Source organism: Panthera onca, chromosome X (genome assembly GCF_046562875.1).
Source record: "Panthera onca isolate mPanOnc1 chromosome X, mPanOnc1 haplotype 2, whole genome shotgun sequence".
Taxonomy (NCBI): domain Eukaryota; kingdom Metazoa; phylum Chordata; class Mammalia; order Carnivora; family Felidae; genus Panthera; species Panthera onca.
Window position 1 is genome coordinate 88511463 of NC_138357.1, and position 105899 is coordinate 88617361.

The window sequence follows — 105899 nt, forward strand, 5'->3', positions numbered from 1 at the left end:
TCTTGAAGGCAACCGACTGCTTAAAGAAAAAAAAACAAGGCATCTTGGGGTGTATAACATATGCAAAAGTAAAATGCGCGGTAACAACATAAAGGCTGAGCAGGGAGAAATGGACACACTATGGAAAAGTTCTTATATTAAATGCGAAGTGGGATCCATCACTTGAGGGTAGACTTTGCTATGTTAAACATGTATACTATAAACCATATACATCAACACACACACACACACACACATACCCCAAGCAGGATTGACAGAACAAACCATGTCAGAGCTCTGGAAAACAGAGGATTCCAGGGACACTTTAACTTCTATCCGTTAAATGTTCTATTTATTTAAGCTCTATGCCCATCGTGGGGCTTGAACTCACAACCCCAGCATCAAGAGTCACATGCTCTACCAACTGAGCCAGCCAGGAGCCCCTGTTTTAAACTCTATCCAATTCACCAATTCCCTCCTCGGCTACATGTAATGTGTTGTTCAACTCATCCACTCGTTTCTTAAATTTAGTTATTATCTATTTCAGGCCTATCACTTCTACCTGGTTCTTTTTCAACTCGTTTTCATTTTTAAAATGTTCACATTTCTTGTTCACTTGTAATCATCTTTATTTCCATGACCAGAGTATGCACAACAGTTTTACATTGACCCCTGAGAATTCTTTTTTTTTATCAAAAAAAAATTTTTTTAATGTTTATTTTTGAGACAGAGAGAGACAGAGCATGATCAGGGGAGGGGCAGAGAAAGTGGGAGACATAGAATCGGAAGCAGGCTCCAGGCTCCGAGCTGTTAGCACAGAGCCCGACTCGGGGCTCGAACTCACAGACCATGAGATCATGACCTGAGCTGAAGTCGGATGCTCAACCGACTGAGCCACCCAGGCGCCCCTGACCCCTGAGAATTCTTGATGCGAGGCATCTCTGTGAAACTGTCTGTTGTCTCTCACTTCTCCTGATTCCTTTTCTTTAAAATAATTTTTTAAATTTTACTTATTTTGAGAGAGAGAGAGAGAGAGCATAAGCAGGGGTGGGGCAGACAGAGAGAGACAGAGAATCCCAAGCAGACTCTGCAGGGTCAGCGCAGAGCCCAACATGGGGCTCGAACCCACAAAACCATGAGATAAGAACCGGAGCCAGAATCGACTGTTGGATGCCCAACCGCCTGAGCCACCCAGGCGCCCCTCACTTCTTCCTGATTCTTATGCATGGTGTCATTTCAAGACATTTTTGGTTAAATCTGGGAAATTATTTGAAACGGATTCACTTTAGGAGGGCTTTGTCCGGGACTGATTATGCATAGGTAAGGACGTCTTCCGGTACGGAAAGCCCATTCTGAGCTAGGTCTTTATGCCTGCTTCCTCATCTGCAAAACGGGGTCATAGTGTTCAAATCACATGGTGTCCGTGAGGATTAAATGACAACATTTTTGAGTTCCCGGATCCGGTCGTACCCAGAACTAGTTATTTGTTTTTGCCTAAGTCAGGTCGAGTCGGGTTTCTCACAGCGACTACCTTGATTCTCACCGGTGTCGACAGCACAACTGGGAGGTCTGCGGGTGGTAATGCCGAGCGACCCTTGCCAGGGCGGGTGTTGAGGCGGTTACTGTGGGAATGGTCCATTGAGTGCCACCGTGCAGGTCCCTCCCTTGGTGTGAAGGGCTTGGGGCTTTTGTTTAAGTCCACATACCACACATCCGTCCACACCGCCCCACCCCACAGCCCAGTCCACAGCAGCTCCTTAGAGGAGCCAGTTCTTAGAGGAGATGGCGGGCGCCTGAGTGGGGGGGTCAGGTGGGGGGCATCCCGTGTTTAAGTGGTGTCTGTCCCCCAGACACGCCATGCTGCTCCCATTCTGGGGCACGGTGTTCCACTTCCCTCTTTGGGTGCAGCCGGAGGGCCCCTGCCTGGTGGGGGAGCTGCGGTCATGGTGGGGTGCAGGGAGCGGGGAGGCTGAGTGGAGGGACAACAGAGACAAGGCACGGTTGTCCTGCTGGGTTAGCTGATCTGGGTCAGGTGTGCCACCTCTGTGGTTCTCGGAAGACACTGCTGGGGGGGGGGGGGGTCTGTGGTCTGGTCAGTATCTTTGTGTCCAGAAAGCACACAGTGGCCCACACGGATGCCCGTGTGTTCTAGGCGCGCCTTTCCCACATCGGCCGTGGGGCGGGCTGCGTCCAGAGATTTCGGTCTCGCGTCCAGAGAGGTCAAACGCCCCCCTCCAGGGACCAACACCAGCGTGACTAACCACGCGTGCCAATTCCTGACAGCCTGAACGATGACTCAAGCTGTGCCTCAGTTTCCCCATCTGAAACCGGAGACGACAAGCCCCGCCCACCCCGAGACCGGCGTGAGGACTGCGAGTCAGTGTGTGAAACGCCCTGGGAAACACTGGGCGTGCGGCTGGTGCTGGGAATCGTGCGTGGCGTCCAGATGGTGCCGGGAACTCCCCCAAAGTCGTTGCGCGACACGCAGTCAGAGCATCACTCGTCACACCCCCCGCACCCAGCGAGCACGCGTCAGCACACAGACACCCGGCTGGCACTTGGTACGCAGCAAAAAAAGCACATTGTCACGGAACACACTGGCACTTTATATATACACAGCGGAAGGTACAGGGTCTCGATAAGAAAATACACTCTGTGTTCAGGTGCACCCCACCACCACCCCCTCGAAACACCCCAGGTGGAGGACGGAGGGAAGGGGACAACCATAAATAGAGAATAGAAGGGAAGGTTACTGCTCTAAGGGGCAAACACAGGCAGGGGACACACGGCCGGGGCGAGACACCACCTCTTCTTCCCCGGGAGAGAGCAATATAGCGGCACAGGAGAACAGCAGCCACGACTAAAGCCTGCGACACCTGGCACGGGGCACCTAACACGGGGCTGGGGGGCAGGGGCGGGAAGGAAGAGAGCAGAGATGGCTTCCTTCCCTGTGGCGGGGCCGGGGGCCCCTCAGTTTACATCCATGAACTCAGAGTTGGGTGGGGAACCGCAGGCAGGGGACGCTGGGGAGTCACGTAAGCCGGGCTGGGGCTGCTGGCGACGTGCCACATCCTGGCGTTGGTAGAAGAGGACATAGGCTGCCTTGGACTGCGGGGAGAGGACAGGCGTCGGCACGGACCTGGGGCGCGGTGGGGGGGGGGGGGAGGGAGGATCGAGGAGGGAGGGAGGGCACACCTCGATCTGATTCTCGGTTACGGGCGACACGCTGTTGTCGTCGAAGTAGTGCCACTGGCCGCTGTCCTTGTTGCAGGCAAACGTCGTGTCTGTAAGAGAGGGGCGCCGTCCGCACCTGCCCTGCCTCCCCGAAGAGCTTCCCGGGTCCACCGCCCACCCCTGCTCACTTATCTTAGTCGCACGCTGAGGACATCCTGCCCCCCGACCCCGGGCAAGCCCTGCCACAGCCCCGCACATACAGTGTCCGTCACGCAGGCCCCCGTAATGGTTGGAAACCGCGATGAGATCGTATTTGTACAGCTCCGGAGCCGACTCGTTCTGCGGCTTGATGACAAACTCGGAGAAGTCCAGGTCCCTGTGGGGGAGGACAAGGTCACTCCCAGAACGCCTCTTCCCCTCTCCCTGTGCCTCCCCCCTACGCCTTCCTGCCCAGGCCAAGGCCCCAGCCCAGACCGGATGGGAAACTCCACAAGGGTATCCAGCTTCTCGCGGGAGAACTTGGTGTAAGAGAAACGCTTCAGGTGGATAATGAGAGTCTCAGGCAGCATCCACAGGTCCAGCTTCTTGGTGGCCAGCTGGTGCTGCTTGCAGGTGGGACAGTACCTACAAACACAAGAGCACGAGTAGGCACATGCGTGCGCACACACACACATGCTTAATGAGCACCTACTGCATACTCTTTTTGCACCGCGTGGCCCCCACGGGCCACGTCTGGTCCACAGAGATGTTGCCCAGCCCTTCCTTCCGGCCCGCCCGTCACTCTAGCGTGCCCTCTTCACATCTTACAATCCTGTCATTCGTCAAGTACTGTCGGGCTCTTACGCTAGTGTGCGCTTTTGTTTGGTTTCTGGTCCGTGGGACGTTCGTCTCATTCTAGAGCCTGTGTCCCTCTAACTTCTCCGAGTCACCCATTCGCTCACTCGCCAGGTGTCTGCTGACAGCCTGCTGCTGAGTCCTTTGGCCGCTACTTTGTATTTCTGTTCCCTTCCTGCTCCATGGAGATGCCGCTCTAATGTTTGAGACTGGCTTCATCTTTTTGGTTGTCCCTTTATGTTTTGTTTGCTTATTCTCTAAGGATCTACCAAGTGCCTCCTGCACCCCCCACACCATTATGATCGTGAGAACAGACACACAGCACAAACTTAAGATCAGAAGTCTTCATTCTCGAGGGTCTACTCCAACGGAGAAGACAAATCATGACACAAAAGGGGATCTAGGATATGACGTCAGGTGGTGTTATGGAACCGCAAAGAAAGTGATGCTGGCCTAGGCAGAAACAGAGTGGGGAGGGAGCAGGGTGGGGGGCGGAGGCACGGGCTGGGGGGCCTGGCTCCTAACAGGGTAGTAAGAGATCTCTGATGAACTGACATTTGGTCAGAGACCTGAGCAAAGTGAAGGGGTCAGGTCCCGCAGCTATAACTGGGGGGGAGAGCATTCCCTCCCGGGAGAAGGAACAGCCAGGCAAAGGCTCTGACGTGCAACTAAGCCTGGGTATTGGGGGTCAGAGTGGCAGGAGGGCCTGAGTGAGGGGCGAAGGATGAACATTTACAGGTAGGAGGCATCTGGGCAGGTCACACCCCCCCACTACGTCCCCAGAGGCCCCGTTCTGGCCGCTCACCAGGGGTTTTCCTTCTCCAGAGTCTCCACGGTGGTGAACAGCTCAATGCACTCCTGCAGCCGCACCGGCGCCTTCTTCAGCACGTACCCCACGCAGTCGTGCTTCACGTAGCCCTGGGCCAGGGGAGCGGGCGACGGGTGAAGGGGACGGGAGGTGGAAGACACGTGCCCGTGGCTAAGGGCATGGACTCTGAGGCCCTGGGAGCTCTGTGGTCACGACTTGGAGGAATTTGGGGGGGGGGGGGGGGAGGCGTGGGTGTGAAGGGTTGCAGGGGCACAAGCGGAAAGTGGCCCCTCCCACCCCCGGGATCTCGTTTACCTCAGCCTCCACCTCGTCATAGTAACGCTTCTTCATCTCTGGCTCCCAGTCGATGGCGATGTACGGCTGGGCTGGGGGCGAGGGGAGGTGGTCATGGGCCCTGCTGCCAAGGAAACCCCCTCCCGCATCCCCCACCCTGGCTCACAGCTGAAGGAGACACCATGGGTATCCTCGTTGAAGGTTGAGCGGTCGCTGGTCCCGTTGGAGTTCACCGTCTGCAGGGTGAACAGGTGCTTGCGCCGTGCCCTCTGGGGCCAGTGAGATGGTCCAGGGGAGTTGTCCACAGGGGCGCGGCTCCCGCCTGCCACTCCAGAGCTAGGCCCTGCCTGCTCCGGCCCGGAATCCTGGGAGCTGCCCCCAGCCACACGTCCGGGCTTGGGGATGCTGTCCTTGTCCTCCATATCTGCCAGGATGGAGTAGGGCAGCAGACGGGTCCGTGTGAGCCGGGGTGCCGGAGCGGTAAGGCGCATCCAGACGGAAATACCCCAGACCCCCCAGCCGCTGACCCTCCCTCGTGCCCGGCTTGTACAGACCCTCATCCGTGTCGATGCTCTCTCCTGCCTCTTCCTCACCTTTCTCGTCCCCGTCGTCTTCGTCATCCGAGCTGGGTCTGGTCACGTAGCGCCTGCCAAGAGAGCAGAGGAGACTCTGGAGGAAGGGCACGAAGGCAGGCCAGCCAGGGCCCAGGATTCCACTTCGCTTATGATGGGAAACCACCGGCAGGCCCACACACAAGCAGTTGTTCGTGGTGAGCCCAGATGGGCTCAGGAGAGGATACAGAAACGCCCGAAGAGGTGGCTCGACAAGGTGGTTGCCTGCCTAAGGACTCTAGATTTTAGGCACAATGGCAATCCACCAGTGAGGACACAAATCACCACGCCTCTCCAAGGAGAGAGTAATGAAGTACCAAAATTGTGTGTATTTTGTCCATTTTGTTGACTCCCATTATCTCCAACACCCAGGAAAGACTGTGGCAGAGCCAGAAGTTTAGACAAAGAGGAAAAGAAAAAAAACCTAAGAGTTGCTCTCTGGCCATGTTAAACTTAGCTGTCTCCTGCAAGTGGCAAGGGGTGGCAACTCTGAACAGCTCGACACCCGGTTCTGAGTTCAGACCCACCTTCCCCCTGCCCCCCAAAAGGCAGACTCACGAGAGGCGGTACAGCAGGATGTGATACAGGGCATCCCAAGAGAGCCGGTCACGGGGCACCGACACCAGGAGCGGGTGCCCGAAGAGCATCAGGCCGTAGTAGGAGTTGTTGTAATCCCGGGCTGGCGTGCGCTCCCGCAGGTAGATGGGGAGCACCACGTCCTCTCTCGAGTTGTCACCAATAGCAGACCTGCCCGACACCTCGTATCTGTGGGGGGGGTGAACATGAGGCCACACCTGATCAGGACACTCAAGAGGGGCCCGTGGGGGTGCCTGGGTGGCTCAGGTGGTTGAGCGTCTGACTTCAGCCCAGGTCATGACCTCACGGTTCATGGGTTCGAGCCCTGCGGTGGGCTCTGGGCTGACAGCTTGGAGCCTGGAGCCTGTTTCAGCTTCTGTGTCTCCCTCTCTCTCTGCCCCTCCTCTGCATTCATGTGTGGTCGCTCTCTCTCAAAAATAAACATTAAAAAAAAAAAAAAGAGGGGCCTGGGGACTCTGCCCCACGTGCTCCCACCACTCACCCCTAATAGCCTGAAAATATTTTTTTTAAAGAGCCACCCAGTGTTTTGTGCTTTACAAACTGTTAGATGACACAGCACTTTGTTGGTGAGACGGTTCATAAAGCACTCTGGCGTTCTGAAAGTGCTGAGGAGACTAACAAAATTTTAGCAACAAAGGGATCTAAAATCGTTTTCTTTTGTTGGCAAACACTCTTTGGTTAAAAAACACCTTTTCTACTCATGACCCCCTTTCTCTTTCAGTAACCCAGAGATTTCAGATTTGTTCTGAGTGCTCTTATGCTCAGAAAGTGTCTTAGGTGCTCCCTGTTTCAAGCATCGCTTGTGGCTTCCGAGGACCGCAATGTGACTGCAGTGTAAGAAACGCAGACCAAGCGTGAGGTACTACTCAGTGACTGCTGAACAGAACACAGAATAAAGAAGAAACAGGAACCTCCATCACATCACAAGGAAGAAAATACCCAAGAACAACCCGGATAAGGACCTGTCGTTCACCCTGCTGACGGCCCAAGCCTCCCGGCCTGCTAAGGCACATGGCCAAAGCCCTGCACAAGGCAGGTGCCCTGCAAGTCAGGCCAATGGGGGACAGGGAAGTTGGTTAAAGAGGAGATTCCTGGGGAACCCCTAGCTCCCCTGGTGCCCTCACTCACATGAAGATATCATCTCGGTCCAAGATGCTGCTCAGAGACTCCTCCAGCTGGTAGATCTTATAGAAACGGTGACTGAAGACATCGGCCACCATCATCTGGGAATGGAAATGCAGACAGGAGGCCGGGCAGCCGACAAGGTCATCCCAGGCCCTCACCTCCCTGCCCCTAAATCCCACCCTCCCTGCGCCTGCAGAGCCTCACCCTTTCTGGCGACACGCCGGTGTGTTTGGCCAGAGCCACACACAGATCCGAGATCTTGCCTTTCTTGGGGACCACGAGCCGATGCTGAGGGAGAAACGGTACCCACAAAAGAGCAGAAAGGCGTGTGGGGAGTTAGTGAGGGCAGCGTCAAGGTGTGGCGGGGTCATCAAACAAACTGGCTACTCGGCCCGTTATGTCCCCGCATCACCATTACCCCGTACCTGCTCTGGCTTGCGGCGAGGGTCCATGGAGACAAAGAAGACCTCCATGACCCTCTTGTGGCTGACAGGCAGAGGGACACTGAGGTAGCAGAAGGGGTCGAAGGTCACAGACACATTGCCACAATCGGGGCACACCAGCGTGGACTTGAAGAGACCGTGGAAGGTGTCCACAATCACAGAATCGTTCCGCCGTTTGTGGTTCTGCCAGGCCTCCTGAGCCACCTCCTGTTGACAGTGTCATGGAGGGTGGCAAGGTTTGCCCGGGGCAGGGGAAACCATAGTTTGGGGTGGATGTGCATGTGGGTGAGGTCAAGGTTAGCGCCATGGCGAAGTCCAGAGACAGAGTTACAGCTAGAGCTATCTGGAGGCTGTGCCCAGTCAGGCTGCGGCTTATATAGGCTTATTTAACTCTGGGCTGGAGCCAAGGCTGGGAATGGGCTTGGAGAGGAGGTCGGGGGGGGGGGGATCCCCCAGGGAGGCCAGAGAATCCCTGAAGCAGAGGCCCTGGAGGTTTTAACGGGGCTCTCAGGATGGGGGTCTCTGACGACTGCCTACCTGATCTGGCCGGCCAGCCGCGTCGCACAGCTCCACATATTCCTTCTTCTTGACACGATTGAGGTCCTCATGCAGCCCATCCAGGAGGAATGACAGCAGCTCCTGTGAGTCATGCTGCTGGTAGCCCAGAAACTGGGACGCGAAGTGGCCGACCTTGGTCTGAGAAGATGGGGCAGGGCCGTCAGAGCGAGAGGGAGTCAGGAGCGGGGGTTGGGAGGGCGGGCAGGGGCAGCCTGGGGCCGAGTCATACCTTGAACACATGGGGCACGATGGACCGGTGGTGGCCGGACCAGGCCTGCTTCACCAGGTCTGCGTAGGCCTCTGCGATCTCCCCCTTCATGCCCAGTGGGTTGCAGAAGTTGAGTTCCTCCAGGTAGCGGTTTTTGAGGAAGTAGTCGGTGAGCTGCGGCACATTGCTGAGGCACTGTAGGACACAGGGCCCGGGAGAAAGAGGCAGAGAAAAGGAGGGAGGAGTGACCACGGTGGAGACAGAGAGAAGGAAGAGAGGAGGAAGGAGAGAGAAGGGCCAGGGAGGTGGGGAAGAGAAGGTAGCAGCATTTCAAGAGGAAAGAATATGGCGACAAAGGAGGGAAGATCCAGCAAAGTAGGGGCCAGCGGAGGGAGAGGGTACTAATGCTTGGGGGAGGGCTGTGGGCACGTCAAGTCAGACTTGTGGGGCCCCAGCTTGCAACCTGACCCATTGCCCTGCAGCCGCCCCCCCCCCCCCCGACAAATCCTGGTCACTTGCAGCCCACCCCTGTGGCTCTGCCAGACACAGGCCTAATCGCCCAACCTGCAGGGCCGAGTTCATGAAGCACGTGTTGCCCAGGTTGGTGAGACCACAGATGCCTGGCTGGCCCTGGAATTCTTCATCCTCCTCCGATGCAGTGCTCCTGGGGTGGGTGAGAATCTCTTATCAGCCAAGGGCCAATGACGTGCAGGTGAAATGGGCTCATGAGCTCAGCCATTCTACCTGCCGTGGGACCCCACCCCGGGCCAGACCCCCCGCTGGGCTTACACAGCCTGTTGCTGGGCACTGGGCCAAGTGCCGTCCTTGTTTCGGGTCTCCATGATGATCAACTGGGTTGAGAAAGAGAAAGAAAAGCAGGACAGGCCTTCACGGAGGGCCTGCGGGCACCGAGCCCTCACTTGCCCCAACCCGAGCACTGCCGGTGAGCAGAAAGGCCCTCCCCACCCTTACCTGCCCAGTCTGAAGGGCAGCCTCGAGCAGTGTGACGCGGGTGTTGCACAACCTCTCAAAAGAGCCCTCCGCGTTCTTGATCCACAGCCTTGTCTCTTCCTGGGGATTCACCAGAAATTGCTCTCGGGCGGTGCGCAAAACTAGGTCTGTGGAGGGTAATGGAGCACGTTCGAGGTCTTCCTGGAACCCCGAATGACCCATCTCAGCATCACACCCTGACTCCTCCTCACAGACCCTGCATACTCGGTCAATACCTTGTGTCCTCGAGGGGTCTCCAAATGACTGATCCACACTCAGGACTTGAGACCCCCAGCCAGTATCATCTGGCGTACCATCTAAGTCACTGGGACGCGGCTCGCATACCCTGAGGACTCCAGGGCACTCGCTCAGGGCCTCTGCCCAACTTGACGGATACCTTCTTGGTCCTCCGAAGTCTGACCAATGCCTTCTCAGTCTGTCCAATGCCTTCTCAGTCTGTCACAGCCAAACCCCACACATTCTTAGATCCCTGACCTGTGGGCACGCCCACTCACGCCGCAGCCCTCAGACTCACCAACGGAATCTGTATGGCTGAATTGAGCCGTGTAAGGTGTGTCCATATCACTGTGCCGGACAAGCAGCAGTTCTACTGGATACACCTCGATCTTCTGGACGCCGAGCAGCTCCACGACCTGGAAGGTGGAAAGGTGCAGACACAGGTGTCCCCACACAGCACACATACACAGACACAGGCACGGTGACCTCGGAGATGGGAGGAGCGCGCCCAACAGACGAGTGCATGCTTGGGACACACTGAGATACCTGAGGGCAGAGGAGTGCAGACAAGGTGTGTCCACACAGTGCGTGCGCGCGCACACGCGCAGACACACGCACACACACACACACACACACACACACACACACACACACACGGGTCTAGACCCCTCTTGGGTCTACAAGGACTTTCTCCTACCCTGACCCCCAAGAATCTCCCCTGAGCACCTCCCCATCCGCCGTACCTTGCGTTCAATGGGGGGCTGGCCATGCTCTAGACCATACCAGTTGACCAGGCAATGCCAAGCATCCGCTGGGAGCAGCACATAGTCCTCACTTTCCACTAGTCCCCTCTTGAGGCGCCAGTTTACCTGGTCTGCAGGGGGCGGGGTGTCAGGGGGAGGCGGCAAAGGAAGAATCAGGGAAGGAAAGTGGTAAGTCACTCTGGCCATCTCACCAGTGACGTCCCTCGGACGGAGAGTTTTCTGATTATTGGCAGGGACAGAGGGGACAAGAAACTTGTTTCCCAGCCCAGGGCTGGGCTGCAGGGGGGAGGAAGGAGGGAGGGGCCTGGTACCTTCAAAGAGGTCAGCATTATTGATGCAGCCAGGGAAGGCGGTGGAGTCCTTGTCTCCTCCCTGCACATACACTTCCCACTGCTTGTACCAGTGCTGCTCCACGAGGAACCTGCACAAGACATGGAACACGAGTGATGCACGTTTACCCGGGCTTAGCGGTACCAGGTCCCATGGATATTAGACCAGAAAGATCAACACATCGGAAGTCAAGATGCCAAGTTTCACGTACACCTACAACTGATACGTCGTGTGTTGATTCTATCTCAACAGAAAAAGGAAATTCCTCCCAGAATTCAACATGAAAGATAAAAGTTTCACCATCATATAAAAATAATTAGAAGCAAAATTTATTCAGTGAAACCCAGATTTGGATAGATTACCTACCTGCTTAGGATACTAAAAGATTCCATTAAAAACAGAAAAGGGCAAAAATAAATAAATAAATTAATTAATTAAAAAAAAAAAACCAGAAAAGGGCAAAACCCAAAACAAACCACAAATCCATACTCAGTGCCAGGAAATATGAGGTTTTATTATAGAATAATTAGGCTGAATATTATGTTATTTACAGCTAATTTTATAAGGCTTTAGCCATTCATTAAGTGTGGAGTGTTTGTAAAGGACAGATAAATAGAGGATAAGAAATAATCACTAAATTCTGGAAACCTGCTCAGAAATTAAGAAGAATCTAAAATGCTAAAAGAATCAGGTTTTCCTTCAAAAACTACATATCACCATTTTTCATCATTTTTGTGTTTAGGATTTATTTTGGCTTTATAATAGATTTCTTTGTTTTAACGTTTATTTATTTTTGAGAGAGAGAGAGAGAGAGAGCGAGAGCGAGTGCACGAGCAGGGGAGGGGCAGAGAGAGGGGGGGAAGAGAGGATCCAAAGCGGGCGCAGCACTGACAGTAGAGTCCGAAGTGGGGCTTGAACTCACAAACTGCAAGATCATGACCTGAGCCAAAGTCAGGTACTTAACTGACAGAGCCACCCAGGCACCCCTGTAATAGATTTCTAAGCTTACAGTGACTAGCTTGTCCTTTTTTAAAAATTGTGGCAAGTGTACAGCTGGGCCAGCTCTCTTTTTAAAAGAGAAACTGTTATATCACTACACCTATGATAAACATTTAGGACTGCTGAAGCCTGCCTGTGTAAAATGTCATGAGCGATTCTCAAGTCTGGAAAAGACAACCTAGAGTAAATGCTAACTGAATGTTTAGCAGTTAACTGTTCCGACCCCAGGGCTTGGACCTCAAAGCTTACATACACTGACACACAACCCTGGTCCCACGCTCACCCACAAACCCACGCTGCTATGGGATTTTTGACACATTAAAAAGGCTGTCTCAAATAAGTACTTTTTAAAATATTACAAAATTGATGAAAAACATCCAACACTGTATTGATTCGTTTTCCAGCAATTTAACCCTATACACGGGATTCTTTAAAATGGCAACTTTCCTGCGCTTATGAAAGGATGAGGGAGGTGGGAAAATGGAGGGCTACCAAAACCTTGCAATGGTCACAAGTCACCCGAATAGGCACACATTTCTGTGCGATTTCACTGTTTTTGCTACACCGACCCCCACAGACCTGCACATCTCACTCATGCCAGGAACGCGCACCCCCCACCCCCGCCCCAGTGGCTCATGCCACAAACCTCCCACTGCTATTCTGGAATACCCCATCACTGGCCCTACCCCTCCACCACTCATACCTGTAAACCCGCCGCCCCCCAACCCCCGTGGCTTTCACTGCCTCCACAGACGGTCTATGAGGTTAATTTCTTTGGAAAAGATCCATGCAAAGGGAGGCACCCCTTGACTTGTTCTTTAAGAGCTCTTTAAGGAGAATTAACATTAAAATCGCTCTGTGCATACACCTGAAACTAACATAACACTGTGTACCAACTGTACTTCTATTAAAAAAAATCACTCTGCAGTGGTAAGCAAAACCCCCATACCTGACAACATCCTTGATTTCTAAAGGTTTCACAGAAGACCGAAGCTTTATGCCAATTTTAACAAAATAAGACTATCTCGCTTCTTCAATTCAAGGACACTTTACAAATGTTTAACATCTCTGAAACTGGGATGCCTCATAATCTGTCAGCCCAGATGGCAGTCATGACAGAGTTGCCACTGTCTGATGGGAAGGCACCCACAATGTTATATTCACCCCTAGGTAGTGGATTCAGGAGGATGCTATACGTGTTGGAAATTTCAATTCTCTAATTTCTTGTTGCTAGTATCTAGAAATACAACCCATCTTGCTAAAGTCACATGTATTTGTGTTTCCTCACATTTTTTGAAGTGATTATGAAATAGATGCTTATGGGAAAAAATTTAGTTACGAAACAGTATTTTCTGTCCTCTGGTTTTCTCGCGTCTGGAGAAAAGGAAATTAGTCATTTTGGTTAAGATAGCAATTTACCTAACAGGTTAATTACACTAGATACAATAATTACACAGAGAGGGACGCCTGGGTGGCTCCGTCGGTTAAGCGTCAGACTCTTGATTTCGGCTCAGGTGGCAATCTCTGGGTTGTGAGATGGAACCCAAAGTCGGGCTTTGCCCTGAGCATGGAGCCTGCTTAAGATTCTCTCTCTCCCCCTCCCTCTCCCCTGCTTGTGCTCGCTCTCAAAAAAATATGGATATAAATTAAGAGAGGATATCCTACCTGTTTATTAAAAGCTTTCTTATGCAGATGGAAAATGTAATACTACGTTGTTCTAAGTTTATTATTTATGTGTCTGTGCAAGCCTAAATAGATGTATATAAAGGCATATAAATTAATCCTTTAACCACACGCTGTTACATGAATGACATACCAAAGGAGAAAAATTAGAATTTGGGCCTTTTCTGTAAAATGACATTTTTTTAAATTAAAACTTTTATTTTATCTATCCTGGGGGGGAGGGGCAGAGACTCCCACGCAGGCTCTGCAATGGCAATGCAGAGTCCGATGCGGGGCTCAAACTCATGAACCGTGAGATCATGACCTGAGCCGAAACCAAGAGTCAGGTGCTTAACTGACTGAGCCACTCAGGCGCCCCTGTAAAATGACATTATTTTATGCCCAGATTAGAAGTTCCTTTTGTATCACCAAATTATTAGCTCTTGGTGTATTCTGACATTCTCTTAACTCATTTAAAAAATACTTTAGCTCATTTTTAGAAGAGATCCCTTACTTAAAAAAACGTTAAGCTTCTAATAATCTTTGTTACTTATCACTGCAGTTTTTACAAAGTTGACTGTAAGTATTTTTTTTGTCCTTACTTCAATTTATATCTTTTCTTTTCTAACAACTATTCTTCTCTTTTTTTTTTTTTTTTTTTTTTTTGAGACAGAGAGAGACAGAGCATGAACAGGGGAGGAGCAGAGAGAGAGGGAGACACAGAATCCAAAACAGGCTCCAGGCTCTGAGCTGTCAGCACAGAGCCGGACGCGGGGCTCGAACTCACGGACCGTGAGATCATGACCTGAGCCGAAGTCGGACGCTTAACCGACCAAGCCACCCAGGCGCCCCTCTAACAACTATTCTTGATTTGTCTTTGCCAAATTCAGAATAATAATGTTAAAATGTTCTTTTATGGCTAAACTGTCTCTGGGACACAACACAAAGATTTGCTCCTTTGCCCTATGAAAGGAATGACAACAGGTATAATTAGGTTTAATTAAAATTCTCCAAGTTTCAATGACCCTAACATTTTTATAAAAGTTCTTTCATTTTCCAAACTTAGTATTTTTTAAATTTTATTAAGTTTGTTATTTTAATTCTAGTATAGTTAACATACAGCATTATATAAGTTTCAGGTGTACAATACGGTGATTCAACAATTCTATACGACTCAGTGCTCATGATGATAAGTGTACTCTTCAGCAAAGAGTATTTTTAAAAACGACAAATCGAAAAATATATCTTCCTAGCTTATAATTACGTTAATTATAGTTAGGCCCGCTAATATACATATCTTTTGATAACTGCATACTTTTCAAGCTAAAAAGCATCCTCCTGTTCAAGCAACAAAGACTGGTACAGTAACTGTCTACCAAAAGATTCGCTACTCCAGGATTGTAAATGCACAAACCCTTTCCCCCTGGTTCATGAAAAGTCTGAACAAGTACTAGAGGCACGGACTCAATGAAAAGGGAATTACCAGAGGCCTATTGTTTATTTCAGTCTTTCATTAGCTCCAGAAGTCAAGGCACAGCCACATTGTTTAAGAGCTATAGCAGCAATCACCAACCAAACGTGTGAAGAAGCACTGATCTAGTTCGAGGGTCTTCATTAAACTTAATGGCCCCTTGGGCCGTGCAGACTTGTCCATTGACAGAAAACCCTCAACATTTCTAGGCTAAGTCCTTAACCTCTAACAGAACACTATTACTTGCCCTCCACACATCACTATCCATTCCGCAACACTCAACCCAGCCACACTCCTTCCTTTACCTGAACAAAGAGCCCATTCCTTGCCTGCTTAACTGTTAGACTACCCACACCCTGCACAGACCTTCTAGAGACTCTCTCAGCTCTCCCTGATTTAATTATGTTTGCAGATGGTTCGTCCTCAAAAAGAAAGGTTGGAATTTGCCAAGGAAGCTATACTATCATAAATTTGAATTTACTCTTAGAATATAAGTTTCTATGGAGAAATCAAATCGGTTCAGATAGCCAAATTAATTAATTGCCCTTGCCCAGATCTGCCAGCTGACAAAAAGGCACAAAATATTAATAATGGTATTAGATATATGATTTGGGGATTAGTCCATGACTTTGAAATGCTTTACACATAAATTTCCTGACCACTACAGCAAATCTCTGTAAAATGAACGGCACATTAAAGAACTTTGAGATGCTTTGCTCTTACCTAAGTAGATAAACATTTAAAAAATGGAGTTAAGGAAAAATGCTTCATGATATCAGCCACAATAGCAGAGATAAACTGGCTTCAATACTGAACCACCATTTGGTGGGGGGTAATTTTTTTTTATGGACAGGATGTAATTTTTTTTTTTTCAACGTTTTTTATTTATTTTTGGGACAGAGAGAGACAGAGCATGAACGGGGGAGGGACAGAGAGAGAGGGAGACACAGAATCGGAAACAGGCTCCAGGCTCCGAGCCATCAGCCCAGAGCCTGACGCGGGGCTCGAACTCACGGACCGCGAGATCGTAACCTGGCTGAAGTCGGACGCTTAACCGACTGCGCCACCCAGGCGCCCCAGGATGTAATTTTTAAAATCCACATAAAATTAACCATTTTCAAGTGATCAGTTCAGTGGCATTTAGTACATACACACTATTGTCCAGCCACACCTCTACCTAGTTCCAAAACATTTTCAACACCCCAAAAGGAAACCCACACATGGGGGGGGGGGGGTGGAATTTAAAGGGTACTGTCAGAAGGAGGCTGTAAAGGCAGGATGCAGCAGGAACCAAAGTCCCCACGCCTTTCTGAACACATCCAAATGAACTATAAAAAACATTCCAGTTATTGTTTATTCTCAGGATGAAATGAGGCTTTTCCTTGCTGGAGAGCTACAGCGTAAGGGTTAAGAAAAAAAAAAGATTTCGTCTTCTCTATTTGGGGAATCTCAACTTGTCTCTGTACTCTCCAGCAACAGGGATATACATTCACTAGCACTGTGATTAAAGAACTCTGCAAAATGAGCAAACCTCACTTAGAAAAACCCTCAGGTGTGACCATGCTTGCGATGTTTGAGGAATATCCAATATGGCCGGATGGAGAGAGTGAGGGGGTCGGGGGGGGGGGGGGGCAGGAATCAGAAGCGAAATCAGAAAAGCAATCAGAGCTGGGGACCAGCCTCACTGCAAGTCACTGTAAGAATTTCTGCATTTACACTGCAGGAGAGGGGAAGCTACTGAAACGTTTTTGAGGAATAGATGGGCATAAATAGGTTTTTAAAAGAATTACTGTGTACGGAAAGAGAAAAATAGTTCCTTCACAGCGAACAAACAAGGCAGATACCACCTTCACCGAATGATCAAGGCTAACGTCACCAATGACGTCATGTGGATACCATATACCACCTGACATGATGCGAAGGGCACAAGGTACGCATCCAGTACGATTTCATATATATCCTCCTAAAATAAAAGCTTAGACCACAAATGCGATTTAGGAATGCATACAGAAGTGGAAAACGTTGACAAATTTAAAAATTCACGATAACAGTTTCCCGTGGCACAGGAAGGGGGATTTTCATCTGGGAAGGGCACAGGATTTCTTAAGGTAACGAACGGTCTGAATCTTAATCTGAATAGTGAATTCACAAATTTTTGTTTTATTATTCTCTATTTTTTTTTTTACTTTGAAACAGACTTGAGAAAAAAAAATGCAAAAACAGTTTTTATAGAGAATTCCCATATGTCCTTCATCCAGATTCCCCAAATGTAACATTTTCACCATTTGCCCGATCATTGTTTCTTTAAATACATCTTTACATACACTAGTTTTTTCCCAGCCTTTGCGAGTAAACGGCTTACACGATGGTTCATTATCCGTAAATATTTCGATACGTATGCCCTTAAAAAAAAAAAAAAGATACTCCCTTTCATAACCACAATACAACCATCCAAAGCAAGAAATGATCAGTACTAATAGCTAATCTGCAAACCTCAGTCAAATTTCACCAATTTTCCCATTAACATCTTTTACAGTAAAAAAGAGAAAATTAATTTTATGGGGAAAAAATCCCCTGATTTCTGAGTAATTTATTTTTTCTGCTCCGGGATCCAATCCAGGATCACACGTTGCATTTAGTTATCATGACTCTTTAAATCCCATTAATTCCTTCAATCTGGAACAGTTCTTCATCCTTTGTCTTTCACGACCTTGAAATTTTTTAGGACCACAGGCCGTTTACTTTTACAGAATGTCCATCAATCTGGGCTACGTAAACGCTTTCTGCAACCGTTTTAGGTCTTACGTATTTCACAATTTAACAAATGAGATGCAACTCGGCGAGCAAGAAATTAAACCCAGAAACAGTACATTACATGCACTGGTTAGCCAAGAAATCAGTAAAACAAACCGATTTATCAAGATACGCATAGACATTTTTCTAAATAGCTATTTCTCCGGATTACAAAAACAAGACAGTACTAAGACAGAAAACAAATGTAACATCGAAGGCCCCTCCCGTGCCAATCACCTGCACTTTCTCCCGTCCTGGGAAGAGGGCCTCGGCCAGAGGCAAAAACCTCGCCGCGTCACAAACTTTGCTCATTCGCAGGCGCCATTTTCTGCTTCACAGGCACCACCTCCCCTCTGCAGTCTTCCCTCGGCCTCAGGACACGCCCCTCGGCCCACGTCACAAGCCTCGTTCCCAGGCGCCAGCTCCCTCACCGCGCAGGCTCCGACTTTCTTCCCCCCGCCCACAGCCCTAAGGTTTGGATTCCGCTCTCCTGCCTGACGTCACCCGCTCTGCCTAGCTCTCAGACGCCGCCAAAAAACCGCAGGCCGCCCCAGCCGCCAGAAGCTACTTTAAGCCACGGAGACCACACCCCCCCCCCAGGCCCCCGCCGCCAACACCGCCCCCTTCCCAGGTTCCGAGTTCCACCTCGCAGGCCCGGCTCCACCCCCATGGCCGTTTCCTCTCAGGCCCCTCCCCTGCCTCCCCACAACAAACCCTCTCCTGTTCTCAGGCCTCAGGCGCCACCGTGCAGGCCCCGCCTCTTTCCCAGACAAGGCGATCCACTCTCAGGCACTTCCCCGCCCCCATGGCAATTATTCGCCACGTCCCCCACCGCCGCCAACGCCCCCCACCGTCCCTTCTGCGGAGGCTCCGCTTGCAGCCCTGCCTCACCAGCTTTCCCCGGCCCGCAGTGGACGATCTCGCCCACTCCCCTTATTCTCGATCTGGAGCCACTGGCTCTCCAGGCCCGGCACTGCTTCGTGTTGTGGCTCTTGGTCCTCGGCCGCAGCCGCTACATTCGCTGCGACCGCCGCCATCACCGTTCGCCCTCCTCTCCCAACCACCGCAGCTGAAGATAGGAAGAGGCCCCTCAACTGCCACTTCCGGATTCTGGTCCCGGAAACGGAAACAGAGCCCCCCAAATAGCCGGGGGTCTACTGCCATCTTGGAAAGGGACCCCGCGCTCGGACGCGTGGAGTGGCTAGGCGGGTATCGGGACTGAGTGGGCGGTGACCTCTGCGGCCAATAGGCGGGGTAAAACCTCCAGTTGGGAACTAATAAAGACAAAGGTGTCTTGTAGGATTCTAACGCCATGTTGAGTCGGGGCAAAAGGTTGTGTGGAAAGGTGGAGGCAGTGGTCCCCGATATGAACGAGGACATTTTGGGGAGTACTTAGGGGCGCAAAGGTTCCAGGCTTTCTCGGTCCCATGCTCTGCTGGGGACCGCGGCCCCTACCCTGAGAGTTTTTTTTTATCCTGACCAGAATGCCCTTCTTTCATTGCACTACTCTTCCCGTCCATCAAAACCTAATGCAAGAAAGGTCACCACCCAGGCCTGCGGGCCACCTAATGCAAAAAAAAAAAAAGGTCACCACCCAGGCCTGAGGGCCGCTTCCCTGCCTGAACTAGATTTATTCTCTAGACAAACGTGTTGAAGGCAAGTCAGCCTCAGGCTCAGTGTATTTGTTGGCATTATGGCAATGATAACTAATGATAGTTGGCCCTGTTTAAGTGCTTTATTGCACGGTAAATAGTAGCGTTAGGCAACAGATAAATATCACTGTCCCCTATGGGCATCAATGGGTCAAGCTGAGGACTGGAAACGTTAATTCATTTTGCCCCAGGTAGTAAACTGCTGAGCTGTAGTTCAAACTCAGCTATGATCTTAAGCACCAGGCCAGAGATTCTCAACCTGTGGTTCTAGGATTCCTGCTGGTTCAGGAGACCTTCTCAGGGGGTTCACAAAGTCAAAACTATTTTCACAGTACTTCATTGTTGTTCTCTCTTGCGTGTGCGGTGGAATATCCTGAGAGGCTACATAAGCAAAAGCTCTTTAGAGGTCTTCAGTTTTTAAGGCTATAAAGGAATCGTGACCGCAAAGTTTAGAACCTTTGCACCAGGCCAGGGACTTCTCGATCTAGGCACTATTGACATTTCTCTGTTGTAGGAAGCATTGTACAAGGAAGCATTAGTTGCATCCTTGCCCTCTACCCACTGGATAGCAGTATCATCCCCTAATTTGTCTCATCCCCAAAAGTGTCTCCAGAGATTGCCAGTGTTCCCTGGGGGGTGGAGATGATCTCTGGTTGAGAACCACTGCACTAGGCTCTGGCATCTGCTAGGGCTCCCAGCCCTACCTCTGGATAACTTTAATATTTCACTCTCTGGCTCCCTGCATCTGCCTGCCTATTGGCTGTCTCCACCTGGCCATCCCACAAACTCCCCAAGACAGGCTCATGATTCTGGCTCTGGTTCAGCGACTTCCTTATTATCATTCATTCCCACAACCCAAGACCACAGCTCGCCTCCCCCCACCTCTAGCTTGCTGCACATAGCTCACTGGGTCTGGCATGTCCAGAACACCCTTCTCCTGCACAATTGCAACCCCCACCCACCCATACACATCACAATTCACCTCTATCGTCGGTTAACCTCTACAGGGCAGGGATTGTGTCTTTATTACTGTGATTCCAGCCCCTAGCCCAGACCTGGCACAGATGAGGGTTTGCAACTCAGTTGTGCAAACTGAGGGAGAAAAGGGAGCAACCCTTTCACCTGGGGGGTGGGGGGTGTCTCTAAAATGGCATGGAGTTGGGTCCGGCACTTGGCAAGTAGCTGCTCTTCAAGCCTAGCTGAATCTTGTCAGATTCTCTGAACTGCCTCTCCTCTCCTCGTTGCCCCTCTACAGACCACCCCACCCCACCGCATTTACCAGGTAGCCTGCCCTTCCTACAATCCAACAAGAGGCCTCCCTCCCCAGGCCTAGACCGTTTGGTTTCCAAAGGCCAACCACCTCTGCACACACCAATGACCCCACCACTTCCCAGAGCAGTTGGGTGAATTCTAGTCCTTCTAAGTTTGGCCTGGCAATCCTGTCTCCTTTTGCAAGGCCCTCATCTTCCCAGCCTCCCTTGTTGCCAGAGGTGACCATATCATCTTATTCTAGCCACAGAATGGCACAGGAAGCCTGCTGAGGGGCTTGTGGAAGGTTCAGCTCTGTTACAAGGAAACAGGGAGGGTGTCCTGTTTTCCTTGCTTGCTTCCCCATCTCTGGGAACATGGAGAACCCTTACAGTTGTAAGGCTGCAAGCGGAGAGCTCACCAAAGTGCTTACAGGGACACAGTGGATGATCCTTGGGCCACCACTGCTGAACTTCAGTAACCAGCCTCAGTTAGGCTTATTCTCTGCAGTATTTGCCTGGCCCTGCCCATGCTCCTCTCTTCTGCTTGCAGTCTATCCTTGGCTGTGCCCAGAGGTTGGGACAGAGGCTGGAGCTCCAAGGATGGAGAAAATCAAAGCCGCAACTATCCTCACACTTGAGGCCAAGTCCCACGGTGCCATTTGACCTCTGGTCTCTCACAAGCCATTGCATCCTTCTCGGGTTCTCTCACCCATGCCCATGGTTTGTTACTTCCTGGACACCAACAATCCAAACTTCCAGCTCCATCCATCCACCGATGGCCCCAATCCTGACTTTGACCCATGTATGAAGATCCCCCTACCTACTCAGCAATCCAAAATCTACCCTCCTCTCATATTCCCTCTCCAACTGGCCTGCCTCATGGTGTCCAGGTCTGACGCATGGTGGTCATACTGGGCCTGCCTCACCTCCCCACCTCCTGGTTGTATGGGGCCTTGCAAGTCTTTCAAACAAACAGCCTCTCTACATACACCTGTCTCCCATCTATCTGGCTTCCTCATATTCTTGGGTACATCTCACTCTTCCCTCTGCTTCTTAGTTCATCCTCTATTCAGCCTGCCCTGTTTCAACTTGACGTTCTACTATTGCATGTGCAGCCCCTCCAATGCCTTCCATAGTCGTGACATGTCCCTGGCGAGGTATGAATTCTCCAAAGTCCCAGGACTCACCTTGGACTGAGCCCACCCCCACCCTTGCAGGGACTTGCAATCAGGTTTTTCACTTTAGACTTTTTAATATTTCATACAGCGATTATGGTGCATTCAGGAACCCAACCCTCCAAACCCCACTAGGAGGGCCCCCACCCCAGCCCTCCCACCCCATTTGAGGGCCCCAGGGTTTAGAGTGGAGGACGGGGAGGTAACCACCCATCTGAGACTGACCCCAGAGACTGCCCCTGCCCTGCCTCACCCTCCCCAGGGGTTAGGGGCTAACACTTGGGCACAGACCCCCATGCGCCCCTCTGCCCCTGCTTGTGCACATATATACACTATGGCTCCTTGAAGAGTTGGTCAGTTCCTGGCAGGGCCCCTACTCAACAGCACCGAGTGGGATGGGGGCAGGAGGGTTGGGCTAGGGAGACCCTGAGAAGGAAGGAGGCCCCAGCTATGGGACTGTAGGAGGAAAGAGTGGGGGCCCCCCCACCTCGTCCACCTCCCAGAGAGTCTCCAGTAGTCCCCAGGTCCCCCTGCAGCTGAGGATGGCAGGCGGGGGGTAGGAAGGCGAATGGTCGAGGCATGCTTTCCCTTAGCCGACCCCAGGGTCTGGTGATGGTCAGGGTTCCAAATAGGGGCTGTGTCCCTGCCTTGGAAAGGCTGGGAGCGGGGCTTCATTGCACAAAATACTGTGGGAGGGCCACACGCAGGGGGTGGGGCCCATCCATTCTGTATACAGAGATATTGCATTTAAAAAATGAAAACCTCATTTAAAATAATTAAAAAACAACAATGAATGAAACAAACAAAAAAAGGCCCACACAACATGAGGCAGGTGGGGCAGGCAGGAAAGCAGGCAGGGGAAGCCTCAGACCCAAGGCATTGTCACGTCTTGTCTGAGTCGAGATCCCCAGCCTGGGCTAGCTCCGGACCCCTGGCTGGCCATGGGGTAGTGGTCCTGGGGGAGGGGATGATGGGAAGGGGGATAGGCCTGGCCTCAGTGTGGGAGGCTGACACGGCCATGCTGTCCGCCGGCAACTACCGAGACAGAGACAGACATACAGACAGACAGACAAACCAGGCGAAGGAGCGATGAGAGCTTTGTTAGCACCCAGCAGACAGGCCAATGGGTGGGTTGACAGGCCAATGGTCGGGTGTTTGGACAGGCAGCAGGGGACATGTGGGCAGGCGAGCATGAGTCAGGCAGGTAGGCAGGCAGCAAGCAAGGAGGATACAGTTGGGGGCTGCCCTGTGAGGGGGAGTGGCATCCCTCCAGCTGCTGCCTGCTGGGGCCTCGGTCTCTGGCTTAGAACTCGGTGTCCACCACGCGGAAAGCTGGCCTGCCTGCAGGGGAAAGCAGAGCGGATGGCTGTTGGTGGGTAAGCAGGTAGGTGGCCAGGGTGGGGAAGAGGGCAAGGGCCACACCTACCTGAGTCAGGCATTGACGAAGACCGAAGGCCGGCCTCCTTTTGTAGCTGGATCTCCTTTAGTGCAAATATGGAAGTAGCTGTGGGTGGAGGACAGACAGTGGGAAATGACCCATGGGGCCAGCCAAGGACCACCTCCCACATGGCCCCATTGGGGGAATTACAAAAAGCTGTCTTGTCTTTAAGAAGTTTGACTTTCTCATCTGTCATATAATCCTTATACACAAACCAGCTACAACTAGAGAAAATGGAATATGGGCTATTACACGAAGAAGTCAGTAATTCTGTCAAGTGTGATAATGGTATTGCAATTACCATCTGTTGAGTCTAGGTGATGGATGGTGTTTGGGATTTGATTTAGATTAATCCAGTGGGGAGATTCAGGCAGTGGGCCAACATTTTGAAGGTAGGATAATGATAGTTATTAAAAAACCTCTTAAAGATACATGCTGAAATTTATAGGTGAATGATATATCCAGGATTTGATTCAAAATAATCAGAGGGAATACAGATAAAACCAGATTGGCCCAGGTGACTCACTCAGTCGAGCGTCCGACACAGTTCGTGAGTTCGAGCCCCCCATCAGGCTCGCTGCTGTCAGCACAGAGCCCACTTTGGATCCTCTGTCCCCCTCTCTGTGCCCCTGCCCTGCTTGCACGCTCTCTCTCAAAAATAAAGAAGCATTAAAAAACAAAACAAAACCAGATTGGCCACGAGTTGATGACCTGCTAGAGTGCTTAGGGACTTGTTATTGGATCTAATTTTATTTATTTAATAATTACTCATTATTGACAGCGCGCACGACCAAGTGGAGGAAGGGGCAGAGAGAGAAGGAGGGAGACAATCCCTGGGCCACTGAGGTGCCCCTATGTATTTATTTTTTAAAGTAACCTCTACACCCAATGTGGGACTCAAACTCACAACGCCAAGATCAAGAGTCCCATACTCCACCGACTGAGCCAGCCAGGCACCCCTAAACATATATAATTTTAAAGTGTCCATATGAAAAAGTTTTTTAATCAGGTATAAAAGGAGAACACCACGTGTGATTCTGTTTCTGTACAGTACAAGGATGGGGAAGACTTACCTATGCTGTGAGAAGTCAAACTAGTAGTAACCCTTGGCAAGGGGCTGGGAATAACTAAAGGAAATAAGAGGGCACTTCGGGGGAGCTTCTCTCATCCTATTTCTTGACCTGTATGCCAGTTACATGGGTGTGGTTAGTTTCTAAAAATTCACTATGCCGTACACTCATGACCTGTGCATTTCTCGGTATATATTTTACAAGGAAACGTTTGCTTTAAAAAAAAAAAAAAAGAGGAAAATGATGTTACGTCTATTTTCACGTATGTTAGAAAATTCCCGTGAAAGGTAAAAAGGAACTGAAAACTAAATAACTTGTAATACACATAACATGTCATATGTGTGAACAAGGGTGTGCCCCGCACAGCCCACCCAGCATCCTGTTCCCCACAGGTCCCGCCAGCTGCACTCACTGTCAGGAAGTTTGTGGATCCGCTCCCCCAGACTGAGGAAGAATGGATGTTTCATGGCATCCTCTGCGGAGATCCGATTGCGACCTTCAAACTGAGTGGGAGGACAGGCAGGGGCCGGGGGGGTGGGGGGGGGTGTATTGACCCCTTCAACAAGTAGACCTCTCTTTTGCCCCATCCCAGACCGTACCCCAGGAGCTCCCTGTCCCCCTATACCTAGAATCCCCTAGCCCCCAAGGCTGGTCCGGGAGGGTGGTCTCACCTGCAGCAGCTTAGTGAGGAGGTCAGCCCCGTCGCTGTCAAGTCTACCGCAAGGACAAGAGGATCTGCTTTAAGTTGAGTTTGGGCACTCCGGCCCCTAACACCCACCTACCCTCCCACCCACCAGCCTCACCGGGGTGCATGGCTCAAAAGGGCCTCGGCTCGATACTTGGGGTAGTTGTATGTCTTAAATTCTTCGTTGGACAGAATGCCTGGCCACGTCTCCTCAGTTGGGGTTCCTGGCAGGGAAGGAGAATTACCCTAAGCATCCACAGGGCATCCCTAAATGTCCCCACAGTTCCTAGGGCTCGTTCCTCCTCACCTAAGATACGGAAGATGAAATGCAGCTGTTCCTCCACCGTGGAGCCTGGGAAGAGGGGCCGGCCTGTGGCCATCTCATAGAAGATGCAGCCCACACCCCTAGGCAGGGAGGGCACAGTGAATAGAGAGGCAGTTGGCTGGTTGGCCATTGTGACCAAGCCACCCGCTTCACCACATGGCTCCTGCCACACTTCCACCTGTCCTCACCACATGTCAATCTGGGTAGAGTAGTCCGTGGACCCAAGCAGGATGTCGGGGGGCCGGTACCACAGTGTCACCACCTCATTGGAGTAGGTCTTCGTTGGAATTGACTTGGCCCGGGCCAGGCCTGGTAGGTTGAGAGAAGGGGCAGCTGGAATTGAGGAGGTCCCGGGCAGCCTCGGGGAGAGCACAGCTGGGACTGAGGGTGTCCTAAGCAAAGCCTGTAGAAGCTGAAGGGGACTGAGATAAGGCGGTCATGAGGAAGGGGGAGTCTGAGAGGGTAAGGCGGGGCGATCACTGGGAAGAAGGGGGAGGCCAGGGTACCAAAGTCGGCCAGCTTGAGCTCTCCTCTCTCGTTGATGAGCAGGTTTTGGGGCTTGAGGTCTCGGTGTAGCACCTTCTGCCGGTGGCAGTAGGCCAGGCCACGAAGCAGCTGGAACAGGAACAGCTGGGGACCCAGGAAGGGCAGGCAGAGGTCAGAGAGCATCCAGCAGCCTGACCCCCAGCAGACACTGTTGCCCCTCCCAAACACAGACACTGAGCCCAGAGCTTTATCTCACAAAAGAGGACAAGGTCCCAATGCCCTCCAAGGGCTCCCAGCAAAAAACCCAAACGGGAAAAGTCTGTTTCAGGGAGATTTGTGGGGTGGAGTGGGTGAGTGGGGGCCCCCTTGTGCCCCTGCTTCCTGCCCCACACCCACTTTCACGTTGTGCATGTTGATGACGTTCCCACAGTCATCCAGGTACTGCTTCAGGTCCTTGTCCTGAGGACAGAAGAGGAGATGGGAGGAAAGAGGGCCACATCCCGTGGCTCCTGGCCCTCTCCCCACTCCCCACCCCCACTGCCCCCCAACCTTACCAGGTACTCAAAGACAAGGGTGAGGGACTTCTCCGTGTGGATAATGTCATGTAGCGTGACGATGTTGGCATGTTTGAGGTCCTTGAGCAGGGACACTGCAGGGAGCATGGGGAGGAGGGGATGGGGGAAGAGTCAGGGCCCCACCCACCCTCAGGGTAGAGGCGAGGAGGACCAGACAGGTACAAGCCCAGGATTTCCTTCTTTCCCTGTGCAGCCTGAGGTGGTGGCTCATAGCCACTGGCTCTATCCCACCCAATGCCAGGAAGGGGTGGCTCCATGTTCCGGATGTGGACACTAAGGCTCAGAGAAGAGTATGGAGCAAGGACCTGGGATTGCCACCCCAGGCTTACAGGACACTAGATCTTCACAACCTGTTTTTGCTTTCCGGAAAGGGGTTTTGCGTCAACCCTCAGTACAGAGGCCTGCAACTTGGTGCGAAATTCACTTTGCACACATAACTTCTACACAATTCACATTCATCCCGCGTGATATTCTGACTAGAAATTGTTGTCAAGTAAACCGGTGAGCACTTTCTTGGGTGCTCTCAGACCCAAAGCGAACACCCTGCTGTCTAATTCTTGGTCTTTTCTCCAAACGGGAACAGATTCCTGGTTACCTTGATTATCATCTAGATATGTGCATGATGGGCACTTTCGCGTGAAGCCCAGAGTGTCAGGAGGGAATGCCCCAACCCCTAGTCCCTGTTCCTACTACAGAGCGTGTGTGTATGTGTCAAGAGGTGAGCCTGGGAAGCCTGGGACAGCCTTCCTGTGTGTCTGTACCTTCCCGGATGGCGGTGCAGGGTGCCCCTTCTTCGTGTTCCAGTCTGATCTCCTTGAGTGCCACAAGGTTGTCCGTGAGCTTGCTTTTGCCTTTGTAGACGGTGGCATAGGTACCCTGGTGTGTGAGGACGAGTGACAGGAGAGGAAGCTGCAGGAAGTTCTCACTGACCCCCATCCCCACCATGTGCCTGACGATGGTCTCTCACCTCTCCCAGCTTGTCTAGCTTGATGTAGGTCTCCAGTTTCCCAAAGCCAATCTCAGACTGTGGGGTAAAGGGGCAGGTTGAAGAAGGCTCATAGGAGGGGACAGAGGCGGGTGGGCAGTGAAAGGAGGAGAGGACAGGCACAGAAGACACTCACCAGGCTGACACGGCGGAGGCGGCGGCTGAGGGGCTTGTCGAAGATGGGGCTATTGAGGGTCAGCTTCTCAAGGTAGCCCTCAGGCAGCCGGATGTCGGCTGGTAGTGATAGGCGCTTGTTGATGTCCTAACAGGCAAGATGGGTGAGAAACGGGACCATGAGCTCCACCTCCCCACATTTAACCCTCTTTTCTAGCCCCACCACCAGCCAGACAGGGAGTTAAGCACCTCAGTGGAGATCTTGCGTGGGGGATGGTTGCGCATGCGCACCCTCACTGGCGACTGCACCTCATCGGAGGACGTGGCTGAAGCCTGGTCACTTTCCCCATCAGACCCCATCTTCAAGTCCTCGTGTACAATTTCTGGTAGTGAGGACAGGGGGAGGGCAGACCAGTTGAGGGCTGAAGCCCCAGGACACCCCCTCCTCAACGTAACACAATCCCCTGATCACACACGTACACACAAACCCCCAGAGCAGCCTAGAGTCCCTCAGGGAGAGGGTGGCAAGGCCCAAGGAGGTTCAGACAGGTCAGGACAGGTTGAACGGGGGATGGGGGGGGGGGCAATAGTCACCCAGTGGAGCACCCTGTTTCAGGGGTGAGCTGAGACTGGGGCTGGCCCAGGACCAGGAGGCAGGCAGCGGCACAGTAGCCAAAGGCCCTGAGAAGGCAGGCCCAGGGTAGGCAGGCACCAGTAGGCCTGAGGGGGGCCATGGCAGAGCGCAGGAGAAGGGCAAAGGGAAGGTTGGGGGCAGCTGCAGCAGGCAGGGCATTCTTCCTCCCCGAGGCCTGGGCACAAAGCCAAGGAAAGGGGCACAGATAGAGAGAGTGTGTGCGGAGAGGATAGCAGGGAAGGGGGAGAAAACGGGAGAAAGGAAAATGGAAATAACACAAATCTAAGGGGAACTCGGCTGGGAGGTGGCACCGGGGACCAGTCTGGGGGCAGAAGTGGTCAGTGGACCCACCTGGTGCAGAACTGAGAGGGCCCCGTCCAGAGCGAGGTTCCCCAGGAGCGGCACGAGTGGGTACCTCTCCGAGGTCATTGCCGCCACCACCCCCACTCTCATCCAGGCCTATCTGTTCAGGGGCACCATTGGTCTTGTCCACACCTCGGCCCCCTCGGAGTGTCATCGACAGCTGCCGCTTGATCTTCTTCATCCGATCCATGGCGACCTGAGCAGGGGGTATAGATGGCAATGGATCCCACATTAGCACTTGGCCTGACCACCACAGGCCCCCTAAAACCCAAGGTTTACTGAGGTATACTGACATGAACTTGTGTCAGTATCCACCCAACCACTGTGGAGCCCTGGAACCACTCAGGATTCCTGTAAACCTGGCATAGATACGGACCTTTGTCAGTGCTTGCCCACCTACAGCCAGCCCCTGGGTACCCTCTTCCTAAGTAGCACACCTGGGTATTGAGGCCTGGGTGGCTGGCTGAGGGTAAGGGACCAACTGGTGAAGTGCTGGCCCGTATGGGGGCAGCCTCACTGTGGGAGCAGAGGCCTCCACAGCAGGCACTTTCAGGTGCGGCGGCAGAGATGTACCCATCTGTAGATGGGGCTCGGGGCTCGCCCAGGACCGCGGGGCCACTGATACGGCCCCGGGCATGCCCGTAGAATGGCATATTCCGCCGGCACCAGCCCCACATTACCCCCAACTGCCTAGGCAGAATGCTCCCCACAGCCACAAGGACCTTCGCGGCGTGCCCAGCAACCATCGTCACGGTGATTGGTGGACCACCCCACTGGTCTCCCCAAGTGAGGGGTGCAGGAGAAGGGAGTCCTACCCAGACCCAACCACTGGCTAGGGTTGTGGGGGGGGGGGGGGCTCAATGCACACCAGCTGTCCTGAGGACTGCTCGCAAGGTTCGATCAGGTTGGGACCCTATGGGTCCCACCCACATTTTTACAAGCCAGGTCTCATTTCTCCTCTAGTTGAGAGTGCTCATCTCCCTTACCACCCTGAATAAATGTCCCAGTCCTCAAGGGTGGCCCATAAAGTCTTACCCTACTCATCCCTATTATCTCTCTGGCCTCATCTCCCCTTCAATCATTGCTATTTGCTGTTCTGCAACCACACCCAGCAGTCCCACCTCAGGGCCATTGCACAGGCTGTTGTTCCTGGTACCTGGAAAACCCTTCAAAATAGGTCATTCCCTCACCCTCTTCAGACCATTGCTCCAATATCACCTTTTTCATGGATAACCCTCCACAAACAACCCTATTTAAAATCTCAACCATACCGAGCTCCCTCACTTTGTCAAATCATCCCCCCAGCACTATCACCTCCTCAGAAATGACACCATCTACTTATTGGTTTCTTTATTCTTAACTGTCTGTCTCCTCACCGCCATAACTAGAAGATCAGCTCCGCCAGGGTAGATTTCTGTCTGTTTAGGTCACGGCTAGATCCTGAGGACCTGGAACAGTGACTGACACAGAGTAGATGCTCAAAAAGTGCTTATGGCAGATATTAATGAATGGGGGGCTGAGGGCCTAAGACCAATCTCTACCAGAATGGGCAGGGTAAGTCTCTGCTATTCGTGAATAACTCCAGAAAAGGTGGCCCAGGGACGCTGGCATCGGCAAGATGACCTAGATGGGGCTGCTGGAGGGAACAGGGCCACCAAAACGCTTAAGCTGGCCTTCTTCTGCTTCCTCCTGGGCTCTAGGCCAGCAAGGTGGGGGAAAGACCTGGCCTAGGAACCATCTGGACTCGCAGCAGGGCCTAAGATGGCCCTGGGCCCAAGGGAAGTGGAGCTAGATAGGAGGTGGGAGGATGAGGCTGGGGCTGGATTCGAGGAGAGAAGTGGGTCATCTGTTACCTTGAAATCAGGTGCTTACCCCAGTGGTCCCTATACCCTACTTCCACCTGCCTGACCTCACCACCACCCCCAGGAGGGGAAGAGGAACCAGTGTAGCAGAAACACCCCAGTAAAGAGGATGAGGTCCGTTCAGAGAACCCAAGATAACAACAAAAATCCTGAACCAGTAGGCCAAACACTGGACCTGAAGCTGAAGAAGAAGCATGGCCAGCCCCCAAAGGCAGTCTTGCCTCCATGGTACAAATACCCAGTTGCTTTGCCTGTTGTGGCAGGAAATGGGGGATCTAGGGGCAGGGGTAAGCAGGACTGGACGGAAGATGAAGAGGGAGCCACAAGGAGCCATGGGTCCATGACCTCTAACTGGAAACTCCAAGGGCTGGACATGTTCCAGAGTTCAGTTGTTTTGAGGATTTGAGGAAGACAGGACACAAAGTCTGTGTATCATGCAATATTCCCATCAGGGGTGCCCTGGGCAGACCTTTGTGAACAGAGACACTTGAACGTTAATATACAGTAAAACTTTTAAAGATTATTATTTCCATTTTCTGAGCTTTTTAGATCCCAGAAGAGTGAGGGATGGAGCGAGAAACTAGACACACAAGTCCACTCAAAAAAGGGCATTTTGTCCTTCCTGACCTCCGAGGTCACACACCCATCCTCGGAATACTCTCACACCCAAGGACACTCATCAGCGCACACCACACTGACCACTGAGGACACAATCATTACACTCTACTAACTCCCACAGAAACACACCATCCTCATCTGGTTCAGACCCCCATAAGCACACACTGGACCCTCAAGAAGGCCTCTCAGCATTTTAACTATCAGCACCTGCAATTTCCCCACTCATTTCTAACCCCCATCAGCATACGAAGCCCCAACAGAGCACAAAACTCTTAGCATACGCTCGGACCCCTCTAAGTTAACTCTTACTGCCACATTCTTGGGCGCCTCCCAGGTCCAGCTGCCTGTTAGCTTCTCCAAAGCACTCACCCCCATTAACACACTGTTCCCCGTGCATGATTCTGACCCCTATTAACATGCACTTGGGACCCTCTGTGGCTGACCCACATTAGCACTCACTGGACTTTCACACTGCCCTGAATCTCATTAACACAAAGTGAAACTTGCCAATCCCTGACCTGTTTTTGCCCACACTCAGACCCCTCCACAGCTAGAACCATCATTAAACACACATTCTGGTCCTCCCACTACCCTGTGCCCACCACCTCCCATCAGCACAAGCTGGACGTTCACTTCACCCTGACCTCTATTAGCACACACTGAGCCTCACACACTGTGTGTCCCCATTAGCACACCCTAAACCCTCACTCAGCCCCATTCTCCAGGGATACACAAACACACTGCTCTATAATGGCCTGACCCTCATTAGTGCACACAGGTCTTCATTCAGCCTGGAGCCTCATTAGGACACAGCCCTACATGGTTCTAATCCACTTCAGCACACCTAGACCGTCACATATCCCTACTCATTTCTCTTTGCTTGAACTCCCGCACAGCTATAATGCCTGTTGGTTCACACTTGAATCCCTTCACAACCTTCCCTGATTCTCCTCATTGCACCCCACGGACCCTCAACACACCCCAGTCCCCTGTGGACACAAGCACACACTGTATTCACAAGGTTCTGATGCTCACCAGCATTTTCCGGACCCCGTACTGCCCCGACTCTTCCCCCCAGTGGCACACGTTTAAGCGCCTCCAAGGCTCTAAGCCCATTTTAACGGTCACTAGAATTTCACATATACCTGTCCCTGAGCGCATCCAGTAGTCTCACATCCCCTGTCCTCACGGACACGGACACAAACACACACCCACACACACTGATCTCACACCATCTTGATCCTTAATATACTGGACCTCTTACAGTGCTAAGGCACTTCCCTCACCACCGTGCCCTCCCACCCCACATATATCCACAACTTCTGATACCCAGTAGCACGGACTCGGGTCTTCCACCACTCTGTCCCCATTAGCATATACTGGGCCTCATCCTACCCAGACCTTTATTACCACATGCATGTACCCTCTACAGCTATGATTCCCATTAGCACGTTCTCAACACTGGACTTCTTCCACTACCCTGACCTCCACGAGCGCTCTCTGGACCCTCACACACCGCAGTCCCTCATGGACAAATACACAGAATTACCACCACCCTGACGCTCATTACCACACACAGGACTTCAGAGCCCTGATCCTATGAGCACACCTCCTGCTATCTCTACCACCCTATCCCCCATTAACACACACGGGGTCTCTCCACACCTATAACCCCGTTTGCACACCTCAGCATTCCTCCGGCATGCTCTCCCCTATCACACACCCTTGGGGTCCTACACACACACACACACACACACACACACACACACACACACACACCCCATTAGCACACGTTGGGCTTCAAGCCCTACACAGCGGTTAAGACTTATTATCACATGCTCCGACCCCTCCACAGCTCAGGCCACTAGCAAACCTCGAGCCTTTCACCACCCATTTCCACACTCTCTGGTCCCTTGATCACCCTGCTCCCAATTAGCACCCACAGGACTGCCCATCCCCAGCTCCCAGACCGGGCCCAGGGCGGGGCCAAGGTCAGGGAGGCCCAGAATGACCCCCCGCCCCGGTGCACTCTGGGAAATTCGCTGGGGGAGGGGGCACATGCCAGCGGTGCAGCCCAGACCCCTAGGCACCGCCCGGGGTCTGAGTTGGTTCTGCAGGAAAAGGGCAGCCCCCACCCCTTGTCTCGGAAACGCGCTCACCGGCGGGGGCGCGCGAGCAACCTCAGCGCCGCGGGGCCGGCGCGGCGGCGCCTGGGGCGGCGGCCCGGGCTGAGGCCGCGCGACCTCCTTCTCCTCCTGTTCGCCGCAGGCGCCCGTCCCAGTAGTCTTCGGCCATGGCTGCTGGGCCCGGGCCGCCGCCGGCTGAGGAGGAGGAGGCGGCGGCGGCGGCGGCGGTGGCTGAGGCGGAGGCGGCGTCCCGCTCAGCCGGCCATGAGCTTGGCCGCTGCGGGCGATGCCCCCGGGCTCGCTGGTGCCGGCTCGAATCCGAGAGCTCACGGCGGCTCGCGGCTCAGAGCCGACCGCTTGCGGAGACGCGGCGGATCCCAGGGCCGAACGCCCAATGGCCCAACCGCCGCGCGCGCCGCGCTCCGCGCATGCGCACGCACGCGCAGCAAAGGCTGAAGTGGGAAGGAGGGGACTCACCTCGGACTGCCTGTACCAAAAGACCCGTCCGCAGCGGGAGGGGGCGCAGCCATTGCGCGCCCACCGGGGAATGTGGCGCCAGCCCTGGAACGGCGCCAGGGGGACGTGCAGAGGTTGTTTAGTACTCAGTTCCGATCTTGCTAGAAGTTTGCTAGCGCCGAAGTGGGCAGCATTCAGTAACCAGCGTGCCGATCACCACTTGGTCCCCCTGCTTGGTCTCATTTGGTACATCCCCATGGTAGCAAACGGGACTTTTGCAAGGAAGAAAAAGACAGATGAGGCAGTCTGAGTCCCTTGAGGTGCCTCAGCAGGCAGGAATTTTAAATGCTCGCGAGAAGATGACTTTTCTAGGAGAGGCGGCCTGGAGAATCATTGGCCTTTTACCACCTTAGATAGGACACAGTCTAGCCCCGCCCAGATGTGCTCCCCCACCTCCCCGCTCCCTCCGCTAGCTCATTCTCAGTGTGAACGTGTGCGGCCCCGCCCTTTGAGGTTGTCGCACAGCCAATCAGATTTGCCCCCTGGGGTGAGGCTGAGCAAGAATGAAGGGCGTGGCCGAGCTGAAGAGGCGTGATTTCACTGTTCTCCTACCACGCCTCTGCCCGGTGTTCATTGGTTCTCACCGCAGGGGGGCGGGCACTTCTTTTTGTTCTGAGTTCCTCTCTCACTATAGGCCGAATATTCCGCAAGGTGATTGGTCAAAGGAATGTTCACTCGCCTTCGTCCCGCCTCTAGCCCCTCCCATCTCCCTCAGCAAGACTCACGGAGGTGGAGCCTAGGCTGAGAAAAGAAAGGCGGACCTTTAGAGGAAAGGGTGCATTACTGCGCATGCTTGGGACTTTGGGTCGAAGAAGATCTCTTTGCCGCCTCACGCGAGCATTTGCGTATGCATCCTGGATTGGGTTTTCTTTCTTGCCACCTCTCAACTACCTCTTGCCTGCCAGAGCCCCGCCCGTGGCTCTCCCCAGGTCTGCGGTTTTCTGTTTTATTTATTGGGCATCTGTTGTGTGTCAAGCACTGCCAACAAAACTAATCCCTCAATTCCTCTATGCCTGAAAAACTCCTACACTATCACCTGGCCCAGCTCAAATGGCGGCAGCTTTTGGCAGGCCTTTCTGGGATATCTTTACACTGCACCCCAGTCCAAAGCCAGCTTCCCCGCCTCTTCTGGGCTTCCTTTTATAGCAGCATTGGTCACACTGGTTAGAGTTTTCAGTAAGTTTCATACTAGCGAGAATTTACAAGAGCATGATGGGAGTGGAAATACTTGACAGAGGCAAAAGTGCACCTCGGGCTATAGGATCAGGTCCCTCACTTCTCTGACCTCATCCTCATCTACCCCTCTTCCTCGCACTCCACTCCAGACGTATTTCTTTCCTTCTGTTTCTGAATAAAACAGGCATAATCCAGCCTCAGGGACTTTGCACTTGTTTCCTTTGCCTGGAATAGTCTTCTAGATATCCACGTTTCATCCCTTAATTCCTTCCAAGTCCTTGCTTCAATGTCACCTTCATGAAGCCTTCCCTGACTACCCTATTTACAAATGCCTACATGCACCCCCATCTTTCTAGATCCCCAGACCTGGCTGTACGGACCTTTTTAATGGCACGGGTCAACCTCTTACAATCTACTTGTTGGTCTATTCTGGGTCTCACCCCAGCAGAACAGAACCCCTCCCCCCACGCACATACCCACACCCCTCAAGACAGGAACTTTTAGTTTCTTAAACTTTATTTAGTTTGACAGAGAGAGCGAGCGAGCAGGGGAGGGGTAGAGAGTTAAGAGAGAAGAATCCCAAGCAGGCTCCGCACTGTCAACACAGAGCCCGATGTAGGGCTCAAACTCACAGACCGTGAGATCATGACCTGAGCCATACCAAGAGTTGGTCGCTTAACTAAGCCACCCAGGTGCCCCAAGACAGGGACGTTTTGATCCATTGCTGTCTCCAATGCCTACAATAGTGCCTGGCACACAGTAAGCACTCAACAAATGTGGCAAATGTTTGATGGCAAAGCTCTAGGCTGAGACAAGAGACAACCATGTATGTACCACTACATGGTGCCTGCTGGGTGCAGGGGACTCGATGAAGTGACCCAAACCCTGCCCACTGAACCCTGGTCTTCTGTCTTGGTGGTATTATAAAGGTAGACAAACATGACAAAAGTAAAATAGCATTTGGGGAAACGAGGATGCAACCAAGACTCATGGGTTCTTGATGAAGTGTTGCAGGGGCGAATTAAGGTAGCAAGGGATCTGGGAGCTGGGGTGGGTGGTGAAGAAAGAGACAGAAGTGTCCAGACTCAGGAGCTATAATGGGGAAGATAGCAAACAAAGAGCTGGGATAGTGGAGAAAGGGGGCAGAGGAAATTTGTGTTTAAGTCTCAGATGCTGTAACATAGCAACAGTGGACAGGAGGTATGGTGTTTGATGTACTCTTGAGCAACAATAATGGAAAAAGTATCCCTGGTGAGAAAACCTCTCTGCTTGACCTAAAACAGGTAGCATCACCATTAAATAGATGCCACAGGTAAAGCACTCAGTCCCTAATGTCCTGGAGGGAGATAAAAAGGAAGCATGGAAGGATGAGGTCACCCAAGAAGAGCAGGCCAAGAGTCACGAGACGGGGTGGACAAGGGCATACACTGTGCCTGGGGTCTGGAGCTGGCCCAGGAGGCAGCAGATGTCAGGACACTCTGTGAGGAGTGTCAGGTCCGGTTCAGGGATAGGTTGTGCTATTCCCAATACCCAGGGTTGAGTGAAGGAATGAGGGGTCTGTTTCTAAGAGGGAGAGAGAAGTTGGCCTTCTGGTTGGGTGACGGAGAGGCGGGAGTGGCATCCTCACACACCAGGTGGCCAGTCTGCCTGTCCGACCAGTGCTTTCAATTGTCTACAGCGCTCAGCCATGAGCCACGGATGAGTGTGGGGAGCTTTGTGGTCCTGTGGTGAGCCTGCTATAACCAACAACCCACAGCTGGCTCTCTTCTGTAAGGTAGGAGGCCTCCTGACAAGCAGACCAGGCCCAAAGGAGAACAGGGTGGAATGGGAAAGGGACTTTTCCTCTACAGATGTTCTAAGCCAACTATTTGCATGAAAACTGCAAAGTCTGCACAGTCACGGGCATTCCTCAGTCCAACAGAGTTGTTTAGGCCCTCGTGCAGCTGGGAAGTTCAACCAGGGCACCACAGGCATTCCTGGCACTGGGAACCATGACGGTAAAGACTTGTCCAGGGTCTTGGGGCTTTGAACCAGGTGGGAAGGGATCAGCCCCAAGGACATTATCCACGTTGACCAAGCCCTGGCCGACCAGTCGCAGTAACTTTCCTCTTCACAGAGGGGGAACAAGGTTAGAGAAGTCACAGGACTTGCTCAAACACTACTCTATACTACCTCTCAAAATCAACATGGCAGGGAGTTAGGAGTTAGGAGCTGGAGCCGATGAAATCTGAACCCCCGCTCAAATATAGTCACATGGGCCTAGGTACCCACATTCTAATTTCTTCCTAAGCAGGGAGGGCAGGAGGAAGAGGTGGCAATTGCCACGTTTTCTCTGCCCAGGCAACTGGCAGCTGGGGGGGGGGGGGGGGCGGGGGCGGGCGCTGAGCCCTTTGGGCTACCACCTGAACCAGACAGCTCCAGAAAGTCTCTTCCTTCCCTGGAACCAGCAGGGCATGCCACATCTGGGTTAATTCTTTATTAGGATTCAGGTTCCAAACAAGGTAGAAAGCAGCGGCAAGAGAGGTGCAGGTAGGGGGATGAAGAGGGAACACCAAGTGTGGCTAACTGGGCCACTGCCAGAGGCCAAATGGGAGCCCTGGGCTGGAGGGGGTGGGGCTGGGGCCAGTCTACGGGCATGGACAGGGTCAGCGGATGGCGTATCGGACGTAGGGGACCTCGACGTCCTCGCCGCTCTCGTCGTTGCAGCACAGCTCAAGCACCAGCGCCCGCACGTGGCGGCCCAGCTTTCGCTTCGACACGCGGCTCACGATCTCAGTCATCCTGGGCGCGGGGGGAGGGGCAGGTCAGAGAGGCAAAAGGCGAGGAGGGGGGGCAGGGAGGCAGAAGCAGAGGGTGGTGAACAGGGGTGGAGTAGCTCCAAGTGGAGGCCCCCCGCCATCCAACTCACGGCTGATCCAACCGTTCCTTGAGCTTGGCGGCTGGCATGAAGAAGGAGTAGAGCATGGACACGCCCTGAGACAGCATGGTGATCTCCAACTTATGCTCTGTCTGGAGGAGGGAGAAGGGGACATCAGTGTCATGGGGATTGACAGACCAGTGAGTCACCTGCAGCGCTGCCGGCAGGTCTGGGGAGAGTGCGGGAGGGACCTCACCTTAAAGTAGTCGAGGAACTGTTTGAGCGTCATCTCTTCCCCGTTAGGCTGCAGTCCTTGTACCTCAAAGCGATCCCACAACGTCCACTCCTGGTTATAGTACTGCGGGACAAGGAGCGGTCCCACGGGATGGGGGCCACCAAAGGGTCAGTCCTATCTTCGGCCTCCGCCCCACTCACCACCGCTCATGCTAACACGCTAAGTCAGACTGCAAGCTTCTTTTGTCAAAAACGTGTGGCTTCCGTCAAACCCCGAGTTAAGCACGGAAACCCTTCGATGACCTATGACCCACATGGCCTAATCACTGGGATCCTGTTCTGTTCTCATCTTCTACCCCCTCAACCTCTCACTCCTGCTCTAACGACTTAGTCTTCCTCAACGGTGCCAGGCATGCTCCTACCTCAGAACCCTTGGAGACTGATCCCACTGCCCGGAATGCCCTCCCCCCAGGAGCCTGCCTGGTCTCCTCTCCTCCAAGTCTGGGCTCAAATGTCATCTGTCCAGCAAGGCCTTTCCTGACCATCTCACATTTAAAATCCCTGACCCATCCCCTTGTCACCTGGTACTCAAGTCCTCCTTACCCTGCCCTTTTTTGGGGGTTCTAAAACCACTTATCATGTCATTTATACACTCTATTTCACAATAGAGTTTCTTGGCACCTATTCTGGCACACAGGTGCTCAATTAAACTTTGAAGTGAATTAATGAATGAAACATGTAAAAGTAATTAGAATAAGCACCCAATGGACGTTGGTTGCTCTTTTTGTGTCATTAATAACCTCCTTGGGTACAATTAAAATATCCCATTGGGGCACCTGGGTGGCTCAGTCCGTTAAGCGTCCGATTTCGGCTCAGGTCACGATCTCACAGCTCTGAGTTCGAGCCCTACATCAGACTCTATGCTGACAGCTTAGAGCCTGGAGCCTGCTTCAAATTCCATGTCTCCCTCTCTCTGCTCCTCCCCAACTCATGCTCTCTCTCTCCTTCAAAAATAAATAAAAACATTAAAAAAATTTTTTAAAAAATCCCATCTTTTCTAAGGGCTTCCATTGGCAGATTCAGACCAGTACTTAGCACAAAATATGGTAAGTGAATAAATGAATACGGATGCACAAAAGAAGGTACACACTGACAGAAACTCTCACCTGGTGACAAGCTATGAAGCAAACTAAAGCCAGCTCTACAGAAAAACACCCCACTCACAAACCCACCTGCCCTGACGTAGGCCCTCACCTGGTGACGGGGTGCTGCAAGGGGTTCAGAGAAGCCAAAGAAGGGCAGGGCCAAGTTGAGGAAACCATTCTTGTAGGAGTCAAGTTGTCGGTGCCCCTGCACCACCTTATACAACTCCAGACACACAAGGCCAACCACAGCTGCCGTGGTCGTGGCAATGGCTGGGATGATCTTCCCTGCAATCAGCTTGCTCTGTGAGGCAGAAGGATCAAAAAAGGTGGTAGTCAAGGTAGAAGAAACTCAGAGCCCACACACAGTGAATGGGATGTGGAGAACTCAAGTCTGGGAGGTTTGGGGGAGGAGGCAGGAAATCAGGTCCAGACTCCCCTCACCTTGTGCCGGTCCGCAGGGGGAATGTCATAGTTCTCTGCCCGGAGGTTGGATGCAGCCACAATGAAATCCATATGGAAATTGCTGTCATCATCCTTTTACGATGGGGGGACGGAGAAGGGGAAGGGTGGGGAAATGATGAGAGGATCAGAGGAGAAAGAGGATTCCTGGACTTTAGGGACACAAGTATCCTCCACTGCAATTACCTGCTGGGCTCTCTCAGATCACAAACGCATGGCTAGGAACGTCTTTTCTTTCAGGGCCTGTGGCAGGCCCATGATCCAATCCCCATAAAGGCCTGGGGCTGCCTCCAGATCCCCACAGACCTGTTCTGTCTAGCCCATCCCCCTGCCTGCCCAGGGCCCCCACCCAGCACCTTCTCAAAGTCGATGGGGTACATCTTGAATCCAGGGAGCTTTTCTGGGCTGGGCAGTGTGGCCTTGAGCTCCTCTAGACGGCTGTCATCTGCAGGAAGAAAGGGATACCATCAGCCATTTAGATCCCAGGCCAGCGTCTGAGGGGGAAACAGGAGCCCAGGGTGGGGGGCAGGGGTGGCAAAATATGTTCAGGTAGAGAAAAGATGTGAAAAGGAAAACTATCCTGGGAGAGAGGAGGCGCAAGGGGAAGAGGTAGGGCAGGGCAAGAGAGCATAAACCTGAAGGAGACAGAAAGGGGAATGGGTATATCAAGAGGGAGATCTCCAGAGACACTAAGCAAGACATCAGGAGGAAGTGGACGTGGACAGACCCAGATGGGAGAGCTATACGTCTTGGGGAGAATGTTACAAAAGAAGTGGGGAGACATGGAGAAGACTATGGGGAGGGGACAGGGGGGCGACAAAGATATACAGAGGGAATACTGGGGGGAACATGCAGACATGGAGATAGAGAAAAGATATGGCAGAGGGGCAGAAGATATAAAAAGGGGAAAATTGGGGGCATTTGACAAGTAGGAAATTTTATGTATGTTGTATATTTCTTTTCTTTTATTTTTTTTAAGTTTATTTATTTCTGAGAGAGAGAAAGAGCATGAGTGGGGGAGGGGCAGAGAGAGAGAGGGAGACACAGAATCCAAAGCAGGCTCCAGGCTCTGAGCTGTCAGCACAGAGCCTGACGCGGGGCTCGAACCCACGGACTGTGAGATCATGACCTGAGCTGAAGTCGGTCGCTCAACCGACTGAGCCACCCAGGCGCCCCTGTATGTTGTATATTTCATACACGCCTTACATATTGCTTATATACACTTTACATATACCATATGTACATTATACAGGTGTAATATGCACTATTACATCTTGTGTCCACTTACACAACTATACATACATACCTACATATGTGTATGAGGAGAAAAATGGAGCAAATACAGGGATAAGACGAAAGGAGATGTGGAAGAAAAGATGAAAATAAACATACAGAGAGGAATATGAGGGGGTAGATATGTGGGAAGGGAGATGGGGAGATGACAGGAGAAGGGAGATCTGTGGAGAAGATGGGGGGGTGGTGATGGTAAATGCGGGGGGGCGGGTCACAAAGCTATAGATGCAGTATCTATTCTACGGACAGGGACAGGGACAGGTACAGAAGGAAGGAGATAAATACATAGAAACCAGGGGTCAGCAAACTATAGCCCCTGAACCAAATTCAGCCTGCCACCTGTTGTATGTGTAAAATTTTCCTGGAAAACATCCACACTCATTCATTTACATGTTGTGTATGGCTGCTTTCGTGCTTCAACTGTGACAGGTGATTAGCCACAGACACTATGTGGCCTGTAAAGCCTAAGAGTTCTTATCCGGCCCCTCACCTGATATTCAGCATGAGCTGGAGGAAAAGAGATGGAGAGACAGGGAGTTGAGGGGAAGAGACATGGAGAGGGAGATGGTGCAGGGGTGGGGGAGTGCTGAGGGGGACGAGGAAAGATATATGGAGGGCAATACTAAGATGAAGACACAGAGGAACGCGGGGGGCAGATATCAGGGAAAGAGACCATTGGTGGAGTTCATGCCCCCCAGAGAAACATAAAAAAGAAACAGAAAAGTTTTTCTTTCCAAGGCAAATACACACGGAGCACGAGAAACAAACAGCTAGTTCTCTTAAAAGCAAAACATCGGGGAGGAGAAGGAAGGAGGGAGAGAGAGGGGGAGAGAGAGGGGGAGAGAGAGAGTGAGAGAGAGTGAGAGAGAGTGAGAGAGAGAGAGAGAGAGAGAGAGAATTTGCCCAAATGAACTTCATCATTTCAGAGGAAGGATCAAAGGAAGGTGTGGGGAAGCCTCAGGCCTGGGGTCGCAGAGCAGAGCCACGGGCTGAGGACCAGTGGGGAGGCTGGCCCAGGCCAGGCACAAGGTAGGTGGGGACTCCGGGCCGACTGGCCAAACACCCTTACCAACTGAGGCATTGGCGCTCTGCAGCTCCTGGTCAGAGACGTGGATCTTGACGCCAGACTTGGGGGTAAACTCGGGGACTTGCACAGACCGTAGGAGTGTGGCGACGGCAGCTCGGTCCTGAGAGCCTGTCAGCCCGTAGGTCTGGGCAAACAGGTTGGCGGCAGCCACCACATAGTCCAGATGCAGGGGCTGTGAGAAGGCAGGGCCCGGAAGGGTAAACCCATCAGCTCTCACCTGATGTGCCTCAGCCTCCTTCCCCCCCCCCCCCCCCCCCCCCCGACCTGAGGAGACCCCAGGGAGGAGACTTACATTGCTGACATCAAAGGTAAGCGGGTGTGGACAGCGCTTGGGCCCAGACCAGAATGGAGCTCCCGAGCTTGTGAGCTAGAGGAGTAAAGAGATTTTTGAGGGGCAGGACCTGAGAGGAGAGGCCTAACAGGCCTGCCTCCTCGCACTGGCCCCAGATGTGCCCTGACTCGCTGGGCACACATAGGGCGCTGGAGTCAGTCACGCAAGACCCCGACTGCAGGGTCCTGGAGGTGGAAGCTCCGATGCCAGGTTGAACCAGGGACCTCACTGAGGCGGGCGCTCACTTTGTGCAAGATACACAGCCATTTCACCAACTCTTACAGACGGCCAGGCACCGTACTAACTTACTATTAGTAAGTACCAACGAATCGTCACAAAAACCCCCACGAGGTAAATTACTACCATGTCTACTTCACACAAGAGGAAACTGAGGTGCAGGGAGAACTTAGTGACTCCCCCAAGTGCAAATGGAGCTGGGATTCGAACCCATATGGATTCCCATGCTCTCAACTATGAAACTTCTCCCCCATAATCGTATAGCCCTGGGAATCCAGTGTGACTCAGAATGCCACAGGTAAAGGAGACAGAAACGAAGTCTCTGGCTCAAAGGCAATGCAACGGGAGAAACAGGTCAGACTTAATCATTCTTCTGAGATCCCCGAGCTGTGCCTCGGGGCACCTGCCACAGCTGGACTGGTGACTGGGAAGAGCACGTGGAGAGCCCACAGCAGGTTCCTATCTCAGGAAAACGCACTGCGCCAAACGGACCTGGCAAGCGGGCATTACCTGGTCGGGAGGGAAGTTATGCAGCAGCTGCCGGATGTTGTTAGAGTACTGGGTGTGCCAGTGGTGGCAGGCCCAGGTCACACAGTCGGCCCAGGTCTGTGGCCGCTGCAGCACCAGGCTGCGCTGCACGGCCTCCAGCACCTCCAGGGGTTGGGTGCCCGCCAGCCGCAGGGTCCGCTCCACAAACTTGGGGTCTCTATCAGGAATTGGAGGGGTCAAAGGGGCAGGATTACACAGCGGCCCCAGGAGTGGGCTCCAGGGCAACCCCACTTTCTCCACGGGAAGCTAGTCCTGACCCCCAGGATTCACGGATTCATTTGACAAGTGTGCCTGGTGCTGGGTGTTACTGGTGAGGAAAGCAGACGGGACGCCTTGGCTGGCAGGCAGGGGTGGCACGGGGGCGGCGTTTGGGTACTTACGTGAGGTACTGGTTGACATTTTCTGCCGGCTGCTTGAAGAGGCCTTCAAACTCGTCCCGAGCCCACTGCAAGACAGACCAAATGGACTACATGGAGTGATGGTTGACAAATGGGTGTACGTCATTAGAAAGACCATCAGTTGAGGGGCTCCTGGGCGGCTCAGTCGGTTAAGCATCCGACTTCGGCTCAAGTCATGATCTCGCGGTCCGTGGGTTCGAGCCCCACGTTGGGCTCTGTGCTGACAGTTGGAGCCTGGAGCCTGCTCTGGATTCTGTGTCTTCCTCTCTCTCTCTGCCCCTCCCCCACTCACACTGTCTCTCCCTCTCTCCCTCTCTAAGATAAACATTAAGAAACAAGTTTAAAAAAGAAAGTGAATAAATCCAATCGGAAGAAACACAGCTGCTCTGGGAAAAGAGAAGCCCCCCACCACGGGTCCCCAACCTTCCACCCCCCCCCCACGGCCCCTCAATTTAAAAACCAATGAACTTGAACTGACCAGCGGCTATGCTAGTGTTCGTGTGAAAACAAAGTCATTCTTAAGGATTTGTGTACCTTACTAGAGATACGTTACATCTTGATTAAAAACCAAAAACAATTCGGTCATGTATTTTTCACCACAATTTAAAAAAAGAAAGAAAAAACCAAAACTTCAGACCCAAACCTAAACGGTCGCTCTATAGGACCCAGGGGCTTGGCAGCAAACAAGACAGCCACTCAGCACGGTGAAAAGTCCTAGGACAATAAACGCACTCACTGGCGAGGGGGTTTGGAGAGTAAGACATCTAGGTTCAAACCCCAGCTCCACTACCTAGTATATGGTTTTGTGACTTCAGGAGCATATAGTAACACTTACCTTTACACCCTCCTTTCTAAAACAGATGCTGTAACAATAACACCTGTGTGGCGAGGTTGCAAAGAAAAAACGAGCAAGTGTGTATATACTGAGTTTCCTAAAACAGCACCAGATACACAGTAAACACTAAAGGCTTTACAACTGTGAAGCAGACACGCGGTCAGCCCCATTTCACAGAAGAGGAATCCGGCACAGAGAGGCGGAGTCCAAAGTCACACGTGGCTTAGTGAGCCCGAGGTGGGTGCTCAAATATGAACACACCCACTTGAACTATAGGTCAGAAGGGAAGGTGACCGAGGAAACCAGTTTTTCTCTATTTCCCTATTCCCGGTCTCGCCCCCACACCCCTAACTAAACATCCTGAATGGTTTGCTCTCAAAGACCACAGGGCCATTCTGATTGCACGACGGTTATCCTCGGGTTGCCGTTAGGCTCTGGTTTGTGGCCCCAGGGCCGGTCACCCAGGTGTGTTCACTTTGTCATAACTCAGCCTGGTGATAGGCTCACTGTGCCGTATTCTATTCGCACATGCATCACACAAACAGAATCATCCTGAGAAACTTGCTGTTAAAGCCACTCTGAGCTACAGCTGGGGACACCTGAATAGGGACTAAGCATTAGAGACAAATAACTGGAGGAGGCAGTAAGAAAATACTGCTAATTGTTCTGCGTGAAAGTGGGGTTTTGGCTGGATAGGAGTGGTCACTTGGGAGCGCTTTTGTCCCCCGAAGTTGGCGGGGGGGGGGGGGCATGTGGCAATGTGTGCAGACATCCTGAGTTGTCGCAACTGCAAAAGGATGCTACTGGCATCTAGTGAGCAGAAGCCAGGGATGCTGCCAAGCACTGGACAGTGCAGAGGATGTCCCCGCAACCCTCACAAAGAAATATCTGGCCCCACGTGTCAGTAATGCCAAGGCTGAGAGACCGTGTTATGCAGAACATACTAGAGGTATGAAGGAGTGAAGTGCTGTGCGGTCCGTGATAACAGTCCAGCCCAAACAAGGAAAAATACAGGAAACGAAAAAGAAAATGCACTTAAAAAAAGGGTCCCAACGTTAACAGTTACTATTACATCTAGGCAAGGAACGATATTTGAGTATTCGTCATGCCACTCTCTGCAGTTCTCTACACGTTGAAAACTTTTCAAAATAAAAGAAAAAGAATGAATGAACCGCTCTAGAAACCCAGGCTGCTGGATGGGAAGTGAGGGAGGCCAGTGTAGAGAAAAAGCACATCTTGAGCTTAGGAGGCTTGGGACCCCTGAGGGGGCCCAGTGGCTGCTCCCTCCCCTCCCCACAAAGCTGATCACCTGCAGGGTGTGCTCAATGGCGTTGGGGAAGTTCTTCAGCGTGCAAATGGGGATGGACTTTTCAGGCGGATCCTGGCTAGAGCTGTAGGACTCTGTCAGGAAGGGGATCACCACCTGCACGTTGCCTTTGGTGCCCAGCGTGCCAGACTCCAGCAGCGGCTTACGGTAGTACACGCAACGGCGGTCCATGTACATGCCTATGGGGGAGAGGTGGGGAGACAACAGGAGTGCCAGGAAAGGAATGTCAACAGAGAATGGGAAGACAGGCCCCCCTGACACGCACGCACGCACGCCTTTGCCCTGACCACCTCACCCGCCTCCAAACTCACGGGCATCCACGTTGTCCAGGGCATTGGCCACACCATCCAGGTTTTGGAAAAAATCGTCGTCATAGATGCGCTCCGTGTCAGGGCCCACACGGTTCTGATGGCTCGTCACCCGGATGTGCGGATTCATCTGGCGTACAGCTGCAGCGGCTGTGTCAGACTTTAACTTCTAGGGGGCCGAGGGTGGGACGGGAAAACGGAGCTCAGTTATTCACGCACTCATCCAACAAACCTCGATAGGGCTGTCTTCCTAAAAGTAGATTTATTTAACGCCTGGGAAGAACCAGGCCCTGAGTTCAGAAAGCTCCCCGATTTAGGAGACAGTCTGTGATAGTGCCACACGGCTAGGGCTGGAACAGAGATGGCAGGGGCTCAGTGGAAAGAGAAGCAGTTGGACAAATGCAGACTGGAGACAAGAGGCCAGGCATCTGTGTTTATGCCTACCCAATACCTACCGCTCTTTCAGGGAATGGCACCCAGGGCTGGGGCACATTCTCTCCAACGAAACAGGATCCTTTCAAAGCCCGGGTCAGGTCATGTCCCTCCTCCACTGAGGGGAAAATGAATTGGCCCCCACTTCCTCTAGCTCATCTCCTACCCACCGCCACACCATCAAGATCCTGGCCTGGAACACTCTTACCCAGAAAAAGGGGCCCTACTCCCTTCTACCCTCCAGGTCTGCAGAAACAAATCCTTCCTCAGCCGTTGTAATGCAAAACTGCCAACCCATCTCCTGGGCACGCCTGACTTTCCTTAGACTGACTTCCCTTAGCTTGCTTTCGTTGTTTCCTTTGCACAGCACTTACCAACATTAACTACAAACTGCACCGCTTTGCTGTGTTGATTGCTTATGGCCTGTCCTCCCTCTCCAGAGCCTTTGTTTCCTTGGCGTATCCCAAGTGCAAGAGCAGCACCTACGCCCACGACTACCTAGTGACTAAGTCAATAAATGGAAGGGGAACAGATCCTGGGCAGGCAAACATGGCACTGTCCCTTATAGAAGGCTTCCCAGCTCAATCCCTGAACAGCCCGGGCTCCATCTGGCAGAAAAGTGTGAATGTAGCACAGATGTTCTCCTAAGGGAAGGCTTGCTGGCAAGGTCGGCCCTTGGTTGGCCGGTCTAGGAACCTGGATTTCAGGACGGTTCTCACCATTCCTTATCTGATTAGGATGGCTCACTGTGCCTAGACTGCTTATGCAAACAGTGTGATGTGTGCCGAACTCCTGCTTTCCTTCTAGGAGGCTGGAATTTGGGTATGTGCCCAGCAGACGGTGCCTATGTGACCAGCCCATAGTACAAACCCTGGGTGCTGGGGCTCTAGTGAGCTTCCCTGGTTGGCAACATTTCACGTGTGTGGTCACAACTCGCTAGTGAGGGAAGTAAGGGTGTCCCGTGCGACTCCACTGGGAGAGGAGTCTCGGAAGCTTGTGTCTGGTCTCCCCTAGACTTCGCCCCGGGTGCCTTTTCCCTTTGCTGATTTTGCTCTGCATCCTTTTGCTGGAAGAAATCATAGCCGTGAAAATGGCCACAAACTGTCCTGAGTCCTCCTAGTCCAGCATTGGACCCGGGTGTGGTTTGGGGGACCCCTACACACTGTCCCAACCAGCACTGATAAGAGATCAAGGAAAAAGAAAACATAAAAAATAAAAAAAGATGAAACACGGCAGATTCAATGGAAGGATACTCGATAAATGCTGAACGAGAGACACAAGAGAAGCTGAGAGAAAGAACTGAATGAAAAAGGTGGAAAGGCCTCCTTTCCAGAAAGAACGGAAGCGAAAGACAGGAGGAAAAGAGAGATGACAAAATCTCACCCCCTCTCCCCAGCCCACTCACCGTGACGTCCCAGGGCCGGAACAGAAACTGTCGGTTCAGATTTGACTTCTCGATAGTGTCCATGTCTGTGACCACAATCTCTCCACCTTCTCCACAGCCCAGCCCAATCATGGCGAAGTTTTTGAGCAGCTCACAGCCGATGGCTCCTGCACCCACCTAGGAGGCAGTCGAGGAGAGACAGGCTGGTTAGGGTGGCACAGGTGAGCGTGACACCACATATTACTCCTCACTCTCCCCAAAGACAGCAGGAGAGGTGAAGCGGGTCTAGGGGCCACATCCTCAAGTCTCAGGGCTAGAAAAAACAACCCATAGCCGTCTGAGGAAAGGCAGAGCCAGGGTGGGGGGAAACAGGACACGCCAGGCTTTCCCTCGAGATAAAGAACATGGCAAAAGGCACGCGACAGAGGTACAAAAACCGCAAGACTCTCCCTTGAGATGTGGGAGACTCTAGAAGAGATAGCCGAAGGCCCAGGGAGGTGAAGATTCCAGGTGTCTAAGGGGATTACTCACTAGAAAGTACTTCTGCTTGCCCAACTTCTCTTGCAGGTCTGAGCCAAACACGGCCACCTGCCCATCATAACGGTTCTGGCGCTGAGGAACACAAAGGGACGAGGGCCGGGTCAGAGGGAGCCTGGCCAGAAATGCACCCAATGATGTCTTCCCCATGGGCCCCCCCCATGGGCCACACACACATACCGGGTGGCACTTGTCCTCCGTGAGGGCCTCTTTGTCTTCAGGGAGACACTCCAGGGCATCAAAGTACAACCACTGCATGATGGGCATAAACTTCCCTGAGCAGGCCTGGGGATTGGGGAGGGGAGGGAAAGCGGTCAGTGGTTACTTGGGGACTGACACAGATGGACAATAAATGACGGGACTCAGGGAGGTGCCTGGCCTGCCCCTGTCCCTCTCTACCCATCCTGACCTTCATGACCTCCTGGGCAGCCAAGCCCCCAATGAAAGCGTTTATAGGCGCCAGATCCCCAGCAGCCACATATGCCAGCTTCCGGATGAGGTCCTCATCCAGGCTGTCCTGCTGCACTGCTCGCAGGGCTCGAGCATTCACGGCCCGCGCTAGGGTCACCAGCTCTGTTGCATCCTCCTGGTGAGGCAGAAGGAACCAAAAAGGCACCTGTCAGGCCACTGGTGGAAGAGGGATGGGGAGGGAGGAAGGGGAGGGGGAAGAGTAGACCGGCAGAGGCACGGTGCGCCCTCAGTGCCGAGGTCATCTGCCCTGGTTGGCCCACTGAGTCACCCACCTCATTACGGGGCCGAGGGGGCCGGCCATGCTGAGCACAGAACTGGTGTAGAGCCTGGAAGCCAATGTGCAGCTGGGCAGGGCGGGAATACTTGGCGAAGTCCGTCATCACAAAGTCAGGCTCTGCCAGTGAGGCCAGCAAGGATTTCTGTGGGGGGCAGGGCATCATCAGAGCCTAGAAATGCCCAGAACCACCCCCCACAGCCCACTCACTACCCCCCACACTCACAAAGCTGATCTTCTTAGGTACTTTGACCTGACTGACAATGCCTCCACGGATATAATCGGAGAAGTTGGAGGTGTCACAGATGCTAAAGGTGTAAGGACCTAGGTAGACGGGGAAACTGTCAGGCTACCCGCCCTCCCTAAAACCCACAACACCCCCAAGATAAGGGAAAATCCATCCCCGATCCAGCTCAGTCATCATGAGCCATCTCTCCACCCCGGATTCTACTTGGACGTTAGAAATTATCTCTCCTCTCCCCAAGACCCAGGCTCAGAGCCCACGAGAGCCTGTGTCCTTGGACCCAAGTCCATACTAGAAGACGTTTTCTGCTCCTTGTCCAAATCGGCTCAGACACGAGTGGATCCTCTGATCTGCTCTGTTCAAACACCAGAGAACTTCTCCCCCTCCACACAGATACTAGGGACCTAGTCTAGGAACAGCTCAAACATGAGATAGCGCCTCTACCCCATGCCCACCAGCAGGGGACTCTGTCTCTGGTTTACCTCAGACACCCAGGATGGGTCTCCCCTCACTCAGAGCCCAGGGACATATCTCCTATCTTCCCTGATTCCTCCAAGGCCCTAGCTCACCCAAGACTTTGATCTCCATGGGCTGACTTCCGTTGAGTTCAACCATGCCCTGTACTTCTGAAAAGGAGACAAAGTCGCCACTCTCAAATCCATGCCGGGCCTCATCCAGGCAGGTGACCACACCGGGACTGTCCTGGTTAAAGGCAGAGTGAGCCTCAGAGGCAGGCTCAGGGTACCAGGAGCAGACGGAAGGCCTGCTGCTGCCCACCTGCCTGCCAGGGCCCCCAAGGCTGATCTCACCTTGGTGACCATAGAAACCATAGCGCTGAGTGGCTGCTCCCCGTTGGAATCTGTGAGGATCATTTCCTCTCCAAAGTCACAGAACAGCTGCCTGTAGAGGGAGGCAACAGGGCTAATGCTCGAGAGTCCCATGTTCACGGGGACCCGTGTGTCCCTCAAGGTGCAGCGAATACTTGCTGAGCAAATTCAGCCCATCGCTGCTGGGAATTGCACAGTGCCCATGCCACGTGGGGAGAGTTGGACACACAGAATCCAAAACCTGGGCGGCTGAGCGGGGTGCTGAGGGCAGTGAGAGCTTGGGGGTCTTGACCTGGACCTGGCAGGGGTCGGGGGACAAGGCCGGGGGCACTCACCCGAATAGGCCCCGTGTGTCTGCCACCACCAGCTTGATGCCACGGCTGTGACAGAACTCACCCACCCGCAGCTGGTCCTCCAGGGGGGTGTTGGTGAGGACCACCACCTGTAGAGAGGTGGAAGCTCAGGGAAAGGGCCCAGGACTGGGGCAGAGAAGAGAGAATAATGGAGGAAGGCTGGTGCCGGGGGGGGGGGGGGGGGGGGGGCTCAGAGAGAAGGATCCTTAAAGCTCTGCCCGTTCAACTGCCTTTCACAAAGTATCTACGATGTAGCAGACGCAGCCAGGGTGAGACCCAGCGAAGAGAAATGCCAATCCTTACGCCAGGGCGGGCAAGGTAGCAGGCAAGGTGATGAGGCAGCCAGGAGGACGGAGTGCGGAGAACAGCTGATTCATTTACACACCAACGCCTGCTGCTGCCTGCCCACAACCCTACCTTGGCCCGGGAGACACAGCAGTAAAACTCCCTCCGCAGCCAAAGTCTGAGCTCACTCCTACCACACCCACGTGCTCCCAGTTTTTGAGACAATGCGTGCTCAGCCGTGTTCCTTGGGACTTTGCTTTCTGCCCGAAAGCCCGCCTGCCCTTCCCCGCCAGGGCGAGCTCCTACGACCGCCTCAGGCTCAGCGGCAGTGCCCTGGCCCACGGGGACACCCAGGGCACAAATTTCCGCTCCCATAGCTCCTCTTTCCGGCTCAGAGTTTTTATTTAACGAATAACCAGATGGCCTTTATCATGTGCCAGCTGCTATTCTAAGCCCTTAGCCCTCACAAAAACTCTACGAAGTAGGTACTACTATCGGTCCCAGGTCCACAAATGAGAAAAAGTAAAGCCGAGATGAAGTGACCTGCTTGAGGCCACACTAGTAGACTAGAGGCTCATACCACAGCAGCATGGCGCCGGCCCGTGCTCACAACCATTACGCCACAGGTCTTGCCCATTCACACGCCCCGCTCCCCAAAAAGGCAGGCCCAGGGTCCAAATCCCACCTGCATCCCCAGCATGAAACCTGGCACACAGCCCAGCCCACTTAATAGAGAACTAACGAACAAAGCAGAGATGTACTCTGAGAAAACCGGGAACCCAACCCCCAACCCCAGGTACCTGAAAGCCACTAAGGAAGTCCTCGACCAGGGGCCCGGTGTAGGCACTGACAGGCACATAGCTGTTGAGCTCGGCGAGGCGGGGCTGTGAGACTTCAGCCCGGTTTTTCCCGATGTCCTCTTCCCGCAGGTAGAACTGCAAAAGGGAGCCAGGGAAGGAGGGAGTGGCAGCGGAGCCCGGGGGACCGGCACATCAGCAGGGAAGAAGGGCCAGGGAGAGATACCTGGGAGGAGAGGTCAGCCCACTGGGCGGTGCCCTGGTCATGTAGGGTGACAGCCTTAACCCCACCAAGGATGATGTTCTTGGCGATCTCCACACCTAGGCCCCGCAGGCCTGACACCAGGACGCTCGATGTCTGGAGCCGCTTCATTGCCTCATGGCCCAACACATACCTGCCAGGTCAGGGGGTAATTCCAGGTCAAGGCCTGGCCCTCCTGACCCTATCCTCCCGGCGCCCCTCCCACCGCTCGGCCCAACCTAGGCCCCACTTACAGCTGCCGGGAGTAAAGGCCCTCATCTATGTCTGCTTCACTGCCGTTCTTTGCCATTCCCTAGGGACAAAGAAGAACAGGTTGGGGGAGAAATGGAGGAGGGCGTGGACAGATGCACAGTGATACAGAAGGCTCTCCCACCCACCACCGCCACCACCCTGCCTGCCAGGGTCCAGGGAGAAGACACTTACGTTGGTTGGCACCGAGGGCACTTCGGATAATACGGAGTGGGCAGGGGAACAGTTAGAACCCGGCTTTGGATCAGGCCCGGACACGCGACGTTTCTTGGACAGCGGCGAGCTGGACATCTGGAAGGGAAAAGGAGGGTCAGAGGTGAGCCTGGGGCACATGGGCGTTTCAGTTGGTTAGCGGTGACTGCGGGGGAAGGGAAGACTTAAGGGCTAGTGTCTCCATTTTACAGAAGAGGAGGCGGGTACAGAGAGGTGAGGTGACTTGCCCAGGGTCACACAGCTGTCAGAGCTAAGATCTGAACCCAGGTGGTCTGGCTTGCAATCCATGTTGCTGACCACTAGGCCATTCGCCTTTCTCCCCAGCCCAGCATGAGGGAGAGACTCCAGTCCTGCAGGGTGAGAGGAGTGACAAGAAGAATGTCCTTGTGGGAAAGTCAGAGGAGGGTGTAGGCTCAGGTCAGACCCTGCCGCTCCTTGACAGGCGTCATTTAACCCCTGTGGGCTCAGGTCCCTCACCTGTGCAACAGGGCTGACAATGCAACTTACCTACCCCACGGAGTTGCTGAAGTGATGAAATAGAGCCCAGACCATAGAGCCTGGCACAGAGCGGGCACACAACAAGAAGCAGCTGTTCTCCTCACCCTTAACCCCGGCGACAGGGGCGCAGGAGGGAAACATGGCTTAGACTTCTATCAGGGGAACGTGATGGCAGGAGACACCTTGCCGAAAACCCAGTCCCCCCAGAAGGGCTCGGGAGGCAGAGTTTTACAAAGCCCACTCCACCCCTCCCCCCAGCTCCGGGAGGGGAAAGGCCCAGGCCAACAAAAGAGGTCACAGTGAGAGATAAAACACATACTTCCCAAGCCCTGTCTGCATACGGAGCCCCTTACACAGGTGGACAATTACAGTGGATGAATATTTATTAGAGATCTTCTTTGCGCCAGATGTCGCACTGAGCACTTCATCAGCCTTGCCTCACTTTGTCCTTAGAGCACCCCCATAGGGTTTGGGCTACTATTGGCGACATCTCTCAACTAACAGAGGAGGAAAAAAAACTCACTCGGGGACATCTGGAGACTTGACTGAGGTTCCCACAAACACAGTGGCCAAGCGGGGCCCAGAACAGATCTGCTGACCCTGAAGTCCAGGCGGCCGCCCGGTGTTCTCACATTTCATCCCCTCAATGGTCCTGACCCTGCAAGGCAGGGTTGAGTGTCCTTGCCAGACAAATGAGAAAACCTGAGCTCACGAGGTCAAATTAACTTGCCAAGCATCACACACCAGGTCTCAGAGACAGAACAATACAGCCTGCTGTGGGAGTGAAAGCTGCGTGTGGCTGGATCCAGATGCTGGAGACAACAGGACCCTGAATCATTTCCCCTCACCCCACAGTGCTCTTCTAAGCCCCTGTTCTCCTCCAATGAGCCATTTCTGCCTCCCCCCACCATCACACCGAGCACCCCCACTGTACCTAAGATTTCATCTTGGCACCTGTCATACTCTGACACTAAGCAAGTGGACAGGAGCTCCCTACCATCTACCAGAAGCTTACCGCCTGTCAATCACAGGGCTTTGTCTAATCCTAACAATGCCCACGAACCAGATAACCTCATTCCCACATCACACATAAGAAAACAAAGGCTCAGAGAACTCCAATCACTTGCCCACAGTCAGGCAACTGGTGCAGGCCTGTTTGCCAAACGCCCCCTGGAAGAAGAGAGTCAGGACCAAGCTCAGGGCCCAGCCCACAGGGCTAAGGGATGAGCCGTGAGGGAGGAGGACCCAGAAGGCAGGACGCTGGCTAGGGCCCTGGAGCCAACCAACCTAATTAGTTGGAATGCAAAGCACCAACCTAGACAAGAAAAAGTTGGTGAATTAGTATGCCAAGTAAACCATATTTTTCCATTTACAGACTCTCTGACCTGGGGAAGGGATCTCATTTACTCTGAGCCCCATTTTCTCCAAAAGTAGGGACAAATGGGACTGTCCTCAAGGGGCTGCTGAGAAGGTTAAAAATGTCTACTCCTGTGGTCAGAACTCAGCAACTTGAAGACATAACTAAGCTCCTCCCTGGGCACCTGCAGTGGCCTCCATTACTTAGTTATCTCCTTGCCTTGTCACCCGTTTCCTTGTCTGGGACACACCATCTCCCTTGCTTCCTAAATCTGAGAGAAGATCCAGAACCAGAGAGATCTTTAATATGTGCACTTTTTACCTCTGGATTCCTGTTGCCGCCAGCAAGGGTCTAATCAGGCTTTGGGTGATTGTTCCAGAGAGGATGTCCATTGCTAAGACTTGGAACAGCCCAGTGCTAAGACTTGGAACAGACCAGTGTCAAGGCAAGCAGAAGGATTCTGGGGCAGAAACTCCAGAGAGGAGTTAAAGATTCCCCACCCCCAGTACAAAATTGATACCTTTTCTCCCTCAACATATGCTCAGGCCCCAATTAGGACGCATGTACTATCCATTGTTTAGCAAAGCTGAACTGGGGCTTAGAGAGTTTCAGAACTTGCCTGAGGTCTCCAAACTGGTGATTTTGAAGGCTGAGCATTCTCTACCACCCAAACCAGAGAAGAAGGTTTGAGGTAGAAGTCCTGGAGCAGGTTTGAGAGGGGGCAGGCACAGGGTCAGGTTATCAGGATGGGGAAGCTAGGGCACAGGATGCTGGGGCCTGTCAAGCCTCCTAGGAAGGATTAACTGAGAAGTCCCTGGGAACATAAAAGAGAGGAGTCAAGAGATGGTTGTCTGAGCCCATAGAGGCTCAGAGGGAGATGGGATAGGGGATTAGAAGCCCTAGGGGGCAGGCAGAGCAGAGCCAGGCCAGGCTGTTAAGACTCATATCTGGGTCTTTGGAAAGGATCTTTCAGAGAAGGACCAGGAAATTACACTAGAGGTCCCCAGAGGCTGCAAGGAGGCGGGCAGTAGCCAGGTCCCCTGGAAGTGGCACAGGGAATGGATGGGGGATTCTGTGGCCCAAGGAGGCTGTAGGAAGATGCTGGGGTCTGGGGGGAGGTGTGCTCTCCATCCGGAGGATGCTGGGGACCTAGAGGTCTCATCGGGCAGATGCTGGTGGCACAGAAAAATCTTTGACCAAAAATAACAGGGACTTGTAGGGAGAGAGATCTCTGACATCAACATTAGAGTCCCAGGAGGCTACGGAGATGAATGTAAGTCCTCAGGTAGGGTTGGGGAGGGATTTCTAATGGAGCACAAAGGCTTGGTCTTATCTCTGATTGATACATGCTAAGTACAGCAACTGCTCTGAGAGCGAGGAGAGGGGAAGCTGAGCCCAGACAGGTCTGGCCCTAAAAAGTTCAGTAAGCAGATACTGACTAGGTCTCCAAGCAGGGTTGGGTTTCTCTGACCAATTATGTGGAATCCCATGGAGGCTCTGCGAATAGATGCCGAGAAGGGGGTTTTCTACTCTGACTGAGGACAGACAACTGGGCCTGTTGGGGAAAGGGACATCTGACAACGATGTTGGGGTCCTATGAACCTGAAAACAGAAGCCGGGGGCCTCTGACTGATGCTGGGAATCTTCAAAGGCTCTGAGGGCAGATCCTGAGGCTTGATGTGAGGTTAAGGGAGCTGTGAGAGAAGCTGGAACCCTGGTTGGCTTTTGAAGGCAGAGGCTGAGTGAAGGGTGGGGTTTGAGAGGAGTCTGATGGACCGGCCAGGAGGCAATAGGGTCTGCCAAGGCAGGTGGATCTGTGATGGACAAATTATGTGTCCAAACAGTTCTGCCCTGGCTTCTGGTCCTCTGGGAGGCTCTGAGGGAACATCCTGGGAGTTAGGAACCTATGATCAGGGATATGCCAAGACCCGCAAGAGGCAGTCTCTAAAAAGAATACTGAGCATGAAAAAGAAAGCATTCTCTTAAAGTACAGAAAGTCTCTAAAGGCAGATACTAGGAATCAGAGGAGCCTCTAAAGGTAAATGTTGAGAACCTCGGATTAGAAATGCTGGGCTTTCTGATGGAAGACGTTAGGGCCAGGTTGGGGTTGAAGTCGTGAATGGGTCTCTGACATGGAGGCCAGGCCCAAATCGTCTTTCACAGGGTCTAGTCTCCCTGGAAGCTCTGAGGGCAGATAATGCGTGTGTGAGTTGGGGGAGGGGGGTGGCCTGAAGGAAGATGCTAGGGAAGATTTTCAGAAATGAAGGCCATTCCCGGCGGTCTAGCCCCTCTTGGAAGGTGCAAGAGCAAATACTGAGAAACTAGAAGTGTCTGAAAGAAGATTCTGGGGTAGGTCTTTAATGGCTTGCATTGTGTGGGGGGCTTCGACCAGGAATGTCAATCCCGTAAGTCTCTATTGGTTACTGGGGGGCGTTCTGATCTGCGATACAAGGTTCGGGACAGGGTCCCGGACCCTGACTAAGGATATTGAGCCTGAGTCTCTAAAAGCAGATCCTGGGGGCGGGGGGGTCCTGACCCCAAGGTCAGATTTCAGAGCCCGAGGGACTGGGCTGGTCCAGGATGGGAAATGTGGACCCCGCCCCAAGATCTGTCCCCCCCCACCCCCAAAGATCCCTAGCATCCGAATCACCACCGCTAAGTCACCACCACCAATCCCGACACCAGCCTGGCCCAGCGCCGACCCAGGCCCCTCCAATGCCTCCCGAAACCCCTGCCCCGGCCAAGGCGCTGAGAAAGGCCGTTTGTTACCAATGCCGGTTCCCCGGGTCGCGCCGCCGCCAACTCCTCTAGGAGCCGAAGCCAAGCCCGGCCGCCACCCTCCTCCTCCTTCTCCTCCTCCTCCTCCTCCCCGCCGCCTGGGCCGCCTAGAATCGCCTCTGCCTGGGCCGCCTTCTCCTCCCCCGGCCGTAGTGGTTGCGCTCGCCCCGGCCACCTCCTTCACCTCCGCCGCCGACACAAGATGGCGGCTGCGGAGTCTGAGGCCGGAACAAAACCTTGAGCCCCACCCCCCAGGAACCCGGATGCAGGCAGGCCGCGCCCATTTCATGAATCATGTATGGTGGTCCCTGACTCATTCGAAGAGGAAGAGCTCCACCTGGTGGTGAAGGTGGCAGTAACTGGGAAAACAGGTAAAACAACATAAAGGCTACGCCCCATGGAACTGTGAATAATGAATACATTGTTGCAGCCAGGAGGCTAAGGAAAAGAAGGACCTCAAGGCCACACTTCCCAATCATGAATTATGCATGAGGCCTGGTGGCTGGTGGACTAACACCCGGCAACCAGAAAGCCAATGTTAAACATGGAAGCCACGCCCCGTCGCTCATGAATAATTAATGACCCTACAGCAGCCCGGAAGCCAAGGAGATCAAGGCTACATCTTTCATGAATAATGCCTGAGTCCCGGTGGGCTGGAACAAAAGGTACCGGTCCGCCTATTGCTGCATCTAATAATACCCCGTAAGCACAAGTAAGGAAGTAGGGCTACCAAAGGGAAAACACACTCCCCTTCCCCCCCCCCCCCCGCCCCGGCTCATGAATAATGAATAATGATGCTGCCGCAGCTCAACCTGGAAACTCAGAGGGGTCAAGAAAGGCCCCACCTAGTTACTTATGAATTATGTATGAGGCTGGATGAACGGAAACACTCAAGACAGCCCTGCCCAGCTAGTAGGGATTGTGGTACTCCAGCCAAGGCAACACAGCCACACACCTTCCTGTTCATGAATAATGAAAGGTGATGCTGCACAACCAAAGGGGAAACCCAGGGGAAGTGCAGCTGCCTCCTCCCCACCCCTGACTTAACTGAACAGGAACCAGGGCTGCCTTGGTCCAACCAAATCTAGACTCATTATATGCCTTTGGCAGGTGCATCAGCTGCCACGACTGTAACATGGGGATAGTAACAGAACCCATCTACCTCATAAAGGCAAAATGTGCTATTAGGGAAATGAGAGAATATGGATTACGGTGTGAGCTCGGAGCAGCACTGACACAGGGCACTATTAACTTTAAGTATTATACATTAACATAAAAGAACTATGTAAATATATACCTCTATGAATATAAAATTAGTAAATAAATAAATAAATAAATAAATAAATAAATAACATAAATTAGTTATGGGTAAAAAAAAAAAAATTAGTTATGGGTGACGGTATACCCAGTTGCGAGAGAAACTTCCAACGTGGGGCATTATTTAAAAAACAATGCCTTGGGGGGCGCCTGGGTGGCGCAGTCGGTTAAGCGTCCGACTTCAGCCAGGTCACGATCTCGTGGTCTGTGAGTTCGAGCCCCGCGTCGGGCTCTGGGCTGATGGCTCGGAGCCTGGAGCCTGTTTCCGATTCTGTGTCTCCCTCTCTCTCTGCCCCTCCCCCGTTCATGCTCTGTCTCTCTCTGTCCCAAAAATAAATAAAAAACGTTGAAAAAAAAAATTAAAAAAAAAAAAAAAAAAAAAAAACAATGCCTTGGGGCCCCTGGCTGGCTCAGTCGGCGGAGTGCACGACTCTGGATCTCGGGGTTGTGAGTTCGAGCCCCACGTTGGGTGTAGAGATTACACAAAAATAAAAATTTTTTAAAATAATAAAAAATTGGGGCGCCTGGGTGGCTCAGTCGGTTGAGCGTCCGACTTCAGCTCAGGTCATGATCTGACAGCTTGTGAGTTCAAGCCCCGCGTCAGGCTCTGTGCTGACAGCTTGGAACCTGGAGCCTGCTTCAGATTCTGTGCCTCCCTCTCTCTCTGCCCCAACCCACTCGCATTCTGTCTCTGTCTCTCTCAAAAATAAATAAACATTAAAAATTTTTTTTAATTAAAAAAATAAACACAAAAAACAATGCCTTGAGACAACCGTCCAGAAGGACGCTGGAAAACAGAATGCTAAAGCCACCACAATGTCCACTGAATAGGTAGGATAGAGTAACAGGTTACCAGAGATACAACTGTCGGATACACAATAAGCACCCGAGAGACATTTCTCTCAAATAATAACAGATCACATTAACAGGCGGCATATTATGGTGATGGGTCCTTTCCATGCATTGTGTCACTGGTCTCAGGAATGCAGAGCAGGAAATTGGTTCCTTCCTGGCCTTCAGGTCTTAGCTCGAAGGTGACCTCCTTAGAGAGCTCTTGAACCCTCACAAAAATCATTTCTACCCACCGATGACTAGCTGTGTGACCTGGGGCCAGACACTTCACTTCTCTGGGCTACTGTTTCCTGCTCCCCACCCCACCCCCCCGCCATAAAATGAGAACAATAGTAACCTACCTTGAGATGGAGTTTAAATGAGTAAATAGGCAGAAAGGGCTTAGAACAGTGCCTGGCACAAAATGCTGTGTGACCAACATTATTAGTAGTACCTGCCACTAAACTGGTGGTGGTGGTGGGGACACATTATGGCATCTGATTAAGACTACAGACTCTGGAACTAGATTAACTGGGTTTGAATCCTGGCTCAGCCACTCACTGACTGTAAGTAACTTTAGGCAAATTAGCCTCCCGGTGTCCCAGTTTCCTCATCTATAAAATGGGATAATAATAACCTACCTCCTAGGATTGTTGTGGGGATTAAATGGGCTAATAAAGTGTGAAATGACCTGACCATCATCATGCCCATACCCATTTTCAGGCTCACAGAAAGATTTGCCAAAGACCACACAGCTGACAAGGATGGATGAGATTGGAGTCTAGAGCCTTTGTTGATAATCTGGAATTACTGAGCTATGAGGAATGAACAATGCAGGAGGCCTCGTCCCTTTGCTTAGATTTAAGGCTTAAATCTGGAACCCGTAAAGGGAAAGCTAACAGCCGGTCATGCAGATGAGACCGTAAGAGCTACGCCCCTCATGAATTATGCGCAACGCCCCTAGAAAAGCCACGGAAAACGGGGGGGGGGGGGGGGCGCTACTCACCTTTACGATTAATCAATGAGTTCTAGTTTGCCCGGCAGACGGCAGAACGCCCCTTCAGCACACCCCTCCAGCACGCTGATCCGCCCTCTCGTGAATAATTCACAAGCCGATACTTCCCGCGGACCAGGTGCGAAGGAGGCAAAAATAGGCTTCCTCAACAGCCCCACCTCCTCATGAATAATGAAAAGAGCCGCGGCCAACGAAGGCCCGGCAGCACGCTGTCCCCTCGGGAAGAGCCTGGCACACTGGGTTCCAGTGTCCCTTCCACAGCCTGGGCTGGGGGCTCCTCTCCTTAAAAGCATATGGACCGCGACGTGTCCACTCTCCTCGCCCCGAGTACCCAAGCGCGGGGGGACCTCATCATACAGCCTGAGGTCACAAAGGCCACAGATACATCCACAATGCCACGTCGGTCCCGAACGTTCTCACTGTCACCAAGACCTCTCCTGAAACAAGCTCTCCCCAAATTCCGCCCTGACTTCGGGATGCTCAAACTTCGCCTCTCTCTTTGGGGAGCACCCCGAAACCCTGCCCCATGGACAGAGTACTAACACACGGACCTTAAGGTCTCCTCAAACATCCCCTTAAACCCTGTCTCCGAGGGGTATAAAAACCCTGCCTCCCGGTGATACTCCCAAAAACAGACTCAAAAATCCCACCCGGGCGTCCCCAAACGCCACTTCCTAAGGGACCCCTCGAAAACAGCCACCCCTAAGCGCCACCCCGGGCCCAGAGCCTCCCAATGTGCCCATTAGGGGATCCCCCCAGTAGAGCCCCCTCCCCCAAATGCTGTCCAGGGTTTGGGGGCACCGTGCTCCAGCTCACCCCCTGCGCCGGGCGGAAGCCTCGCCTTCCTGCTGGAGATGAGCCAAAGCCACGGGGCAACGGAAGAGCAAACCACCTCCGTCGTACAAGAGCCAGAGTTTGCGCGGAGCTCGGAAGCGCGGGGCCTTGGAGGGCGCTCGGTTTGGGACGTACCATAGATGCTTAGCAAGAGGGAAGCTGGCCCCTGCTCCCGCGCCGTCGGCGCCCGTGTCAGACCCAGACACCCCTACGGGTTGTGGTACTTCCTAAACGCGCGAGGCATGCTGGGGGTGGTAGTCCTGTCTGGCCAGTGCCTGGTGCACGTGGTGGGCTACAGCTCCCAGAGTATGGGAAAATGTAAACCTGGGCTGTGGAATTGCAGGAGCTATAGGCTCCGGGGGATGGGAAGGGGGAGTGGAATATGGGGTGCCTCCAGATGGAAAGGCACACCCATCCTACAGATGGGAAGGCTGAGGCTCAGATGGCCAAATGAGTTCATTCATTTGACATTTATGGAGCTCAGGCTGTGGGCCAGGCGCTAGGGATTCTTCCCTTTGCCCTCACGGAGCTGACATTCTAGCGAGAGAGATAGACGATACATATAACAAATAAGTCAAAATTATTGTTTTGCATATATTTATTGTAACAGATATATATGACTGTATAATACAAATTATATGTAATAAAATAGACATATAAATGCTACTTAGTGGACATAACGTGATAACTAGTGTTAATATGTAACTAATTTACCTTTACATACATATAATAAATGTCTTGAATACATTGTGTCTATTCTATATTCATATGTGAATGTATAATTAAATATATACGTGTGTTGTATATATGTGTGTGATAACTGCCAAATGCTATGGAGAGAGATAGAACAAGGTAAGGGGAAACCTGTGGGGTCAGGTTGCATTTTTAGTGTGGTCAAAGAAAGCTTTGCAGAGAAGGTGATGCTTGAGTGTTTGTGTTTACCAGAAAATTCTTTTGTCACCTCATCCCAAATTCTGGATCTCATATCCTGTCAACAACCTCCAAATTTATTCATTTGAAAAAGACTTCTTGAGTGCCTACCAAGTGCAGGGCACTGAGAGAACATAGCAAAGAACATATGGAGGAGACTGCCCTTGCAGTAGTCCAGAACACTCTTCCATCAGATCTTTTCCCTTTTTTTTTTTAAATTTTATTTATTTTTGAGGGAGAAAGAACACAAGCAGGGGAGGGGCAGGGAGAGAGGGAAACACAGAATCCGAAGCAGGCTCCAGGCTCTGAGCTGTCAGCACAGAGCTCAATGCAGGGCTTGAACTAACAAACCACCAGATCATGACTTGAGCCGCACTTGGATGCTTGACTGACTGAGCCATCCGGGTGTCCCAGATATTTTCCTTCTTATTTATCTTTTGCCTCACTTCAGAGAGACCTCCCCTGATACCCCATGCAAAGTAGTTAAGGGACTGCCTCCCTGAGGAAGTGGCATGTGAAAAGTGAGGAAGCAGGCCATGGGGGAAAGAAAGCATTCCTGACAGAGGGAACATTAGGTGCAAAGCCTTGAGGTTGGAGGTTCTTGTTTGAGGAAGAGCAGAAGGCTGTGTAGTCAGAGAGGGGTGAGGAAGGGAGAACACTGGGTGATGAGATCAGAGGCCATGTCAAGTAGGGTATTATAAGCCAGGCTGAGATGTTTGGTTTTTGTTCTAAGATTTGTGGGGAGCTGTAAAAGGATTTTAAGCAGAGGGGTCACATTATATAAATTACATTTTATTTTTTGTCTTTATCTATCTTAAAGATTATTTATTTTTGAGGGAGAGAGAGAGACAGAGAGCAGAAGTGGGGGAGGGGCAGGGCAGAGAGAGAGAGGGGACAGAGGATCCCGAGGGGACTCTGTGCTGACAGCAGAGAGCCCTGTGTGGGGCTCGAACTTACAAACCATGAGATCATGACCTGAGCCAAAGTCCAAAGTTTAACTGACTGAGCCACCCAGGCATACCTAAGTTATGTTTTAGAATAAACAAGCTGGCTGCTGTGTGTGTGGGGAGAGAGAACTATGAAGGAAAAGACGGGCGCAGAAAAACCAGCAGAGAGACCACTGCAAGAGTCCAGGAAGTCGTGAGAGAGGATCAGACTGAAATGGTAAGGGGCACCTGGGTGGCTCAGTCAGCTAAGCGTCTGACTTCAGCTCAGGTCATGATCTCACAGTTTGAGCCCTGCGTTGTGCTCTGTGCTGACAGCTCAGAGCCTGGAGCCTGCTTCGGATTCTGTGTCTCTCTCTCTCTGCCCCTCCCCCACTTGTGTTTTCTCTCTCTCAAAACTAAACAAACTTTTAAAAAGAGATGGTAAAAGTGGAAGTGGTGAGGAGGGATTTGATTTTGGATTGATTGCGAAGGTAAAGGCGCCAGGATTTGCCCAGAGATCAAATATAAACAAAGGACATGAAAAGTAGAAAGGAGTCCAGGCTAGACCCCCAGGTTATTAGCCTGAGGAGCTGGAAGGATGGATGGAGTTGTTATCAACTGACATGGGAAATCAGGTGTGGGGCAAGATCGGGAGTTTGTTTCTGGATATGTTACATTTGAGATGCATGGTGGACATCCGAGTTGTGGTATGTGTTGGTTGAGTGAGATAGTTGGGGACCAGGTGCGAAATTCAGGGGTTGGAGGGAGGCCTGGGACCGTAGATATAGGTTTGTGGACTATCAGAGGTGACAGCTGAAGCCATGAGTGTGGCTGAGTTCTTCTCTGAAGAATTGACTGCCCTCAAACGGATCTGGATCAGTGAGAGTAATTGAGGCGGGATTTGCACTTTCCCAAGCAAGAGGGAAGAGCAATCATTCCAGTTGGAGGGAATAGCTTGAGCAGACAGGGAGACAGAGAATCCCAGGCAGGCTCCACACAGGCAGCGCACAGCCTGACACAGGGCTTGAACTCCCAAAATGTGAGATCATGCATAACCTAAGCTGAAACCAAGAGTCGGACGCTTAACCAACTGAGCCACCCAGGCGCCTCTAGCTTTTTTTGTTTTTTTTTTTGTTTTGTTTTTTCTCTTTTTAAGTGAGAGTGATTTGAACAGTTGTGATGTGCGTATTTACTCATGCTTCCCAGCTCTGGTACATGCCAAGCCCTGTTCTAGGCACTAGGGACACAGCGGTGAGCAAGGCAAAAATCTCTTCCTTCGTGGCGATTTCGTTCCAGTAAAGGAGACAAACAATATCAAAAAGGAGGAAAATCTAGAGGATGTTAGAAGCTGAGAAGTGTTATGGAGAAAAGTAATGCAAGGAGGGAGGCACAGGGAGTTTGGCGGGGGAGGGTTTGGAATTTTAAACAGGGTAGCCAGGACAGGCCTCATTAAGGAGGTGACATTTGAACTTTCAAATAGCATGTCTCTTGCAGTCTGGAACAGTTCTTCAGTCTTCCCTTGACCTTCATGACCTTGATGCTTTTGAAGATGACAAGCCAGGAATTTTGTTGCATGCCTCTCAGTTTGGTTTTGTCTGATGTTTCCTCATGGTTGGATTCCGGTTCTGCACTCAGGGAGGAAATATCACAGAAGCGACCCGGACTCCTTACTTCATGCTATCATTTGGCTCATAATTTTAATACTGATAATGGTTGCTTTGTTCCTTTTCCCTTTGGAATGAACTCACATGTATTTCGTGGAGAGATACTTTGAATCTATGTAAATATCCTGTTCCTCATCAAAGTGTAACCGACCTGACCCACCGACTGCTAGTGTCAATGCTAGTTTTAATTTAGCATTGTATATATTTTCTAATTCCATCATTGCTGACAATTATTAGCATTATCAGTTGACATTCTCCTGTAAAAATATTTCCCTTCTCTATATTTACTCTTTCACCCATTCATTTATATAGGCATTCATTCATGGTTTCTTGAACCTTTATCAAGTGCTTTTTCTGTGGTTCAGATTACTATGTTTGTTTACTTTGGGTCCATTAATGTAGAGAACTACATTTATAGCTTTTCTGCACTTGATCTTAGCCAAAAGGCCGAGAAGCGATTCATTTATAGCTTTTCTGATACGGACTCAATTTTTGAATTCCTGGGATAAATTCTATTTGATCAAAACAGGTTTGCTAAATGTACTAATGGATTCATTTAGCTAAGAATTTGTTAAGGATTTTAACATCTACAGATATAAGTGAAATGGGCTTGAAATGTTCATGTACTGTCTCATCTGTTTCTGGGGGATGCCTGGGTAGCTCAGTCGGTTAGGCGTCTGACTCTTGATTTTGGCTCAGGCCATGATCCCAACGGTTTGTGGGTTCGAGCCCCATGACGAGCTCAGAGCCTGAAGCCTGCTTGGGATTCTCTCTCTCTCTCTCTCTCTCTCTCTCTCTGCCCCTTCCCTGCTCATTTTTCTCTCTCAAAATAAATAAACTAAAAAAAAAAGCCCCATTTGGGCCCTTTTTTGGGTGGGGAGAGGAAAGCTTTTGACTACTGTTTTAACCCACTAATTTTTGCTCTACTAAATTGATCTGTTCATGGAATGGTTTTGGCATTTTATATTTTTCTAGGAATGTATTCATTTCATCTAGGTTTTCGGGTATATGTTCATTATTTTTAAACGTTCTGTTACAACTATATTAAGTTCCCATCTTTAATTTTGTATTTGGTTTGTTTGCATTTTCTATCTTAATTCATCAGTCTTGCCAGAGGGTGTGTCTTTCCTCTGAATTTTTGTTTCAAAGATTCTGCCTTTAATTTTATGAATCTTGTTTTTCCCTATCTCCTCCATTTCTGCTCTTTATCATTTCCTTGCTTCTCATTCAGGTTTGTTCTGGTGGTCTTTTTCTAACTTTGGGTATAATTTACATATGAGGAAATGCTCAGATTTTAATTATACAGCTTGAATTTTTACCAAAGTATACACCTATGTGACCCATACCCCAGTCAAGATCTAGAACCTTTTTATTATTCCAGAAAGCTACCTTGCAACCCTTTCTAGTGGATACCCTCCCCACCTCCACCCTGCTCTATCACCAAAATGTGTTTTTTTAAGGATTTTTTTAATGTTTATTTTTTAATTTTTGTTAATGTTTATTTATTTTTGAGAGACAGAGACACAGACAGAGTGCGAGCAGGGGAGGGCAGAGAGAGGAAGACACAGAATCCAAAGCAGGCTCCAGGCTCTGAGTTGTCAGCAGAGCCCGATGTGGGGCTCGAACCCACAGACCGTGAGATCATGACTTGAGCTGAGGTCGGATGCTCAACTGACTGAGCCACCCAGGTGCCCCAGAATGTTTATTTTTTTATTTTTGAGAGAGAGGGAGAGAGAGCGCGTGCACGTAAGCAGGGGAGAGGGCAGGACGGAGGATCTGAAGTGGGCTCCTCACTGACAGCAGTGAGCCCGGTGCGGGGCTCGAACTCATGAACCGTGACATCGTGACCTGAGCCGCAGTCGGACACTTAACCGAGCCCCCCAGGCGCCCCTTAAAGATTTAAAAAAAAAACTTTTTTAATGTTTGTTTATTTATTTTTGGGAGAGACAGAGACAGAATGCGGGTGGGTTAGGAGCAGAGAGAGGGAGACACAGAATCTGAAGCAGGCTCCAGGCTCTGAGCTGTCAGCACAGAGCCCAATGCGGGGCTCACACTCACGAGCTGTGAGATCATGACCTGAGCTGAAGTCAGATGTTCAACCAACCGAGCCACCCAGGCGCCCCTAAAGATTTTAAAGTAATCTCTACACCCAACATGGGGTTCGAACTTACAACCTTCAGATCAGAGTTGCATGCTCTACCGACTGAGCCAGCCAGGCACCCCACCAATATGTTTTGAATGAGAACTTCACATGAACAGAATCGTATATAGTGTCTTTTTTGTGTGTCTTTTTTCATTCGTTTGTGAGAGATTCATTCATGTTGATATTTGTAACAGCACTTTGTTCCTTTTACTCCTGAGTTGTAGTCCATTGAACAGACCCTAATTTATCCATTCTCCTCTTGTTGGATGTTTGGGTTCCCGGTTTTTGGCTGCGGTGAACATAGCTGCTCTCCATGTACATATAACAAGTCTTTTTATTGACACGTTTGCATTATTTGGGGTAACTAAGAATGAAATTGCTGGGTCATAGGATGTTATGTTTACCTTTATATGAAACAGCCCAACAGTTTTCCAGAGTGACTGTACCATTTACTACTGCCAACCATGTACAAGGCTTCCTTGTTGTGGGATTCCAGAGCCCTGGGGGGTGGGAAGAGGGAAGGGAACATGTGGGTGCCTCCAGACTAAAAGCCACCCATCCTGAGACAGGTGGCCTCTTTCTATTCCTATTTCCTGTCCCTCTCCCCTCCCCCACACCCTCTTCCCTCAGTCCCTGGGCAATACCCCCACCCCAAATCAGCAGCATTATCACCTCTAGGGGGCCCCTTCTTTCTCACCTCGCCTCCTACAGCTGGTGCAGGGAGATGTCACTACGCGGGCCAGTAAGTGGGGGGAGGGGCTTTGTGCCGACTACTCTCCCCTTACCACCTCCCCTTCCACCTTCTGGTTTCACAGACAAGTATTTGGGGGAGGGGCCGTTCCTGGCCCAGTTTCTGGCGCAGCCCTCCAAGGCCAGGAGAGGGCAGCCCCAGCCTCATTTTCCACCACACCCAGACCAGTGCTGAGAGTATGCACGCACGCGTACTTGGGAATCACAGAGTGCAGATCGGTCCCTGGTGACCAGAGGGGCGGGTGCTATGCTAACAGCCATGGAGAGCACAGGAATGAGCGTGAACCCAAGCAGTCCTGATGGGGCAGCTGTGGGACCAGGGACTGGCAGGCTGAGCTTCTCTATCTCCACCCCTCTGGGGCCATCCGTTCACTGAGGGCGCAGCGGCAACTGGTGCCAGAGTGCCCACTGTCGTCCAACTGGGAGATGCCCTTGGACAGTCAAATGCAGTTTAGGTTTAGCCCTGAGATTGCACAGCAGGTGCAGGGTTCCCAGTGCTGGCGGGTTTCCTGGTATATCGAGACTTGCTAGACTTGACGACGGTGAGGGGGGCTGTGATCAGGATCCTGTGGGTTGGGGCACAGGCCAGAACTTCATGTTCAGTCCCCATGCACCAGACACTGCGAGTGCCAGCAATGCCACCCACCTCAGCCCGAGGAGGCCCCTCGTCCATCTGCGTTTATGTCCCTGTGTCTGTGTGGGTCACAAACCGTGCTGGCGCATGAGAAAGAGACGTGCAAGCTACGGACTTTTCAGCTTTTATTACAAAAAGAAGAGCATGATCCCAGCCCAGCTTTCCAACAAAAGTCACCAATTTAAAGTCTGACTTGGTCAGGGCCTCTCTGGCTGGGGAGTAGGCTAGCAGACAGGTGCAGGGCCCCACTCAGACCACCCACCACTTCACCCTCCCCTGCCCTGGGCCGGACACCCGACATATGTAGAAGCAGCTCTCACAGCTGCTCACTGGGCCTCGTTGAAGCGGGTCACCATTGTCTTGTGCAGTGTCTCCTTGTAGGACTCGGTTGAGGTGACCCCGTAGGAGCTGCCTCGGGCCCCCAAGCCGGAACCCCGCACCCGTGTCTGGGCCTATGTGAGGGAGGTAGGCCGTCAGGTGAGCGGTGGGATGGGGGTGCAGCAGAGAATGCTGGAAGATGGGGATGGGATCACAGAAGACTCACCTCAATGGGCGTCACAATGCCCTGCTTCTTCCGGCCCAGGCCACTACCTTCTTTCCAGCCCATGGCCTGGAGCATACGACTGCCAATGTTGTCGCTGCCCAGACCATCCCGTGTGGGCTGCTCAAAGTCCCTGCAGGGCCAGTGGGTACAGTGTGAGTGACCAGCCTGCCGGCCCTGGGTCCGCACTTCGGCTCTGGGCACTTACACAGAAGCTGCAGACATGCCGCCGTACTTCCTCCGCTTGGGCTCCGGTGGCTCAGGGATGCCGTACTTCTCTCTGCGTTCAGCTGCACGGTCCCGGTACTTCATTTGCTGAAAACGTGTGTGCGTGTGCGTGTGCATGTGTGTGAGGACGGGGGAACCGGTGGCTACTCGCAGGAAACATTAGGGGCCCCATGGGAGCTGGATCTGGCTAACAGGTCTGAGGTCCCGTGGGCAGGACATCGTGGGTGCGAGCAGCCAGCACGGGGGGAGTCGGGAAGAAGCCTCGCAGGGACAGGAGGTGAGACGGCTGATGGCAGCCAGGCAATATCCAGCTCAGGGACTTGAGCGCCAGCTGCCTGAGGGGACAGGCACTTGGCAAGGGACAGAGGGGATGGAGCCCAGGAGTGGGTCACACCTCACCTCCATGTCGTTCTTCTCCAGTGCTTCCAGCTCATTTTCCGACAGGTGCGCTCGTCGGTGAATCTCAAGGTTTTGCTGCAAGGGGACAGGCAGGAGGAGGTGTGAAGTGGCCGGGCAGGGCCGGGCCGGGCCGGGCCGGGCCAAGCAGAGCCGAGGTTCCCTGCCAATCCTCCCTCAGCCACCTTGTGTAGCCCAGAGAGCTGCTGGTGGCGGATGAGCGCCTCCTTGCTGGGGAACTGGCGCCGGCAAAGCAGACAGGCCAGCTTCTGCCAGTCAGTGAGCTTCTCCTCCCGTTCTGGACCCCCGCGCTCCTGCTCCTCCTCGCTGTCACTCTCCCCGCTGTAGGCTGCCACAAGGCCCCGAGGTGGGCTCTGGAGAACATGAGCGTAGGGGTGGGAGGTCAGGCCTGGCCAGATCGCCCGCCCCCCCCTTCCTGCTCCGACCACTCACTGGGCGGTCATCGCTGGCCAGTTTCGGGAGGTCCATGCTGGTGTGCTGTCTTTCAGCTAGTGCTCCCTGGGGAAGACGGACACACAGATTCAGGGACTCCACAGAGGGACCGTTGAGATGACAAGACTTGGGGCGGGGAGTGGGTAGTGGAGGGGTGGCCACAACACACCTTCTTCTCGAGGATGGCATAGCCAGCATCTGCGGTAGCTGATTCCCGCCTTTCATCGTCTCGCAGGGAGCTGATGGGCTGGAAGCTGTTTTTGAAGTTTTCTTTTTGCTTGTTGAGGCTGCGGGCCCAGCGTTCCATGTCCTTGGCAATCTAGGGGGAAGGGTGGGGGTGAGGCTCTCGGGGCCCCTCCGACTGCTGTAACCGCCAACTCTGTCCACTGCCCCTTCCCACCCCGCAGCCTCAAGCAAGAGGTGAGGAGACGGCCGTAACGGTCCCTACTTGTCGTCATTCTACCACCGGTGGCCCCCATCAAGCCCTCTTGGGCTGTGTCCCCCATTCTCCTGACAGGCACTCACACGATTCCGCTCTCTGTGGGCTTTCATATCGTCTTACCATTCCACGCTGCACAAAATGGCTTTCTCTGGGTAGGATTTTAACACACACCCGTGATACTCTGCCACACTCCACCTTCTGCTCCCCCTACCCCAGGCACAACATGACTTTTAGCATTTACCAGGTAGTCAAGGGAACACTTAGTTCTTACTCAGCACTTGGTTCGGCACTGAGCGCTACACCCAGACTGTCACACTCTTCTTCCCCAGGCAGACGCTGACGTTCCCTCCAACTGCCCACGCCCACCAAACGCTGCTGTGGCCGCTTTCCCACCCGCACCCCGAGGGGCCCACGAGAAGTTCTCTGGGACGGACAATCGGACACATACTCACGGGTGGGGTTCTGGGCCCAAAGGAGGTCTGCCTGCCCGTTCGTTTCCACAGGCAGGGTTAGCCTGGCTTCAGGCATGCAGGCAACCTGAGGGTTCCCACTGGGGGACAGGAAGGCTGACTGGGCTCGCTTGGATGGATGGCACTGGCCACGCAGAGAGGTGGGTGGCCCTACCACATACTGAGGAGACTGCCCTGGCTTGAGGTCAGTCACGCATCAAAGAGCAGAACTGGGCCAGGAGCCTGGTCTCTCTTAAGCACAATCACTGCCACCACACACACATCTGCCCTCCGCCCTTGGCAGTGGAAGGTTAAAGAGGATAGAAGCACATTCTTCATCGGAAGACACCACACAGCCAGCCAGTGACTGCTGAACCCCCAGTGTTCACCTGTTGGGCTGTCTTGGTCTTGTGCTTCTCCTTCTTTTCTTTACCCTCTTTCGAGGGGGCCCCCGTCTCCTTATGCCCATCGGCTGACTGTTCCAGGGCAGGGACGTAGGTCCGTCTCTCCCCGTCCCAGTACAGGTACTGCTGGCTCTGAGCGTTGTAATAATACTGGGGGAGGGGCAATGCAAAGGCATGAGGGAAGACCTTAAGGAGAACTGCAGACCCCACCCACTCCCTGGGCCACCCTATCACCTGGGAGTTGGGGTCATAGTAGAGGCCAGTCTGGGGGTCATAGTAGTAGCCAGAGGTCTCGTCATACTGGTAAGTAGACACGTCCGGAACAGCTGGGGGAGGGGAGGGGAGAAGGGGCGTCACGCTCTTCTGTGCTTTGCTAAGGAACTCCCCCCGCCCTCCCACCCACGGGCCGTGGCTACTCACGGTACTGGTTGTAGGACTCCTGGGCAGTGGGGCTGGTGGCTGGTGGCAGGGCAGAGCTGGGATGGGTAGGGCTCTGGAGCTCAGATTTGAGCACAGCGGGTGACATGATGGTGTATGACTGGTCACAGGGCCAGACAGGGGAACAGGGCTCAGTGTCTGCCAGTGCCCGCCCCCCCAGGAACCCTGCCTGTCCCCCAGGACGCCCTGGGCTCTCTCACCTGGCTGTTGGCAGCAGCGCCCTGGCTGCCGCTCGCCTCGGCTGATTGCTGGTAGATGCCAGGTGTGGCACCAGGCTGGGCACGGGAGAAAGCCTGCAGTGACACAGAGTCTGTCCCAGGCTCCAGGGAGGCCTCAGGACCTGTAAAGAGGGCCAGGGAGGGAGGGGGGGAGAATACCTGTTAGTGGTGGGGCCCAGGACCCCATGCCCGTTGACCCCCACCACGGGCTCAGAGAGAGATGCTGGGGCTCACCTGCTCCAGCTGGGTCCCCTTTGGTTCCAGCGATGCCGGGGCCCTTCGTGCCCTTGAGGTAGCCATGGGCATAGAGGGAGGACTCTGTGCCCTGGCTGCCGCCATAGCCCTCATCCTGTTGGTAGTAGCTGTAGTCGACCGGTGGCTCCTCGGGGGTGGCCCAGGCACCCTCCCCACCCTGGGAGGCCTGAGGGGCAGTGGGAGGGGCTCATTAGCAGAGGAAGGGGCGCAGGGGGAGGGGAACCTGCTAAGAAGCATCTGCCCACAGGTGAGGCTTGTGCCGGTCTGCCGATAGAAAGCATGCAGGCCTCAGACAAGTGAAGTGTGAGGGCCACCCGGCCACAGCAGGGCAGGACAGCGGCAAAAACAAGAAAGGAACGAAGACTTGTGCCAAAGTGCTCCCACGGCTGACACTGGTACGTGTGTGGCGTGGTTCGTGTGCTGGGTATCAGATCAAGGAAGACACCGTCCTCCCCTTCTTTACTCTCCTCTCCCAATTTTCTTTCAGCCACTTATAAACTCCGTTTCATTAAAGAAGTTGAAACAATTCAGGATGATAAAATAACCACCAAACAGAAGCGAAAAGCAGCTGTGATGGTGTTGAAGTTGAAAGCCTGGGAGGAGGTGACTGGGGAGGGAGCTGCAGCAAGGCACCCAAAGCCCACGGCAGCCACTGTGACAGGGTCTGGGGTCCACGGAAAGCCAAAACAGCAAGCCAGCCCTCCAGGCTGTGCAGAGAGGGCACGGGAGGGTCGAGGTGGCCCCGGTATGGGGATGCTGGGGCAGAGGGGAGTCTCTGAGTACCTGTGAGATGGCCCACTGGGCCGCAGCAATGGCAGTGCTGGCCACAGAGGCAGCATTGATGCGGCTGCCTTCATTGGAGGCCATGTCCCTGGAGAGGATGTCAGAGACTGGGAGTGAGACGCGAGGCCCCAGCCCAGGGGGCCAGCTAGGAAAGGACACAGGTGGAACCCTGACCTCTTAGAACCCTTGGCGAACTCAACGTTGATGGTCTTGCCGTCAATGGTGAGCGGTGGGTGCAGGGCCTGTAGGATCTGCAGTAGCTGGGCTGCTTCCTGGGGGGAGGAGGGGGTAGGCGGAGGCAGAAGGGTCAGGCCCGGGGAGGTCCCCGGCTCCACTGCCCCATTTCCAGGCTTGGAGCCGCGGCGGGGGGGGGGGGGGGGGGGGGGGGGGGCTGGGCTCGGGGTCCCTCCTCCCCGCCCCGGGGGCCGGGACCCTGGCCGCCCGGCCCCCCCCTGTGCCGCCCTCACCACGATGGTGGAGAGCTGGATGAAGGCGAAGCCGCGATTCAGTTGGGTCTGCTTGTCCTTGATGACGCGTACGTTGGAGGAGGACAGCACCGCATAGGGTGCCAGGGCCCCCAGGATGGAGTCCATGGTGCTGTGTGGGTTCAGGTTGCGCAAAATGATGGCTGTGGGAAGGGGCCCAGCATTAGGGGGCACCCCTGACACCCTGCTCCAGCCCTACCCTCTGGTGGCTCCCCACTGTCCCTCTTCTCTGGCTTCCATGTCTTTGCACCTGCTGCTTCCTCTCACCTCTTCCTCCTGGATAAACTCTGCTTGTCAGTCCAAGTCCCGGCTCAGCCACTCACCTGCTGAGAACCTTCTCAACACACCCCCAAAGTTGAGTCGGGCAACGCTCCTCTCCTGCTCTCCCTACATCACATGTGTGTCCCCCCACCAAGCAGAGAGACCCTGGGAGGGCTAAGTCCTGGTCACCACCATCTCTCTGCGCTTGGAGATTCTAGCCCAGACAGACACCCTAGGGCAGGGAGAAAGGAAGGAACAACTGACTCACTGTCATTGGCGTTCTCTGAGCTTGGCTCCGAGCCCTGTGACAGGGCTTGGGAGGCCAGCACTCCCTGGGCCTGGTAGGGCTGAGGCAGGGGGAGCAGGCCCTGGCTTAGCTCCCGTCCACCCAGAGGCAGCGTCTGCTGATCCAGCCTTGCGCCCAGGGGCAGCTTCTGCTCCGCCTCTGTCAGGGATGGCACAAGACAGGCTGGTGATGAAGAAGGAGGCTCCAAGGCTGGCCACCCTCCTCCCAGGACACCGGCCCCTCCCCCTCCTCCCCTCTCCCACCAAAGTCCCAGGGAGGTGGGGAGGTAGGAGGGCCTCACCTGACTTGGGCACACCACATTTGAAGCACTTCTCGCGGCGTTTGAAGTTCTGGACGCCACACTGTGAGGCACAGGCCAGGCCGTCAGAGCAGGTGGGGCTCTCCACTGTACCCTCCAAACTTGGATCCAGAGACCACCCCTCCCCCACCTCAGGGAACCCCACGATGCTCCAGGAGGGAAGGTCCCAGGGTCAGGGGTGGAAGGGGGCTCCGGCTGTCATTCTCAGTCTGTGGATCTTCCCTTCACACAGTCTCAAGTCTGTCCTCAGGGCCATCCCCTCAGCTCGGGAATCAATTCCCCCACCCCTGTTACAAGTGCCACCCCCTCCTCGTCCCTGTAGCAGGTTCCTCTTCCTAAAACTTGCTTCCCTGTTAGAGACCTTCAGTGTCTTCACCCCTAAAAGCCAGTGGCCACTCTCGTCAGACTCCCATCCCTCGTTTATCTCAAGAACTGGGTTGATTCTCTTGAGAAACCAGCCTTGGCCATCCCAGCCTCCAGAAACCCCCAACTTCTACCAAATCTCTCTCTCTGTTCCGTGGTCACGTAGTGCACACTGGTCCCATGCCAGGCTCTGCCCTGTATGCCAGGGCGTGGCCTCTGTCATCCTCGAGGCCTCACAGCAGGGGGCAGATGTAGCACAGGGAGGCAGGTTAGTCTGTGGGGACCCACGGAGGGGAAGAGGCCAAAAGGGGTATGGCTCACTTAGCTGGGGACAGTTGGCAGAGATATTTGATCTGGGAGGCCCAGAAGTTTGCTTTGGTTTTGCTGGGAAGCTATGGCTAGCGAAGGGAACAAGAGATTTTCTGTAGCTGGTGTAGGAAGGTGAGGCCAGACAAAAGCCAAAGCTGGAGAGGGCAGGTGAAGTTAGATTATAGAGGGTGGTCACGCTTAAGTTCAGAGTTGGCGAGGTCCTAAGCAGAGAAGGAAGGATGTGGTTAGAGGTGGTTTCGAGGAATGTTACAGATGAGAGGGTGAGAGAAAGAGGCAAGGCCAGAACAGCAGAAGAGGGGTCCACAGCTGGACAGAGCGTGTGACAACTGGTCTGGGTGGTGGGAATTGCAAGGGAGGGCATTTCTGTGATGGAAGTGACAGGACCTGGTGACCAAGAGGATGTGGGGAATAGAGGAGGGGAAAGGAGGGAGTTCCCTGCTTTTGAGGAGTCTCTGAAAATACAGGAGAGACACAGTGGCACTGTCACTTCGTCTCTACCTCTGCAGAGACATCAGACACCCTGCCTTCTGATAACACTTTCTTTTTAAACCAACGGTGCCACTCCCCTAGTAGGCAGAGTTCTTCTCGGGGAGCAAGTCAGGGCGTCTGCCAGCTCTCAGGACCACCGGCTGGCTGTGGGGTCTCGGGCCGCCTCGGGGCTGCTTGTGAGGCTGGCCCCAGGGGAGACCTGAACCCAGGGTGGCGTCCAGGGCCCCTGTGGTCAGGAGCAAGTCATGGCTCAAGGCTCACCCACGGTGGCACCCCTTTGAGCCTCAGCTTCCTCATAGGGAATACGACTCCAAGACCCCACAGCTTCTACCCTGGGCCTCTGGTGGACATGGCCTTGTCGGAGGGGCCATCAAGGTCGGGTCACCTGACTCAGGCTCTCACCATGCCCTGTGCTTTCTTTTGGGGGGGTATGGGCAGACTTAAAGGGTGCTAACCATGGGCCAGGTGTCGTTCCAAGTGTCACCCTCTCATCACCACACTGGAATCCTCCCAACCACCTCTGGGGAGAGGTGTCATCGCTATTCACATTTTAGAGAGGAGGAAAGCGAGGCAGAGATCAAGGAGGATCCGAGAGGGTCTAATTCCAGCCAGTCTGGCTCAGAGGTCCACATTCTGACACACCGCATTGTGCCTCCACTGTCACTAGTTGGTCCCTTATGTAAGTATTTGCTGAAAGCCCACTGGGACTTCAGCCAAGACCGTACTACGTGAGGGCAGAGCCTGGCGCCAATGAGAGCCCAGTACGCACAGGCGGGCGGGTGGGTGGGTGGGTAGACGGCGAGGAATGGTGGCTACTTGAGCTCAGCCAGTCCTCGACGCCTATGCCACCCCCAGAGGCCCCAGGGAGACAGACGCTGCCACCGCCGCCGCCGTCTCTATCCATGGCAACCGCTGCCCACCGCCCCTGTACCTTATTACACAGCCAGTCCTCATTGATCTTGGGCTTGGGGTCGCTGTAGTGCATGGACACCTTCTGGCCCAGGATGTTGAGGGAGTGCTGCGGGAAAAAGCAGAGCACAGTGAGGCCCGGGCAGCAGTGCCCCACGCACCGTTTCAGCACAGGAGAAGAGAGTGAGCGAGCCCTTCAGCTGGATGGATGAGGGACAGGGAACGGAGGGAGGTCGGAGAACGGACAAGGGAAGAAGGAAGGGAAGGAGGGAGGGAGAGCGCCACAGCCCTCGGGCGCAGCTGTTTGCTGCCTTTCCGGGCACGCGCACGCACACGTGAACACACGCCACCAGGCACACAGTGCTCGGCTGACCGACGCCTGCCGGACAGTGGGGGAAAACCCCCCACTCGGCCCTGATGCTGCCAGGCCACACCCAGGGCCAGCACTACACAGGCTACACTCGGGATGAGGGGGACAGGGAGGGGAGGGAGAGGAGGGGAGAGAAAGAGAGAGAGAGAGCGCACGCGCGCTAGTGCTGGAGAAGGGGAAAAAGAAAGAGCCATATTTAAGAGATGGAAGTTCCTGCTGTGAGGCTGTCTTCCCGGGGCTGGCTGGGTCCTGGGCCCACAGCATTAGGGCAGAGATGGCCCCAGGGCCGCCATGCTGAGCCCTGCTTCCACCTCTTCTGCCCCTTCCTTCCCTGAGGCTTTCCTTCGGTGCCCCACACCAGTGAGCCGGGCTCTGGGTGGGTAAGCAGAGCAGGTCCTTGGGTCTCTGAAGGTCCCAAAGCTGCTGGGTGGGGAGACCGTGCCAGGCAGGGGAGCAGGCTCCCTTCCCTTCCCTAGAGCAGGACTCTCTGCTGAGAGGGCAGGTCTGCCAGCAGCGGAATGGGGCAAGCGGTGACTTCCGAGGAGGGGTTAGGTGCAGGGGGCGGGCCGGGGCACCTGAAGTGAGTTCTATCACATCTGACTGCTACTTTAGATCAACAGAGCAGTGCTGGCCGCTCACACCGAAATCAAAAGGCCGAACTCACATGCAGGGAGAGAGCTGGCCAAACGGGACTTGCCAGTTAGTGTGCCAACAGCTAAGTCCCCCAGTGGCTAGGCTTCCAGTGGCGCCTGAGAGTGGAACGAAGTCCTGGCTCTGCCTAACCCCTGAGCAGGCTGGTCCCCGGGGACTGGGAGCCTCGGTGGAAGAACCTCCCCCCGCCCCCAGCAGCCCTTTCTCCAAAAGCTCGGCTGGGAAGTGGAGGGGCAGAGCTAATAGCATCTGGGAGGAAGGGGCCAGCGGTGAGTGTGGGCTCTTGATGGGAAGCCCGGTGGGTAGCAAGAGATGGGAAGAGGAGATAGTGAGGGTCAGGAAGGGGGAGAGAGAGAGAGGGGGCGGGGAGGGGGGATGGGACACAGGGCCACAGGGCAGGGAACTGTGTCCATAAGAATCAGGCGATGGGGAGCGCTCGATTACAAAGTAGTATTTGTTTGGGGGGGGGTTCAAGTGCGGCAAAGCAACCTGATTGGCTTCCATCCATCGTGTAGCGTCCTGCAAGTGACTAAACTCGACGAAGGCGAAGCCCCGGCTCTGACCTGGAGACAGCATTCAGATACAGACGCAGTGGGTTAGTCAACAGCTTTGGACACACGGCGTTCCCGGGGGTGGGACCCGAGGGGAGAGGACCAGGGGGGCAGAGAGGGAAGGGGGGAGAGAAAAAGAAGAAAGGGAGAGAGAGAAGTAATCAGAGAGAGAAAGACCAGGGAGTGGGAGGCAAGGCAGAAGGCCGGGAGGGGCAGGAAAGAGGAATGGGGGGGGAGGGAGTGGGGAGGGAGGGGGAGAGGAGATAACATACACGCCAACTGGGAAGAAAGAGAGAGGAGCTCAGGCAGACCTGCCTGGAGTGACAGAGACAGAGAGAAGGAGCTAGGAGGGAAAGGGTACACATAGAGGTCTGTCTCCTGAGAAGGAAGGAGGGCAGATGGGCAGGCTGTTGGCTCCACATGGGCCAGAATAAACACCTGAAGGGCGGGGCCCAGCACAAGGCTGGGGCACCCAGGAGGGGTCCTGTAACAAATGCTTCATCAAAGAAACAAAAGAGAACCTGGGCCAGGCTGCTCGGTGAGGCTAAGAAGGCTCCAGGCCCATCAGGAACCAGGGGGAGTTGGGGATATGATGTCACCTCAGCCTCAGCACAGTAAGGGGATGTGGGCCTCACCAGAGAGCCTCACTCAGGGCCAAGCTAGGAAGATTATGGCCACCCACAGTGCAAGTCCTCCGAGACAGCAGGAGAATGGGGGCCAGGATTGGCCTGGCGGCCCTTAAAGGATCAGTGAGGGCCTGGGAGAAGCGCCCAGGGCTACAGAGGGGGCCACACCTAGGACACCGCCTATGGAGAGAGAGACCAGAACCACCCTGTCAGTGTGTGGCGTGGCTGAGGTGAAGCAGAGCAAGACCTACATGCTATCAAGAGACTCCAGGCCTGGCCAGGGCTAGGAAAGGGATCCAGGGCTTGAGGCCACAGGAAAACAGCTCCTCCTTTGGAGGTGTACACACAGGGAGGGCTTAGATGTGGCGGGTTTGGGGGGGGGCATGCTTGATCTCCAAAAGAGTGACTATTAGGATGCACAGGAGGATGAAATGGTATGATTTGGGGTGAGGTAGGGAGGGACGGAGGGAGGAAGAGGGAGAGAGAGGGAGAGAGAGGGGGAGAGAGAGAGAGAAGAGAAATAAGGGGGGGGGAGAGAGAGGAAAAGAGAAAGAGAGAAGGGGAGAGAGAGAGAGAGAAGGGGAAAGAGAGAGAGAAGGGGGGGAGAGAGAGAGAAAGAAAGAAAGATAGATAGATAGATAGATATGGAGGTGTGGGGAGGAGAGAGATTGAGAGATGGAGAGAGAAGCCCAGGCAGTGAAGCCCCACTGTGCCTGCCTTGGGAAGCCTGGGCCAGAGGTCCTGCAGAGACAACTCCCCCCCCACCACCCTGCTAATCTCAGGCCAGCTCCAAGCAGCCTGCAAGAGGGAGGGAGGGAGGGAAGAAGCAAGGCCAGGAATCCTGGCTGCTCCTTGGGATGCACCCTGGGAGAAGAGCCATCCCCTGCCTCCCCTCTCTTGGGACACGAGGGTGGGGCCGTGTCAGACCTACTTTCTGGTCACAGGCTGTTACCAGAAAAACGTGAGGGGGATTGAAGGGAGGGGAAGGAGAAGAAGGGAGAGGGAAGGGAGTATATGGGGGTGTTACCACCTCAGATACTCAGAATCCCAAAGAGGAGGTTCCCCGGAGCCTGGCCCTGGCCCTGCCCCCGGGGAGCACTCAGCTCAGCGCTGCACCCCCTCCCCAACAGCCCCGGAGCTGTGAGGAGGGTGGGTCGAGGGGAAGAGAAGAAGAGAGGGCACCCCAAGCTGCCCATGCCCAGCCGTGGAGGGAAGGCAGGGCAGGGAGGGTGAGGGAGAAGACAGAAGCAGGAGGGAGACTGGAGGCTGAGGCTGGCCAGCAGAAGGGGAGGCACTGGGAACAAAAGCTCACCTGAGGATTTGTTCCGCATCAGCCGGACCTCCCGCGCTTGCACTCCGTGGGACTGCAGCTGGCCCCGGATCTGTACGGGGAGATACGGATTGGGGCAGGCTCAGCACACGGGGGGCCCCTGAGGGGCTGCCCGTGAGTGATGTGCATGCACTGCCTCCCCTCGCTCTCTCGGGGCTCTTCCCCGAGGGGCTGTGGCCCCGGCCCCATACCAGTACCCGGTCTCGGCGCTCGGCCCCAGACTTGCAGAGAGTGAGGGAAACAAAGGGGGCATGGTACATGGTACGAGGTGGGGCACGGCAGCACGGAAGACCCTCAGAGGCGAGAGCAACGAGAGAGCAAGCCAAGCGGAGCCCGCAGCTCAAGAATGGCCCAAGGGGCTGGTCTGATAACAGGCTTGGTGCAGCTGTGGGGAGGAGAGCTGGGACGCAGCTCTGGGACCGCCCTCCGGCTCACACCGAGACACCCAGGAAGCAAATACCAAAATGGGAGGGACTGGGTCTGGGCAGAGCCCAGCCACGCACCCTAGGCCGTGGGCAGATCGGTACCCTGGGCAGAGACAAAAAGGTGTGCTCACAGGGTGTGCAAAGCTTCCTGGATGAAGCCAGAGGGAAGCTGTAGAGGCAATTTGGGGTTTGGGCCAGGTGAGGCAGGGTCTCTAGGCCAGTGGTGCCTCTCGCAGAAGCCTGGGAGCACGTGCCAGGCATTCTCGGGTGGCGATTTTACTACCTCTGGGCCTCAGTTTCCTCATCAGGTGAAAAAGAAAGGAGCGCTCTCACTCTCGCGTGCGCGCTCTCTCTCTCTCTCTCTCTCTCTCTCTCACACACACACACACACAAGATCATGAGGACAGCGAACGTTCAGGGAGGGCTCTGGAAACAGCAAGAATGTGGCCTCTGGAATCCAGCTGCCCAGGTCCAGACCCCAAGTCCACTCTGCCACTCACGGGCTGAGGGACCTGGAACAAGCTGCTTCACTGCTGGGGGCCTGGCTTCCTCATCGGTAGGATGGAAACACACAGAGTGCCTTCCCCGCAGGGTGGCTGTGAGGATTACATGAGACCTGGCATGTGGCCCGCCCCGTGATAAATCCCCAACACATGTCAGCACAGAGCTACTGTCTGACCCTGAGCAGCATGGCTGGGCCAGACTGGAGAAGCTCCCGAATACACACGTGGGATTTTCTCTTTGACAAAATGGGCAGCTGGTAGATTTCGAAGGGGAGCTGAGCAGAGAATTTGGCGGGGTCAGAGAGGAGAATCGGGGAGGCTAATGAGGAGGCTATTCTAGTGGCCCTCTGGGGTTTTACTGGGGCTCGTTAGGGAAAGTCTGTATGAGAAGGAAACAGAAGCAAAGGGAGGAACAGGGAAGGAAATGTGAGAGAACTGAGCAGGGAGGCTGCCAGTAGCAGCAAAGGACATCAGAGAACACAGGGGTCTGTGGCCAGGCCACGGAGATTTGACGCTGCCGACAAGGGCGCGGGTGAGGGCATGGGGAGAGAATGTGAATAAAACCTCAGAAAACCCCATGGGGACCCTCCCCATCCCCAGGACTGCCGGGCCCTACATCATCTCTGCCACCAGGAATACCTGGCTCTGGGCCTGGGGAGCATCTGGCCCTCAGTCAACACATGCAGAACGGACGGATGAGCAGTGGAATGTTCAGGAGGAATGCTCTGTTCCCTCCCACACCCCACTGCGGCAGCCCCTTGGCCAAGCCAGCCTATCCGACACTCCTCCCTTCCAGACCAGGAGAGGACAAGGGCCTGCCCAGAGGACGGATCAGTGCTGGGGGAGAGAAGGGATAAAAGGTGCTGAGTTCGGGGTGAGGGAGAAGCTGAGGGCCCTGGAGGAGACCCAGCCTGGCCTCCTGCCCTGCCACCTGCCCAGGGCCACGAGGGGGGGGCACGTACGTCATCCTCAGTGGCTGCCTGTGGCAGCATCCTCAGCATGACGATGTTACTGGCCTTCTCCTCCTCCTCCTCCTCCTCATCCTCCTCCTCCTCCTCCCCTTGCTCGGTCCGATAGTCCTGGTCCCGATAGTCGCCGTCTCGGGGGAAGCCTGGCGGGCCGGTGGGGCTGTGCCTGTGCCGCCGCCGCCGCCTACGCTGAGTCTCGGAGCCCGGGGAGGCCTCGTAGGAATCCTGGCCAACAGAATAAGACGAGAGACACCAGACGGGCAGTCAGTCTGGGGTGGGCCTAGGGGCTGGCCGCTGGCTCTCTGAGGCAGGCAGGCTCTGAAAGCCAGGGGTGGGCGGGCTCCGGCTAAAGGCTCAGGGCAAGCAAAATGGGTAAGCCCTGGACTGCAACCCTTCTGGGGTGGGACACTGTCCCCAGGATGCCTGTTGGGGGCTGCCTTGGTGGGGAGTGGGGAGAGGCTGGTGGCAGTCCTGCTGTGGGGGAGGAACTCCCACAGACAGGTGACCAGATACCGCTTAAACCTCCTTGGGTCTAGGGTCAGCACACTAAATCCTGCCCTCTGTTTCCCCCTCTTCCTCGAGGACCTTGCAGCTCAGCCAGTATGTGCTCAACTGTTCCTTGATATCTCATCCAGAGCCGGTCAGCAGGGGCTGGCAAAGGTGTGAGGGCCACAGCCCTGCCCCCAGTCCCGATCCTCTGTCTGGCCAGTCTTCTATCACCACCAGGCTCCCTCCTAACATGGTGTGGTCACTAAATTCTTGGGTGTCACCCAAGCCATCCTTCCAGGACTAAGCAGGCCAGGCCAGGGTCCATACCCCTTCTGCCCTCAGGGAGACCAGATAACTCGGCGCTCCACTCCCACTCTTCCCACAGGGGCTACCCACGGCCCCCTGGTGCCCCAGAGACATCCAGGCACATATCACAGCTGCCACTGGGGAAACCTGGCTGCCCAGCAGAGTTCTTTGCACTGGACTCTCCCAGAAGGCAGCTGGTGGCTCACACTCTGTCCTCCAGGACTGACTTGCAATAGTACCCTTCCCACCCTGCTACATAGGAGACCTGCCTGCTTGCTTGGACCTGGGCCCGGACGGACTATCCTCTCAAAGTGGGGTTCCCCTAAGGCAAGTCTGTTGCTTCTCCTCAGACGGTGAACATCACGCCTCCCCTCCTCAGGCTAGGGCTAACTACCCAACGTGGAACTGGCTACCCCCTGAGCTCAAAGGAGAGGCCCCAGAGGGTCTTTTCCTTTTGTGCAGGGGCTCTGCTGCCCCTGGGACTGCCCATGGTCGGGCCTCCCAGGGCTGCTCTCTTTGGTGATACCCAGTTTCCCCATGGCCCTCCCAACCCCAGATGCTGGATCCCATGCAAGAGGCTGTTCAAGGGCCCCAAACTGGCTGGGAGCAGGCGGTAAAGGGCTTGCAGTGAACCGTGGACCCAACTGAACAACAGGGAAGAAGGGAGAGAGGTGATGGCCAGGGGCCCTCAGAAGTATAGAGCCAAGCATGTGGAAGTCAGGGAGACCCAACTTGGGAGAGAAGCCCTCAGAGAGGGGAGCAGGGACAGACCCTCCAGGTGAGACAAAGCCACTGAGCACAGTCTGAAGGTATGGGAGCCAAGAGCTAGCTGCACGTGGTGCTACAACCAGAGGCCCTGCAGGCGCCTGTCCGCCCCGGTGCTCACCTCTGCACTCTGCTCCTCGGACGAGTCATCATAGTCGTGCTTGCCCTCCTGGCTACCGTACTCGCGGGGATATGAGCGGTAGTCCATGTCCCGGTAGTCATGGTCTCGGCTGCGGCTCTCCCCCCCATCGTCCTGCGAACGGTCAGTGGCTCCGTAGCGGCCAGTCCTATCCCCACGGCCACCTCTGAGGGAAGAAGGATAGGGAGGAATTAGAGGGCAGTCCTCTTGGGAAGGTGCAAGAGGTGACGGGGGCTCCCACCCACTCACTCGCTCTAGACTCTTAGATCCCAATCCCGACAGGGGTCCCGAAATCCTGACTCCACAGCAAGGGGAGCTGGCTCCCACCTCTCAAACCCAATCCGCTTCCGCTTCCCTTGGCCACCTCCCCCAGCCCCTGCCGGGCTTCCTTCACAGGGCCCTCGGGTGTAGCCCTGGGGCCAGTCTCACCTCCACCAGGCCTCTCCCAGCTCATTCTCTACACCCCAAAGATAAGCAAGTGTTCCAAAAGCAAAGCCAATCAAGCCCAACCATCGCACTGCACTCCCTTCAGTGGCTCCCTCTTATTTGGAAGATGAAACAACAAAATGCTCACCCAGATCCCGCAAGGTCTGCAGGGTATGTGGGGGGAGGTCTCTACTGACCTCTCTTCCTCTGCCCCATGTTGCACCGTGCTACCCTGCCCCTCTGTTTCACGGTCACCCCGTTAGCACTGGCAGCTGTTTTGTTGAAATTTCTTCTACCGCGATTACTATAAAATAATTATCTCAAAGTTGATTTCATGTGCCTTTTTTTTTTTAAAAGATCTTATTTTTAAGTAATCTCTATATCCACCGTGGGGATTGAACTTACAACCCTGAGATCAAGCGTTGCGTGCTCCACCACCTGAGCCTGCCAGGCATCCCTCACGTGCATTTCTTTGATGATTTAAAGAAGTACTAGACCGTGTTCTGGGAAAGAGGGGACAACACCTAGAGGGTCCCCTGCCCTATTTCCCAAAGCTTAGCTTAGTACCTGGTACTTAGTGGGTGTCCAATAATTGTTTGATAAAATAACGATTTAAAAAATGTTCTAAAATCAACCAATACAGGTTTACCTAAAACAAGAAAAAACAGGGCGCCTGGGTGGCTCTGTCGGTTAAGCGACTGACTTTGGCTCAGGTCATGATCTCACAGTTCGTGGGTTCGGGCTGACAGTTCAGAGCCTGAATCCTGCTTCGGATTCTGTGTCTCCCTCTCTCTCTGCTCCTCCCCCATTCGCATTCTATCTATCTCTCAAAAATAAATAAATGTTGAAATAAAAAAAGAAAAAACAGACATGACCATAGACTACTGCTAGCAGGTCCCAATCCTGGTCAGGAACAACACTTTTAGAATGTCCTTTATCAGGGGCGACTGGGTGGCTCGGTCGGTTGAGTGTCCGACTTTGGCTCAGGTCATGATCTCACAGCTCATGAGTTCAAGCCCCGCTATCAGGCTCTGTGCTAACAGCTCAGAGCCTGAAGCCTGCTTCAGATTCTGTCTGTCTGTCTGTCTGTCTGTCTCTCTCTCTCTCTCTGCCTCTCCCCAATCACACTCTTTCTTCTTCAAAAATAAACATAAAAAAATTTTTAAAAAAAGAATGCCCGTTATCAACACCACTATGAACACCATTTTAAAATACTAACTGAACCAAATAAGAGAATAAAGAAAAATGGTTAAAAGCTGGAAAAGAAAGGTAAGATTACCATTATTTATAAATGATATAGGGATATGCCTACAAAGCCTAAGAGAATCAACTGAAAAATGATTATAAACAATAAATCAGTAAGAATGCTGGGTACAAAAGTAATATGCAAAAATAAATACATTGCCTGTATTCGAGGAGCCACCATTTAGAAATGGGAAGATCCCAGGGCACCCAGGTGGCTCAGTTGGTTAAGCGTCTGACTTCAGCTCAGGTCATGATCTCACAGTTGTGAGTTCGAGCCCTGCATCAGGCTCTGTGCTGACAGCTCATATCCTGGAGCCTGCTTCGGATTCTGTGCCTCCCTCCCTCTCTGCCCCTCCCCGTCTCGCACGCTGGGGCGCGCACACTCTCTCTCTCTCTCAAAAATAAAAAATAAAATCATTCAAAAAAATAAAAAAAAAAAAGAATGTAAAGATTCCAAGTATAACTAAACCAAAAAGGTTAATTACACAAACACAAGATTTTATGACTATACTTCACACATATAAACCTGAATATGTTTAAAATGGGTCAAAGATTTGCAATGACATGGATGGAGCTAGAGTATAATGCTAAGCAAAATAAGTCAGTCAGAGAAAGACAAATATCATATAATCTCACTCACATGTGGAATTTAAGAAACAAATCAAACAAGCAAAGGGAACAAAGAGAGACCAAGCAAGAAACAGACTCTTAACTATAGAGAACAAACTGATGGTTACTGGGGGGGTGGGAATAAGGGGTGGGGATTAAAGAGTACGCTTCTCATGATGAAAAAAAATTTAAAGGGTCGCCTGGGTGGCTCAGTTAGTTAAGTATCCGACTTTAGCTCAGGTCATGATCTTGCGGTCCATGGGTTCGAGCCCACGTCAGGCTCTGTGCTGACAGCTCGGAGCCTGGAGCCTGCTTCGGATTCTGGTTTCCCTCTCTCTCTGCCCTTCCCCTGCTCTCTCTCTTTCTCTCTCAAAAACAAATAAACGTTAAAAAATGTCTTTTAAAAAATTTAAAAAATCAGGAAAATGTGAAAAGAAATGCAGTGTCCCATGGTAAAAACAATACTGATAAAAATAAAATGGGTAAAAAATTTAAATGGAAGAATTGAAACCGTAAAAGTAGATGAAAACATGAGATGATTTCTAGATAATCCTGAAATGGGGAAAACTATGACCCAAATCCGGAAGCCATAGAAGATGATTAAAGTTGACTATATAAAAATAAAACACTTCTGCCTGGAAAAGAAAACCATCATGAGTAAAGTCAGGACAAACTAACTGGGAAAGAGTATGGGAAGAGAAAGAGGAACAGAATTCACAGAAAAGAAATACAGATGATTTATATTTGAAAAGGTGCTCTATCTCATAATGAAGGATGGAAATTAAAACCACATCAGATAGGGGGCACCTGGCTGGCTCAGTCGGAAAAACGTGTGACTCTTCATCTTGGGGTCGTGAGTTCGAGCCCCATGTTGGATGTAGTGATGACTTAAGTAAATAAATAAACTGAAAAAAAACCTACACTGGATAGGCCATTTAAAAATAAACGTTCAAAATTTACTTTTGTAGGGGGGCCTGGGTGGCTCAGTCAGTTAAGTGTCTGACTTCGGCTCAGGTCATGATCTCATGGTTCGTGGGTTCAAGCCCCCCGTCGGGCTCTGTGCTGACAGCTCGGAGCCTGGAGCCTGCTTCGGATTCTGTGTCTCCCTCTCTCTCTCTCTCTGCCCCTCCCCTGCTCACACTCTGTCTCTGTCTCTCTCTCAATAAATAAACATTTTAAAAAAATTTTTAAAAACCACGAAAACTTAAAAAAATAACATCTATTTTTGTATGTTTTTAAGTCATTTTTATTTTACCACAAAGTACATTCATGATGCTGTTGCGGTCATCACCACTATTTCCAGAACCTTTTCATCATCCCAAACAGAAACTCTGGACTTTGCTAAACAACAATCAATAACTTCCCACCTGCCCTACAACTGCCAGTCTACTTTCTGCCTCGTCTAGGTGTCTCATATAAGTAGAGTCATATGTGTCCTTTTGTGTTTGGCCTATTTCACTTAGCATAATGCTTTAAAGGTTCATCTAAGTTGTGGAATGCATCGGAATTTCATTCCTTTTTATGGCTAGACACGTAAGTGCGTATGCATGTATGTACGTACGTACGTAAGGCATATACATTCATCTGTTGATGGCCACCTGGGCTGCTTCCACCTGCTGGTTGTTTTGGATGTTGTGAAGAATGCTGCTAAGAAAACTGGTATGCAAGTATCTGTTTGATTCCCTGCTTTCAATTCCTTTGGATAAACACCCAGGAGTGGGGTTGCTGGACCATATGGTAGTTTTAGATTTACTTTTCTGAGGAACCTCCGTACTGTGTTCCACAGCAGCTGCGCCGTTTACATTCCCATCAGCAGTGCACCCAGTTTCCAGTTTCTCTACATCCTCACCAACACTTGATATTTTCATCTGTTCAAGTCTTTTGTCCCTTTGTGAATGGAGTTTTTCTGTGCGGTTGTAGGAGCTCTTTATATATTCTGGGTGTTAATCTCTTATCAGATATAGGATTTGCAAATACATTCGCCCATTCTGTGGGTTGTGTTTTCATTCTCTTGAACAATGTCTGTGGTTGTGCTTAAGTTTCTAATCTTGATGAAGTCAAACTTTATGTTGAAATGATTTTAGATTTACAGAAAAGTTCAAAGATAATAGAATTCTCTTATACCATTCACCCAGCTTCCCCTAATGTTAACAGGGGACAAATGTGATCATGCTGCATTTGTCAAAACTAAGAAGTTCACTAAATTACAAACTTAATTAGGATTTCACCTGTTTTTCCACTACTATCCACTTTCTGTTCCAAGATCGAATCCAGGATACCACACTGCTTTTAGTCATCATGCACCTTTAGTCTCCTCTGGCGCATGAAAGTTTCTTAGTCTTGCCTTGTTTTTTTTTATGACCTAGAGAGGTTTGAAGAGCGCTGGTCAGGTATTTTGTAGAATGTACCTCCACTTGGGTTCGTCTGTCATGTTCTTGTGATTAGACTTGAGATTATGAAGGCTATATTTTTTTGGGAGAATACAAGAGAGGTGATCTGCCCTACTGATGGCACTGTATAAGGGGCACATGGTATCAACATGGTTAATCACTGGTGATGCTGACCTTGATCATGTGGCTGTGGTGGGGTCTGCCAGGTTTCTTCACTGCAGTTTCTCTTTTTCCCTTTCTACACTCTGTTCTTTAGAACTGAGTCCCTAAGACTAGCCCACACTCAAGGGGTGGGGGGGGGGAATTAAGCTTTGCCTCCCAGAATGGGGAGTATCTACATATATTATTTGGAATTCTTCTACATGGAAGATTTGTGATAGAACGTTTCTAATGCAATATATATGCAGAAGTCCAAATGTTTGACAACACACTGTTGGTAAGGCTGTATGGGAAACAGGCACTCTCCTATTGCTGGTAGGAGTGAAAATGGAACAGTCCCTACGGAGGAGAATTTGGCAATGGCTGGCAAAACGAAAAACCTACCCTCTAATCCCCAATTCTCCCGGAAATTTAATGTACCAATACACTTGCACACATACAAAAACATCATTCAATAGAGTTCTATTTATAACAGCAGATGACAAGAAACTTACAAGAGTCAGGAAAATTCTGTTAAAAAAAAAGACTAATGAGGGGGAGAGGAGCCATGCCAGATATTAAAATATATTATATACAAAGGTGGCAAAATTGAAGCACAAATGGACGGATCAGTGAAGTGGAACAGAATCCATACTATACAAAAACACACATGGAAATTCAGAGTAAGCCAAAGGTTGCATTTCAAATGAACAAGGGGAAAATGGATTAGTCAATAAATACCAGTTGCAACAACTGTCTGGCCCAGAGATCAGCAAACTACAGCCAGTGGACCCAATCCAGTCACCTAAATAAAGTTTTCTTCAACACGGTTATACCCGTTCACACACATATTGTCTGTGACTGTTTTCAGCCGAGTAGCTGTGACAGAGACCGTGTGGTCTGCAATGCCAACGATATTTACTATCAGGTCCTTCACAGAAATTTAAGAAAATAAAATTTGTTCATCTACCTCACTTCTTATACCAAGTAAATTCTAGATGAATCAAAAATTTAAACCCCTGAATAGAACCCGTAAAAACATTAGAAAGAAAACAGAAGATAAAAGTTAATCACCCCAAGAATGGGGAAGGCCTTTCTAAGCAAGACAAAACCCTGAAGTCATAAAAAAAAAAAAAACAACTGATAAATCTGGCTTTGTAAAAAGTTAAAAATATGTTTAAAAATACCATAAACAAATACACATGTCACAAAGCAAGCATGGTAAAATATTAACGGTAGAATCCAGTGGATGGGTATAGAGGTATTCACTATGAAATTCTTTCAACGTTGTTGTGTTTGAAATTTTGTAATAAAATACTAGAAAAACACCATAAAGCTCAAAGATAATTAACAAATGGGGAAAATAAAACGTTTCCAGCTATCTGGTTGGTTTCCAGTTTTTCCCAATTTTTCGTTCATTTATTCATTCAACAAATATTAATGTAACATTTGCTACGCATTGAGCACTGTTCCAGGTGCCAGGGATACTGCTGTGAATAAAATGAAGTCCCTGTCCTCGTGAGCTTGCTCGGAACCCACAATTTTTTTTTACGATAAATGCCTGGACAAGAAGTAGCTGGTGTGAGTGGTGTATGTTTAAGGTTTTTGGTATGAGCAATATGTCTTCATGTTTGCTCACCACAGTTATCCCTCAATAGTTGAACTCTAGTCATCAGAATTTAAGAACTGAACAGAGCTGAATAAATGTTCAGGTGAAATCCTGAACTGTGACATTCAGCATCTAAGCCACATCAATTTGCGTATCGAACTCTTGCTATCTAAACTCGGGAACAGAACGGATTTGGACAGTAAAAGATACTTTTCATTGGCCACAGAGCACTTTGACTACACACCTTCCAAAGACAGAGCCTGTTCACAATGCATTTCTACGAAGGTGGACTGAACCATGTGAGGACCTCCACAAAATGAATATATTTCTGAAAAACATAAACTGCCAAAATTGGCAAAAGAAGTAGACAAAACCATCATCAAAAACTCAGGCCCTTTTAAAGCTGAGTTTTACTGAGCATTCAAGGGACAGATAATTCTTGTACATGTTCCTCCAATAAAGAGAGAAATGGCAAAAGCTGCCCAAATCATGCCATAAGGCTATGTTGGCTCAATGTCAGATGAATACTAGAGAAGGAAATCATAGGACCACTTTACTGAGGGACACAGATGCAAATATCCTAAATGATACAGCATCTAATCAAACATAACTTTTATTTAAAAAAATTTTTTTTAATGTTTATTTTTGGGAGAGAGACAAAGTGCAGGTGGGGGAGGGGCAGAGAGAGAGAGAGAGAGAGAGAGAGAGAGAGGGAAAGAGGGAGAGAGAGACACACACACACAGAATCTGAAGCAGGCTCCAGGCTCCGAGCTGTCAGCACAGAGCCGGATGTGGGGCTCAAACTCACAAACCGTGAGATCATGACCTGAGCCAAAGTCAGATGCTTGACCGACTGAGCTACCCAGGCACTCCAAGTAGAAATGTTTTAAAAACACAGATATGAGGGGGCACCTGGATGGCTCAGTTGGTTAAGTGTATGACTCTTGATTTTGGTTCAGGTCATAATCTCACAGCTTGTGCGTTCCAGCCCGCATCGGGCTCTGTGCTAACAGTGTAGAGCCTGCTTGGTATCCTCTCTCTTCCCTTCTCTCTCCCCCACTGCCCACTCTCTCTTTCTCTCTCTCAAAAATAAACTTTTAATAAAATGAAAAATAAAAACACAAATATTAAAAAATAATTTTCCTGCCAAAATTTCATGAATAAGCCTCAGAAAAACTCAAATTCAGAAACATCTACAAAGCAAATGATCTGTACTCTTAAAACATATCAAGGTCACAAAAGAAAAAGACCAAGTACCGAGGAACAGTTCCAGATTAAAGGGAACCACAAATACAAAGGAGCTCCATGCAGTGCACGATCTTGGATTAGATCCTAGTCTAGGGAACAAATGCAATAAAGGACAAGGGATGACATCTGAATATGGACTTTTGTCCTTGGTTCGTTCCAAGGTTTGGGCACCAAAATAAAAATACGAATGTGGACTTTTACAGGAAAGTATTATAACAATGTTCAATTTCCTGATATTCGTAAGTGTACTGTGGTTATGGAAGAGAGAGTCCTTGTTCTTTTTGTTTTTTTTTTAGATTTTTTAAAATGTTCAGTTATTATTTTTGAGAGAGAGCGAGCATGAGTGGGGTAGGGGCAGAGAGAGAGGGGGACAGAGGGGCTCGAACTCACGAACCGTGAGATCACGACTTGAGCCAAAGTCCGACGCTTAACCGACTGAGCCACCCAGGTACCACGAGAAAGTCCTTGTTCTTAGAACATACGTGTAGTACATAAAGGCCATGTCTACCACTAACTTGTATGATTCAAAAAGAAAATGTTGTCTATAGATAAATGGATATATATTTGTATTGAAGGGGGGGAGAAAGGGATGGGAGGAAGAGAGAGATGGTGAGGCATGTAGGTAGGTAAAACGAGTGTGGCAAAATGTTTACAGTTAGTGGTTCTGGGTAGATGATATAAAGGAGTTTACTGTACTTGCAACTTTTCTGAAAATTGTAAATTTTTTCAAAATAAGAAGTTAGAAACATACACACCATGATTGAGGAGGGTATACCTCAACAATGGCAAGGATATAATTTATTTTTTTAATTTATTTTTATTTTTAAATGTTTATTTATTTTTTTGAGAGTGAGCAAGCAAGACAGGGAGGGGCAGAGAGAGAGAGAGAGGGAGAGAGAAATCCCAAGCAGGCTCTGTGCTGTCAGCGAGGAGCCTGACACGGGGCTTGAACTCACTCACAAACCATGAGATCATGACCTGAGCTGAAACCAAGAGTAAGACGTTCAACCAACTGAGTCACCAAGGTACCCCGGCAAGGATGTAATTTAATGTGATTTATGAAACTGACGGGCAGATGGAAAAAAAAGGATGTAATTATGAAGTTGAATTCTCATTTCCAATCAATCTTGGCAAACGAAGATTAGAGAATTTTCTTGCTTTATTAAAGGCTATATTTTAAAAGCCTACAGCACACATCCGATTTGATGCCTAAGCAGAAAGGGCTGCTTATTGGGCCAGGAATGAATGCCTATCTGCAGGTGCCCTTTATGAGAAAAAAAATAAACTGATTTGTTTAAGCCATTATTCTTTGGATTTTCTGTTACAATCTGCTAAAATGAATCTTAATTTGTGCACTTAGCATCACTGACACTATTTAGTGTGGTACTTAACTAAAGTCCTAGACAACGTTGTAAGTGAAGAAAAAGAAGTTAAGTGACAGAGTTGATTTGTATACAGCACGACCAACTGCTTACTTAGAAAGACCATCAGAACCGACAAGGAGTAATTAGAAATAACAAGAGAATACAGGGATAAGAGAACTTACAAAAAATCAACAGCTTTCCTCTACCCCAGCAAACACCAGCTTGGAAAATATAAAAGAAAGTAAGATGTCCATGAAGACTACTGAAGCACGTAGAAATTATGCAAGACTTGTGTTTTCATTTATTCAAATTTGTATGTTCTTTAAACAAATTTTAAAATATTCTCCATTCATGGGGCGCCTGTGTGGCTCAGTCAGTTAAACATCTGACTTCGGCTCAGGTCATGAGCTCACGGTTCATGGGTTTGAGCGCCCATTGGGCCCTGTGCTGACAGTTCAGAGCCTGGAGCCTGCTTCGGATCCTGTGTCTCAGTCTCTCTCTGCCCCAACCCCACTTGCACTCTGTCTATCTCAAAAATAAACATTAAAAAAATTCAAAATAAATAAACATTAAAACAAAATTCTCCATACAGGGCTTGGATGAGATTACCACTTAACAAAGATGACAGTTCTCCCCAAATCAATATATAAATACAATGTAATCTCAATCAAAAAAAATTTTTTTTAATTTTTTTATATCTATTTTTTGGGGAGAGAGAGCAAGCTGGGGAGGGGCAGAGAGAGAGGGAAAGAGAAATCCCAAGCAGGCTTTGCACTGTCCGCACTGAGCCCGATGCGGGGCTCGAACTCATGAACCATGAGATTATGACCTGAGCTGAAAACCAAGAGTCAAACGCTTAACCAACCGAGCCATCCAGGCACTCCTCAATCAAAATTCTTGAATGTTTTTGAGGGACTTTACTATCTTTTTTATATAGTTTCCACAAATGGCTAAAATCAACTTTGATAAATAAGGGAGCAAAGTGGGAGCTAAGTAAGAGATTCTATAAAGCTGTAATGATAAAAACAGTAAGGTTCTGGCATGAGAATAAGCAAATAGACCAATGAAACAAATCAGATCACATAAGACAGATCCATGTATATGAGGGAACTTGAAATGAGACGAGGTACTCCAAATCAATAGAGAAAAAAATGGACTATTTAAAAGGCGGTACTGGGAAAACTGCCTACTATATGGAGGAACACAAAACCAGAACATACCTTATATCATATTCAGAAATGTACTCTAGATGGTATTAAAGACTTGAATGTTGAATGTGAAAGGGGAAACTAGAGAGTGCAATCTTTGTGATCCAGAGGTAGGAACAGAGAAGATTCTGAAAGAACAGATTGTAAGACCAAAAAAAAAAAAAAAAAAAAAGATGAATTTTACAGGTATCCATGCTTTTTTTTTTAATTTAAAAATTTTTAATGTGTATTTTTGAGAGAAAGAGTGCGAGCAGGGGAAGGGCAGAGAGAGAGGGAGAGACAGAATCTGAAGCAGGCTCCAGGCTCCGAGCTGTCAGCACAGTGGCCAACGTGGGGCTCGAATCCACGAACCTAACCATGACATCATGATCTGGGTGGAAGTTGGCCGTTTAACCGACTGAGCCACCCAGGCGCCCCCAGGTATCCATGCTTGAGGGAATCATTAAGTAAAAGGCAACAGGCACACCCGAAGGTGTCCTTGGGACCAATTAGAAGAAAAGCACTAACATACACATGGCAGTAGAGGCAGATCTTAAAAATGCAGTCAGTGCCGAGTAATACAAAGTTCAGAAAACAAAATGAAAACCTTAGCTCTCTGCCATTTGTGTAAACTGAAAACACAGACACTGTGCTACCTATTTTAGAAGGATACGTTTCGAAAAGGACAGAGCAGCTGCCTACAGCTATGGGAATTGGAAATAAAAAGGAAAAACCAAATATGGCAAGAGAAGGCTCCGTACTGACCTACGATAGGAACCTACCGAAAAGGTATGATTCACTCAAACCTCTGCAGTTGAGGTCCTTTGAAAGCCAGAAGACAGACAATGGCTTTAACTGGTTATAAAGTCTGAAGCAAGTATGTCACCTACTCAAACTCAGAAACTGCCAGAAGAGCATTTCAGTGAATACAATCCCAAACTGAATGCTTTCAAAAGACATTTTTTAAGCAGACTGAATAGCACTAGATGATGACCACATCACAAATTTGGGCTTACTTTTCAGAAAACATTTTTAAAGGGGGTAGTGGAAGAAGAAACCTTTTGTAAGGCATTTAAAAAAATTATTTCCTCCATGACTTTTTATAAATCTACTTTTTTTTTTTAAATCTACTGACTCTTAACAGAGACTTTCTTGGGAGCATTAGGTCTACTTTCCTATGCAATCTTAAAATGTCAAGAATAAGTCATCTGCATTAGAATCAACTGGAGTGATCCACCAGGATGGTGAGGGCATTTTACAAAGTGCCTCGTTTCCTGTTCTACTAGAGTTTAAAAATAACCACACGAAGAAAATAAATAAAATAAAAATAACCGTACTAGAGTGTTCCATTCCAAGACAAGTATCACACAAGCTTTAGCCCACCCTGTCCCTGAAGTCTCCTGCTATCTGACCTGGCTTGCCCTATACTTGTCTGGCACAAAATTCCTGACTCTGAGGGCATCACTCCCGTTCATTCCTCCAACCCAAAGCTGCAGCCCACGCCTCTCCCCTGAGAATCCACAGGCCCTTACAAGCCACCACCACCCATCTGCCACCCACCTCTGCTTCTCCTCCTGCAGTGGCTGTCCACACCTTGGTGAATGGCACCATATACCTCAGTTACCCAAAATGGAAACCTGAGCTTCAGCCTCCATTCCTCCCTTTCTCTTGATCCCTTTCCAACTTCACAACCAACTGTGGCACCTATAGAGCTGTTTTTTAATCACTTGTAGACTGTGTGGTCTCCCTTGTGAGACCCTGAGTAAGAAGGCTGCAATCTTATCTGTCTCATTCACCACTGCGTTCCCAGAGCCTAGCACAGGTCCTGGCTCACGACAGGTGCCAAGTAAATGTTCGCTGAAAAGAAACCAATCATCTGCTGCACTGTTTCCTCTGCTCGGAAGCCCCCTCCTGGCACCTTCCTGGATCAGTTCTTTATATGGGGATAAGCCTAGGATGCTTGGTAGGGGTGGGAGTGGGTAACTCACCGTCTTTCATACTCCATGTCCTGATAGGGCCTGCGGGGGCTGCTGGGGCCCCTCCTCAGCCGCTGGCTCCGTTTCACTTCCCAGCCACCCCCGCTGCTGCCACCATGATCTGCCAGCCTGGGTGATGCCTCCTGCAGGGACTCTGGAGAGAGTGGAAGGAAGAAAGGGGTCAAGGCAGTTGGGGCCTCCTTGAAAAACCCTTGCTCGCGCGGCTCTCTGCTGTCCCTTAGCCCAGGGACATTATTTCCCAACTTCCTAGTGTTCCTATGGACCAGGGTGGGAAGGCAGCCCCTACCTGGCCTGCTCCTTCCTCTCCCCACAAACGTGAGGCTAGAACCCACCACCCTAGAAATAGCAAGGCCAGGGGCACCCAGCTGGTTCAGTCAGTAGAACATGCAACTCTGGATCTCAGGGTTGTGAGTTCAAGCCCCATGTTGGGCGTAGAGCTTACTTAAATAAAATAAAATAAAATAAAATAAAATAAAACAGAAAAAGCAAGGCCCTCAGCAGAGAGGAAGCATCCTGCAGAGAGACTTGGTGGTGCCACCTATTCTGTGATCAGGGCTTTGCCATCTGAGACTGGTAGATGAGACCGAGCCTGGAGCTACCTGTCCAGGGGGCTCTCAGTGCTGGATGACCTGTCTGAGGTCAGGCATGTTAGGCTGGGAGGCAAGACCTCACAATAGGAGTCCTAGGCACCCACCAGGCTCCTTCCATGCCCCCCCACTCCCCGCTCAGTGCCATTGCATCCTCCCAACAAGATGTTGGCTGTCCCCTACAAGACAGCAGGAGATCATGAAAGGCCCAGAGGGTAAAGGGGCTAACTTGGCAGTGAGACAAATGCCGCCTCCCCGGGCTCCTGGCCAACGCAGCTTTGGCCCTTACTCGGCAACTGGCTCAGCCTCGAGCCCTGTCTCTTATGTGCAGCCAGGTCCCAAGGTGGTTCTCTCCCTAGGGCTCTGGGCCCAACTTATTCAGAGGCGAAAGGAGTCCTTTTGAGGCTGTTTCCAACCACTGTGCTGTTCTGCTGGGATGGAAGGGCAGTCGCCTCACCCAACCCCCAAGCCTGCCATGAGAACTAAGTAAGTCCTGTGAGCCACGTGACCTGGCCAGGGGTCACCAAGAAGTATCCCAGAATCTTCAGGCCCCACCCTCTGAGCAGGAATCAGGCAAAGCCAGGCGGTAACAACACTTGCCCAACACTACGTTGCCACCACACCTTTCCTCCATGTATACACACAACCAATTTTCCCTTCCTCCTCAAGCCACAGGGAACCAGAGTTACCTGCTCCCAGATGGATAAGAGTTACGATCACAACCAGGGGTCCCAGTGGATGCGAGCCAGATAGAAAACCCTCAGTAGACTCTGGCAAGGAGGTCAGAGTCACACACCGGTATCCACGACAGATAGCGACCAAAGTCACAGACACCAGCCCCAACTAACTACGGGCCAAAAATCACAAGACAGGAACCCACAACGAATACCAGCCATAATCACACACTGAGGCCCTCTTTCAAAAGATGAGCGTCAGAGTCACAGACCCGAACCCCTTCTAAAAGAAGTGGCTATAAGTCATGCACACATTCCTTGCACTCCCTCCCCACCTAGCAAGTGGGTTAGGGCCAGTCGCAAGACGACTCCCTATGGATAAGGATCCCTCCCCATGGATAAAGACCTGAGTTACAGCACGTACTCCAAGGATAAAGACCAGAGTCACACGGACGTCTGCCCTCCCCCCCCCCCCCAAGAATAAGGACCAGAGCCACAGAATACTCCCCCATAGACCGGTAAGTACCCAAGTCACACAGAGCAGACAGCACACCCTCTCCCGTATGCATAAAAACATGGGCCTCCCCACGGATAAAGTTCGGTGTCGCAAACAGCCACAGAAGCCCACTCAAATCAGTCCCTCCCTTCCCCCAACCCGCGTGCACCCATCCTGTGCCCCAATCGCGCACGCGCCTCCGTTCCCAAAACGGGGGGGGGGGGGGGAGAGACACCCCCTCCCGAGTTCAGGCCATGCACGCATCTCTCGGTCCCGCGCGTGGCCCAGGCCCACGTCCCGCAGTCCGCCCACACGCCTCCTCTCCGCACCCGCCCGCCCCCGGCCCCTTACCTCCGCCCCCACGACCAGCGGCGACGCTCACCTTCTCGGCCCGGGCTGTCAAGGGAGGGCTCCCGGACATCACCTCTGCGCGCCGCCACCTCCTCCAACTCTCCCAGCTCAGCCGGGGCCGGCCCGCACCAGCGTTAAGTCTGAGGCTGGAAGCAAGAGGGCGGAAGAGCGGGGAGGGGAGAAGCGCCAAGCGCGCTACCCTCCCCAGGAAACCCACTGCCGCCTACTCCCAGCCGGCCGCAGTCACCAGCACAAAATGGCGACGACGAGAAGGGAGCCGGCGCTTCGACCACCATCCACCTACTAAGGGAGCGCGCTCTGGTCGGTCTCGTCTATTGGTCGCCGGCTGCCGACGGCCAGCCCTGGTCGGCTCTGATTGGCAAGCATATGCCACCTCCCCACTCTCCGTGCGAACGCTCGCAAGTTGCAAAAAGGAGTAGCTATTGGCCAATCCAGCGAGGCCCGCTCTTTGGAAGCTTGGCTTCCTCCGAAGATGAAAGACAAGCGGAAGCTCCGTCCCTTTACCCAAAAGACCGAGGAAATCTCCGGGCCATTGACTGGGACCCGCATCCATCCAAATGTCAACGCTTCCTTATCAAGGAAATGGGCAGACCTCTCAGCCGTAAATTCCTTAGCCTGACCGAGAGGTTAAAAAAATGGTCGCTCCCCTGAGGCCAGGACAGATGGAGGGAAAGAGGGCTGGCTACTCAGCACCTGGCCACATTTGAAAACAAAATCCGGACTTGGGACTTATTTAGTGCGGTGGGGGCGGAGCGATAATTGTCGCGCTCGGGCCAACTGCAGCTGCGCAGAGTCGCATTTCCGTCCCCGCCCCTGAGAGTCTGTAGAACAATCTGCCATGGCGGCCGGGCTGTTAGGTTTGTGCGCTCGCCGCCTTTCGGCAGTAGCGGCGACGCGAGGGCTCCCGGCCGCCCGTGTTCGCTGGGAATCCAGCTCGTCCAGGGCTGTGATCGCCCCGTCGGCTGTGGCAGGAAAGCGGGCGCCGGCACCGACTGTACGCTGGCAGGAGGACCCAGAGCCGGAGGACGAAAACCTCTATGAGAAGGTGAGAGGGAGGGGGCAACGGGACGCCAGAAGGGTCAATCGGGGGCCGGCGGACGGGGCGCCTTAGAGGACGTTTTTAGGCGGCTGAGAAGTGCGCTGCTGGCGAAGGCCTCAAAGACTTGGGAACTTTGCCTAGATTGATTTTCTTCTTTAGCCCCTGGTAATCTTCGGTTCAGGGCCGGAGGCGAGACTGGCCTCGTTTTGCAGACAGATAATCAAACCTGAAGTGGGCAGTGCTCAAAACACGTTAGAAGCAATATAGTATAACGGTAATAATACTGAACACTGATACGGGGTTTGCTCAGTGCAAGTGCTTTAAACACTTTACGTACCTTATCTCATGTAATCCTCAAAACAGCCCTGTTTGGAAGTAGGGACTATTTAGCATACCCATTCTACAGATGAGGAAACTGAAGCCTAATGATATTAAGCGACTCGCCCAAACTCGCATGGCTGAATACGTGGCGGAACCGGGTCTGCTGTGCTGTGTGGATAGCAGAGACTCAGAAATCAGAATGCCACGGTTGGAATACAGGCGCTGACAGTTATTCATCTTTGTGACCTTGGACAAGCAGCTTAACTCCTTGGTGCCTCTTTGTAAAGTGGGGAAAGTATTAAGACACCTTCTAGAAAATAAAATACTACATCTGCCTCATGTAATTAAATGAGTCACAATGCTCAGTACAGCACCTGGCCCTTAGTATTCAGCATTAGAAGATGTTAATTATTATTGTTACTTTCCACCTTGCTGGGATATTGTGAAGTTTGTGTATGGTACACTTCATCAGTACTAACCTCTGGCTTGGATATATAGGATATATAGATGCATATTCATTTATTCATGCATTTTGTAGATAAGTATGGAGGGCCTGCTGTATGCCAGGTGCAGTTCAGGGCCCTAGTGTGTTCAGCAGTGTGGAAATTGGATAAAGCCCATGCTCTCATAGAGCTTATATAATGGAGAGCACAAAATAAACATGTAAAATATTTGGAAACGGTCGTAGTGAGTATGTAATGATAAAAAATAATGTGATAGGATCTGGGGAGATGCTACCTTGGTAAATTAATAACTGCTAGAAAGTGAGTTAAGCAAGATAAGTAGATGGAGAGTGATTTGGGGGTAGGGCAAAATTTTAGCAGGTGAAGCCATAGGAAATTGGCACTATTCAAGCATTTTTAACCTATAAAAGTGGCAATTTCCTGAAGTGTGAGACTGGTAATGGATAAGGCGACTAGGGAATGCCTCCTAAGGGAAGTAATTATGAAGCCAAAACTTTGAACAAGGAGACAGATCTAGCCGCGACAAGATATGGGGGGAAGGCTTTCCAGGCAGAGGGGATAGTAAGTGCAAAGGCCCTGCGGTAGCAAGGAGTTTGACAAGTCCTAAGACTAGAAAGAGGAATTAAAGAAAGGAGAGATTGGTCTGAGGTGAAACTGGAGACCAACTTATGCAGGGCCAGCATAAGGTTTTGTGGAGCCACAGGAAGCTCTCATTGACCTCTTCTTCTTCTTGCCACAGAACCCAGACTCCCACGGTTATGACAGAGACCCTGTTACGGACGTCTGGAACATGCGGGTCGTCTTTTTCTTTGGCTTCTCCATTGTCTTGGTCCTCGGCAGCACCTTTATAGCTTATCTGCCTGATTACAGGTGCATGGGGGTGTCCAAGAGAGTGGGATGGGTGGGAGCAGATGCAGGGGTGGAGGTTGAAGGGGACTGTGCCAGGAATCCTGTTCCTTGTGCCAGTGGGGAATAGGCGAGGACTAAGATGGGGATTGGTGTCCGGTGTGGCTCCCTCATGTCTACCCCCTTGCTGCTGCCTCCAGAATGCAGGAGTGGGCCCGCCGGGAAGCTGAGAGGCTTGTTAAGTACCGAGAGGCCAATGGCCTCCCCATCATGGAATCCAACTGCTTTGACCCCAGCAAGATCCAGCTTCCGGAGGATGAGGACTGACCAGTTGCCAAGTGGGGCTTAAGAAGCATCATCTTCTCACCGCCTGCCTGTCATTCTGCCCTTTCTTCAGAGCACCTAATTAAAGGGACTGAAAGTCTGACTGGCTGGTGTTGGTTTTGTTGCAAGGAGGGGATGTGAGAATGGGGGTTTCAGGTCTTCACAGGCCACTGTAGCCTGTTTTGGAGTATTCTGGGGAACACCCACCCTAAAACTTAGTGGCTTAACACAATTTAGTATTGTCTTTCATGGTCCTGTTGTTGACTGGGCTCAGGCAGGTGGCTCTTCTTGGGACCTCAGGAGGTTGCAGTCAGATGCTGGCTGGGGCTGGAGGCATCTGAGGGCTCAGCTGGGATAGACATCCAAGATGGATTCTTCACTCACATGTCTGGCTCTTTGATCTTCCACGGGGCTTCTCTCTCCAGCAGGATAGCCTGGGCTGCTTCTATGGTGCCTCAGGGCTCCTCTGGGTGGGGGTGTAGCCTATAGGAAAAAATTGATGGCAACCATCTTTAGAGAAAAGCTACCACCCTGGGACCTCCTGTGTTAGAAGAAGGGTCAGGACCACCAGGGATCAAGGGTGGTGTGTCAGAGCAGGGCTTTTCTATTGCTGAGGATGAGTGTTTGTCTCCCTTGCTACCTTCTCTGTTTCCCTTTGAGCTTTGGGATTTCCACCCGTCTTCTGTCTAGGTGAGTCTGGAAGCCTCTCTCTTCCCTTCTGTCCCTGTCTGGGTGGTCTCTAACTCCAGATGCACATCTCATCTCTGTGTATGCATTTGTGTCTTTGTCTGCCTGCTCCCCTCTTCTCTCCTTTCTCTCTCTCTCTCTCTCTCGCAGAAAGTCTGCCCCTGCACATTCCTTCTCTGGAAATATGCTGTCTCCTTCTGCTAGGGTCTCATACTTTCAGGCTTTCCGCGTCCTTAGGGGTCTAGAAGATGGAGTGGGAGACTTGCCCTGGCTGTCTGTTTCTTTCCAGGGAGTCTCTCCTAAATCCCTGTTAAGTGTGGACATCTGGGCTCCCCTTCATGCCCCTGGCATCTCTGCCCTCTCTTCGGTGGCCTCATTCCATGCCTCATACTTTAGAACTCCCAGATTACATGCTCATTGCTACCATCTCTGCGCATGTGCCTGCTTGGGACTTCAGAGAATGCAGAGCCCCCAGTCCCTGGCTACCAGAAGAAAATCTGGCTTTGATGGACCCACCACTAGAGGTGATGTCTCTACCCCTAGCTACTGAGTCTCAGGAGGAGCCTTAGTCCACTGGCATGTGGCTAAGGTGGGAGCAATGTCCATATGAACCTTCCTGGAAGTGAGCAATTTCACTCTCTGAGTGCTTTGTTGTGGGACCAGTCTCCCCACCTGAGGATAGGTCCCCCAAAGTAGAGAATCCTAATGTGTCAAGGGAGTACCCTCCACCTTCCCAGCCTGCAGTTACTGGGACTGCAGAAGGGCAAGGGCTGTGTTACCCTAGCCACGAAGTACCTGAGTATATCGGAGTGATACTCCCTATAACAAATGCCAGCCTGTTGCCGCCGTACCCTGCCCTTGGCCCAGAGAACATATCCCCCCGAACTGACCCCATCCAGGATGGAAGTCCCACGAGGGCAGGTGTTCAGCCATGTCAGTTCACTTAGAGCAGGGATGGGTATGGTATGTGTTTCGGAGATGTGGTATTGTTACCTCTGGTGTAAGTGCCCTGCCCCACCATCAAGGCCCTTCAGGCTTACAGCCACGGTGGATGAGCAGATGAGCACTTCCAGTCTTCCCAGTCCTTCCTCCTCATCAAGCTCCCAGGCTCTCTAGAAACCTCTATTCTGGTCAAACAAGGGGCTGCACTTAGACTAAATCCTAAAACCCATGCCCTTGTTCCCTTTCTGATGGCAACAATACCACCTTCCCCCTCCCTCGTTGGGGCCCAGCCACCGTGGCCACCTCAAAACTTTTTTTTAAGTTTATTTATCTTGAGACAGAGAACATGAGCAGGGAGGGGTGGAAAAAGAGGGAGAGAGAGAAAATCCCAAGCAGGCTCCATGCTGTCAGTGTGGAGCCTGATGCGGGGCTCGAACTCACGAACCATGAGACAATGACCTGAGCCAAAACCGAGTCAGCTGCTTACCCAACTGAGCCACCCAGGCGCCCCTCAAAACTTGTTTTTTATTTTTTTATTTTTTATTTATTTTTGAGACAGAGACAGAGCATGAGCAGGGGAGGGGCAGAGAGAGAGGGAGACACAGAATCTGAAGCAGGCTCCAGACCCTGAGCGGTCAGCACAGAGCCTGACGCAGGGCTCGAACTCACAGACTGCGAGATCATGACCTGAGCTGAAGTTGGATGCTTAACCGACTAAGCCACCCAGGCACCCCTGTTTTTTAAGTTTATTTCTATTGTTTTTGAGAGAGAAAGAGAGAGAGCCAGCTGGAGAGGGGCAAAGAGAGAGAGGGAGAGAGAGAATCCCAAGTGGGTTCTGCACTGTCAGCGAAGAGCCCGCCATGGGGCTTGAACTCACGAACCGGGAGATCATGACCTGAGCCGAAATCAAGAGTCAGGTGCTTAACTGAGTGAGCCACCCCCAAAACTCGTGTTTTATCCACTCAATTAAAATGTACATACAACCTTCAAAGCTCATTTACTTTTTTATTTATTTTGAGAGGGGGGGAAAGGGTGAGTGGGGGAAGGGCAGAGAGAGAGGGAGAGAGAGAATCCCAAGCAGGCTCCACACTGTCCGCCAGGAGCCTGATGTGGGGCTCGAACTCACGAACCTTGAGATCCTGACCGGAGCTGAAACCAAGAGTCGGAGGCTTAACTGACTGAGCCACCCAGGTGCCCCAAAGCTCATTTACTTTTTACAAACTGGACACTCCGATGTAACCAGCACCCAGGTCAAGAGAGAGAACATGAACACCAGACACTGCCTTCAGGTCCACCCCCCAACCCCACCCTTCTCCAAGGGTAACCACTCTCCTGACCTCTAACAACCTAAGTTAGTTTTATCTGGTTTGGGACATCCATATAAGTGCCATCATACACTTTTATGTCCAGCTTCTTTCATTCAGCATGATGTTTGTGAGATGCAGCCGCACCGGTATGTAATCAGAAGTTTCACCATTTTCGTTGCTGTAATCATTTCTATTGTATGAACGGCCCACACTTCATCCATTCCAGGTTGATGGGTACATTTGGGTAGTTTTCTATGTGGGCCTATTAAGAATAATTCTGTGACCGTCCTTGCATACATCTTGTTATTGTCGTATACATCTTTTGATGGATAGATGCACTCATTTCTCTTGGGCATGTACCTAGGAACGGAGTTGCTAAGTCATGGGGTAAACATGTGACCGACCAGCTTTTGTAAATCACAGCAGTTTTCCAATCTCCACTTCGCCCAGCGGTGAAGGCCACATCGTCGCCACTGCCCAGCGCTCTCCATCATTTTCCCTGGGCCCTCAGGTGGGACATCTCTAAACTGTGTGTTCTCCACCGGCCTCCAGAACTCCGCAGTGGGAATGCGCTCATTACCCACAAAGCCACGTTGCTTACTAACAGTCTCCGTTGGCTGCCTTCTCTCCTTTGCCCTGCCAGGTTAGCGAAGCCCGTCTCAGACAATTCTGGACTGCAGAAGGGGCCTTGCTTACAGTTTTTGTCATGGATTACCTAGGAAATAAAAACAAAACATCTTACCAGATTCACAACCGTCACTGATAGCCATAAGCACCCCAGAGTAAACTGATGACAGTCAGAACTCTGAACTTTAAAATGTGTTGAGGGAAGGGGCACCTGGGTGGCTCAGTCAGTTGAGCATCTGACTTCAACTCAGGTCATGATCTCATGGTTTGTGAGTTTGAGCCCCGCATCAGGCTCGCTGCTGTCAGCGTGGAGCCCACTTGGGGTCCTCTCTCCTGCTCTCTCTCTGCCCCTCCCCAACTCGTGCTCTCCATCAAAAATAAACGTTAAAAAAAATAAAACATGTTGAGGGAAAACTAATCGGTGGAAGGATCCAATGTTCTCAACAAAATGTGAACCTGCGAATTTTGACCCTGAAATATTAGACTTGGTGAAAACTGGCCACAAACGAAGCACAGAATGACAGGAGCTACTCATTCAACAAATATTTACTGAGTGCCTCCTGGGTGCCAGGCACTGTTATAAGCAGTGGGGACACAGCAGGGAACATAAGATTCAAAATTCCCTGCCATCCTAGAGCTTCTGTTCCAGCAGAGGGAGACAGACAATAAACAAGGCAACCAGTTATGTTTATTTGTATGTTGTGAGATGGTAAGTATACGTTAAATTTAAGGGGGGGATCGGGGGGCACCAGGCTGGCTCAGTTCGTGGGGCAACTGACTCGATCTCTGGGTCGTGAGTTCAAGCCCCACATTGGGTACAAAGATTACTTATAAATAAAGAAATAGATAAATTCAAGGGGGATCAGGAGTGTAAGGTGACAGAAGTTTGTATTTAAATAGAATAGTCAGCTTAGACCTTATTGAAAAATGATTTTTAAAAAAGATGATTTTTTTTAAGAAAAAAAATGTCAAGGAAACAATAGATAAACTACACAGATGTGACAGCATTTCTGGTGGAGGGAACAATCAGCACGGTCCCTGAAGCAAGAATGTGCCTGAGCTGTTCAAGGAGCAGCCCGAGACCAAGGAAGATATCTGGGGCAAAGCTATTATTGCCGAAACATGACACAGATAAGAAAATGGATGCATAGATCGAATCATCATTGTAAAAGTTAACCCGAAAATGATTCATCCCACTGAAAACAAATTCAGAAAAATTAAAATAGCCCAAAATTGGCTTTGGGTGAAGTGCACCGCTGTATGACATTGAACAAGGAATTAAATTGGCTTGTAATTCACTCTAGGGCAAATTTTCTCAATAGCAATTCATCGGAGTGGTATAATTGCAAGTTTAAATGGCTCTGTAAGCAGAGCCAAGTCAGTTGTGTATGAGTCAGAGGAGTGAATCCAGGGCCAACCAGGATCCAGGCAACGCAGCTTGGAATTCACCGTCATTGGAAGGGTTCAATCACTCCCTCCCTCACGTATTCATTCATTCATCTATCCCACCAATATTTACCAAGTGCCTACTGTGTGACAGGGGCTACAGCAGTGAATAAAACAGGCACACATCTCTGCCCTCTAGGGGCTGACTTCTATAGGAGACATAATAAATGTAAAGAACAGGGGTGCCTAGGTGGCTCAGTCAGTTAAGCGTCCGACTTTGGCTCAGGTCATGATCTCCCAGCTCGTGGGTTCGAGCCCTGCGTCAGGTTCTGCGCTAATAGCTCAAAGCCTGGAGCCTGCTTCAGATTCTGTGTGTGTGTCTCTCTCTGCCCCTCCCCTGCTCATATTCTGTCTCTCTCTCTCAAAAATAAATGTTAAAAATAATAAATA

The 105899-nt window shown here is 51.9% G+C and overlaps 5 protein-coding genes across 15 annotated transcripts; 1 reads left to right on the forward strand and 4 right to left on the reverse strand.

The window, feature by feature from the left end:
• Positions 1–2569: 2569 nt before the first annotated feature.
• Positions 2570–19078, reverse strand: USP11 (ubiquitin specific peptidase 11). Of its 2 annotated transcripts, none has more exons than XM_081793179.1 (21): positions 18769–19078; positions 10934–11043; positions 10602–10732; positions 10157–10274; positions 9604–9749; positions 9421–9482; positions 9196–9295; positions 8653–8826; positions 8403–8561; positions 7848–8072; positions 7627–7710; positions 7426–7520; positions 6259–6465; positions 5683–5735; positions 5256–5513; positions 5111–5181; positions 4793–4905; positions 3628–3777; positions 3414–3529; positions 3175–3263; positions 2570–3087 (listed from the first exon to the last, which is right to left on the reverse strand). In XM_081793179.1, exons 1-21 carry the CDS (start codon positions 18912–18914, stop codon positions 2950–2952), a joined length of 2745 nt encoding a protein of 914 aa, XP_081649305.1. In that variant the 5' UTR covers positions 18915–19078; the 3' UTR covers positions 2570–2949. The 2 variants fall into 2 exon arrangements, with proteins under 2 accessions (XP_081649305.1, XP_081649306.1); XM_081793180.1 differs by having other exon boundaries at positions 5271–5513; positions 18769–19077.
• Positions 19079–23034: 3956 nt separating this feature from the next.
• CDK16 (cyclin dependent kinase 16) lies at positions 23035–34109 on the reverse strand. Its single transcript, XM_081793203.1, is given in 18 exon segments — positions 23035–23295; positions 23381–23458; positions 24875–24965; positions 25134–25176; positions 25266–25371; positions 25455–25552; positions 25661–25781; positions 25979–26102; positions 26355–26417; positions 26513–26607; positions 27295–27409; positions 27501–27557; positions 27655–27780; positions 27882–28015; positions 28618–28825; positions 30006–30047; positions 30050–30089; positions 33713–34109. Coding segments are annotated over 18 exon segments (1632 nt in total). The 5' UTR covers positions 33766–34109; the 3' UTR covers positions 23035–23257.
• A 3279-nt stretch (positions 34110–37388) lies between these two features.
• On the reverse strand, positions 37389–61049 carry UBA1 (ubiquitin like modifier activating enzyme 1). Of its 4 annotated transcripts, XM_081793168.1 has the most exons (27): positions 56940–57156; positions 52543–52665; positions 52277–52393; positions 52087–52145; positions 51818–51986; positions 51595–51729; positions 50492–50598; positions 50139–50229; positions 49899–50031; positions 49312–49409; positions 49084–49230; positions 48750–48926; positions 48521–48625; positions 48335–48415; positions 47825–47980; positions 45991–46156; positions 45662–45858; positions 43500–43564; positions 43081–43276; positions 42295–42369; positions 41985–42174; positions 39979–40067; positions 39605–39697; positions 39273–39464; positions 38041–38142; positions 37836–37936; positions 37389–37708 (listed from the first exon to the last, which is right to left on the reverse strand). In XM_081793168.1, the coding sequence occupies exons 3-27, from the start codon at positions 52391–52393 to the stop codon at positions 37573–37575; spliced, it is 3177 nt and encodes a 1058-aa protein (XP_081649294.1). In that variant the 5' UTR covers positions 52543–52665; positions 56940–57156; the 3' UTR covers positions 37389–37572. The 4 variants fall into 4 exon arrangements, with proteins under 4 accessions (XP_081649294.1, XP_081649297.1, XP_081649296.1 ...); XM_081793171.1 differs by lacking the exons at positions 52543–52665; positions 56940–57156 and adding an exon at positions 60928–61049; XM_081793170.1 differs by lacking the exons at positions 52543–52665; positions 56940–57156 and adding an exon at positions 60103–60239.
• Positions 61050–68104: 7055 nt separating this feature from the next.
• Positions 68105–97926, reverse strand: RBM10 (RNA binding motif protein 10). 7 transcript variants are annotated; one of them, XM_081793178.1, is made up of 25 exons: positions 97517–97926; positions 95369–95510; positions 83739–83894; positions 83147–83330; positions 81460–81690; positions 79552–79621; positions 77552–77625; positions 76064–76150; positions 73933–73993; positions 73614–73790; positions 73067–73227; positions 72774–72871; positions 72600–72687; positions 71796–71982; positions 71544–71683; positions 71326–71443; positions 71140–71231; positions 70891–71055; positions 69780–69929; positions 69611–69676; positions 69343–69531; positions 69161–69235; positions 68742–68848; positions 68537–68666; positions 68105–68444 (listed from the first exon to the last, which is right to left on the reverse strand). In XM_081793178.1, the coding sequence occupies exons 4-25, from the start codon at positions 83231–83233 to the stop codon at positions 68319–68321; spliced, it is 2679 nt and encodes an 892-aa protein (XP_081649304.1). In that variant the 5' UTR covers positions 83234–83330; positions 83739–83894; positions 95369–95510; positions 97517–97926; the 3' UTR covers positions 68105–68318. The 7 variants fall into 7 exon arrangements, with proteins under 7 accessions (XP_081649304.1, XP_081649301.1, XP_081649299.1 ...); XM_081793175.1 differs by lacking the exon at positions 83739–83894; XM_081793173.1 differs by lacking the exon at positions 83739–83894 and having other exon boundaries at positions 73070–73227; positions 97486–97926.
• A 302-nt stretch (positions 97927–98228) lies between these two features.
• On the forward strand, positions 98229–100603 carry NDUFB11 (NADH:ubiquinone oxidoreductase subunit B11). The gene is made up of 3 exons (XM_081793223.1): positions 98229–98551; positions 100070–100200; positions 100377–100603. The coding sequence occupies exons 1-3, from the start codon at positions 98345–98347 to the stop codon at positions 100501–100503; spliced, it is 465 nt and encodes a 154-aa protein (XP_081649349.1). The 5' UTR covers positions 98229–98344; the 3' UTR covers positions 100504–100603.
• The last annotated feature ends 5296 nt before the right edge of the window (positions 100604–105899 follow it).

What these genes read in the sequence shown, in the direction of transcription:
- RBM10 (XM_081793172.1), bottom strand. Translation starts at nt 97,555, where the DNA reads ATGTCCGGGAGCCCTCCCTTGACAGCCCGGGCCGAGAAGGTGAGCGTC. An exon ending in CGCTGGTCGTGGGGGCGGAG is followed by an intron (nt 95,511 to 97,485) that starts GTAAGGGGCCGG and finishes CACTCTCTCCAG; the next exon opens with AGTCCCTGCAGGAGGCATCA. An exon ending in GATGCGGAACAAATCCTCAG is followed by an intron (nt 77,626 to 79,551) that starts GTGAGCTTTTGT and finishes TGCTGTCTCCAG; the next exon opens with GTCAGAGCCGGGGCTTCGCC.
- NDUFB11 (XM_081793223.1), top strand. Translation starts at nt 98,345, where the DNA reads ATGGCGGCCGGGCTGTTAGGTTTGTGCGCTCGCCGCCTTTCGGCAGTA. An exon ending in ACGAAAACCTCTATGAGAAG is followed by an intron (nt 98,552 to 100,069) that starts GTGAGAGGGAGG and finishes TTCTTGCCACAG; the next exon opens with AACCCAGACTCCCACGGTTA. An exon ending in GCTTATCTGCCTGATTACAG is followed by an intron (nt 100,201 to 100,376) that starts GTGCATGGGGGT and finishes TGCTGCCTCCAG; the next exon opens with AATGCAGGAGTGGGCCCGCC.
- USP11 (XM_081793179.1), bottom strand. Translation starts at nt 18,914, where the DNA reads ATGGCGGCGGTCGCAGCGAATGTAGCGGCTGCGGCCGAGGACCAAGAG. An exon ending in CTCGCCGCAAGCCAGAGCAG is followed by an intron (nt 7,711 to 7,847) that starts GTACGGGGTAAT and finishes TTTCTCCCTCAG; the next exon opens with CATCGGCTCGTGGTCCCCAA. An exon ending in TAACCGAGAATCAGATCGAG is followed by an intron (nt 3,088 to 3,174) that starts GTGTGCCCTCCC and finishes CTCTCCCCGCAG; the next exon opens with TCCAAGGCAGCCTATGTCCT.
- UBA1 (XM_081793171.1), bottom strand. Translation starts at nt 52,393, where the DNA reads ATGTCCAGCTCGCCGCTGTCCAAGAAACGTCGCGTGTCCGGGCCTGAT. An exon ending in TTGCAGCACCCCGTCACCAG is followed by an intron (nt 38,143 to 39,272) that starts GTGAGGGCCTAC and finishes CTTGTCCCGCAG; the next exon opens with TACTATAACCAGGAGTGGAC. An exon ending in AGTTCCTCGACTACTTTAAG is followed by an intron (nt 37,937 to 38,040) that starts GTGAGGTCCCTC and finishes TCCCTCCTCCAG; the next exon opens with ACAGAGCATAAGTTGGAGAT.